Source organism: Diadema antillarum, unplaced genomic scaffold (assembly GCF_040938485.1).
Source record: "Diadema antillarum isolate AM-2024a unplaced genomic scaffold, OU_Dant_1.0 seq00000381_RagTag, whole genome shotgun sequence".
NCBI lineage: Eukaryota > Metazoa > Echinodermata > Echinoidea > Diadematoida > Diadematidae > Diadema > Diadema antillarum.
This window is the reverse complement of record NW_027271379.1, coordinates 555,703-677,702: the sequence shown is the minus strand read 5'-3', so window position 1 is coordinate 677,702 and position 122,000 is coordinate 555,703. Positions and strand designations below refer to the sequence as shown.

Below are 122,000 nucleotides of genomic sequence, written 5' to 3'. Positions count from 1 at the left end.
ATTGGACAATCGATGCAAAAGTTATGAATTTTTCAAATTTTTGTGTTGGAACCGCTGGATGAGGAGACTACTATAGCGTATGAGTCATTAAATGCGTACAACAGTATAAAGAAAATGTAAAGAAAATTTAACATATTTTCACTTTTTCGCATAATAAAAGAGCACTTGACTTGCCTCTTTCTAAGGGCAGGGAGAATAATATTACCCATAACATATGTCGGTAACGAGTCAAGGGAATGTGTACTTTTTTCAAAAGATGAAATTTTGTGAAAATCTCTTTACATTTTCCTTATATTGTTGTATGCATGTGACATCGAAGTTATTCATACACTGCTGTAGTCTTCTCATCCAGCGGTTACTGCACAAAAACTTCAAAAATTCATAATTATACTTTTGTACGGATTGTCCGATTTTCCTCAAACTTTCAATGATATGTTCTACTAGTATTGCTACATTCTCTCAATCCTTATGTTTATGAAGGTGAACTTGTCCTTTAATACCAGTACTATGAGTTAGTACATTGATGACTGTAGTTTCCAGTTTGTTCATGGGGGAATCAGGGGTGCCCCCTTTGGGACAGGGGGGGGGGGGGGGGAGTTGGAAGGGGTCCTAATGGGGCCTAAATTGTACATTTTCATCTTCACTTTGAGATCCCCATGTCTGATTTTCACCAAACTTGGTAGGTACATGTACATTGTAGCATCCATAGGGGGATAGGATCTCAGTTTGTTCAAATGGGCACCATGGCCCACCAGTCCTGTGGGGCCCCCAGGGGTGCCCAAACCCCCCTAAAGGAATCTTTGAAAATCTTCTGTCGAACCAGCAGTGATAGGGCTTAGATAATACTATGAGTTAGTACATTGATGACTGTAGTTTCAAGTTTGTTCATGGGATTGGCAGAATCAGGGGTGCCCCACCCCCCCCCCCCCCCCCCTCGGGACCCAGGAGAGGGGATGGGGATGGGTCCTAATGGGGCTTGAATTGTACATGTTCATCTTCTTTTTGAAAACCTCATGATGAATTTTGACCCCCCCCCCAACCCTGGAGTTGGGGGGGGGGGGGGGGGATCCATACGTATGCAGACCTAAGTTTCCAATGTTCTCAGGTAAGAGTGTGCAAGAATGCATGGAAGGTGAAATTGCGATACTCGGGTGAGCATGTGACCCCCGGGTCTCTTGTTAAAGTTCTTGTGTTTGAACTGCTGGATGAGGAGACTGCTAGAGGTTATGGCATCATGTGTGGACTTGTAAACACATGTGTTTTAGAATTTGTTTAGCTCTGGCAAAGTACAATTTTGTAAACTGATGAAGGCAGACAATTTTCCCACCTTGGTATGTGTCCAACTGAAATGACATTCACTGCAAATCCTAATTTGTTCCTTCCTGATATGCTAGGCTCTATGTGTGCTGAATCCTTTTTACCTTTTTTGTTTTTGTTTTTTTCCAAGAATCTGCTGGCAGTCTGTTCTGGCAGACCTTGAGTGCTCTACAAAGTGGCTGCTCAAGCTACATGTATGCAACACAAAAGGGAAAGATAGGGAAGTGGATAGCGGTCCACCTGAGATGGACTGGGTTAATGAGTTGTGCTTTCACAATCCCCAGTCAGGGCCCTTGCCAAAGCAGTAGCAGATTGCATTGCACAGTTTACCAAGGATGTATTGCATTGGCCAATTGGGCCCTAGCTCATTGTAAAACAATGTTTTTTAGTATCTTCTTTGATTTTCGTGGAGACACTTTGTGACAAGATGTAAAGAGGAAATCCAGTCCAAATATAAGTTAGTCTGAGAAAAAAAAAAGGTAAAATCTTATGAGTTCAATAGTAAAAATTTGACTGAAATCGCATGAAAAATTGGGAAGTTATGACATTTTGAAGTTTTGCTAATTTCTGCAAAACAGTTCTTGTACAGTCAGTGGATATGAATATGCGAATGAGTGAGTTAACATGTCATACCCTCACAGTTTTCCATTGATCGTGTACAAAAAAAAAGGCGAAAATTTAATGTTTCTGTCATTGAAGTCTGAAACATGACGTTATTCCTAGATAACTTGAATAACTTCAGAATAGCGATCAGTTGAATACAACTCTACAAGGATTTGAGCCTCAGATGGCATAATTGCGTTTGAATGAAAACCTGGAAGTTTCAAAATTTTGTGTACAAACTATCATGGTAAGGTGTGAGGGAATGACATGCTCACTTTGCCATTTGCATTTTATTCATTTTGACTGTTCAAGAACTGTTTCCCCTGCAAATAGCGAAACTTCAAAATGTCAAAACTTCCTTATTTTTCTTCCGATTTCGCCCAAATGGTGAACTCGTAATATTTCACTCTTTCTTAGCAGACTTACTAATCTTTGGACTGGATTTCCCCTTTAAGGATGAAAAGGCAAAGAACTTCAGAGGGCCCCAATCATAAGGATTGAGAGAATGCAGCAATATTAGTAGAACACATCTGTGAAAGTTTGAGGAAAATTAGACGATTGATGCAAAAGTTATGAATTTTTAAAATTTTTGTGTTGGAAATGCTGGATGAGGAGACTACTACAGCTTGTGATGTCATATGCGTACAAATAAAGAAAATGTTAAAAAAAATTCAATATATTTTCACTTTTTTTGCATAATAAAAGAGCACTTGACTTGCCTCTTTCTAAAGGCAGGGGGAATAATATCACCCATAACATATGTCAGTAACAAGTCAAGGGAATTTGTACTTTTTCCAAAGATAAAAATTTGGGATATTCTCTTTATATTTTCATTATATTGTTGTACTCATGTGACATCATATGCTGCAGTAGTCTTCTCATCCAGCAGTGACTGCACAAAAACTTCAAAAATTCATATTTTTTGAACAGATTGTCTGATTTTCCTCAAACTTTCAATGATGTATTCTACTAGTATTGCTACATTCTCTCAATCCTTATGCTTATGAAGGTGAACTTGTCCTTTAACAACATTTGATGAATGTTACTGCCGTGGTGCTGTAGACCTAGTCTCGAAAGTACACATTATGTGTGCATCCCTGGTGTCTGAACAGAAGCATTTGAGTCGTAGACCTGCTGCCAACATATCTCCAATCCCCCACAATAATTTTTTCATTATTAGCTGCTCTTTCTAACTCTTGAGCATTCCATCTGCTGGAGGTTTCATGGATGCTAGGTTTGCTGCTACCATGGAGGACTACATGTACAAGGTGTGCCATGCAGAGACTCCAACTCTCCTGCTTTCAATGGGAGATCTCCCGCCGAAAGCCCATTTTTGCAAAATCTCACGTTCTCCCGCTTGAGATTTAATTTCTCCAGATCTCCAGGATCTCCAGATCAGAAGGTGCTTGGGGTTGGAGTCTCTGGCCATGTTGTGAATGTCGCTTTTACTCAAGATTTGGAAGAGTGCTTTTCATTCTGATGTACCTTACTTGAAATGGACCCAAAATGGCAATTTAGCGAAATGGTTGGAGCACTGATTTTTCAGAGTGAATGTAAACCTGAGACTGATTGAGAAAGCAGTAGTAGCCTTCAGAGCCGAGTGAGTATCTAGTTCATTATTGCTCCCAACTATCGATGTGCCATCCAAGGAAAGGACATTGGGTCCTTGTTGTCTGGGGAAAGCAATCTCAGGTTTCTCTCCTTTAGTGAATAGTGTTTGAACAGATGATATTAAAGCCATTTGGCAAGGGTTTGAATTGACACAATTGGTTTTTGCCATTTGAAATTGCGGTATTTTCGAGATGCGTCCTATGCGTCCTAGAGGTCAACTCGAGCTGTATCATCATTTAAAAGGACTAAAGTGCCAGATTGAAGGGTTAATTCTGAATACTTTTGTTCAGCTCAGACAGGTCAAGGATTAGTCAGCTCCTGGTATTCTTCTTTGGGCTTTATAGCCCATTGCTTCCAAGATTACTTGATTTCCTATCGTTTCAAAACATGGGGCACCCGGTTCCGTAGACAATGGGTTTAAATATATTCCCCCCTTTGTGTGGAAGCCTTTTTCCATGACTGCATTTTTCAGTGACCTGCTTCATTCTCCTCCAACCATGAATCTCATCTCATGGTCATGCTTGGCAGTTTCATCACTATTGATATTCCTCTTTTTAAAAAATGCCACAGTTTTTCTCAACTAGGGGAGCAGGATTTATACACGTGTACTTTTGGGTTGAATTCAATTGTGACATTGAACTTCTTAAAACAGTAATGGATCCCTTGTGGGAGTTTGGCACTTAGCCGGAAAAAAATGGCCCCTGGCAACATCTTACTACAGCTGGTGCTGAACCTACCGCTTTATGTCCTTGTTCATCCATCGCAAGAACAAAATTCGGCAGATCGACACATTAGTTACGTTCAGACGGCAGGCCCTAACCTCGAGGTTAGGAAACCTCGAGGTTTAGCTCTTGCCCCCTAACTACGACGTGTGTCCACACAATGAATCTTAACCTCGAGGTTACGAAACCTCGAGGTTAAGCTTCTGCCCCCCCCCCCCCCGTAACTACGAGTGGGTCCCACTCGATGTTAAAACCACAAAACCGGAAGTTTCAGCCCACACTGCTAACAAGGCGTCTATTTATTCTTTAGTCGAACCCTGTTGGACTCGCTTACAGGTACTCTTTTTCTCTGTCATGGTATGCAGAGATAGCACTGCACTGATGACTTTATGCCTTCATGAAGATATTCGTCGAAAACGTTTTTTTAGTGTCGGAGAAGAATATAGAATACAGTAGCGAGTTTGACGTGTTCAGTTTCAGAGATCAAGCGCATGGGAAGAAAAGACGATGTTGTTGTGTCGTGCGTCATAGGTTTTTCACGTGTAGTGTATTTGTGGTGTACGTTTGGGAGGTTGACCCGGAAGCAGAGGGAAATTGTGGGGGCTGGAGTTTACGGCGAGGTCACTCTTAACTTCGAGTTCGTTGTGTTTTGTGTCCACACGGTGCTTAACTACGAGTGGGGACCCCCCGCGGCTCGCGGTTAGAGCGCTAACCATAAGATTTCTCGTGGCTCGAAACATCAAGCAAACCTCGAGGTTTGCTAACTACGAGTGCATCTTCACGGTCCCTAACTACAAGCTCTAACCTCGAAGTTTCCTAACTTCGAGGTTTAGGGCTCCCGTCTGAACGTAACTATTATCTGTGATGTGATCTGCAGAACTGTAGACTTGATTACTTCAAAAAGAAAAATATCATCATTTATGATAATTTATTGCTAATTCATGCATAATGTATAATGTGCATGGCATAGATTTGGACGAGATGGGGCTTCAGGCTTCAAACTTTTTGTGAAATAATCATAATGAGAAACCTCTAATGAAATATACAATCCTATGAAGAATCCAAAGTTCATCTGATTACAGTTCATTTTGAAATGACTGATATATATCCAAAATAAAGAACCTGTCCTAGTAAAAGGTGACACCCACCTTTTATTAGGTCCACTGTGTTTTACTTTATATACAATTGTATCTGCGCCCTTTCAAAACCAATTTCATCAAGTAGACTCTCAGTTCCTCATTACTAGAATTGTGTGCTCTTTAGTATTTCATAAGTAGTTTTGTAATTATCTCACACACAAAAAAGTTAAAATCTGAATCCCTCATCTCAACCTGAACTCTACCATCCCGTCAATGGCAGACAAGTCTGTTTCTGAGGATTAAAGATGATATACAGCCAGATTGCCTGGCTAGGGGGCAAGGGTGAAGAAGGGGATGATGGCACACTAGTCCTCCTGAGTGGATCATATTTCGCAGGCAGTGATATCCAAGGGTGTCACAAAGGATATGCCTCTGAGGGGTTTTATGTTCCTGCTAAACATCTAGGGAAGCTTATAAGTGGTATGACTAACCCCGCGTTCACATTGTCCCCCGCGCCGCGGGGACAGCCTCAAGAGATCTTATCTTTTTACGACTGACCGTTCACATTGGTATCTCATCTGTCCCCGAGCTGTGGGGGCAATTGGGGCTTGGGGCGAGCTCTGCCAGGCATAGCGCATGCGCACATTTGATGACCACAGCTGGACGCTATCAATTTCGCCCCAAGGTCACTCTCCCCTCCACATCTTGTCCCCGTACCCGACTTGATTCGCGGGGACGAGGGGACAAGTCCCAGCGAGCGTTCACATTATGGTTTTGGAGGAGAAAGTCCCACAGCTCGGGACTTTCCCCGCGGCGCGGGGGACAATGTGAACGCAGTGTATAGGTGTGGGTTCTCTGAAAAGATATGTATGGAATTTTGTATCCTATGCTCGCCCATTGACCCCTGCCTTTCCCCTTCCTTGAGAATTTACTCAAGGTAGACCATGGGCTTTGTTGTATTGTTAAACGTGTTCAGTCTTCTTCATTTGGATGGGACATAATGATTATGATTTTGATGTAGGCCTACATACCTTTTCAGGGGATATCAATGTTGGCAAACTGAAGACTTTTGCAAACTTGTAAGAAGCATTAAAGCAGCAAAATCAGATTCGTAGCATATTTTTTAAAAAGATGTTATGTGAGTAAAATCTCCTGTGACACTATAGACTGCAAACATGTGCAAACTCTGTCTTATCTTTTAAGGCATTGATATGGTAAAGATTAATGTTTAGAGTGAGGAAAAATTCTCATAGCCACAAAATTTTATATTCCTACAGTGAGTGTTCTGACCTGTTTGTATGCCCTGTCTATAGCATAAAGCATACATACTTACCAAAAATACTTGAACTATTAAAGTCCGTTGCATTTACCAAAGCTTGTTTGACAAGTAACAGGTTATATGGAATAATGTCAAAACAGTGAAAAATATCTGTGACTTTAATGCATGTACTGTAAAAAACCTGTACCAAGGTTCAAACTCTCCTGCCAAAATTTGACTGCTCACGAAGAATAGGTTTCTACATGTAGCAAGTGGTTGAATTTGGGATGGTGCTATGGTCAAATTATGGGCAGCTTCTTTTAAAGGCATATTTCTGTAGGAATCTAATGATGTATTTTAAATGTTTGTTCTGTAACAGGACTGCTACGAGGCGATCCAAGACGACCGTGCTGATCTGATTACCCTGGACGGGGGCGACATATATGAGGCTGGAAAGGAGTACGACCTAGTACCCATCGTCCAAGAAGTCTACACTAAAGGTGAGAAGAATAGAATCCACAAGGAACCCACACTTTGAATACGAAGCTTTTCCCTTGTAGATCTCCCTCCACCCACATTACTCCTTAAAGGGATGGTATGTGGTATAGTTTTGGTTGAGATGGGGCCCTCCAACTGTTTTTTGTGAGATGATGAGAAACCTCTCATGAAATATCAACAAGCATACATTTCAAAGATTATTTGATGAAAATCTGTTTTCAAATGGCTGAGGTGTCCAAAAACAAAGTTCCAAAAAAGGTCTTAATATTAGGACCTCTTTGTTTTTAGATATCTCAGCCATGTCTAAATCATTTTTTTATCAAATAAACTTTATTAATTGCTCTTAGAATTGTATGCTCTATTATATCTTATGAGACTTCTGAGAGGTTTCTCATTACAATATCTCACAAAAAGTTGGAGGCGAGGGCCCCAGCTCAACCAAAACTATACCATCCCATTAAGGACATATCTCACACATTGACCTATTGCACTTGGTTGCCTTATCAATGCTATGAGACTGCATACATATCGAAAACCCAATTTTATCAGAACTGAACATAATTTGGTATTCCACCCTCTTACTACACGTATAGCTTTTTAGAATTAATGGAAGACAAATAGTTTGTCTGCCCATTGAAGGGCGTGACTCATGAGAGAAGAGGAATCATGTAAACATTCAAGGCCCGGTCACACAGCCCAAAAGTCACGTAAACGCATGAATCACACACGAACTTCGAGCCTTACGCGATACTTGCGCGATTTGCGCGTTTCATCAGTTTGTCTGACATGGAACCTTATTGTAGTTGTCCGCCAATGTTCGCTGGATCGGCGCTTCACGCGATTCCAGGTTTTGAGCAGCTCAAAACTCGGCTTCGCGTAAGAGTTTACGCAGTATTACACTGTTTTACATAATTTTTGCGTAGTTCTTACGCAGACAGTGTTTCGAAATATGCGTGGAATATCGTGAAAAATATTGTGAAAATGTTGCTGCTATCGATTCATACTCAGTTCATCAGTAATAATGTGCAGATTATGCGTGGTTTTCCGTGGACCTTTCGTCATGCACAACCACGTATTCGCCCTGTTTGAGGCCTTTGCATGCCTACAGTGTATGTGCTGAAAGTGCGTGGTTTGTTAGTGATTTTTGCGTGATCTTTCCGTAGTTCTTGCGCAATTCATCGGTGATTTTCATCGCATATATCACCAAAAAATTTTGCTGAACAAGCACGCACAACCAAATTTCATGCGTGATTCATACGTTTAACTTTTGGGCTGTGTGACCAGGCCTTTATGCATCAAAAGCTCAATTAATGTTTGGCAACTGTTCATATGCCTGGCCTGGGGATAGCATTGCATATTATGTACATGTATGTGTAGATGCATATAGACTTCAGATGGAAAGGAGGGGTAAATGTTGGCTCTCTTTCAGAGAGGTGGCTGATTACCAAATATTTCAGTGAATATGCCTGTTACCATAGCAACCTCACCATTATGTTGTTTTGAAGAGTACAGGATTTTTTGGCAACCTTACTCAGTTGTTGCACTGGATCAGGACAGGCCTGTTTCCGTAGATCGTATCGCCACCTGCTCACCAGAAGGGCCCTATTTAAGGGATGGTATAGTATTGGTTGAGACCTGGCTTCAGGTTTCTGAATTTTTTTGTGAGATAATGAGAAATCTCTTATGAAATATAAGAGAGCATGTAATTCCAAGAGGAGTTCAATGTTTATTTGATGAAAATTGCTTTTGAATTGACTTGAGATATCCAAAGCAAAGCAGTTACAAAAGGTTGGACCCAGTTTTTATGAGGATCACCTTGTTTTACCTTGTTTTTTATTTTGTCCGCCATTCCAAAACTGATTTTTCATCAAATAAACTGTAAATAGTATGCTCTGTAACATTTCATAAGTGGATTCTTTTTAGTTATTTTGCAAAAAGTTAAAAGCTCAATCCTGTACAAATTGTACTCCACAAATACTGTACATACAACCATCCCTTTAATGCTTTCATGCTTGAAAAATCACACATACACACATACACACACACACACACACACACACACACACAAACTATAGTTATATCATCTGAAAAACCTTTCAAAACTTTGCTGAACTATGTCACAAGACAAAATTCAAATTTGGGGTTGAAATCTTTTATGTTGAGGCCCTTCTGCCTGTCAGGCGACAATATCCCCCTTAAATCATTACCATTGTTTGAAGACATTGCAAATCATGACAAGATAGAATGCTTCATAAGGAAGGTAGTTTCAACTGTTTCATGTTTTAAAAGACTCTTTAATGACTCTTTAATGTTTTTGCTGTCAAGTATAAGAGGTCGTCATACAGCTCTCACAGGAAGTGGATAGGATGTGAGGTTGAATCCACCCCTGGGAATGTTTGATCACGGGGTTTTTCCCAGTCTTCCTTGGAAGATAATGCCATGAGCTTTCGAAACTGCCCAATGTCATGGCAACCTAGTACATAGCAGAGAAAAACCTTCATGTGAGAAAATGCAATCCTCTTTAAAGAACAAGCCCACAATAACATTTGGGTAGACTGAGTGAATGCAGAACATACACACATCAGTGAAAGTTTGAGGAAAATCAGACAATCTGTTCGAAAGTTATGAACTTTTAAAGTTTCAGTGCTGCCATTGCTGGATGAGAAGCCCACTACAATTTCTGAGGTCACATGTATAGAATAATATAAAGAAAATACAAAAGAAAATTCATCATATTTTCACCTTTCTAGCTTAAAGGGATTGCACAGTTTTGGTTGAGGCCTATTTTCAGGTTTCTAACATTTTTTGGTCAGATAATGAGAAACCTCTTATGAAATATGAAAGAGCATGTAATTCTATGAGGAATTCAACATTTATTTGATGAAAATTGGTTTTGAAATGGCTGAGATATAAAAAAAAAGCGCGATTCTACTAAAGTGTGGGACCCACACTTTATTACTATCGCTTTGTTTTACTTTGTTTTTGGATGTTTCAGTCATTCCAAACCCGATTTTCATCAAATAAACTTTGAATTCCTCTTAAAATGGTATGCTCTGTACTATATCATAAGTGTTTGCTTGGTATCTCGCAAAAAGTTAAAAGCCCAATTCTCATCTCCACCACTACTGTACCATCCCTTTAATAAAAGAGGACTTGTCTTGCCTCTTTCAGAAGGCAGGAGTAATGACATTACCCTTGACATGTGCATAAAATATGTACATCAGTAAGAAATAGTGGAAATTTTTACTTTGAAAGAAAATTGTGGAGTTCTTTTTCTTTAGGATCTATATCCTTTCTCCATGTATAGACACATACCATGGTATCGCCGTGGTTCGTGCGAGTGACACGGACATCAACATCACCAACCTGAAGGGTAGGAAGTCATGCCACACGGGCATCCGCAGGACAGCCGGCTGGAACATCCCTGTGGGGTTCCTGCTCGACAGGGGCTACATGGATCCCGTCGACTGCGGTGACGACATCAACGCTGTGGCCCAGTTCTTCAACGAGAGCTGTGCCCCAGGTACTGCAGATGGGAGGATGTTCACAAATTTTTTGGTCCTTACTGAAGTAGTACACACAAACAAATGAACAGGGGAATACATGTGCTCCTTAGATATAATACAGATAAGCATCTCTGAAGTGTAATGCATTGAAATTTGACTAATAGAAAGAAGAAATAAAATCTGTCAAACTTAAACCTTCATCTGCTTTGAGAGACAGGTGGCACAAAAAAGACAATAGTGTTTTACACAAGTAACTGTCCAAAGTCCATGACAGAGAAAGGGTTAACAAAGATGCAGGCCTGCAGTCACAGGGATAATGAGCCTTACAGTGTACAATGTGTATCTCTGTACTTTGTATGGCAGGTGCCTTTGAGGCTTCAAGGAACCCATACGGAACCAACCCACAGAACCTGTGTGGTATCTGCACCGATCCACAGTGCCCGCCAGATTCCAGCGAACTCTACAGCAGCTACGCCGGGGCCTTCAGGTAATGTCGAGCAGATGTATGCTATGCTTACACCATGTTCCAGGTGGCCGTGGCACCCGCATTAGCCCGAAACATAGTGCACTATGTGCATGTGTGATATACTCCTTTTCCCTGCCCCCCTTCGTATATTAAGGTGCGTTCGAGTGCTCTCCTAAAGTGAACTGTACCGTTCCGTACCCGCGCCAGAGGAGCGCTCGAACGCTCCTAAAGTGTACCGTACCGTACTGTACCGAGCCAAAAGTGGACCACTTCCCGATGTGCTCCAAAAGCATATCAAAGCGTACCAAAAGTTTGCTGTAAAGCATGCGCGTATCATGCGCATACGTCACAATGCAAAGAAATCATTCTCTTTGTTCGGGACAGCTGTAAGTAGTTCAAGCGCCAGGGGAATGACATTCTTGCTGCAAACAATCGTAACCTTTTCTAAAAATAACTTGTGAGGTACGCTTTCTCCACAGAGCGCTGGAACGCTACAAAACTGGCACAGTTTGGTACGGTACGCTTTGGTTTGCTTTAGAGCGCTCGAACGCACCCTTTGTCTTGTTCATTCCCATCCATGCTCCACTGGACATAGGCTGTAGCTATCAGTAGCCGTTGTCACAGTGTCTGGATAGGTTTACACTTCACATATTTTCAGTCACATCCCACTACAGACCTCTCAAGTTTCGTTACGACCTATTGCTGGCATGTTTTTCGTTCAGCCCCTTTTATCACAGGCCTGCTAGGTTTTTCATCAGCATCATCACTGCCTTGGCAAATTTGTTGACACTTAAAAACAATCTGATGTGGCATTCACAGCAGTCATGGCCTGTCTCGTTTGCCCATCCCATCCCCCCCCCCCCCCTTTCCTGGTTGTCTCATGTCCACCCTGTTTTGTCTGCAGTGGCCTGAATTGTGATTGCTATTGCCTGTTATATCCCTCACAAAATGCATCTCGTCCTCTGATTGGTCGAGAGCACTGTAAACAACAAAACATAATTCTACCATACAAGTGCGCGAAAAAGACTATACTCCCTAGGGAAATGGTAAAAACTATACCACGCTGGTGATTTTCACACCTTTTTTGCTTCGCGTCGCGACGGGAAATATTTCACGTGTAAATGAATGGGTATCGCAGCACCTTCGCTTCGCGAGAGATTTCATGTACAAATGAATGGGTATCGCGGTGCCTTCACTTCGCGAGAACCACAAGGCACGCATACACTCAATACGTGTAACGTTAGAGAGACTCAGAGAAACTCTTATAAAGCCCTCATTCTACCTAAAAAGATGATCATGGCATTGTATTACGTTACAACAGAGTAGGCGATATCGTAGATCTATAATTAGACAACAACAATAAGCAAGCTAGGGCTCTTCGACGTACCGTAGGCCTAGATCTTTTAACGTTGGTTAGGCCTCATTTGGCCCTGGTTTTGAAGATGCATGTCGTGACTCGTAGAGATTATACAATAGAAGATCGTTCAAAGGATTTGGTGCAATGTATGAGAAAGTATGATCCCCTAACTACGGTATGCTAGATTTGGGGTAGTGTCTATGCCTATATCCCAGTGTAGGACTGTCTAATTTTGGGGAGTGACCCACCCAAAAGATGTTGACAAACTGCAGTAGGCCTAGATAGTAGGCCTAGGCCTGCTTATGCCATTATTTCTAACGTTAGCGCAAGTTAGATCTAGTTTATAAGCCTAGCGTTATGGTCGTTAGTTCTACCTGTTTAACACTAGACCCTAGTTACCGTAATCTCATCCTAATAATTATTTTATAGAGTGTCTATAAACGAGTTAGAGTCTAATGTTAGCTGTTTGCCGTACTGTACGTTAGAACACGAATCACACGAATTTACAGTGGCACTCTATGCTTTTAACTGCTAGAATTTTTCCAGTGCCTAATCTAACCTTAGACTCGCTGGGGAATGCTATCCAAATTTACAATGTATACTTGCATTTTTAACAGGAAATGATACTAGTCCATATTCATGTACAGACAGCTAGAAAGACGACAGAAAACACAATCAACTGCAGCTCACAGTCACGGTCACATCGTTGATCAGCTCGAGCACGCACATCACCACCGGCACCAACGTACGTACTTGTTGACAGATCGGATACTAGTAGGCGTATTGCATGTATGAAGCGCGTAGTGAGTGTGCAGTTTGCGCATGTTTACCAGTACTAGTACGTTGTACAGCAATGCACCGAGCGGCTGAGCGCGCAGTTGTCTCTTCATAGTACGCGTACGCGCTGCCCTCCTGTTAAACTGCTTTCTTCCCGAGCGTGAATGACTTGTCAATCTTCTTGAAAAGAGTAAAGCAAGATGCCCTAAAAAAGGGGGTAAATTACAAAATACCAGCAGTCTTATACTCTTAAATTCATTGGGAGGGATATAAAACAAATATACCAGGCCAATTTTTCGAGGCACCGGTTGAAACTATGTGCCTTCGGTGACTTCAGCAGCACTATTTTCTTCGGGGCTGCGCCCCTCAGAAAATAGTGCTACTGAAGTCACCTCATGCGCATAGTTTCAACCAGAGCCTCTCAGGCCTGGTATATTTGTATACTGGAAACATGGTGTAAATGTGGCGTGAGAAATTGGAGGTTTAGAGCAAAGGTTTGAAGATATGAAAGGGAGAAAAGATTAAGAAGATGGAGTAAGAAAAGAGAGATAGAGTATGAACTTTACAATGGCTACCTGTACTGGAACTCTCGGGTAATGACAAAAATAAGAATACTGAAGATTTAGGAGTGTTTGAGGAAAGGATTTAAAAATGGATATCAGGAGAAGAGAGGATAGGAGAGGAGGTGGAGGAAGTATGGGGAGAAAACAAATGATGGGAATAAAGATGGGTATGGGGGTAGTAGAGGAAATCTGTAGGACGAATGAAAGAAGGGAAGATGTTTAGTGGGAGGAAAGTTGGAGGAGGAGGATGAGGAGGAGGAAGAATGGGGGAAAACAAATGATGGGAATTAAGATGGGTATGGGGGTAATGGAGGAAATCTGTAGGAGGAATGAAAGAAGGGAAGATGTTTAGTGGGAGGAAAGTTGGAGGAGGAGGATGAGGAGGAGGAAGAATGGGGGAAAACAAATGATGGGAATTAAGATGGGTATGGGGGTAATGGAGGAAATCTGTAGGAGGAATGAAAGAAGGGAAGATGTTTAGTGGGAGGAAAGTTGGAGGAGGATGTCGAAGATAAAGGGAAGGGGAGAGAAGACTTACAGGGGAAAATATTCACAGGTCAAAGAGTTTCTCAGGCCTCGAATATCTCCCTGATCCGGGTCATGGTCAGTTTGAGCCTTCTTGGCTCTCTTATTTTTGAAGGAAGCATCAAGACCAGTTTGAGGCATCAAGCCCAATACATGTTATGGTTTGACATTAAACAACATTGGTTGGATTGGTGTTTCTTTGCAGATTTGCAGATTCTAGAAGAGCCAGTCTTAAGCTTTTTCTATCTTTTTAAAATTCATTTTAATTGAGAGATATGCATTCACTTCCGAAACCCATCTATTCCAAATATAGAAATAAAGTACACATTCAGGAAAAGTGTGTACTGATGAAAAGAGGCTTGAAGTTCATTTAGAGTTTAGTCAAGTACGTATTAAATTTCACCCAGCTATACCTTCTGTTAATAAATGGGACAAAGTACTAGATATGAACTCCGTGGAAACCACTATGAAGGGATTCTTAAAATAAACTGAAAGTTTGTACATCACTGATTAATACGTTCTGTTCATAATCAATAATTTCTCACACAATTGCATCATCCTTTAGAGTAAAAAGTATACGAATAATTTATGAGTTGTGAGTGCATAGGGCACGAATATCGCACGAGGCGCGAGATAAGCCACTGGTCTATTCAACAAGGCGCGTAGCGCCGCGTTGAATAGACCAGTGGCGAATCTCGCGCCGAGTGCGGTATTACGTGCCCCAATGCACGAACAAAATCATAAATTATTCGTTTTATACAACACCTTGTCCACAATCACAGGAAGGCCCAAAATTAAATGTAACAATTAGGCCGAGAATTGTAAACCACCCTGTGTACTGCTTTCAAACACTCGTCATGATTCGACCACACAGTCACAGGAATCACAAACTCCGCAGGGTCTATACCCATTCTACGCTAACGTTAGATCGAGTTAGGCCTGACTGTTAAGCCTACCTGAGACGTCGGTAGATCTAGTAGTAGGTCTAGACTTTCTCTATTTCCGAAAATGATTTTGTATATAAAACACAGAAAAATAATCAAATTACGGTTTCTCAACTTGAAATGAAGTCTTGATTTTGGGATCACTGTGGTCCACGTAGCAGATCAGAGTCAAAACTAAAAACACAGCAGTAGGTAGGCCGCAATACATGCAACTAGCTAGGTAAAGTAGCTGCGCGTACACGTTGGACGTTGCAGTACTCCGCCGCCGTGACTGGTCTGTTTACCGGCAGCGCATCGCAGCGCAGCCGGCCAGCACGTACAATGTAGTTTGCTGGCGCTTTGCTGCTGTGAGCCACAGAACTCTGTGAGCGGCACCGAGCGGCCGGCCATGCATTAGTAGCCCCCCACGAAGCCGTGCTATAGTACCTTCGAGCCGTGCTATAGGCCCATGCCAGGGGCCTATTGTATGGCTGTCACTGTCAATGAGTTTGGTAGGTATTTTCTATTGAATGTCATGTGACATGTTCTTGGCCAATCACAATTCGACATCATTCTGAGGTGTTGTATAATAAGTCATATTTGAAGAGTTATAGTACTAGCACTCCACATCTGTAGATCTGAGAATACCTGTGTCAGACCAAAACAAATTATTCTTGAAAAAAAAAAAAACACCCTTTGATAGAGACAATTTTTCAATCGTTTTATGATCCCAACCTTTCGAAATATATTCGAGAATAGTTGCTCTTCCAAAAATATCAAAAAAATAACTAAAAAATTGACTAGGCTTTCCCTTTATACCTGTTTCGAATTCTCACCGAAAAGCAGGTTGTGTGACTTCTTCTTGGTTTTGTGAAACACGATCAGATGTAAATTCAATATCTGAATCTCATTCAAACTGTACACTGCTCGCATTTCCTGGCTTTAACCCATTGAGGACGGACTGATTTTGCTACATCTTCCCGACATCTTCCCGAGTATACTCAGGACTCATCCTCAATGGGTTAAATGCTGTGAAGTGATGAAATGGCATCATCGTGCATTGCCTTTGAGTACAAACATATATTTCACCTTTGAGCCACTACCAATAGAAGCATCTAATTCAGTGGAGTTATGTTGTCCTTCTAACCTTCAAGGTTGTTACTAGACGAGGGCTCCTGCATCATGAAAATCAATGGTATCATTGATTGCATCACACAGATAGTTCATCAGCAGGAGACTGTGGGAACTGTCCTGTTTGTGTTCAGTATTTAACTCTTTATGTACCATTATGGAAACCCCCTGTGTGCCATGTTATTTAGAGACACCAACATGGTCACACTTTAACCCTAATCAGGCTGGGGGGGGGGGGGGGGCGGAATCTGCCCCCCCTCGACGTTTCGCGCAATATCTTCGCAACGCGATAAGCTCCCGCCGCGATGTGTCATGACTTTTTTCTTTCAAGTATCGCGCAACTTTTGAGACCCAAATTGTTGCGCCCGCCCGTACCGTTTTGATGCGACGCCCGTTCGAAAAAAATTTGTCAACCTCAAAATTGCTCCAAAACGTGATTTTGTGTGCAAATCCAATGCAAATTGCGTTTTTTCAATTAATTCACATAAAAATTCATATCTTCACTTAGAATGGCCAAAATTAATTTATTTTAGCATAATAATGCTTTGAAATATGTCTGTGACAAATTTTGGCCAAAAAACAAACAAAAACAAAAGGTCAAAAAACAAAGAAATACATAAGAAATTCAAAAAACAACAAAATACATAAGAAATTAATTTCAATATAGATTTTTTTTAATCCTATGTCTCAGAAGAATGATACAAGAAACATTTTAAAATAGAAATTAGCTTAATTGGAGCATTAATAAGTCATTTAGAGCCCAAAACTGATTTTATGCATAAATTACAATAATTAATTAATATAAAATAAAAGCGGAATCCGCCCCCCCCCCCCCCCCCCCCCCCCAGATATAGCATAGCCAAAAGAGCCCAGCCTGATTAGGGTTAAAGAAAACATTCTGTTTTTTAAATCTATGTAGCTTTTCATAGATTTTTGAAAGCTGGACATGTAGTGAGCAAAGTTGTAGAGAAAACATCAAGCCTTGCTTTGATGTAAATTGTTGGTCAAATCTATGATTTTTTTTTCTTTCAAATAATCAGTAGCTACATTACTGTAAAGCATAACATTTGCACACAAAACAGTGGTAGAAACTTAGAATTTACACGCAAATCCAGTAGGGAACACCAATTGTCAGTTAATCACCACATACAATGCAAGCTAAATATGAGAGGAACAGAATCGCAAGAAACACTTTCATTACACTGTGGCATTTGGCGATTTATCAATTGGTTTGAGCAGGTTTCTGCATTTGAGCAGAATATGCGAAGGTTGCATGCCGTCAACTGAGTCGGACGTGTGATCGTGGCACATAAAGAGTTAAAACGAGGGCTCCCACATCATTAAAATCAATGATGTCATTGATTACAACACACATATAATTTCTCTGCAGGAGACCGTGGGAACTGTGACCTGTTTATGTTCAGTATAAGCTTACAAGTTGTATGATTCATTGTCCATTGCTTTTCAACAAGTGATTCATGAAGAGGTAATAATAGAGAAACCAAAACAGACTAAAAATGGCCAGATGTTTGTGTATAGATTTCAAGGAAGAAATGCACTGTGTAGACTTTTTGTTGCGCTGCAGTACATAAACAAAACCAAATATTGAGCAGCATCTTAAAATAGGAAAAATGTACAGTAAACCTCGGATAAGTCGACGTCGAGTGAGTCGAATATCACTAAACTCGAAGCAAAATAAAAAGTCCCGATTTTTCCCTATGTATTTTCTCTAAGAAATATTTGGATAAGCCGAAGTACGAGAGTCGAATTTCGGCTGTGTCGAAGTAAAACATTCAGTCCCTTTTGTACTAATTACACGTAGTTTACATCACTTGAGTCGAAGAAGATTTCTCTGGCATTCTCATTATAGTAGAGGCTACTATGTAATCCCGTGAGATTTTTGTGCCAAAATTGATTTTATTAGCTAACTTTGTCAATTTGGGGGTGCTGAATCCAAAAAACTTTGGTTCCATTATTTCTAACCACGTCTTCAGCCGCCATTTTGAATTTCAAAATGGCCGCCATACCAAACTGTATTTTGACCCATATTTCATAAAGTGAGCATTGTAGAAGCTTCAAATCTGGTGCAAAATGCATGAGTGTGATGTCAGACACTCTGATATATCTTTTTCTGATATTGTGGATTGTTTTGATACAATTTGTAGGCTGCCATCTTGAATTTTTAAAATGGCCGCCATGTAGCAAACTGTAATTTGACCCATATCTCATAAAGTGAGTATTGTAGAAGCTTCAAATTTGGTGCAAAATGCATCGTTGTGGGATATCAGACACTGTGATATATCTTTTTGTGATATTGTGGATTGTTTTGTACAGTTTGTAGGCTGCCATCTTGAAATTCAAAATGGCCGCCATAACGTTTTTACCCATATCTCACGTTGCAATTGAAGCATCAAATTTTCAAGAATGCACATGCTTGTGGTGTCCAACATACCAGTACAGCTGTTTCCTAATTGTGGATCATTAGACAGGCCACCATGTTGAAATTCAAGATGGCTGCCATAGAAAACATATTATACCGGGTACTGTTGTAAGCGCCTTAGATGAATTTGCCAAAATTGTTCTAGATAGACCGAATTCATTACCAGGTCAAGCAGAATGACAGCCATCTCTCAATTCAAAATGGTCGCCGTAAATTCAAAATGTAAGAACGAGGTTCCAATGACGTCATCAAGCCATGCTGAGGGGCAAAAACTGCGTATGGGGGGAGGGGGCATACCACTGTCCCATACTTGTGGGCAAGCGTGTAAGCGTTACATCCCATATGATAATAGCCAGGCGGGTATATGCGGTTCGCGAACTGCACGCTAAAGCGGTTTGTTTTTGCCTCTCGGGGAACACATTATTTTGCATCGTGGAACCTCGTTAATGATTATATTTAAACCCAGTCAATAAAATATTTTTACAAAAGTAAGCATTGATACAACTGAAGGTGATCTTCAAAAACTTGATGCTGCCTCAAGATAATAAAGACAAACAAGGAAAAGTCTCGCAATGGCCAATGGCAAGAAATGACATGGTCGCCCTAACAGGCATCCCATTCACAAGCTTGTTTGTTGGCCACAAACTGAAACAAGATTTGCTAGACACTAGATATATTTCTGGAATAATACAGAATGAATAAGGAATGAGTAGGCTTTTTCCTGATTGCCTTTAAGTGGGTCATCTTCAATTATTAAGACTTCCAAAATGCTTACTGCTGTACAGCCAATGATTCTAAAACAACAAAGGAGCAATAATAGCTCGGTTCTGTGGCGCTTTGCATGCATCAGAATTCCTCCACAATTTAGAAGACCATCACATGAGAACCCGTTCTATTTCAGAAATAGACTTTCTACATTAGTCTAAAAAATTAGACTGATTTTGCTAAAAATAGGTGCTCAAAAAATGGGAAAATCAGTCTACAAATGATCGAAATTTTAAATCTTAATCTGAAATTGTGGTGCAAGGTTCGGCATAAACAAAATGGAATTAACAAATCTATCCTTCATTTCTTTCAGAATTGCATCAGTCATAGCTGGATATGTCAATGTTGGTCTTCTGCCAAACCTGCTGAGCTGTCAAGGTTCGGTTTTAGACGAACCTGCCAAGCTGGCAAGGTTCGGCTCTAGACGAACCTGCCAAGCTGCTAAGGTTCGGCTTTTGACGAACCTGCCAAGCTGCTAAGGTTCGGCTTTTGACGAACCTGCCGAGCTGCCAGGGTTCGGCTTTTGACGAACCTGCCGAGCTGCCCAGATTCGGCTTTTGACAAACCTGCCGAGCTGCCAGGGTTCGGCTTTAGACGAACCTGCCGAGCTGCCCAGGTTCGGCTTTTGACGAACCTGCCGAGCTGCCAAGGTTCGGCTTTTGACGAACCTGCCGAGCTGCCAAGGTTCGGCTTTTGAGGAACCTGCCAATCTGTATAGGTTCGGCTTTTGACGAACCTGCCAAACTGGCAAGGTTCGGCTTTTGACGAACCTGCCGAGCTGCCAGGGTTCGGCTTTTGACGAACCTGCCGAGCTGCCAAGGCTCGGCTTTTGACGAACCTGCCGAGCTGCCAAGGTTCGGCTTTTGACGAACCTGCCAATCTGTACAGGTTCGGCTTTTGACGAACCTGCCGAGCTGCCAGGGTTCGGCTTTTGACGAACCTGCCAAGCTGCCCAGGTTCGGCTTTTGACAAACCTGCCGAGCTGCCAGGGTTCGGCTTTTGACGAACCTGCCGAGCTGCCAAGGTTCGGCTTTTGACGAACCTGCCGAGCTGCCAAGGTTCGGCTTTTGACGAACCTGCCAATCTGTACAGGTTCGGCTTTTGACGAACCTGCTGAGCTGGCAAGGTTCGGCTTTTGACAAACCTGCCGAGCTGCCAAGGTTCGGCTTTTAACGAACCTGCCGAGCTGCCAAGGTTCGGCTTTTGACGAACCTGCCGAGCTGGCAAGGTTCAGCTTTTGACGAACCTGCCGAGCTGCCATGGTTCGGCTTTTGACGCACCTGCCGAGCTGCCAAGGTTCGGCTTTTGACAAACCTGCCGAGCTGCACAGGTTCGGCTTTTGACGAACCTGCTGAGCTGGCAAGGTTCGGCTTTTGACGAACCTGCCGAGCTGCCATGGTTCGGCTTTTGACGAACCTGCCAGCGGCTGCACAGGTTCGGCTTTTGACGAACCTGCCGAGTTGCACAGCTTTTGACGAACCTGCCGAGCTGCCAGGGTTCGGCTTTTGACGAACCTGCCGAGCTCCCAAGGTTCGGCTTTTGACGAACCTGCCGAGCTGCCCAGGTTCCGCTTTTGACGAACCTGCCGAGCTGCCCAGGTTCGGCTTTTGACGAACCTGCCGAGCTGCCCAGGTTCGTCTTTTGATGAACCTGCCAAGCTCCCATGGTTCGTCTTTTGATGAACCTGCCCAGCTGCCCCGGGTTTGCTTTTGATGAATGTGCTGAGCTGCTCAGGTTTGGCTTTTGACAAACTTGCCTAGATGCACAGGTTTGGATTTTGCTGAACCTTCCCAGCTTTGTGTGAGAGGTGTCGTCAGCAAAGAAAATGAAACAAAAATTATTGCGAAGAATTGTAATGTATAGTTTGCATAAAATGCGAATAGGTGTTCAGACATATTAACGTGGGATATGCTACACTTTTAATTGTTTGAAAGGAATCCTATACCAATATAGAAAAAAATATGAAATTGCATGTAATTTAATAGTTTTCAAATCAGAGAACAGCCATGCCTGTGATACATATACTATACTCACATCATTTGTATGAATCAATTTGTATGATCAATTGTATAAAAGACTACTCAATTCAGCAAGAAATAGGCCAACTACATGCTCTATATTTCGATGTCTTTCAGAAATGGTCTTAATTAATCGCTGAAAAAAATGTTATTGATGGAGACATAAGGGCTCATAATATTGTCTTTCACACACAGACGCAGTCTACATGGCTGCATTAAGCATGCAGTGTAACTGAAGCTTCTAATATGTGGAGCAACATACACTAAATAAATAGACTTTTCAAATTTACCGTGTCAAGCGATAGGCACACTTCAATTGATTTCCAGTACAAAAAGAGTACTGAGAAAATTGAATCCATGATTGTTAAGAAAAGAAGAGTCTTGAACTGTATTTTTTTTTTTTGAGTTTGTTTAAAGTGGCCTCAGAAAGTGGTGAAGTTATTCTCTGTGCATAACATTACTCAACACTGAAATAGAAAAAGGTACTCAAAAGTTTTTAGCCAAGTTAGGATAATTAACTCTTGCTTGCAGGTCCATATGCAGTATGCAGGGTCAAAAATTAACTGTGGCCCATTAGCCTGGTTTTAGGTTGATTAATTGTGGACCATCAATTTAAAAGAAAAAAGTTATCTACTGTCCCCAAAGCAAGCAACTATCATAGAAAATAGATTGTTTTGTTGGTCTTATTTTGGGCCAGTACTCATTTCCTTTTTGGCCACCAAAATTTCAGGCTAAACCATCTTAGACACCTGTTACACACAAACACACACACACATAGTCACACACACACAAACAAAAACACAAACAACAACAAAGAACACACAAAACAATGAGATATTTATTTTGGGCTGCCCCCCCCCCCCAAAAAAAAAAAAAAACAACAACAACAAATAAACAAACAAACAAAAACAAAACAAATATTATTGAATACATACATCTAGTTCAAATGTATTTAGAGCACCATTTCAACCCCCCCCCCCCCCCAAAAAAAAAGGGGGGGGGCAGAAGAAATATACAAAAGGATACTTCTCTCCCTGGTACAGCTTGGCAGGCCAGTAAAATGTATTTATACACATATGAAAATATGGGACTGAGTGCAGTAATTTAGGCAAGCCTTTAGCTGATGTGATTCTACTTACAGAGTATCTAGCTTCCAAAACATATTATGTGACAAACAGTTTATTTACAAGCCAAGGAAATTTGAATCCCACACTGTTAACTTAAGTCTGTTAGCACTTTTTGTCCATACTTCATGTATAGCTTCCATGATCATTTGACACAAATGATGTCCACATCACATTGAGCCATTTCTACTAATGTTTCTGAGGAGCAGTGGTACTGCTGCTGCTAGCTGTAAGCACATTCATCTATGGCAATAGCAGAAGCATTCTCATCCAGTGCACACAGGAGTACATTACTAATTGTAATTGTATGTATCCATATGCCTGTTTATGTTGAATTTCACGGAGATGAATGCCATTCTGAATCCTGCAGAGTGCTGTTGAAGTCTTAGTGCTGTTGTTACTTCTGTCTGGTGACATGACCCTATAAGGAAGAAACAAAAATTAAAAAAAACTTAACCACAAACTCTTGGGACAGTATAACACACAGATAGTAAGGTGTTTCCTGTTTAGCTGCAGCACAGAGGTGTTTGTTTTCTGAAGCTTTGTTTGACTTTTCAAATCTCCTGTTTGGTGACCACACATGTACTTCTTAAACTGCCTACATTGTCCACACCTCTTTAGAGGGCCAAGTTTATGCAGAATTAGGATTAAATGCCTCTTGACTATTATATGGGGAGTATACGTGCTGTGATTGCATAGGAAGCACACCAGTAGTGTGAACTGTCTGACCTCACACTGGATTGTAAAAGGCTCATTATTACAGTCATGTAGTATAGCACTTATTTCATCCGATTGTATTGTCGATAGGGTACTTGAGCTAGCGATGATAGTATAAAATGCCAAGTATATTTTCAAATAATTGAGGATGAACCATTCCTGTCATCCCTAGCATGTACATTGTATGAACTATTCAGACAAATTTTCATAATAAATCTGTACTCTCATTTTCGCGGATGTAAAGATAGATTTTCACATACTTCAACACCTTTATCTATCTCCTCTCTTGAGTTATCTTCTTTGTTGCTCATATGAGGCCTCTTCAAATTTTACCTTCTTTCTGGAATCTTTATCAATGTACATTGTACTCGGTCATATATCATTTTCTATCTCTAAACTGCAGTGTGATTACTACATGATGATCAGGGCCTAGTCTATCTGTAAACGTTACCCTTCAAAGTACATTTAGAGACCCGTTAAGTCTTCTACTACATTTTTTTTTCTTTAAATGTTGTGTAAGTTTCAATGTACCTACAACTGTATATATCTTTTTACTTTATACTGTATAACAATGAATTGGGATATTTCATTTTCACACGCCAGTCCATTGCTCTTTCTTATTGCCTTATTGAATTTAACATTGTTACATTTTGGAAGAAACAATACACATATTTTTCAGTATCAATATTGTCATTGTCTGCCTAAATTTTGCTCGACAACAATTTTGGTTCCTTTGATCTCAACAGAATAGAATTGCATCACATTTTTTGAATGGGAGGCAGGAAGTGCACATACATAAAGGTTTGCATATGACAAAGGGATGTCAAATGAGCTGACTGATTATTATTCCTTCCAAAATTGAACAGTATTATTATATTTTGAAATTGCTTTGTGTTTATTGCCAGATATTATAACCATCACAGTAATTGGTTATCTGTTGTTAAAAGGAATCTATACATTGTGATGTAGGCAATCAGCCATCGTATGGAGACAGGGATTAAATGCATTTCCTTTCAACATAGACTTATTTTTTAAAATAGTTGAAAGTACTTGCTGAATGTGATTACTACTAAAAACTACAAAGAATGGAACTGTCCGAGTGCAAGACCTCTTTTAAGACCAGTATGCATCATGCGGAATAGCAGTAATTACTTTACTAATGCCTACTTTTTGCTTTGATGCAAATGAAAAACTTACCTTTAACACCTAGGAATACTTTCAGCAGGATATTGATGGTAAGATTTGAATCATCTTGTAGCTGTGATGTCCAATATCTAAAAGTCAAATCCTTTTGTTGTTCATGAAGGATAACACCAGTCACATGTGTCTTGAGGAGTTCTGTATCATTGATACCCTGTAAAAAAAAAGAAGACACATAGAAGGGAAAATATTCATTTCGTTTTTCATGCAAGAAACATTTTCTCAATTTGTGAACTAATTCTTGATATACCATGTATATGTCAGCAAATTTGGTTAACTAATTATTATAATAAAGTTGTTTGACACTTATAACAATCATGCATGTCATGAATATCAAGAAATGAACTTGGTTTCAAAAGTTTGTATGAAGCAAAAGTCTATAGAGTTTGTTGACAAGGCTGGTGACAGACTTTCTCAAAATGCTTCTTGTAGCTGCATGTATTTTACATGGATGTGACTGCTGAGTACTGTTTTTTAGGGCATTTAATCCTTATCATCATATATCTGTTGGGTGATCAGCTTGCAGATTTTATTTACAGAAGTGTTGTCGGCCCACTTTTATCAGCAGGGTGTCTTTCCATCCTAAATGTGTGTCATGCAGTCACAATCCATGTTTAGCTGTATGAACATTCAAAACTTGTTTTAAGTCTGGTTGAAATATATCACACTAGGACCTTTATCAATAACATTGTTATAAAGAACAATGACTTGTCCAGCTCTAGCTAGCTGATAGTCAAGTTCAGTGTCCTGTTATCAACAACTGGCTAAGCAGTCCAATATACACTGAGAAGTATAAAAGCCCCAACCTGTTAAAAAACAAGTTCGGATCACCTTCATAGACATGTGGGTTGAGTGAATGCAGCAATATTAGTAGAAATTGAACAGTTCAATGAGAGTTTGAGGAAAGTCTAACAATCCGTTCAAAAGTTATCAATTTTTGAAGTTACTGCTTAGTCATAGCTGGATGAAAAGACTACATTAGCTTGTGATGTCACATGCGTACGATATAAAGAAAGTATAAAGAAAATTCAACATATTTTTACTTTTCTTGCATAACAAAAGAACACTTCACTTTTCTCTTTCAGAAGGCAGGGGGAATAATATTACCCTTATATCGGTGACAAGTCAAAGAAATGTGCACTTTACATATTCAAAAAGTAAAGTTTTGTGAAATTCTCTATTCATTTTGCTTATACATGTAGTATCATTCTACACATATGACATAATACACTATAGTAGTCTTCTCATCCAGCAGTGATTTTGAACGGAGTGTTGGATTTTCCCCAAACTTTCACTTAATGTGTTCTACTAATATTGTTGCAATCACTCAATTCACATGTAATAAAGGTTGACTTGTCTGTTAGGATCAAAGACACAAGCTGCAAGCTGCCTATCTGGTGTGATACCAACTCTTCTGGCCGCTAGCTTCCCAGAAAATGCAGTGGTTGGAGTTACCTGCTCAATCTTGTTTATGTACACACTGATCAGGGAGGTGGAAAATGCTCTCATGCCCTTCACTGGTGGTCAATGGAATGTGGCACAGGGAGGCAAGCAAACAAACAACAACCACCACAGGGCTGTGAACTCACTGGCTCCCTGGCCACAATCATACTTTCATGATATCCCCACTGCATGGTCTGCCAATACACTGAATATCAACTGCATGCAAAGATGCCAGCGTTTCTTACTGCATGGCTCTGAGTGAATTCTCCTACCAAGGTGGAACTGCAGTAGGAGGGGTGAGGAAGGGCCATAAGGCAGGAGTTTGCTCCCCCACGATACAGGTTAGGGAGCTTTTTACTTTAGGATTACAAATTGACAAATTGTGCCGTTAAAAGTAAAGGAGCTGGCTGATATGGTGTTTGAATTCGCATTTGGTGTTTTATTTTGCAACGCGCGATGCTCTCGCCGCGACATTTTATGACTTTTTTCTTTCAAATATCGCGCAACTTTTGAGACCAAATTTGTCACTCCCGGCCATACCGTTTTGAAGCCATGCCCCTTTTGAAAAAAATTTGTTGACCCAAAAATTGCTCAAAAACATGATTTTATGTACAAATCCAATGTAAATTGTGTTTTTGCAATTAATTCATTATATATAGAAATAGATATTTTTACTTTCAGTGGCTGATAATGATTCATTTTAGCTTGATTATGCTTTAAAAAGTTTCTGCGACAAATTTTGACGACAAAAAACAACTAAAACAAAGTAAAAAACAAAGAAATACATAAGAAATTCTATGAACAATAAAATACATAAGAAAAATTACGAAGCTGAGTTTTTTCTTCAATATTATTGTTGAGGATAATGAAAAAATATGTTTACCAAAAATTAGAAGTTTTGGAGCTTTACTTTTGGATTTATAGGCAAAAAATTATTTTTGCTTAAATAAGCATTAAGTTAATATAAAATACATAAATTAAAATTTGAAAAATCTAACTATACAATCTTTTAGATTATTGGCCTCTACCTAAGTGCAAATTTTCGCGAGGATCGCGCGATCCACGACCGTGATCTGAAGGGGGGGGGGGGGGGAGGCCAAAAAAGTTTGTCCCTCAAATAACCCAGTGGGATTAGGGTTAAACCCTAATCCTAGACACCAAGTGCATACTTTGAATGTACTTGTATATGCAATCACCCACTGACACAAAGCACTGCATCCTTTAATTGCACAAACTGCTTCTTAGAAAGTTAGTAGGTAGATAAACTATTAAAGATGATTGAAAAGGCTTCTTCAACTCAAAGAGATACCTATATTACCTCCTTGTTCTGCTACAAAGACCACATAAAACACAGAAAGGTGATTGGCCTTGACCACTGTCTTATCCCCAGTAGATAACCAGCCAGTAGGTATATTCATCACATCAGCTCAGTATCTTTTCTCTGTAACTGCCATTTCATCTACTTTTTCCCCTTATCATTCTGAGATACTTAGTTATTCTAAAGTCAAAGACAATCATTTGCAGGGAGATGTTAGACCCAAAATTGTGTACTTCTCCCCACTCCTCACTTTCCCTCCTATACTTAATGTCCTTGCACTACCCTATGACCCACTGGTTTATTTGGAAAGCACTCAGTCCCCACTGACCTGTTCTACCCACTTCTATGTGCCCCTTTGTTTCAGGCTACTGACCAGCACATTCCATTGTGTTGACAACCACTACAGCAGAGCAGAGAGTTCATTGATAAAATCTCATGACCATATCAATTTAATTCCATTTCAATTTTTCTTATTGAAAATCAGACATAGTCAAAGTACAATTTGTAATGAATGACATAAAGCAAATGAATATGAGCCCCCATGAAACAGTGCTTATGACCATGGTGCTGTAAGGATATTGTAGGAAGGGAGTGAGGAGTGGGGGAAAAATACACAAGTTTCAATGCATAGATGTAATTTAATTAACTTAATTAGAATTGCTCTGTTATGGATATCTCAGCCATTTCAAAACCAATTTTCATCAAATAAATGTTGAATTCCTCATGGAATTACATGATCTTTCATATTTCATAAGCGGTTTCTTATTATCTCACCAAAACATGTTAGACCCTGAAATTAGGTCTCAACCAAAACTATACGATCCCTTTAATATGCATGTGAATTGAGAGAAAGTAGCAATATTATAAGTACAATACATCAATGCACGTTTGATGAAAGTCTGACTACTGATCTGTTCAAAAGTTATGAGTTTGTGAAGTTTCAATGCTTCCATGGCAGGATAAGAAGACTAAAACATCTTGTGATGTCACGTATGTGTACAACAAAATAAAGAAAATATAAAGAAAAATCAACATACAATTGTATTTTTCACTTTGCAGCATTTTTTTGACAAGAACAATTGACTTGTCTCATTCAGAAGGCCGGGGAATGATATTACTCTAATTATACATCAGTACCAGTTAAGGGAATCCTTTGTACTTTCTTCTCAAAATGAAATTTTGTGGAATTCTCTTAATAGAAATGTTTTCTCATTACATATCATTCTATACATGTGACATCACAGACTGTAGTAATTTTCATCAGGCAGTGACTGTACAGAAATTTTTTAAAATGCTAACAAATTGAACAGATTGTATGATTTTCCTCAAAACTATTATTGATTTTCCTCAAACTGTCAATGTGCTCTTCTGATAGCGCTCTATTTTCTCACATACTCCACTTGTCACATGAAGATGGACTTGTTCTTTTATCTGATTTCAGACGTTTTACTCTAAACAAAACACTGTTCTTCAGATTTTGAAAGCATTGATATTTTTGCGGTACTAACATTATTTGTCTGCATTTTGGATTATTTGAATTTGTCCCACAAATGCTTTCACACCCCTTTTGGTACACATTATGCAGACTGTGCTACAAAAAGGGAAACCCAAACTGCAAGTTAATTCTCTGTGGAAAGGAAAAAATTCATGAAATATGATGTTGCACATCAATATAAATTTCATATTATATTTGGGAAATAACATGGCATGGTATAAAAGATGTAAACATCATGATGATGGAAGATGATGGACATAGACCTTGAGGGATTGTGATTATGTGACAGTTTTACCATCAAGCAGTAGATCAAGTTACCATTTACTGATACACAGATGAAATGTATAATAGTTTCCTGAAATTCACTTACATTTGGCTTTCATTGTGCATCATCATTGCATTCTCAAGCTCTTTCCTTTTTGGTCTGGTTCATTTCCTTGTCTAGTGTCTTCTCCAGGACAATACATTTCTGGTATTTTGAAGAAATCTCCAGTCTGCATGAAATGAAAACTGATGAAGTTAGAATATCAATTACACCAAACTCTAAATCTGAAATTTTTTATGCATGATCAAATCACCACTCCCATCAAAGTACTGCAGTGCACAAAATTACATGCATTAGAATATAGGGATATTAAAAAGCAAGTGTGCATAGGTTAACCAGAACACACATTCAAATCCCACCAGTAATTGAATGACAGCTACATGTACACTGTAGATGTTTCCAAATGTACCCCTTGATTAAGAAATTGAAAATTATATGTTTGAAAGACAAAATAAAATGACTTCACAGGTCTACAAAAACTTTCTGAAGCACTCTCAATTTATTTTATTATATTTTCAAGTGTCACTTAGAATATACAACCGAAATGCCTCACAACAGTCACAATTGTGTGGATGCCTGAATCATCAATTGTGATGTCATTAATTCATATAGCACCATATCTGAAAATAAGAAAGAATCCAATTGAACATTACATTTTCAATGAGTTTATAGAGCTGCGATTAGCTAATACGAGGTAATGAGATATATCTGCATTTTTAATTGTGACACTATAAAGAATATGGATAGGTTTTCTATGTATCATGTATTCCCAAATAATTCATTAGCACTTGTTGAAAAATAAACATGTTGAGCCTTCTCTGTTGGTGCAAAAACTCCCCATGATTGGCAAGTATGTTTGCATAAAACTTACCTTTTTCACTCTCACTTGCCAGAAGAACTTGAACGATGATTTGTAGAATTCAGCTCGGCCAAGAGTAGGATCCAGTATTTCTGCCTTGCCACAAAGATACTGACTGTTATGTCTCTCTTGGTGCATATTCCATGAGGCAAGCGAATTTCATCTTTATGTGGCATGCAAACTCCTCTGTAGGAGTTGATCTTTCAGCATCATGTAGGAGCTCATCAAAGCTCAGGTGAGATAAATCCATAATGTCAGAAGCTCCATTGGTATTTGTTCTTGTTGATAATTTTGAGGACAAAATGTTAGCACCATCTCCATCATCATCAATACTGAGCTGAGATATCAAGTTCATTGATATTTCCATCATTCGTCTCCATTGTAAGAAAATTAGAATCATAGTTGTCCAGAGGAACATGTGCAGCTGACGAATGTGATATCTAACCAGAGTACACAGCTGGTATGGATGGAGCATCAGTTCACTTTCTCAATGAAGGCTGAGAGGAATGCCATGGAGCTTTGAGTTTCAACCACAGACTGCCCAAACATTGTTTGCTGACTGTGGTTAATTGGCAGACCACAAAGCACTTCTCTGAGAAACAAACCATAGGGCTTGACACTTCCCCAAACCAGCAGAGCATTCGGGCTATACATTGTATCTCTTCCCCCTCCCTGGCTATATCAACAATCTGATCTTGGAGGTGCACAAGAGAGTTTTCATTGTCTCTGATGAGGAGATAATTTATTAGGATTGCCTGCTCAGTGTAGCTTATTGGCAAGGGCCTGTTTTATAAAGGTATAAAGGTATAACCTCATTGCATGGACTATCCAACCAAAGCCTTATACGAATTGCCCACCCTGACTCATATTATCTTGCACAAGGAGAAAAGGAGGTTAGTGTAGTGCACATGTTCCTACACCACAAGTGGAGGATACCACACATCAAGAATCATCAGTCATCTTCTCCATCAAACAGGTATAATGCATCTTAACTCTCTGTGATTCAATATGGCATACTACTTTATGATCTTGTATTACTTTTACATGGGCTGTGTTTATGCTCAATTTGCTATGTAGAATCAGTGTTTCGAAATACACTGTACTGATTCAAAATGCCATTCACAGGATTGAGTACCGATGTGCTCAGTCTTTTTGAGCTCCAGAAAGAGACGATACTGCAAATATGCTATGCTTATTGTTGAACTACTTTGAACTGTACTCTACTGAACTATTCAGCTTGCATACCGTATGTGTTTTTCATATGTTTCATATGTTATAGTGCTGGAGCATAACATTCCTGAAGCTGAATATTAACTCTTTATGTGCCATGGTGGAAACCCCCTGTATGCCACGTTATTCTGGGACACGAAGGTAGACCATGCTTTGAGAAAGAATTCTGTTTTTCCAATTTGTGTAACTTCTACAAATTTCAGCTGTTGAGCTTTGACATAATAGTGAGTAAAGTTTAGAGGAATGCCAAACTTTGCTTCGATATAAATTGTATGACAAATCTATTTTCAATTTTCTTTTGAATGACCAGTTTGCTACATTACTGTGAAGGCATGACTTTTGCACATGAAACCGTGACAGAAACTTAGAATGTACACACAAATCTATAGTTGGGAACACCGCTTGACAGTCAATCACCACATAGAATGCAAGCCGTATGTGAGAGGAACAAAAGCGCTAGAAACGCTTTCATTGTACCGCAGGACTAGCGATTTATCGATCGGTTTTGGCGGCTTTGTGTGTTGAGCAGAATGTGCGAAGTTGGCACGCCGTCGACTGAGTCGGACGTGCGAACGTGGCACATAAAGAGTTAATAATGAAAACATTGTTTAGTCAAATGAGCAATTAATGTTCCTCAAATTTTTATCTTACCCTTTGTGGAATATTCTCCTTTTTTCTGCAGCATATTTTGTGACTCTGGCAATTGAAAATGTCACAATTAAGCTAGTGAATAAAATTTTTTTCATTTCCATGTTTGAATATCACGTTTTCACTGCAGTTTGGTCCCCAAATTGGTATGCATGAACCATGTAGCTTCTTGTGGTTTTCAGCGTACTGGATAATCAAAACAACACAAGAATGAACCTTTCAATGTGGCATGATAGAAGTGCATGTTTTTGCATTTCAACAATGAAAAAGCATTTTGCTGAAAACTGATTAAACTGAACTGCATTTAAGATGTATTTCTGCCTATTATTCATTGCAACTAACTGTTTCTAATCCCTATTTTTGTGATCTTCGCAAAGGGACATTGCAACAGATGAAAAATTTGGAGCCTGACAGGATCATTAACCCTAACTAGGCCGGGGGGGGGGGGGGGGGCTCCGAGGCTCCCCCCCCCCTCGACGTTTCGTGCGATGTATCGCTAACGCGAAAAGATTACGCCGCGACGTTTCATGACTTTTTTCTTTCAAGTCTCCCGCATCTTTTGACACCAAATTTGCGATGCCCGGGTGCGCGGTTCCGAAGTTGCGCATAAATATGTACGTGCATGTCAGACCAAAAATTGCTCAAAAATGTGAATTCGTGTACAATTTCAATGCAAACTGTGCTTACATGCAAATTTTGTAAAAGCATGATTATTTTGGGGTTTTACCGATTAAAATTAGTTAATAACATATTTTCTTGTTCGGAACAATGTCGCGAACAAGTTTCATCAAAAAAACAATGACAAACATAAAGTTGAAAAAACAGATATACATAAGAAATTCAGAAAACAATAAAATACTAAAGAAATTTTTTCCGATGGCACAATTTTTTTCTCTTATATTTGCCCATTTTGAGCTTTGTTTAGTGATTTATACCAAATTGTCTGATTTCATGCATCATTATGCATCAATTAGCATAATTAAGTATAAATGATAATTTTTTAAAAATTTAACTTCATGGTACTTTAGATTACATCATAGGCAACGTGTGTGCGAATTTTCGTCGCGATCATGCAGTCAACGGCGAGGTCTGGGGGGGGGGGGCCTGCCCCCCCCCCCGGCAGCTCGGCAGGTTCGTCAAAAGCCGAACCTGTACAGATTGGCAGGTTCGTCAAAAGCCGAACCTTGGCAGCTCGGCAGGTTCGTCAAAAGCCAAACCTTGGCAGCTCGGCAGGTTCGTCAAAAGCCGAACCCTGGCAGCTCGGCAGGTTTGTCAAAAGCCGAACCTGGGCAGCTCGACAGGTTCGTCAAAAGCCGAACCTTGCCAGCTCGGCAGGTTCGTCAAAAGCCGAACCTTGCCAGCTCGGCAGGTTTGTCAAAAGCCGAACCTGGGCAGCTGGGCAGGTTCGTCAAGAGCCGAACCTTGGCAGCTCGGCAGGTTCGTCAAGAGCCGAACCTTGGCAGCTCGGCAGGTTTGTCAAAAGCCGAACCTTTGGAGCTCGGTAGGTTCGTCAAAAGCCGAACCTTGGCAGCCCACCAGGTTCGACAAAAGCCGAACCTGGGCAGCTGGGCAAGTTCGTCAAAAGCCGAACCTTGGCAGCCCGGCAGGTTCGTCAAAAGCCGAACCTTGGCAGACCGGCAGGTTCGTCAAAAGCTGAACCTTGGCAGCCCGGCAGGTTCGTCAAAAGCCGAACCTGGGCAGCTGGGCAGGTTCGTCAAAAGCCGAACCTTGGCAGCCCGGCAGGTTCGTCAAAAGCCGAACCTTGGCAGCCCGGCAGGTTCGTCAAAAGCCGAACCTGGGCAGCTGGGCAGGTTCGTCAAAAGCCGAACCTTGGCAGCTGGGCAGGTTCGTCAAAAGCCGAACCTTGGCAGCCCGGCAGGTTCGTCAAAAGCCGAACCTTGGCTGCCCGGCAGGTTCGTCAAAAGCCGAACCTGGGCAGCTCGGCAGGTTCGTCAAAAGCCGAACCTGGGTAGCCCGGCAGGTTCGTCAAAAGCCGAACCTTGTCAGCTCGGCAGGTTTGTCAAAAGCCGAACCTGGGCAGCTCGACAGGTTCGTCAAAAGCCGAACCTTGCCAGCTCGGCAGGTTCGTCAAAAGCCGAACCTTGTCAGCTCGGCAGGTTTGTCAAAAGCCGAACCTGGGCAGCTCGACAGGTTCGTCAAAAGCCGAACCTTGCCAGCTCGGCAGGTTCGTCAAAAGCCGAACCTTGCCAGCTCGGCAGGTTTGTCAAAAGCCGAACCTGGACAGCTGGGCAGGTTCGTCAAGAGCCGAACCTTGGCAGCTCGGCAGGTTCGTCAAGAGCCGAACCTTGGCAGCTCGGCAGGTTTGTCAAAAGCCGAACCTTTGGAGCTCGGTAGGTTCGTCAAAAGCCGAACCTTGGCAGCCCAGCAGGTTCATCAAAAGCCGAACCTGGGCAGCTGGGCAAGTTCGTCAAAAGCTGAACCTTGGCAGCCCGGCAGGTTCGTCAAAAGCCGAACCTTGGCAGACCGGCAGGTTCGTCAAAAGCCGAACCTTGGCAGCCCGGCAGGTTCGTCAAAAGCCGAACCTTGGCAGCCCGGCAGGTTCGTCAAAAGCCGAACCTTGGCAGCCCGGCAGGTTCGTCAAAAGCCGAACCTTGCCAGCTCGACGGGTTCGTCAAAAGCCGAACCTGGGCAGCTCGGCAGGTTCGTCAAAAGCCGAACCTTGCCAGCTCAGCAGGTTTGGCAGAAGACCAACATTGACATATCCAGCTATGACTGATGCAATTCTGAAAAGATTGAAGGACAGGTTTGTTAATTCCATTTTGTTTATGCCAAACCTTGCACCACAATTTCAGATTAACATTTAAAATTTTGATCATTTGTCGACTGTTTTTCCTATTTTTTGAGCACCTGCTTTTAGCAAAATCAGTCTAATTTTTTAGACTAATGTAGAAAGTCTATTTCTTGAATAGAACGGGTTAGAGGGTAATCTAAAGAATTGTCATTGCCTTGAAGCTGATGAATGTGATGTTTGGAAATCAGCTATCGGAAACATTCAAGGGGGATTTTTCTCGAAAGAGATGAAAAGGGAAGTTTTCATGTTCTGTACTAAGAATTTGTATCTAGGAGAATTAAAATATATTAATCTCTGGGATAGTATGAAAAAGGACAGACATTCAACTCGTGCAATTAAAATACACCATGTAAGATTGGATCCAAAGTCATTAAGCTTAAGAGGATCACCAACTTCTTATAACATTTCTACTGGTTCTGCAGTCTGATAGACCTGTCATTATCCAGTCATTGCTGAACGATACAATTATCGGAAGGTACAAGTTCTATTAATTCCACAATCACTCTTCATCTCATAATTTCATGGCCTTCTCCTCATTCTCACTAACAAAGGTTCATTTTCCATACCCATGCCTTAGAAACCCACAAAACTGAGCCATATAATCAGCTTGAAAGTTGAAGTACTGAGCAGTCATTTCCATCTGACACAGAGACCACATCACGGAAAGAAAAGAAACAAAGGGTTCATGAAAGATGCCATGGGAGCTGTCACCCGTCACTCACAACGAGGAAACGGATAGCCTCATTCCATTGTATGTAGATGCTACTTCAAGAGCAACGGGAAAATCAGAGATATTGATGATTATTACGTAGACACTGACATTTCAATTCTCCTCATGGATCTTGTAAGTTTGCTTTACTTACTGGATTGCATGATATCTGCTCCATCACTGGAAAAGGAAATGATAAAAGTACAACTGACATTATTGAGAGATTATGTTCTGCAGTTCGTTGCGAAAAAAAACAAAGGTCTGCTTTTTCATGCCTTTTACTGGTGCTGGCTGAAGTTGAAAATTTGAGGATATCTCAAAGAGCAGATGGACCAAGATATCTAAACCTGGAATCATGCAGAATGTGCAATGACACAGTCTATGCCTTCCAGAAGTTTGGCGTGGATGACTTCAACCAGGACAATCTCCCGCTCTACCCTCGCAGAGTCTTGATAAAACAAATCCAGAGAGCAAAGCTCGTAAACTCTCACAACCTACAAGTAATTTGTGCCTCTACTACAAGGAAATATGATATTTACATTGTAGTTATTTCCAGAGGGTATGCATAAAATGTTCAATTAAATGCTTTGAGCTTCCTACACCAACGGTGGCCACAGAATTCATTATCATGCTCAGAGCAAGAAATGCAAAAGTCACTGTTTCTGGAAGAATTTTATAGAACCAATTCTCCCTTGTGTACAGCCTTAAAGGGGATGACTAGTAGCTGATCAGTGGGAATCAGTGGGAATGCTGAGGGATGATTGTTCAAATCCTTGTGGGATTCATTTAAGAGTACATTATATATCTACTGTTGTTATGTGAAAATTATTTGCTTTAGAACGGTCTCATATTCAAGTAATGTGCAGATTAATGCCCCGTCACTGACCAGGCACGCTAACCTGGAAACATTAAACTGCACATTACTTGAATATGAGACCATTCTGAAGCAACTAATTTTCACACAACAATAATGTACTCTTAAATGAATCCCACAAGGATTGGAACAATTATCCTCCAGCATTCCCACTGATTCCCACCGATCGGTTACTAGCCATCCCCTTTAAAGTGTGGTGACTTCAAAAACATATGCAGGGAATGAGCCTAGAAGACATTATCTATTAAAGTGACTATCCCATGAATTTTTAGAATGTAGGGCTAATGTTGTAAACTCTAAAACGAAATCGTCTAAATAGGGCATTTAGTCACTCAAACACAGTTATTAAGAGGTTCTTTTAAAATTCATTTGTTTTGACGTCAGAATCACATGATTTCCCATTCACAATTTTTACCCAAACGCAATGCTTTTAAAGGAATGTTTCCCATGGCAGCCATTTTGCATTTCAACATGGCAGTGTATATCTACAGGACAGGAAGCAGTCCCGCCTACGCAATTCACTGAACGTTATGAGTGTTCCAGCATGCTTGGGTTTGCAGTTAAAGATCTTACAGCACCAAATATGGTCAAAATCCATCTTGAATTTCAAGAGTGGCGGCCAATGCGAATAATCCATTATTACAGAATGTACAGGCCCTATGTGTGTTTTTTGAAAGAATGTATACTGTACGCCACCATAAACATTCATATGTCTAAAAGTTGCTTGTAACCAGAGATACTAGCTGAAAAGCAGCCATTTTGAATGTTAAGATGGCCGCCTTGATAGTGATCTGCAATTTAAGGGAGGGAAAAAGTGCATCTGAATGGTCAACATCATGAACCCGGTTTATGCCCGAAATGTGAACTTTCTTTATTGCTTACAACATGAGATATGGGTCAAAATATACGTTCTGGTTTGGCGGCCATTTTGAATTTCAAGATGGCCACCTTCAATATCAAAATGAACCATCGTTTCAGAAAAAGATGTTTCAGAATGTCTAATAGCATACGCATGCTCTTTGCCCCTAATTAGAACCTTACACAATGTATGCGATATGAGGTACAGGCCCAATTACACTTTTTATTGTGGCCATTTTGAATTTCAAGATGGCCGCCAATGAAAATGATCCATCATTTAAAACAAAATGTATAGCTTGTCTGACATCACAGGCATGCTTTTTGCCCCAAATTTATACTTTCCATAATGCTTACAACCTTAGATATGGGTAAAATATATATTTAGCAATGGAGGCCATTTTGAATTTCAAGATGGCTGTTAAAAAACTGTATCAAAACTATCTATGGTATCAGAAAATGGCGCATCAGAATGTCTGACATCATAAACATGCTTTTTGCATCAAATTTGAACCTTCTATGATGCTCACATTATGAGAATTGGGTCAAATTACAGTTTGCTATGGCGGCCATTTTGAAATTCAAAATGGCGGCTGAAGACATGGTCGGAAAAAAATGTAACCAAAGTTTTTTGGATTCAGCACCCCCAAATTGACCAAGTTAGCTTTAAAAATCAATTTTTGCACGAAAATCTCACGGGACCCATTATTTCGACATAGCAGACTGTACTATTACATTTAGAGGAGAACAAAAAATCGGCATGTCGCAGAACCCCGTCCCTGACCTGCTGCAGGTAAGCATGCACACTCACCGTTCCGCTCCGCACGCATGTCGAATACACACATGTATACATGTATACACACAGTACATCGATCCATACTTTATCCATACACACAGCACATCCATACTTTATCCATGTCAAGCCAGAACTCCTTGGTCAACCAATCGCTGCTTTAATATTTTATTGACAGGCCAAGTGAGCAGAGCTTGTTTGTGCGTAATTTTGTTCAATGGAGGTGGGATGGGCCTTGGAGAGTGTTTGTCTCATGGTAGGTTGACAGAGATGGCTACCTATGTTGCACCATAGACATAGCACATGCACATTGCCACATTTTAGCGCAGACATTCTCAGAACTACGTTTAACTAAACTAGTATTGATACAAATTCCATGTTCAATTTAGTTATTATTATTATTATTATCATTTATTCAACCAAGTAAAGAATATAGGATACATATCATTAACATCACACACATGAAACAAAAACCAGAATGAACATTACAAAGGATACACTGTACTGTACACGTTACACAATGTGAAAATGAAATGAATGGAGACTACATGAGGGTCGGGGCACACAAAAGTAAATACACTTACTATTGCCCGTAGGCATGTGAACCCACACATGTTGCACCTTAAGAAACATTTAACAATCATTAAAAAATTATCACTCAACCCCTGATCCCCCCCCCCCCTTAACTCCATAATCCTTATCAAACTTCAAAACATAAAAAAAAAACACTGTACAAATCTAATATAATCATCCAACCCTTGACTTCATTTATAAATATATTCATACATTAATTTCAAAAACTGAAAAAAAAAAAATACGTCAACATAAATGTAGGAGATTCCTGGATTTCCACCCGACCCCCAACCCTAAGCCTCTAACCTCTTAGAACATAATCATCATTGTCGTCAGCGTAAAAATGAAAATGAAGCACATGACTGTGTACAAATCAAAACTAAAACTATCACTCAATGTGATTAATACCTCATCAAACACGGAGAATGTAAACTCATTAATTTGTATACTGTTACCACATGTGTAAAATCAAAACTAAAACTAAAACTCAAACCACATGTGTACAAATCAAAACTAAAACTATCACTCAATGTGATTAATACCCCATCAAACACGGAGAATGTAAACTCATTAATGTGTATACTGTTACCACATGTGTACAATCAAAACTAAAACTACAACTCAAACCACATGTGTACAAATCAAAACTAAAACTATCACTCAATGTGATTAATACCCCATCAAACACGGAGAATGTAAACTCATTAATGTGTATACTGTTACCACATGTGTACAATCAAAACTAAAACTACAACTCAAACCACATGTGTACAAATCAAAACTAAAACTATCACTCAATGTGATTAATACCCCCATCAAACAATTAATAACGATTAATTTGTATACTGTTACCACAGCGACTCAATGTTCAACGTGAACAAAATAATGATGAATTGTGCACACCCACATTATCATAACAGTCATATATTATGTTTTATATATATATATATATATATATATATATATATATATATATATATGTTATGTTATATATGTCATATACTAGAACAAAATAAGAACATTATCTTCAAGAACAGACAAATTTGAATACAAACACACACACGCACGCACACACACACACATGCATGCAAATGTACTATAATACATGTACATACCTGTGAGTCGGGAAAAAAAAAATCGACTCTCGCGAGAGTCGAAGTTCACTTAAGTCGACGCATTTTTGTCAGTCCCGAGAGCTTCGACTCATGCGAGGTTTACTGTACTTCCATGCAGTTTGCAGCATACAAACTGTTCTCTATAATGATGCATAATCAGATAGTGATATACAACTTGTACAGTGTTTGATGTGATGTATACCACTTTTTCATCTATTCTAAAGATCTGTTGCACAGGAAGGAAATCTGCTGTGTTTTGATTGTTGTCTTTAATATGGACATGCTATGATTAAAATTTGCAAGGGGTGGTCAGCCTTCCGCAGCTTGCCTGTGATTTTCATCATGTCCTTGTTCTTCTTTTCTTATTTTTTTTTATTCTGTTGTGTTAACACTTCTCAATTGATTTTCTAGTTCATTGTGCGAAGTGTGCAGCAGGTTGTGTTCTTTTTTCCCCTCTTAGATTACTTTTCCATATAGTCCATGGGCCAAGACCCGAAAAATGGGTTATTTGTACCACCTGAGGTGGCAAAACCTTTTTGTTGTCATTTTGTTTGTTGGGCATAGATATGCTTATGAAGCTATGATAGCATTTCCAAATGAGTAGCTTAGTCATAATAAATGAATTTTTAACCAATTTGGTCTCGTTTTTATTTCCCTATACTTCTGAATCGAAAGTAACCGCTATACAAAGAAGAGCCTGTCTTCTATATGTCCACAGGTGTTCTGTTGTAAACGCGGTGCGCTTAAATAGTCTTTATTCAAGGTAGCGAAGGGAATATCCAAAGGGTTATGATGTCCACTGCTATCACGAGGTGCGCTTAGTCTTTTTCTAGAACAATGTACCGTTATCATATCTAAAGTTCCTAATAAAAAGGATTATCTATACTGTTTTTATACTACCCTCTCAACAAATACATCAGTTTTAAACTAAAATCACTCTGTTCGGTTACAATGTTATTTATTATAATGTATTGTAGTGTACCGGCCGTTGTTTTTGCATTATCTTTCATTGTTGGATGGGAAATAAAGCGACATTGGCGTGGTACTGGCGTTTTCACCGTAGCGTTTTCACCGGAAAATGATAAATAATTGAAAAAGACGGTAAAAGTCACGAGGAATTGCTTTTTTGTTGTTGTTGTTTTTAGATAAAGGGATATACACTGTATCATAAGCTTGGGATATTCCCCTCGCCGTCTTCACTAAGCGCTGTGGACATCATAACCTTTGGATATTCCCTTCACTGCCTTGAATAAAGACTATACCACGCACCGTGTTTACAACAGAACACCTGTGAACATACAGAAGACAGCGCTGTTCATTGTATAGCGGTTGGTCTCGATTCAGAAGTATAGGAATATAACAACGAGACCAAATTGGTTGAAAATCAATTTACTATGACTAAGCTACTCATTTGGAAATGCTATCATAGCTTGATAAGCAGATCTATGCCCGACAAACAAATTGACACCAAAAAGGTTTTGCCACCTCAGGTGGTACCAATATCTGGCCTGGCCCATGGACTAATAGTTTTGATATCGTGTTCGGATGCTATTCTCCATTTTCAAGTGTCAGATTTTAGATTGCAGAGTGAATGAATGGGGCACTCTCTAATATATATCATCTTGCGTGTGCACTTTGTTCTACGCTTTGTCGTACCAAGATTGACGGCATTTCGATTGGGGCACAGTTGTGGCATGAATGCATTTCATTTGTTCAGCTGTGTCGCAAGAATACTGCATTTGAACCATTTTGTCATGAAAGGGTATTGTGCAAGTCATGTTTCTCGTTTCCCACCCTACAGTCGTAGCAACAAGAGCTATTAAAGTTTGTGGCTATTTGTGCCAACTTCTGGTGTATCGATTGTACTGTGAGATACACGCAAGGCCACCCACAGTCCAAGGTGAATGAATTCAAGTGCCAGACATGGACACAAATATTGCATGTCCCACAAACAAACGCACGCAAGGGACAAAGAGGTGTTTGTTTTGTTATGTTTTGTTTTTTGTCACTCTGTATCTAAAAGTGCCCCTGTAATTCCTGTTTATTGATTAATTACTTTAAACTTTAATTCCACTATGATTCGCGTACAGTGATGTTGCAGGTTCATTGATGGAAGCTCACGATCTCAGATGTTTATATATTTTCTGTGACTCAACATTTTCATTATGGAAAAGGACAAAAATGTGGGTAGGAGTCAACACAGCATACTGGCTCATAGACAAGATTGTGGATTTTAAGACCAATATTTGAGTTGAGTTGAGTTGAGTTGAGTTTATCAACAACATACCGTGTACATATGAATATGATAACATGAAATTCCACAGTGTAAGATACAATAACATGAAATTTTTATGAGAATACAATGATTTTGTACAAGGTTCTTACAGCTTTGCAAGTACAGTTGTATATATTTTACATACTTATATCTACCTTACATAAGAATACATGTGTTATAATAGATTTAGTTTCGTTGTGATACATTTATCACTGAAAAGGCAAAGAGAATGAATAAGTATGTAATGTAGACATATATGCATAGACAGAGGTTCTGAAAAAAAAAAATAATCGAAAAAAAAATAATAATAGAAAAACAGAAGATAATGTTGTTAAAGGGGGAACCAAAAGTTAGCACAAGTGCTAGTCGAGAATAGTTCTCCCATTATTTATCTAATCTATTCTTAAAACAGTTTACAGATGTTGCTGAGGTGACATGCATTTTATTCAAAGAGACTTCTCAATTAGACAATGCTGTTGCTGAAGAAATATTTCCTCAAATCAAGCAGAGAACATTTTTTGAAATGTTCAGTTTCATAATGTATCCTCAAGACTTCTTGTATCTGTCTATTGAATTAAAGACTATGTATAGTCCCGAGCATACTCGGGCATGTGTTCATAGGAAATATGTTTAACTCTTTATGGGCCATGGTGGAAACCCCCTGTGTGCCACGTTATTCTGAGACACAAAGGTAGTCATGCTTTGAGAAAGAATTCTCTTTTTCCAATTTGTATAACTTCTACAAATTTCTGTTAAGCTGAACATAATAGTGAACAAAGTTAAAGAGGAATGCCAAACTTTTGCTTCCATATATACAATGTATGACAATTCTATTTTCAGTTTTTCTTTTGAATCACCAATTGCTACATTACTGTAAAGGCATGACTTTTGCACATAAAATAGTGACAGAAACTTAGAATGTACACGCAAATGTAGTTTGGAACACCGCTTGATAGTCAATGACCACATAGAATGCAAGCCGTATGTGAGAGGAACAAAAGCGCGAGAAACACTTTGATTGTACCGCGGGATTAGCGATTTATCGATCGGTTTTGGCGGCTTTGTTTGTTGAGCAGAATATGCGAAGTTGGCACGCCGTCGACTGAATCGGACGTGCGAACGTGGCACATAAAGAGTTAATATACATAGCAGAATCAGCTTGTCCTCAATGGGTTAATTGCATTTCAAAGACGAAACTTGCAAAAGACAAGAAGTAAAACTTGAATTATATGAGACCTTGTTATTGGTACAAGCAAACAGCTGTTAATCATGACCTCCTCATGCAGACATTTATTAACATATTATTTCCATAACAATTTGAGCAGACTTCCTAATGGCCTGTTCTTCCTCTTGTACAATGCGTGCCAAACATGTTGGGATTTTTGCAAGAAGTTCGTACCGTAACTCCCCTTGCCCCGTGCCAGGCAGTACGAGGAGCGAGAGGAAGGAATTCGCGCCCTAAAGAGCAAGATGTTGAGTCCTGATAACATACATTGTATTTGCCATAAAGTACTTTGAAACTAGCATGTGTTTTTTGGGTTGTTTTTTTTTTTCTGGAGAACAGCATTTGTAAGGAACTTAACAAGATGCAAATGATTGATGGGCTAGTTAACACGTTGATGTTATTAATTAATCCAATCTGACGACATAGCTTTTCCTATTGGGTAGATAATTGTTGTATTTTGTGAGATTTTTTTGTTTTGTTTATTTTTTTTCCCTATCTTGCTGACTCCTAATATTTGCTGTTGTTGGTGTGGTTTTTGTCTTCCCTAAAGCCTGCTTCACTGCTGGCTACACAAAGTCGTTTTGAATTTGATAGTTTGGGAACAATTTCAGTATATCATGGGAAAATCATAAGGTGGGCCATGGAAACTGGTGAAAGAGCATTTCAGGGGTTAGTGTCGAAGTCGTGAATATCGGTCACTGTGTGATTGCAATGTTCCAAAATCTTCTCCCAAATAACATGGCATTGAAGTGGCAGAGCTGCAGTGTTTGCTCCATAATAGAAAGACCTGAATAAAGGATGAAGACTCCACCGTTATTACCACATAAAATGCAGACATAAAAGGGACATGTATGCAGATGATATTACTGGTATGCCATTGACTTTGGATGACGAACTTTGGGCTTGCAATGTACATGTATGTTTGCCTTTTTATGGTGGCTGTAAAGGTTTCAGTCATGAAATATTGTGATAGGGATGTTCTCTCATCAATCCTCTATTAAAAACAAAGAGTTTTCAAAAAAAGTTAATGTTAGAGATTGTTCTGGTATTTTTTCTTTTTTTTAAGTTGTATCTGAAACTGCCAGAATGTAATTTTTATGCTGTTATATTTATACCCCCGCCAAACGAAGTTTGAAGGGGGTATATAGGAATCAGCGGACGGTCGGGCGGTCGGGCGGTCGGGCGGTCGGGCAGTCGGGCGGGCGGTCGGTCGGGCGGTCGGGCGGTCGGTCGGGCGGGCGGTCGGTCGGGCGGTCGGTCCGTTGCAAATCTTGCGTCGCGAACTACTTCCTCAGTTTTCAACCGATTCCCATAAAACTTAGCACAGATGTGTGCCTTGGGTTGTAGATGTGCAAGACATATTTTTTGACAGTAGCCAAAAGTACGTTGCCATGGTAACGGCATATTATGGGCAAAAATGGGTACAAATCTTGCGTCGCAAACTCCTCCCACAGTTTTTGATCAATTTTTATGAAATTAGGTACAGATGTTCGTCTAAATATGTTAATGTGCAAGACACATATTTCCGCAGTGGCAAAAAGTGCGTTGCCATGGTAACGGCATGTTATTGGTAAAATATAGGGCAAAATGCTTCATGGCAAAACTGCTTCATCAGTGTTCTTCCAATTCTCATGGAATTCATATTGAATGTTTGTCTTAGGATATAGGTCAGCATGACACATTTCTTGACAGTGACAAAAAGTATGTTGCCATGGTAACAGCTCACATATTATGAGCCAAAATGATGGAAAATTTTGTGTTGCAAACTACTTCCTCAGTTTTTGCCCAATTTCCATGAAACTTGGTACAGATGTGTGCCTTTGGTTGTAGATGTGCAAGATGCATTTTTTGACAGTACCCGAAAGTACGTTGCCATGGTAACGACATATTAATGGCAGAAGATCAAGGAAAGATCTTGCGGATTGAACTACTTCCTCTGTATTCGACTGAAGCTCATGAAATGTGGCACACACATTGGTCTTGGTGGGAAGATGTGCAAGACATATTTTTTGGACGTGTCGGAAGCTGCGTTGCCATGGTAATGGCATATTAATGGTGGAAGATCAAGGAAAGATCTTGTGGATTGAACTACTTCCTCAGTTTTTGACAAAAGCTTATGAAATGTGGCACACACAATAGTCTTGGTGGGAAGATGTGCAAGACATATTTTTTGGACGTGTCGGAAGCTGCGTTGCCATGGTAACGGCATTTAAATGGCAGAAGATCAAGGAAAGATCATTCCTTGGGTAAGACTGTCGTCACGGGGCGGGGGCATTAATCACCTTAAGTGATATTTCTAGTTTAGTTTGTACATGACAATAAAGTTGAATCTAAATCTGAATCTGAGAAAAAAAAAAGAAGAAAGAAAATCCATGTACAAAGTACATTGATTCAGTGTACCAGAAAAGCAGAAAAGTAACATCAAACTGCCACTGGTAATGCTGGCCTTTTTGTTTTTCATATTGGAAGTCCGTCATTGCTGTAAACAGGGGGGGGGGGGGGGGGGGGCGCTAGTCTTTGAATACCAGAACTAGAACCTGTATCGTACACAACTGTACAACTGTACATGTACCTTTAATGAGGTAATGAGGTGCAGGTCTAGCAGAAAAGAGGAGCAGAAATTCCACACTTGTCACGCTACAATAATCATTTTGAATTCAGCCATTTTTTCTGTGCATTGATTCTTTTTCTCATCATAGTGAAGTTTTGCAATTGTATGTTGGTGTGATTTATGTAGGACCTACATTGTCAGGGGCGGATCCAGGAATTCCATAAAGAGGGGGCGCGCTTACAAAATTAAAGAGGGGGGGGCACGATCCCCTCCCCCCATTTTTTCTTTTCATTTCTTTTGTTTCAACAAAAAATAAGTGGGAGGGGGCGTGCGCCGGTTGCGGTCCTCCCTGGATCCGCCCCTGATTGTATCCAGAATGTCTTGTGATCATTTGAATGTGGTGTGTAGTCTAGTTTTCAAGTTTAGTTGTCACACCCATCAAAAGATGGCCAGCCTATAGGCCTACGAGTAATACAGTGTTACAAAACACACAAGCATTATCATAACCCAAGGACATAGAAAAGGGATGAAATATAAATACACATACACAATTGATACACAGTCAACATAATGAAACAATTCACACCCCATAGTGTCCCGTCAGATATACCTCTGTATAAATGTGACCGTGCACCTCAAAACGAACATAAAGTCGCACACACTGATTTTGCGTGAGGACTGAAAATAAGTGAAATGGGTCAACCTAGCTGAACTTGACTTTTTCATATTTTCTGAAAGAGCGGGTCTTCTTTTACACTATGCTAAAATTTGGTATCATAAAACGGGCAGGAAAGTGTGTTTTTTTAGCAGTTTATCTCGAACATTTTTGGTAGAATAGTGTGATTAGGTGTGTCTTTAGAATCCCTTTTTCATTTCTGAAAAACCTTGTCCACACTCTTCACTTTCAACTTTAATAACTTTGGAAAAGATAGTGCTACTGCTTTGAAAGTTGGCATTAATTATGGACAGAATGTGTTTATGAGGCATGCTTAATTTCAGTTTAATTTGATAATGCCTTCATTGTTGTTACTCTGGTGGTTTACTTCCTGTTTTTTGTCCCATTCATCGCACAGCCAGCACTGTTTGGTAAAGATTAAGCGCTTGAATAAACACTGTATTTCAGAGCTTCTTTTCTCAGTTTACACTTTTCCTGAGTCTGTGCTTTCTTTCCAATATTTAGATAGGTTAGGAGAGTCCATTTGATTTGAGTTATACATCATTTTAAAGCTTAAAGTCTGCTCTTTCAGAATATGGTCTTAACTAAAAATTCATGTCTGGCGAATTTTTGTTTGTTTTGAGGTGCAGGGTCACAAATGATAATTTCTGATATGAATTGATTCACAGAGGCTAGGGTTTGACATCTATTTTCTCAAATTAAAAGTCATTCTATTCCCAATTTTATGCTATCTACACAACAGATTATATGAAACACACACATTTCCCTCCCCCAAAATCCAAAATCCCTTTAACTCTGGGCCAGTCTTCCACATGTTAATCACAAGCAAGCAGCTTACACCACATTACTACATAGCTGCTCTGGTCTTTACCACATTCCCAGCGGCGCATCCCCACAACACACTCCAACTAATAGACAACAATCAAGGATATGAAAAGGATATGTGGCATCAATTGTCAGGGTTATAGGGCAGTACTGAACAAAAAGCTTATTCTTATTTTGTCAGAGAAATATTTTTCTGAAATTGTTATGAGAATGATCAATACAGAGTTGACAAGATGGGTGCTATTTGTGGATTTGAATGTACTCCAGTGGGCACTGAATGAATTGGATCACCCTTGTTTCCCCACACCGGGCCCTGTTGCATAGAAAGGTGCAATCAAACATGGATGTGTAAGTCAGAAAATTAGACATACATTGTAAGTCAGGTATCACCCGATCAAAATTGAGTATTCACAGACTTACATTTGATTTTTCAGACTCATGTTCGATCTAAACTTTTATGTAACAGGGCCCAGATCTTTGATCCTGAGTGAGTGAACTTTATCCCTGATTTTGCCGCAGGTGCCTGGTTGAAGAAGCCGGGGATGTAGCCTTCATCAAGCCTGAGACCCTTCAGGAAAACACTGGCCTCCCTGCCGGAAATGACTGGAACAGTGGTCTTAACATTAGTGACTACCGCCTCCTCTGCCCAGATGGAACTCGCGGGACGATCGACCAAGCGGAGACCTGCAGCCTTGCCAAGGTGTCATATAGCTACTGTGTCCTTGAAAATCAAGTCATTAGTGTGACAAGCTAACATGAACATAATTGAATAAAACTGATTATAGAGTGGTCAAAATGAATGGATATTAAATACACGTGTATAGGTTTTTTTCAAATATATTGCTAATAGATAAATATAAGATATCCTGAGATTTTTTTCAAGAAAGTTATCAACTTTAGTATTTATTTGATCTTTTTTTTTTGTTTGTTTCATTTTTGCCAGGCTCCTGCCCATGCCGTGGTTACCTCCAGCACCAAGTCCAACGAAGATATCATGGCCTTCCAAGATGTGCTCCAGGATGCTGTGGTGAGTGTGCAGGGCAATCCCTGGTCTCAGGCAGTCCTGGGCGAGGAAAATTCTGCGAGGCTGCAGACAGGGTGCATCTTTGTCATCTACTGTAAGAGTGGAAATTTTCGCGGTGTTGAAATTTTTTCATATTTCGTGCAACCAGAGACTAGCGCGAAAATAAAAGCACACAAATATTTTTGCTTGCCATATGTGACCCACGACAACGGTTTCAGGCAAAAGTCGCAAGAGCAAATTCCTTCCTTGGCGAGGTACAAAAGCAATGCGAAACTCTTCTTACCCGGCCGAGCGCGAAAAATTTGTCGCTCAAAAATATCCTCTTTTACAGTATCACGAGAAAAGGTGATGGTGTCACATAGAATAAAAAGACACGAGGTTACAGGTCTATTTAAAAAGATATTTACATCGTCTTTACTCTTGACACTGCGAAGTAGGTAACTCGTAGCATGCCCACTTTTCTCCTTGTGCAAAAAAGACGGGAGAAAGAAAACCTAAACAAAGTAATATTTTGTTTTCAATCTTTTCTTTTTTGTGAAAGGCATTATTTACCATTTGCAGATGAAACAAAAACCGGTGGTTAGTGCTTCAAAATATTTTCTAAAATGTGAGTTAGGGATAGAAACAACTGATGTAAAAATGTTAATTAGTATTGGCAATGTTAAGTATTGTTAAAAATACAAAATGTGAACAACAGATATAATGGAATTGCTTCTAGAGTAAATCTTGTACAGTTATGGTTTTGAGAAAAATGCTGATATTTCCGTACAGTGTATTTATTTCAAGCTTTATTGTGAAATATTACTATTGATGGTAGAATGTTTTGTGGTTGAACTGACCTAGACATATGCGTCAAATGTGGTAACTCAAACATTTTTTTTAATCACTTCTCTCAATGGTAAACACTCCCTTTAAGGTATCATATGTCAGTTGTAGTTCCAAAGCTCCTGAGAGGTGAAGGAGGTTGAATCAAAGTTGAATTTGCAATAGACACAACAGGAGATGTTGTGATATGCCTATCATATTGCTGTTTCTGTACTTTCTCTGTTTAATGTGACTGTATCACAGTGTGGATTGCAAAGGTTGGTCCAACCAGGGAGTTGTTACAGAGATGGAGTGGCAACTCTTCGTAATTCATGCAAACACATGTTTGGGATGAAGGCGTTACAATGGGATGTCTAGCATTCCACTACGCTTTGAAGTCATGCTTGGCACCGCTCTAGTTGCAAGACGAAGTTCGGAGACGAAGAACGCATTTCACCTTACGTTGAATTACAAGCTTTATTTCACCGTAAAATTTTAAATGAAATACTCAAATTGATTTAGAAAGTTTAGGAAAGAATTCAATATTATAAACTTGTATTTCTAGTTTCTTAGTAATGCGCAAATCGAAATGAAATGAAAATTGGGTCCTCTTAAAAACCTGATATTTTTCTATAATGCACACATTTCCACATGTAAGTTTTCTATCTTTCAATCTGGGATATTTTGATCTTTCAAATAAAGTACTTGGTACTCCACTAAAGCGTGTTCCAGTGTGCTTTTGAACTTTTTGCTGTTAAAATTGTCAGTTTTGCACTGCATTTTGATTCGCTGCTCCAATTCAAGCTACACAAATCCATTGTTGCCATTGCATTAAAAGAGAGAGCGAATTGCAGTAGGGGCAGCCAGGTATTTATAGATGTGAGAGCGCTAGTCCCGATTAGTGATGCTCTCTTTTGTCAAAGCACCTGGTTTCCACCTGGAGTTAAGTGCATGACTTCATAGGAGAGTAGGAGTTGTCTCTCCTTCTGTACCACCTTCCTGGTCCAACTCTGAATGTATGACAAGTTTGGATGGATTACTGAGTGCTGATGAAACAGCTTTGCACACTGAAGTATCAAAAGTGCCCAGGAACATATTAAAGGTTCACTCTTTATGTGCCATGGTGTAAATCCCCTGTGTGCCATTTTATTCTGAGACTGCAACATCATCATGATTTCAGAAAACATTCTGTTATTCAAATCGATATAACTTTTATACATTTTGGTTACCCTGGACATGCAATGAGCAAATGCGAAGTTTTACTGTGATATAAAGTGTATGACAAATCTGTAATTGTGATTATTTCAAATGACCAGTAGCTGCATTATTGAAGAGGCATGACTTTTGCACACAAAACAGTGACAGAAACTTATAAATTACTCACAAATTCAGAAGGTAACACTGCTTGATAGTAAATCAACACATAAATGCAAGTTACATGTGATAGGAATTGAATCGGGAGACATGCTTACACTGTACCTTGTACTGTGGCATTTGGCAATTTATGGATTGGTTAGGCCGCGTTTGAGCAGAATATGCAAAGTTGGCGCGCTGTCGACCAAGTCGGACGTGCGAACGTGACACATAAAAGTTTAATGAACCAGAAGACTCAGCTGTTGGGAAATGCCGTCCTTGCATGTCAATCTTTAAACGCCCTCTTGTAAATCTCTTTATATCCCAGGCTCTATTTGGCGCTGATGACAACACAAATGGCTTCAAAATGTTTGACTCTGGAGATCACAACGACCTGCTTTTTAAGGATTCCACCCAGTCGCTCCAGAGCCTCAGTATTCCCCAGACATACCGCACCTTCCTTGGTGACTATGCCAACACTATTGATGGTAAGTTGTTGTGGACCCCAGTCTGATTGGGGTGATCTATCTTTTGGTCTACTCCCACTTCACCTTATTTAGCCATTTAGTCTCAACCCAGCAAACCTTTTTGGCCAATATTTTACATTTTCTTTGTTGGAATACACAACTGAAATTTTGTTCTTACAGTGGTATTTCACCTGGTTCTTATGCATACGTGTACATTTCAGAGCAATAATCGACAGTTCTACAGGCATAGAGCATAGAGCATTTTTGGCTTTTGAATTTTCATCCCTTCTCCATTGTCTCGTTATCATTTTAATGCATTTTTTCCACCATCTTTCTTCCGACTGCCTACATTGGATTGCAGGACTGAAAAGGTGTCCGCCAAACACACTGAGATGGTGCACCACGTCCATCGACGAAACCCGAAAATGTCGTAGCATGAAGGCGGCCTTCAGCGCGGCTGGCCTCACCCCGGAGCTGTCCTGCTACGAAGAAGGCGGCGCGGAGCTCTGCATTGACAGGCTTGCTTGTACGTCAAATCCATCTCAATAAATGATGCACATCAGCCGCCATACCTCAAGAAAATTAAATCATCATGATTTTGTTGAGGAATGATGACTTTCTGATTGTTCAATTTTCAGACTGCGAAGTTTTTTTCAGTGATATGAAACTTGTGGAATATACCGGTACACGTTTACACTGTAGTTTATAAAATATAGAGAAACAGCAAGACATGTTCCAGTCAAGAGACAAACACACGTTTGCGTAAATTGGCTTCAAAATTCAGATGCTGTCAAGCGTGCCAGAAGACAGAAGATCTAGGATGACAAATCCAACTGTCGACAACAGATCATAGTAATGTGTCTCTTGAAAACCCATTGACAGGATAGTTTGATTATTGAGTCTGTTTGCATTTAATATATACCTCACTTTTTTGTGTTTTTCAGCCAAACTGACTTTGCTTCGTATTGTTGTTGTTGTTTTTTTTTCATGCTGTTCATCTGGTATAAATGGAAAGATATCTGGCACAGTTGTATGCAAAGAAACTTCCTTACTTGACATTCAGTGTATTTGAAAGATGTGTTTTACGTACTAAATTAACAAGTCATACATTAAGCCCTTTCCTGTGGTGAAGGTGGGAAAATTCAAAAAGAGATTACCTCTTCTCAACTTTAAAATGTCAGGCAGTAACATGAACATTCGTCAGACAGATTTTTTATTTTTTATGCCTCCGCAACAAAGTGGCCGGAGGCATTATGTTTTCGGGTCGTCCGTCCGTCCGTCCGTCCGTCCGTCCGTCCGTACGTCCGTATGTCCGTCCGTACGTCCGTCCGTCCCGTTTTGTTTTTGTCGATATCTCAAGAACCGTGTGGTGGTTTTACATCAAACTTGGTATGAGGGTATATCCTTGGGGGATAATACTTTGTGTGGATTTTAGGGTCACAGGGTCAAAGGTCAAAGGTCATAGGTTATTTTGTGAAGAAAAAAAAATTGAAATTTCATGTTTTTCTCCATATCTCACAAATGGTTCAAGGTATCTTCATGGAACTTAGTATATATGCTTGTACCGATGGGCAGTGATTATCTAGGGAAGTTGGGGATCATGGGTCAAAGGTCAGGGGGTCAAAGGTCAAGGTCAACTCCTCAAAATATCACTACTTTCCTTAAAATGCAATATGCCTGAAGGTTTTTTTTTTTTAAACTTGATGTATGGCATGTATTACCCAATATATATTTTTGGGGAAGTTTCTTGCCAAAAGGTCAAAGGTCAAAAGGTAAAAGGTCAAGTGAAAGTGCTAAATTGCACTTTTTCCTCCATATCTCGAAAGTAACTCAAGGTATCGTCATGAAACTTACATATTTATGCATGTTCAACCTAACAGTGATTCTCTTTGGAACTGTGAGGTCAAAGGTCAAAGGCCAGGTTTAGATAATGCTATTTTCCCATTTGATACTGAAATTATACTTTTTCTCAGTACCTTGAAAATTACTCAATGCATAAACTTATAAAAGGGTCAAAAGTCAAGTAAAAATCATCAGTTCCCCAAATACCTGCACTCTGACATTTTAATCATTCATCCAATTGAACCTAGTTCTAGGAAAGTGAACATTCAGCACATTTGTGTCAAACCTGTCATTTTAATATTTTGCCAATTGTGTGAAACTGTCATCACACATTGTCAAGACATTGTACTATAGACCTATTAGGAGAACCATGCATTATGGCGGAGGCATATCAGTAGCCGTAGCGATATATCTAGTCATTTTTTATTTTTTTGCTGTTTTTATTTTTCTGCGCTTTTAGATGAGGCTGTTTAAACCCCACTTTTCAATTTTCTCATCTCCAGCTGATGATGCTGATGTCCTAACTGTCGATGGTGGAGATCTCTATACTGGTGGGCGTGAGAAGAAAATTGTGCCGGTTGCTGGTGAGGATTACGGAGAAGGCGCTGCCAGCTACTGGGCCGTGGCAGTTGCTCGTGTTGGCACGGAGTTCGGCATCAACGATCTCGAGCAGCGACTCTCCTGCCACACGGGCATCGGCAAGACGTCGGGGTGGAACGTGCCAGTCGGTCAGCTAATCAAACAAGGCGACATTGTGGTTGACACCGGCTGCAATGTCCCTAAAGCTGTAGGTATGTGTAGGTGCCATGTCATAAATTCCAAAATGCAGCACATGTCAAGAGTCAAAACCAAAAGCCCTGATTTGCTTGTCTGAAGAGAGGGGAATTCTACCCTTTAAAGACCATTTACAGTGTACAGAATGTCCCCCCTCCTCCCCCCCCCCCCCCCAAAAAAAAAAAATACAATTGGATTTCCGCATTGATAACTTTCAATTTGATAAATCTGTCTGAATGCTATTTCAGGGTCTAAAACATAACATCTTACCAATTATTTAGATAAACAACAACAACACTTTTTGGTTGAGTCAGTTTTTTTTTTTTTCAGTCCAGTTCTTTTATTCAACACTTGGCATAAAACATACAAAGATACATCGCAAAATAAGACAATACAAAGATCATGACACTTGTACAGAAAAAAAAAGTGAGTGGTCACAGATAAATGTAGATTTCTGTAAAGTGTGCCGTGGGTCTGTTTCTTCTAAGTTTAGCACAAGGATGCTCTTGGAACTGCATGTTAATGCCTGATTACAGTGGACAGAACTTTGAGAGAAGGGATTCTTGACATGTTCACAAAGATCCTCTTGTGAATCGGATGGGGTTTTCTGTAAGATACATGTACAGTGTGTGTAATGATAGTTTCATATCCTGAAATAGTACTAGAATTGATTCACTGGGTTTTTTTTAAGTTATTTTTGTGGAAGGTCCCATTGTCATTTAATTTGTGAGGATACACTGTGTACATTGAGTGGGAAGGTTAACAAGACTTGGATATTGACCGATTCTGTGACGCGCTATGTGTATTTTTGGCATGGGCAGCGCCATTACTGCGGTGTCTCAGCTGACCCCCCCCCCCCCCATTCTCCCACCCCTCTCCCTACATTAGCACGCGCACGGAATGAAAAACTGATGCATGGTTGCTTTAGCCAATAGGCGTCTCGTACTGAGTGAGCGAACACTTGCTTAGTGCGCGAATCTTTGTTACAAGTGTGCGATAAACATGTTGCCCGGGGGATGGGGGAGAGGAGGGGGGGTCGGCTAGGACACCGCAAAATGAGCTAATGGCTGCGCCCAGTGCCACAAATTGTCTGCTGCTCTCAACAAACCGGAATCGGTCAATATTCAAGAATCCCTGCAACGCATTGTGTACGGCTTTATCACTATCCTCTGTTCGTACACACCCAGCCAAGGAATCTCATCTGGAGTCGACAGTAGATTTTTGATTATTTTCTTTTCAAATAACCAGTAGCTATATGTTTTTGACCAGTAGCTATGTTATTGTACATTCATGAATTTTGAACACAGAACAGTCAATGAAGCCTTGAATATACAGTTTGACCTCGATTATCCGGCCATGTCGGGACCGGCGCTCATCCGGATAAGCGAATTGGCCGGATATGGGAGACACAATGTTAATGTATATAGCTGCTGTCCAAGCTGCCGTCCCAGTGCACTGGCAGCTAGGCAGGTACAGTGTAGCGTACCCCGCAACGGTGGTGTAATTTATGCTAGCCTGCGCAAATTTTTTTTGAGGTCCCTTACTTTTACGATGATAATGTGGTGTGAATTTATGTTAGTTCTGTCGGGAATATTGTAGGTAAATCGTGTGAGTTTTGTAGAAATTTTAATTGAGTTTAAAGTCACTGTTTTTTCTCAATTTTTTGATGAAAAAAAAAGGCCTTCACTGCGTGAACGCGTCCGGAAAATAGAGATTTCCGGACAAAAGGAGGCCGAATAATCAAGGTCAAACTGTACACGAAAATCCAAGAAGAAACCATGCTTGATATTCAATCACCAAACAATGCAAATTACATTGTACATGTATGTGAAAGGAACAGAATTGTGAGTGAAAATTTCATCGGCATTTGGTGATTTACAGTATCAATTGGTTTTTGCGAGTTTTTGCATCATGAGCAAAACATACCAATAACCCATCACTGCCTTGAAAGCTGAGTTTGTGTCTGGAAATATTGTCTTTCTGCCATCGCATCTACACATACACCATCTTTTTGTTCTGTCCAGGGAATTTCTTTTCACAGAGTTGCGCGCCTGGTTCCAAATCCTCCAAGTATGACCCGAACGGTGACAATCCATCTAGCCTCTGCGATCTATGCATAGGAGAGGGTGCGGACCACTGTGCGAGGAGTGCTGCGGAGCCCTACTATGATTACTCCGGTGCTTTCAAGTGGGTGTGGCGCAAGGCCCTGTGTGCCTCTCCCTTATTCCCAAGTCATATCCAATGCAAAGTGGCCTATAAATCTGAAATAACTCTCTTTCTCCCCATTCGTATTTCACTCCTTTTTTTTAGCTCACCTGAGCTGAAGGCTCAAGTGAGCTATTGCGATCGCTCTTCGTCCGGCGTCCGGCGTGCGTTGTGCGTCATCCGTCGTGCTTAAACTTTTTACATTTTCATCTTCTTCTTGAGAACCCCTTGACCGATTTTCACCAAACTTGGCAAGTAGCATCCCTAGGGGGATTGGATCTCAATTGTTCAAGTGGGCACCATACCCCACCTGGGGGGCCCCCAGAGGGGCCAAAACCCCCCAAAATTAAGGAATCTTAAAAAATCTTCTTCTCTAGAACCAGAAGGGATAGAGCTAAGCTAATACTATGAATTACATGTAGTACATTGATGATTGTAGTTTCAAGTTTGTTCATGGCGGAATCAGGGGTGCCCCCCTTGGGACCCAGGGGAAAGGGGTGGGAAGGGGTCCTAATGGGGCCCAAATTGTACATTTTCATCTTTTTCTTGAAAATGCCATTATGAATTTTCACCAAAGTTGGCAGGTAGCATCCCTAGGGGGAAAGAATCTCATTCCCATCAAATGGGCACCATGCCCCACCTGGGGGGCCCCAGGGGACCTAAATTTGGACCGAAATTGTAAATTTTCATCTCTTTCTTGAAAACCCTATCACAAGTTTTTACCAAACTTGGCAGTTAGCATTCCTAGGGGGATAGAATCTCAATTCCATCAAATGGGCACCAACCCCCACCTGGGGGACCCAGGGGGCCTAAATTTGGACCGAAATTTTAAATTTTCATCTTTTTCTTGAAAACCCTATCACAAATTTTTACCAAACTTAGCAGGTAGCATCCCTAGGGGAATAGAATCTCAATTCCATCAAATGGGCACCATGCTCCACCTGGGGGCCCCAGGGGGCCTAAATTTGGACCAAAATTGTAAATTTTCATCTTTTTCTTGAAAACCCTTTCACTAATTTTCACCAAACTTGGCAGGTAGTCCCATGGGGATAAGATTTCAAAGTATTTGAATGGGCATCATGCTTTCCTTGGGGGCCCCAATGGGTCCAAACCTCCTAAATCATTGAATATTCAATATTATTATCCATACAGAGGATTTTTAGAGCCCAAATACAAGTGTTATTTTGTCGACGCACCTCATAACCTCCAACCCACTTAAAAAGTTTGATGAACTCGACCAATATTTTTTGCCGAGGCGACCAATATTTAAAATATTGGACGGCAAGAGGGGGATTCCCCAAAGTTTTTATAAACTGCACCGTGATTGGTTGAGATATATACGAGATGACCTGAAATAAGAAGTAAAAACGTCTGTGATTGGTCAATCACGAATTAACTAGAATATCGTTTCTTCTAAAATTCTGTGTTTATACAAATAAATTTCATATATCAATTAGTTGAAATTGTTTTTCACACAATTTTTCAAAATATCACTTTCATAACAGGAAGTTAAATTTAGGTTTGATGAAAACAAGTTGCATTTTTTTTTTGTGCATGCAGGCGCAAGGCGACGATTGATCTGCAGCTCTGCATGCTCAGCGCTACTGCTAGATAGCCCGTGCGCGATATAATGTAGCCGGCCGCCGCCGCTGCGCTTGCATTTGCATGCGCGATATGCATATTACAGTTACTGTACATGTACGTACGTGTGTACAAGTACGTTACATACAGCACAGTAGGACTAGAGCCTAGTTGTGGTAGTAGTAGCCTAATTCGATCTTTCACGATCTACGGTAGATGTGACGTGAATTGTTTCTCAGATCTCGGATACTAATACATCTAATTCTGGTCTAAATTAGCTAGATCTCGGTCTAACAGTAACATGACGGCTACCTTGGATACATAGATCATTATAGAATGGGTAGCGAGAATCCTGCGATCTGATTGGTCGAGAGCTATGTGTTCATTTTTACTGGCCGCACTGGTAAACATGTTATTGCGCACTTAGCAAGAGTACGCGTACTTGTAACAAAGGTTCGCGCACTAAAGCAAACGTTCGCGCACTCAGCTTGGCCATGCATCCAGTAAAAACTTATGCATGGCTGGCCATGCATCCAGTAAAAACGGTAAGTACGGGTATGCATGCCCTTTACGGAATGCCAAAAGGAAATGCATCCAGTAATTTTGTCATCGGGTAACACGATAGAAAACTGGGTTTTTGACAAGAAAATTACCCATTCTATAAATCAAATGACGCACATGTCTTTTCGTGCGTCAGTCGGAATATAGTGTGCATGCGGTAACTATGGAATTTAGCCTAAACCCACTCGGCTTCGCCTCGTGGGTTAAGCATTCCATAGTTACCTTATGCACACAATTCCGACTGACGCACTCAGACCTGTGCGTCATTTGTATACTGTTTTATCAGAGACTGAAGTGGATTAACTTGCACTGAAGAGTGTACATGTACCATACCCCATGTCAGGATCACTACACAGTAGGAACAGCACTCGGAGTCGGAGACAGAAAGGGTAGGCCAAAGTGAAAACATTCTTTGCTAAAATCCTCTGTAGGATAATAATGATGATATTGAATGTCCTATTTTCGATTAATACAAGGAAATATTGGACTCGCTAAGCAAAATATTGGACTCGTCTTCGACTCGTCCAATATTTGTTTATAGCTCGTCCAATATTTCCTTGTATCAATCTCAAGGCCATCCAATATTATATAAATATTTTTCTCTAGTTCTAATCAAAAGTGATAGGGCTTTAAGTCTTTTTTTTACCCAAGCTGCATAATCCAACATTCTACAAAGTACAGTGTACTTGGTAGGTATTTTTTACCAGTGTGATGGAATATGTAAATGGATACCATGCTCCCACTCTCAAAGCTACCTCCACCATAAGTTTCCAATGTTCTCAGGTAAGAGTGTTCAAGAATGCATGGAAGGTGAAGTTGCGATACTCAGGTGAGCGCGTGACCCCCGGGTCTCTTGTTTCTTTTCTTTACCTGTGTTATCAAAAGGGCCGTATTTTTCACTACTTCATCATGTCGAAATAAAAAATCAAAATCAACATATTATTTTGGTTGTTGTTTGTTGCAAGGAATGAAGAATGCTAACAGGGATTGCAGTACCGGTATATATACCTGTAACCCATGAAATATAATTCTGTCAAAAGTCTTGCCACATCTCAGTCAAAGGTATGATGTTGCAAGAGAAACTTTATGATGGCCATCTTTCTTGGCTTGTGTTAGGCAAACATACTGGTACACATTTGTATCTACAGGGTTATCTGGCATTGCATTAGATTGCACAGCATGACCGATCTGTTGCAACCGACTGAAAAATGGCCCTTCATCGACAAAAGCAACAATTATTCAGCATTTCTTAACCCTAACTAGGCTGGGCTATTTAGGTACACTGTAGTTGATGCATGAGACCTACATCATAATCTACAAGATTGTGTCATCAGATTTTTTGAAACAATCAATTTCTAATTTTAATTAATTTATTATGCAAATTAAGCTCAAGATCATATTTTAGTCTAATTAAGAGCATTGAGAGTCTAATTTTTGATCTGTAAATCTGTTTTAGCATATTCAACAATTGCACATCACAAAAACTTCCAAAACTCATTTCAATTCTTATATATTTTATTGTTTTCAGAATTTCGTATGTATTTCTTTGTTTTTCAACTTTTGTTTTTTCTTTGTTTTTTATTGAAAATTGTCACTGACCACTTTTCTACCGTAACTAGCATAAAATTAATCAATGTACGTGATTAATATTAAAAAAAAATGATCAGGTTTATATGACTTTCATGACAGAGCACTGTTTTCCATAGGAAATGTACACAAAATCACAAAATTGTGCCCATTTTGGGGCGACATTCCGTTACAAAAATGGGCGTGGCTTTGCAAAAGTATGCACGAACGTTGCAAATTTGGTCTCAAAAGTTTCGCGAGACTTGAACAAACATAGTCAAGAAGCCCGGATCGCTACGAGGCCTTCTGCCGTTACAGAATTGTAGCACGAAACGTCAAGGGGGGCGGACTCCACCCCCTGACCCCTTTAGGGTTAAAATGACATGCTGCCATTTGATACACAGTGCAGTCATAGTACTCAATAGAAGTGAAGTAGTCATCCCAAAATTACGAAATCAATTTGTTTGCTTGCTTTCATTCATGGATTAAAAATAACAAATGTTGTAATTTTACACATGCAGTACCCGAAATGAAATGATCGGAGTGTCAGGTTTCTAGACATATAAATATCATGACCATTGATACAATAATTACAGATTTATGTTTATGTTTATGACGATGAAGCCATTGCGAGTGCACGGGAAATTGATAGTATAATGTGTGCATCCTATAGTGTTTGTTGAAGCGAAACTCGTCATGATTATAGATACACTTCTACAGTTTTTCAGTTTCGACTGAATCATACAATTGTTGTACATACATGTGGATGTACATGTGGGACTATTATCACAGTTGAATCATCGCCAAACCTCCCCAAAAACTGCGGCAGAAAATCCAAAATCGAGCATTCCGTATACCTGTAGATAGCACCCACTGATGCTTCATCGTTATTCACGTTATTCCATTTAAACACACATTTTTTCAATGATTGTTACGAATTTGTTGGGGTTCGACTGACAAATCCTTCTTGAATTATTGCAGACGCAGAGACTCCAACTCTCCCGTTTTCGACGGGAGATCTCCCGCCGAAAGTCCATTTTTGCAAAATCTCCCGTTCTCCCGTTGCTATCGTATGTCGACAAAATAAGCCTTAGATAGCACCAGAGAACATCTAGAACCCTAGGAACTTCGCGCTTCGCACGCATCAACTTGCAGTCTCCCGTTTGATAGGGGTTTCGGGCGGGAGAATCTCCAGATCAGAAGGTGCTTGGGGTTGGAGTCTCTGCAGACGGTGTAGCAAAGCATTCTGGGATATGTTGTCAAAGGTTAGAAGGTGAAAGAACTTTGGAATGACGTCGTTTATATGTCATTTCTTTCACTACGGGATATCCCGTATATGGCCCCTGCGGCGTTTGGACGAACTACGGAATATCTTGTAGATGGCCCGATATGGGTTAAAACACTGAATAATTTATGCGTACTTGCATCCATGAATTACAAATTGTCAATCAGTTGAAATGAAAACTACAAGAGTTGCCAAGTCTCCCTGATTCTGCAGGAGTCTCCCTGAAAATGTCGAAATCTGCATGTCTGAATAAGAGAATATTAAAATTTCCCTGATTTGGGAATTAATTTTGCCCATTGAAATGCATGTAACACACAGATATCCCCATGATTGCTGTATGGAATCTCCCTGATTTGAATGTGGGAATAATGGCAGACCTGAACTAATCAACCTAAGTATCCATATTAAAAGTTTGAATGATCAATCTTTACCTCACATTGATGAGAAGTATAGTTGTACAATGGATTGGGTGCTCCTGTACAGAGTTCTTCTCGACCTAGAAACCTTAACAAAAATTTACCTTACAAAGATTAAACTCCACAATAAAAATTGATTCAATACTCACTCTGAATTTGGATGATGTACTGCAACATTGCACTGTACATTTTGCCTTACTACTTTTCTTTTTCTCAATAAGTGTTTTAGGATAGCATTTCTCATGAACAAACTTGCCCGAAACACTCAAAACCCGATTCTCAACCAAATAAACTTGTGGTTGGCATAATTCTGCCCGTAATTATAATGGCCAAGAAGCAGCGCCATCTATAGTTGTGTGTTAATATGAGTATGTGTGGTGTCTGGTACATACTGTTTGTGTCAATAAATGTTTGAAATGTTGCTGATTTTGAGTGATTTCATGGTTTCGTGACAAAATAATTGTTATTCTTAAATTTTCTTTCCGTAATTTGACAGATGCCTGGCTGCGAGTGCAGGAGACGTTGCCTTTGTGAAGCACACCACCGTCCCTGATAATACCGATCTCCAGACCCCAGGCCTCGGCTGGAACGATAATCTCCGCAGCGCCGACTACGAGCTGCTTTGCCTGGACGGAACGAGGGCGCCAGTCGACCAGTGGATGTCCTGCAACTTGGCCAAAGTTCCGTCCCACACTGTGGTGACCGCCATCGGCAAGACGGACAGTGAGAAAATGGAGATTTGGAACCTGCTCAACCAGGCTCAGGTAAAGATTTTTTTTTTTTTCATTTGATCTGCACCTGTTTCCAGAAAAGTGCAATGATATTCATATCGTATTTCTTTCTTCTCTTTCTTATTTAGGGATTTAGGGCTTAAAATCTGATGCACACAAATATTATGCATAAATTAGCATAATTAGTAAGTACTTACAAAGTACTTTCAAGTATTGAGCCAGAATGCTTGTAACCAGTAGACATGGTTGTAGTGTTTTGTTTCTTGCCCTTGATTTTTCTATTCCTTTATTTACTTTTCATATGTACTTGCCAGTTTAGTCATTAATTTAAACTCACATATCCTTTTTTTTTTTTTTACAAAACAAAACATCTGTACAATTATCTGTTATCAGGACCTTGAATTTTCTTATGGTGTTGGCATCTACGCTCTAATGGTATGGAAGCTTTACATTTCACATTTTTGGCATTGGACTTGATAGACAAATGGATAATTTGTTTCTATTGTAAATATGTACATGTACATTATGCTGCTAAAATCTTTGGTATTTGTGATCATTAATGGTTTTTATCGTACTTTTGTGATCCCCCTCTTTGCCTCTGAAATGGCCATTAAGGAGCAATTTGGCAGTGACACTGGAAACCAGTTCAAGATGTTCGATTCGGCAGACTTCGGCGGTAGCAACCTGCTCTTCAAGGACTCGACCGAACGGCTTGTGGAGGTGGGCAACCGCGACACATACGACACGTGGCTGAGTGAGGAGTACCTCACTGACCTCGAGGCCCTCTACTGCGCAACAGGTGGAGCTGAGATGACGGCACAGTTTTCTATCACCGTGATGATTGCGGCCATGCTCCTCCAGGCCCTGTGGCTGGGCGTTTTCCGTCAAGAGTAGAAGAGTGTCTCTCGCAATTTCTCTGGCTGGGAATACGCTGGAATGTTGAGGGGTTGCTTGTGGGCAACTGGAATTCGATTCTATTCTTGTCCATTCAATAATTCATAGGTCAACATTTGATGGAAATAAAATTGAGCAAACAGAGGATGTGTTTTTGTATCCAAAATAAGAATTTATGGGTCAGGGGAAAGGTCCTGTGCACACCATTGACAAAGCCCCAGATCAATTTGCCACATCCTCCTGTCTCTCCTCTTATGACAATTAAGAAAACACACAAACAAACAAACACTCCCCGAAAAAAAAGAAAGATTTTTAATCAGGGTCCTGTTTTGTAGAAACGTTATCAATAGCAAGTTATGATAGTTGTTATATGCTACTGAAATCGTTGTATCTGATTGGCTGAGAGCAAATTTGTCATAGAAATGTGGCAGTTGCCATGGATAACAAGTTTTATAAAACAGGACCCAGGAATGTATTTTATGAGCAAATGAAGGGTTTGATTGCAAAAACCGGTAAGTCCATTTTTGAAGATTTTGAAGTACGATTTCTGTCATAAAGTACAAAATAATACCTTTTAAGTGATATATCAGTCACTTCATATAAAGGTATATTTTTTAAGTTATGGTCAAAAGAAGCAAAAATCTTTTTATTATTCTCTTTATTTTTCTTGACCTTTAATCGCATATATCTCCATTTGGCAAATATGGACTTATCGGTTTTTGCAAACAAACTCTTGAAATGTTTTAATAGATTTCAGACTTACTGTGTTAGGCTCAAACTTTATCATGATGTAAGCATTCTCTACGCAGCCCCTCTATCTCACCCACATATGAAAGCTCATTCCCAGCCAGTCCTGTATGATGGATATATAACTTTTTGGTGGTTGTCGGCGTCAGATGCGTCACACTATATACGACCTATAGAACGATAGTCGGCATGAGTCTATGTCACTTTCAACAGACCTTAAACAATGTTATGATAAATAGGCTTGGGGATTTGTTTTTGAGTTTGTCTATTAAAAATCTTCATACCAAGATGTACACCTGCGGCCGAGCCATCATCACTGTCACTGTTTCATGTTGGGATCTCACCATCTCTCCCTTTAATGCCATGCGAAGGAAGATGAAAAGATCGAAGAAACAAAAGAATTGAAAACGACAGCTTTGGGCTGTAAGCATGATACACAGAAAAAGCAGGGACAGTGATCTCCCGGCCACAGAGATGTACAAGTATAGTACTTTTCATTTTGCAGTTCATGCTGTATATTTTCTCGGTGATGGATTTCCTTTCGTGTATTGTAGCTTTAACAGCAAAATGTCATCTTTTTGTTTGTTGTTCATTGAATCCATAGATGATGCACTATGACTTGTTTTTTTTTTTTTTGTTCCCTTAATTTTTTTTACATCTTTCTTGAGGAATTTTTAAATGAATTATAATGTTTTAACCACAGAAGATTTCAAGAATTTTCAGTTATTATTTCATCATATTGAAAACCACGATAAATTGTCACATGCAAGTGAAGTATGGTGTAATACTAAGTAGCAAAGGTACACTGTAAATGTGGAAGTTTTTGCGGTGTGTAAATTTTTACTCATTTCCCCCGACCGGAAACTACAGCAAAAATAAAAGCAGATGAATATTTTTGCTCGTCATATATACCGCCTGATTCCGCAGATTTGAAAATATGCAAAAATTGATCCTACTTTAGAGTGCAAAAAACCACTAGTGAGAATATATCCAACTTTTACAGTGTGTAATTTGTTCTTCAACAAATAATGGAAAACATTAGAATACAAGAAAATACATGTATTAGAATTGCAATGTGGATTCCACAATGGAAAGAATGAAGATCAGACATCAGAAGTAGGTCCATATTTGCATTGTAAGTGATTTCTTACCCTATAGAGGACAAGCTGATTTTGCGACAACACGCTTCTCCATTGACACTTGTTCAAGTTACTGTAAAAGTGGAATCAACATTTTCACGTGACTAATTTTTCGTACTTGGCCGGGTCACAAGAGTTTCGCGTGTTTTTAATTCTGCGGAATCTAGACGTCACGCACAGGAACATATAGCAAGCAAAAATATTTGCGGGCTTTTATTTTCGCGCTAGTTTCTGGTTGCGAGAAATGCGAGAAAATTTCAACACCTAGAAATTTTCCACTTTTACAGTATTGTTACTTGTATTATGCCTGGGATAAGACTTCTCAGCAGGTAAAAGATGCTCTGTTGCTAAACTGACAGGGTACAAACACTCTTGAGCAAAGTCCCTCATTACCCAATCTGCAGTTTTTTGATGATTACCTTTTTGTCTTCAACATTTTTCAGGAAAGTTTTATTTTGTTCCTCTTCTTATTTGTAGAAGCTGTCTATTAAAAGCATGCTATGTTTATTTTGTCTTCTATTTCTCCAAAGTGGTATTCATGTAAAAACTAACCAAGTATTCATTGGTTTGCTACAATTTTTTTTCCCCCTACTAAAAATGTATATAATGAAGCATGCTGCTGTCTGTTCATGTAAATGGTATAATGTTTTCTTTCCATAGGGATGAATTTCTTCCTTCCTTCCTTCCTTCTTTTCATATGAATTTACTGATGTCTATCAAAAAATGGTCTGATGAAAGTGTCATAAATACAACATAAGTCTGCCTCCAACTTACGTACATGTAGGTAAGAAGCATAGTGTACGTACATGTAGGTAAGAAGCATAGTGTGCGTATCTGTAGAGGACAAAGCACCTGCCAATGTTCTTAAATGTGGCACCCTATTTGGTAATACCAACAAAATGATTGTGTAGCCTTTCATGTTCTGCATTCACTTGTGGTGAACATTTAACATTGCTCTTTTTTCTTTTTCTTTTTTTTTGTCGTCGGGAACACAAATTTTACTGAAGCGCGTGATCTGAATGCTTTCATGTGATGTAAATATAAATTACCTACTATTTTTGAAGGAGATTTCTGCCAACAAGTACCATTCGAGAGGGTCTGCAAGTTTCCTCCTGAGAAAATGGAATAACCTCAGCCTAAAATGTGAACTTGTAAAGCCAAACTCATATTGAAATAATTAAGCAAACAATGTGAAATGATAATCGCTGGACCTGACTTTTTACCCTCATGTGCATCATGTTGGACTATTTTTTCATCATGTACATGTAGAGAGAAGGTGTGAATTGAATTGATCTGATCTCACCATCGTTGACCTGTGTTAGAGCACAATGTCTGTGCCTTTACTATTACAACAGAGATTTCTTGTGGTGTGAACAGATCAGGTATTAATCATGTTCATTTACTGTTAAGGTAGCAAAATAATGCTACTGTAAATCATTGTCAGATTTTGTAAATCATTGTCAGATTTTGCCCGAACCTCATGATAAGTTGCCATTTCACTTTGTTTTGTTGTTGTTTTTAGTTTTTTTGTTTTGTTTTGCTTTTTTCCTGTTTTGCCTATGTGATTGCTGTTTTAGTTCCAATGCATTACACTGTTTTGACGCCTCTTCCAACTTTGCATTAGGCAAGAGAACTTGCCCATTACAGTGTATACATTTATCCTACTTTACAGTATGCGCACATAGCACAATTCAATGTGTGCTACTTTTTGTGCACACAGCTACACATTATTTGCATTATTCTGCCATCTTGCTCGTCAGAAATTGCTCTCCAAAGTAGTGACACAGAAAGAGGGATCTGCCCAGAGACAACGGGGAGATGAGATCTTGACACCGAGATTGTTGTTAAACCTCCGTGTCTACCCTTAATGCTCCTCGTACGTAAATTGGTAGGAACTCTTTGAACCAATATACTACCAACAGTTGTGTACTTCACCATTAGTTTGTTTGGTCTTTGTTTGAGGTGAGGCAGATTGTACACACTGTGAGCAAAAAAAAAGAAAAGAATTTAAAGCAACCCTCTTCAACCAATGCCCCCCACCCCTCCTTTCATAGAAACACATAAATAGCATCACTTCACGACTGTTGCAACATATTGTATACCTCTTGCTTGAGCATGCAGAGTCCTCAAAACTTGCCAGATTATATTTTGTTTCTCTAATCAGCTGATCTTATTGTGCCAATTTTTCTACGTGTATGTTATGCAGTACTAGAAGTGCTCGAATCACCGGAGAATACCTCATAACCACTGTCCAGTTGCAATCGTTCTCTGAACTTGTGAAATTATTACTTTCAGTTTTGTGTGTATTTGTGTATATTTTGTTTTGTTTAGTTCAAATCTCTCGAGAATTATGAATGATGGATTTTGTCTAGAAATGCATAAACTATCAGAATGAAAAGAAATAATGTCTACTTGACAAACACTACGCACGTACTCGTATGCAAAGTTCACTTGTAACCTCAAGGGACAGTCGCCAATTTGATGTTAACAGGATTTGCATTTAACGTGCAACCATTTCGTGTTTTTTCTATATTGTTATTGCTGTTGGATCAATCAGGTCTTCAGCCTTTATTACACTGCAGCCAGAATTTTTGTGTACACACATGCTACAGCTTTTCCTGTTCCCTTTAAAAATGTTATTTGAATTTGCTCTTGTCACATGTAGGTTCCTATTTCTCTATTTTGTCAGTATGTATTAGTAGCTAAAACGTAGATGCAGTATAAGAAGTACTCGCTACTGTTGTACTCCAATATTGCCTCTCAGAGATAAATATTAACATTATGTGCATTTTTAATATTCCCATTGGTTGTGGAGATTTAATCTTCAAAACATTCAGAAATGAGGTTTTATTGAATAATAATGGCAAACAGTATGAGAAAATGCTCCATGTACAGTGTCGCTAAGTATAAGTGCAGCGTAAGAAATGCTCACTACTAGGGCACTCTAAAATATCCTATTGGACGTGAATATTATATTTTTATACACTGCAAAGATATGTGCTACATGTACATCTGTATTTTCATAATGACTTGTGGTCTCTTTTTTCCCCCAGAAGGAGTTTTGTATTTTTGTATAGTTCATGATGCAGTGGCAGGTCCATTCACATGAACAACAAAAAGTGCCTACAATGTATGTTGATAAAGTTTGTGTTAAATGTTGTTAAATTCCATCCATCGATGTCATCAAATTTCCCAACCATAGAGTTCCAAGTTCTATAAAGGGTGTAATGAAATTTATTTTGCTCAATTTCTGACAAAGCTCTGCCAAGAGTGGATGCTTTAGACCGACAGCCCATTTTCCCTGTGGTTTCCCGAAATTGGGTTTTCCCGTGGTACTCAAATGTGAATGGCTTGTTTGTGTCTGTAAGAACATTTTTGGATTGTGACAGAGAGCTATCTCTTATCAAGTTCATGGATTATTGTCAGGTGACAACCAGGAGGGCACTATTGCGTTATACACCATTAAGGTGGAAGTGTAAATGAAAACAAAACATTTTTTGTTTTTGTTCATGAAGTAAAAAGTTGATCTAATCAAAAGTGGGTGGATTTAAGCATTGTTCAAAATATAGGGTAGAATAGGCCCTTGTAAAAATTTTCAACACTTTACTGAAAATAAAAGAAATAAAATTGAAACCATAATTTAGAGGAGATCAAGATCTACAATATGATAATAACTTAATACCACCCCCCCCCCAAGAAAAAGAAAAAGAAAAAAAAATGCCATAAACCCCTTATGCTTCTCAGCCGATGGTATGTTTTCATGCATGAGTTGTGATAGATAATTTTTGGAAACTGTTGTTTAGACAGGGATTATTTTGCATGCAAGTTGCCAGTTTTTTTACCATATTTAGGAGCAACGACAGGGGCCATCAAAGGCGGCAGACCCACGCGTTAGCGGCACTACAGAGTAGTTACAATACTATACTTTGAGGTCAAAACTACAAGGTCACATAGACTTTACAGGGGTCAATTGATCATCACCAAAATCTAATCAATTCTTCCCTGTCACTTTCCGAACATTGCCTGAAAATTCTATGAGTTTCTTACGAACATATGAGCAGCGAAGTGTCGTCTGGGAGTTCTGTTTTTGTATGGTAGCGGAAAATTGCAAAGTAAGAAACGGGAAAATGTTTATAGAAGGTCACACGGAATTTGCAGAGGTCAATAGATTATCACCAAAATCTAATTGATTCTTTCCTGTCACTATCCAAAAATTCCCTGAACATTTAAGTGCAAATCCGTTCACCCGTTTTCTTGTACACAAACAACAAAAAAACAGTAATAATTAGAAACAAGCATACGGAACCCTTTACATAACCCCCTGTCGATTTTCATCGGTGTGGGTAATAAAGGGCATTGAAGCGAATTTACCACCAGCTTGCTGTGGCGGGACTATTCACCGGTTGGTGAAGATGCTTTAATGCAGCAAAGCGGTGGTGTCTTTAATACACAAAGAACTAAAGTTGATGGCTCGAACATAGGCCTATAGAGCAGAATTCATGATACATGTACAGAAGGCTGACACCCTGACATTGAGGCTTTTATTTAAACAAGTACACATGTAGTACCAGAGGTTAAAGGCCATCAAGGTCATTTTATCATGTCTTGTTTTTATCATATTTGACTGTTTTGGAAATGCTGATATGTTTATTATTTTCTAAATCTCGCTCTCCCTCTCTCGTGGATGCAGTGGCAGGCCACTCACCAAGGAGATTTGGGAAAAGTGAAGAATTTTTAATGTTTGTGATCTTCACAATACAATCCATAGATTTTGGCAGAATTAAGAATAAAACATTCATTGAAGTATTTTCAATCTGGTCAATGAACTATGCAAGTTTCCATCATGTTAATCAGTCACTACAGTACAAGTGTACGAACATCTCTTCAGACAAAATATCCACTCATGGAACATGGAAATTAGCCAAACCTCAGTGACCCAACCCTCATGTGGATATACAATGTAAATTCTGTGGAATTTTTCCTGATTATGCCTGCGGCAGAAATATACCAGCGGCAGAAATATACCAGTGCAGACGCAAGTGAGGTTGTTATACCGATGGTATACAAGTGACTTCATTTCTTCTTTTCTTTATTTCATATTTCTTTACTCCTCTTTTTAGTCTCATTCTCCCTATGTGATTGCTATATTGACACTATTAGCTTCTGTCATGCAAAGTCCATTTTCATTATTTTGCTAAAGATATTTTTTTTCTTCTTCAGTGAATACTAGTAGTCTTTCTCTTGCTTTCTTCTCTGCAAAATCATGTGAACTGTAATACTGGATTGTAATCATCTGCTGGGATGAACATCAATAAACGTTTTAGTCATTCATCTTAGATTTTGAGGAGACGTTGTAATGTGTATGTTGTACATTAATTGTGTGTGTGTGTGTGTGTGTGTTGTAAAAAGAATGGTATGTGTAGTACTTGAACAACTACAATGTACATGTATGTGTCATTTGTGACCGTGCATCACAAAACCAACAAAAAATCGCACCCCATGATTTTACACGATTAAAAAAAAGGTGAAACAGGTCAACCTAGTCGATCTTGAGTTTTTCATATTTTCTAAAAGAGCTATTCTTTTTCTGCCTTATTCTTAAGTTTATGTCTAAAAATGAATGGAAAAGTGTGTTTTCAGCAGTTTTTTCTTCTATAACCTTTTGTAGAGTACTGTGATCAGGTATGTCTGAGAGGTTATTTTTAATTTCTTGAAAATCCTTTGCACGCCCTTCACTTTCAACTCTCATGACTTTTGAAAGGCTAGTGCTAGAGCCTTGGAAGTTTGCATTAATCATGGAGATAATGAGTTGATAGAGCATGCTGTCAATTTCGGCTTAATGCTTCGGCTTAATCCTTATATTGATGTTGCTACCGTGGCTTACATCCCTTTTTCCCCCATTCATAGCATAGCCAGCATGGTTTAGTAAAGATTAAGCGTTTGAATAGACCCTGTACTTCAGAGCCCCTTTTCTTAGTTCACACTTTTCCAGAGCGAGTGCTTTCTTTCCAATATTCAGATAGGTATAAAGGGGAGTCCATTTAAATTGTTATACATCATTTTAAAGCTTAGAGTCTGCTCCTTGAGAATCTTAAACAATTGGCAACTTATTGTTGGTTTTGTGATGCAGGGTCACATTATGAGTAGTGATGGCCCGTCCATCAGGCACGGTTGTCCTTTTCCTACAAGAGTATGCTCTGAAAAGAATTCCAAGTCATTTGGTAAATAGAATCATTTCCCAAGAGCCTGCAGGATACACTGTACTACACTAATACATCTACAAGGCAACAAGTAGAAATCACAGAGTTTCTGATTTGCATAGCTTCTTGAAACTTTTTAACTGTTCATAATTTGGGGAGGTGTGTAATTTTCCTCTAAAAATTCCTATGTTTATTGCCTTGATTTTACTTCTCATGCAAAGCTCTATTGATTTAAGGGTGCACTTTCATTTCAATGAAAGTAAATTAAAAAAAAATTATTCTGTTATCCACAAAAGTTACAGAATAATTGAAATTGCAGTTATTGAAGTATGCCTACTGACTTTGTTAAAATGGATTATTCTGAAATATGACTGAATCATTAGTAACATGATCAAAATTTTCAGAATTCCTGCTAATTAAAATAACAGAAATATATTTGTAGGGATGATGTACAATTTGAAAAATGTGATGAGTTTAAAGGAAAATAAAACTTGTTTATACATGGATCATGCTTGTACAGAGAAAAGCAAACAAGAATTAAAGGGAGAGTACAGTATTGGTGGAGATGAGAATTGGGCTTTTAACTTTTTGCGAGATACCAAGAAAACACTTATGAAATAGTACAGAGCATACCATTTTAAGAGGAATTCAAAGTTTATTTGATGAAAATCAGGTTTGGAATGACTGAAACATAAAAAAACAAAGTAAAACAAAGCGATCGTAAAGTAGGGTCCCACACTTTTTAAGAATCACTCTGTTTTGGATATCTCAGCCATTTCAAAACCGATTTTCATCAAATGAATGTTGAATTCCTCATGGAATTACATGCTCTTTCATAATTCATAAGAGGTTTCTCATTATCTCACCAAAAAATGTTAGAAACCTGACATTAGGTCTCAACCAAAACTATACGATCCCTTTAACATTTGGGGACAGCACACAATCCAACAGACTCAAGGATCAAGGAGTACAATCTAGGTATGACAGGAGACGTACACCATATCTTGGCTCACGCAAGCTTATTTTATTTCAAATGTATACTTATACCCTTTAACCCATCATGTCATTGGCATACAAACATTTTACAACACATCACCAAATGCTTTATTTACATAATATTGTGATTGATCAAACATATTAGGGTAGTGTACACATTAAGCAGTACAAGTCAGGCTGCTATTAAAGTCCAACTCTACACCATGCTCACACCAGCTTTAATAAAGTAATATCTGTCAACAACAGAATAACTGAATACACAAGTTTCATTAAAACTGGACCTGAGATAAAGTTTCACATGTGAAAGAAAAAAAGAAAGTAATTCATCCCCACTGTATTTCACTGCATTCATGAACTGTGTTTATTCAATCTTTAAACCTATACAGACCACCATTCTTAAATTCGATTGATATTGTACATGTGTAGTACATGTAGCTCATTACCACAGGACAGAAAGATCTTTAAATTTTTGGTTGCACTACACCAGTGTGTTTTTCAATGAATTTCCAATGACTCGGAGTTCTTTGAATGACACTCAGTGCTTGGACAAGAAAGATGCTGAATGCAGAGTGTTTCTAGCTTTTTATGTTGTTATTTGTTCATTTCCTTTCTTTCTTGTTACCTTGACAAGACAAACATATTCGTGCAATATTCCCTGTTTTTTCAAATTGCTTGACTGCCTGTTTTGCTATTTCAGCTGCAGTGGCTAAAAATATATATTTTTGTTCCTACTATATAAAGATCACTTTACCCTTCCTTCTCTTTCAGAAAGATCAACTACAGTACATCATGGATCTGAAGAGATAAAAACTATGTAATATACATACATATTTATATAAATAAATGGATACATATGTACATCAAATATACATTCTGATACAATAACAAATTTCACACAAGTAATGCCAAGCTGTTATAGCAGCTTTCCTTTCATTGCCAGCTGAGTGATATTTGATATGATTTTGAACATATTGTACGCAATTTTCATCCTTTTTTCATTTACATCAGAAATTTTCTTCCTAAAATCTTTGGTCATATTTAATTGCAAAAGTTAGTAATAAAGTTCTAGCCAATTCATGAGAAACAAAAACTACTACAGTGAACTCTTGTTATTATGCAGTCCTTGGAACCAGCAGTTTTCTTTCAAAATATAGAAATTTTGTTATAACCGAACAAATGAACAGTAAAAATACGGAGAGTGGATAAGGTTGCGGCCTGAATTTTAACTTCGTTGTAACCAGAATTGCATTATAACCCTGTTTGTTATTACAGGAGTGCACTGTACAATGTACATGTATGTACAGTGTACTAGTAAGTCAGTCAACAGATAAAATTATAGTTTTAGCATGTATCAACCCATTGGAATATGATATTCTGTGAAAGGGCTTCTACATTGCTGATTTTACCACCAGTCCATCTTTGTCATCAATTTGTCTTCCTCTACCATTACTCCTCCATCATATCTTTATTTTCCTGCAAATCTAAAGGACATTTTTGTTTTTTAAATTCTGTAACAAATTTCATACATGGTATTAAGGGGAAACTCTAAAAAATGACAGTGACACATTACTTCAACAAAGACAATCAGTTTCATTACAATTATACACTAATGAAAAAATATATATAGTTACCAGGTGCAAGTTTTGCAGGTTTTCATGAAAACAATGATATGGGTTTAAATCGCATGATTATGAAAAACAAAAGTTACATGAGGTAGTGTTGCAGCCTCCTTTAATCTATTTCATATTGAATTCTGAAATGCCCATAGACTTAATGTGCAGGCCACCAGGTTCCCGTACGGAATGGGTTAATTAATCCAGTGAGTCTAATGGCCCCAATATGATGAGGAACAAAAATAGTAACAACATACCTGCCAACATTTCAAGATGAAATATCTTACTCGTGGATTGCAAAAATCTTCTATGCAAACTGAAGTTAAAAATCTTACCGGTACTTTCAGTCAAATCTTCAGAAAATGCACATGAAAGGTATATCTAAATATTTTTTTAAAAATATGATTTCTCTGACAGAAAATCTGATTTTGCTATTTTTAACGGAAAAAATCTTACTGAATCTGATAAAATCTTACTAGTTGGCAAGTATGTAAAAAAAAAAACAACAACCACAACACATATGTATAATCTATGTGTACAACACATGTATAGGAATTGTTCAAATTTGCCTGAGATGATCAGCAGGAGGTCAACACAAGAGATAAAAAGATGAGAGAAAGAAAAGGAGCACCACAAGACTCTAATGGAGCTTGAATTAAAGATGACATGGCTGGACAGATCAAGCTCAACAAAAGGGGAAAAGGTAGCTTTTTTATTGTTTCATGAGCAACAGGACATTATGGACTCATCATTGCGTCAGCTTGAGCATTCTGCCAAGATCTTGGAGTTTGTGGACAAAGAGGAGTGGTCACTCTTTAAGATAGTACCCTCCAGCCTGGAAAGACCCTTGCAGTATACCCTACAACGAGGACTCTGACAACGTATGATTGACAAAGTTCTAAAATGTGAGTTAGGGATAGAAACAACCAATGTAAAAATTTGAACCAGTATAATCAATGTAAAGTATCATTAAATATACAAAATGTGAACACTAGTTTACAATAAAAATGTTTCCAGACTAAACCGTCTACAGTTATGGTTTAATGAGAAAAACAGTGATATCTCCTTATATTTTAGGCTTTATTGCAAAAAAAAAAAATATGGTAGGATGTTTTGTGATACAACTGACCTACAATATACACATATGCATCAAAAGTGATATCTTTAATATTTTTTGAAATCACTGCTCCCAAAGGTACACAGGATCTTAAGCATGCCCATTGAAGCTCGAAAACTCTGACAGCAAGCAACCATACGTCTGCGCACTGTCTTTGCGATGTGCCTAGGAGACCTACATTGTAGTCGGGTCTCAATGGAGTTGCAGGAAATTCATAAGTGTTTTTTTTTTTTTTTTCAATTTTTAAAGACATTTGTAGACCATGTTTGTAAGCATTTGTATGTAAGTCTCGGAAACATGTTTGTGATCTCTCCATCATTTAATCAGTTAGCATTCAAGTATTCAAGGAGTATTGTGGTTGTGACTATAACTGATATAATAACGAGCCCACCCCCTCATGTGGCTGAATTAACCCACGAACATAACACGAGATTAACACAGCGTGACCAGAATAAACACTCTCCGCTAAACACTTGTAGAACTCCGAAGACTTCACACGTCCTATACACAGTGGCAAACAAACTTGCACAGAAGCACAAGGTGTGCATTGAGGTCAGAAAAGAGAAGGTACACATAGTTGAACGAGATGGAGAGGGTGATTCTTGGAAGGTTGCCATCATAAATCAGGACGGGACATGGAGGGTTAAAGTGTACAGGAAAGACGTGTCGAGTTGTCAACTGTTGCGTCACCATCCACCAGTTTTGACTTGTGATACACTGCCCAGTTTCTTGGGAAAGTTTGCAACATTCTATGTGTGTACTGGAAATGAGGACTTTTCAGACCTCACTGAAGAGGAAATGTCACCTCAGCCAGTGTATTATCACCCTTCTCTGCAAGATTTCACCCTAACAATCCGCCACAATGATTGTCCTGTGTTAGTGTTAGAAGGGGGAAGGTGCCCTGTATGTAGAATTTACAGAAGTGATTTGGCTGCGGTGCAAGAAAAGTCAAGAAACAGGACATCGCACAACCTTCTCTTAACAAGCCTAAGAAGTACATGACTAAGCCAGAGCTGAAAAAAGAAGTTACAGTCTTTGACACAAGAGAAAAGAAAAGTGGAAAAACAGCTTTCAACAGCCAAAAAGCACTTGAAACACCTGATTCAGCAGGATGGACAGGAGCTTTCCAAGAGCCAACATAATGCTTTCAAAAAAATTGTCAGCGAGAATTCAGATATTGGATCATGTTTTCCCGAAGAATCACCTGCCAGACTTTTTTGGGAGGAGCAAAAAAGGGCTGCAGTCTCAAAAAGTGTGAGACTGATCAGTGGCATCCAGCAATGATAAGACTGTGTATTGTGTTTGAAGATCCTTGGACAAATGCAAGTGGCATTTTTTATGAGTTTTATCAGTAATTCTGTTAGGTTATGGACCTCTAGTTTGGTATAGACGGGATATCTGCTTCAGCGGTTCGATTAATTGACTAGGTTATTTGTAATTAGATTGCGATCAGACGAGAGTCTTTAGAATTGAGGCAGGTTTTATTAGTAATTCTCTTTGGTTATGGATTTCTAGTTTGGTATAGACTGATTTGCTTTGAACGGCTTGATTAATTGGAGTTTATTGAAATTAGATTGTGTGATTAAGGTTTTATAATAATAATTAAGATGGCAGAGATGACAGAGATGTTAGAGTCATTAACTAGAGTCCTGAAAGGTTTGACTGTACAGCAGACCACACAATTACCTTCGGTCAAATTTCAAAAATTCCGTGGTTCACCAAAGTTGCCTGGAGATCTTTCATTGAAGGAGTGGTTTAGAGGAGTTTGAATCGTATAGTCATTGTTATAATTTGAGTGGCCAGTCGAAGGCCCAAGCGTTGGTGGATCATCTAAGCAGAATAACAAAGGAAGAGATTCTTTGCAGAGAGGAGTCGGTAAAGACGGATAATGATAAATTGGTTGAGGAACTGAGATCTCAGTTTTGTCCTGTTGAGTCTCTTCAGTCTTTGAGTGCTGGCCTGTTTTGACACACGGTCAAATACTACTTTACTCAAAGTTAGGTATGTTCATATGATTTTTTTTGTCTTTGCTTTTGCAAAGAAAGAGTTTTGCTGATCAATTAAATTTGTGTATACAAGTTTACAAAGTAAACAGATCAAATGCAAATCATGGCTGACTTGACGGTGTTATATTTTGTGTTCACACTAAAGTATGTACTTCTATACAGACTTTCACAAACTTAGGTGCCTGCCAGCCATATACTTTGGCTGATATCCCAATTGAGATGATGAAATACTCCGTAATAACAAGGAGGGAAACTTGTTACAATATCTGTGCAAACAACAAAATGTGCTTGGTACTGTCTAGCCCTACTTTAAGAGGCCTCAAAAGAAATCTTATCAATGAGTTTTCATTCTAGACATTGCGTTGTACAAGTCTGTTTATACATACTGTAAAAGTGGAAATTTTTGCGAATTTCACGCAATCAGAAACTACCACGAAAATAAAAGCACGCAAATATTTTTGCTTGCCATATGTTCCTGTGCGTGATGTCTTGATTCCGCGGAATTAAAATCACGCGAAACTCTTCTTACCCGGCCAAGCGCAAAAAATTAGTCGCGCGAAAATATCCACTTTTACAGTATGTAAACTCAATTATTTGTGACTATGTGTATTTCTAAAGTAGGTGTATCTTCTTTCTCTTTTTTCTATGCAACAGACCTTTGTTTTGGACAGACAAAATGGTTCTTCTGCTATGCAGAGAAGTCAAACTTGAAAATTCATTCAAACATAGAGAACGATCCAAAGAAAGGGTCAATTCATGGGAGACAGTCTCCAAAAAATCAGCAAAAGCACAGCTTAAATGTGACAAAAAGAGGTGTGAGAGATAAGTTCAAGCTTGTGAAAGAACTTAAGGCATTACCAGAAAAAAAAAAAATCCCAAGAGATACAAAACAGGACAAATGAAATCAGGATGGTGTTGAGATGAGGAAGCGAGCACTGGAGACATTTGCAGAGACAAATAAAATGGTATTTTTTCTTTCCTTCTTTTTTTTCTTTCTTTTATACATGTACACATCTGATTTAGAATTTGGTTGAAAATTATGCTCTGTGTTTGATTGCACTATGAGGCCTTCCAAATCTCCCTCCCTATCACGAATTTTTTCTATCCTTTTTGGGATAATGCTTGATATCATGTATACTAGTACCATCATACTTGTAGCTTTATGTACTAAGTGCCCTGATCACGTAAATTGGAGCTTTTATTGAATTGCAATTAAACATATCTAAGAGAGAAGATGACTTTCTAGTGTAAGTCTAAATGAAGATGTGTGAAAATGAAATTCCCTCCACTCAATTTGCTATTAAATGAAAGTACTCAACATCAACATTCAAAGAATCAATATGGCGGACTGCTATTACAATGTATTCACGCTAAACAGCACGAAATTATTTTGCTTTATCATGATTACTAAGAGAGTGTTTCTACTGAGTGAGAAAAATTCGAGGTGATGCCAGCCGATGCGTGGTGATGCCAGCCGATGCATGGTGATACCAGCCGATGCCAGCCGATGCGTGGTGACACCTCGAATTTTTCCTCAGTAGAAACAGATTGGGTAGTGGTCGATGCGCGCTGATGCGAGGTGCTCCGTCATCCACCTTCTGAGGTGGTCGATGCATGGTGACGAGAGGGACGATTCTCAGTAGAAACACACCGGGTAGCGGAATTCGTGGTGTACCGGACATCTAGAATTTCTCCCCGCACTTTTCAATCGGTTCATCGCAAACACTCCTCCGAAGATGTGTACAAAATACGTGTGTACACACAGTGACCGTTTTCGCATCATGCTTTGTGTACGTGTGTAGGTGCAGGCCCCATACGTTACGTTACATGTGAATTGTGGCATTCATCGTCTATTGTTCGCGGGATTAACAGCCTATTATTGCACTACTGAGCCCTCATCACATACTTAGTTTGATTTTACACCGCGTTATTTCATTTTATATCGTCTCGAATCGCAAGAGTACTACATTAGTATGTCGCAGCCTGGAGAAAATCTCAACTGAACCCTCAATCTCCAAAGATTTCTCATCAGTCAGTGGCAGGATATGTTAGTTCGGGGTATATTGGATGAGAGAAGAGAAATACCGTGGCTTATCAAAAAATAGCCGAGGCAGTAGCAAAGCAGGCAGGGCTCGTATTAACAAAGAGAAACAAGAAGACTGTCCAGGCGGCGATCAGGAACAAGCTAAAAAGTACTTGAGGGAACGCTTTCATAAAGCTGATAGGCTGAACACTTCAGGAAAAGGAAGGGATGACATCCTGAAAGGATCACTTACAGAATGCAAAACAGGTCCTGAACCGGTTCGCAAGTTATGAGTTAAAGTTGAAACCCAAGAAATGCATCCTCTTCCACGAGAAAGTGGAATTCCTGGGCAGGGATGTAAGAGCAAACCAAATTGAGCTTTGTGAAGAACACATCGAGGCAGTTAGGGCATGGCCAGTACCTCATAACACTAAACAGGTGGAACAGTTCTTGGGACTGGTGAACTATCACTGCTTCTTCATTAAGGACTTGGCAGCAATTGCAGTGCCATTGTACCGCATCACTGGACAGAGGGAATTTCAGTGGGAGGCTGAACACCAGGAAGCTTTTGAGCTCCTGAAGCAGCGGTTGAAAGAACCACCTGTTTTATCCATGCCCAATTCACATGACCGGTTCATTTTGGACATGGACGCATCAAATGATGTAGTGGGAGCAGAGCTCATACAGTTGCAGGATGGGGAGGAAAAGGTGATCGCGTATGGAAGTAGCGCACTCTCCCTGGAACAGCGGCAGTACTGTGTCACAAGGTGGGAATTGCTAGCTGTTGTGAAATTCACGTGACAGTATCGCCATTACCTACTTGGTAGGGAATTTGCAGTCCAAACAGACCACAGTAGCCTGAGATGGCTGCTCAACTTTTGCTACCCACAAGGCCAATTGGCTCGTTGGCTTAAAGAACTGAGCCAGTACGACATGGACATTGAGCACTGTCAAGGTAGGCGTCATGGTAACGCAGATGCGTTATCACGGAGAGTTACTGACTCTCCATATTGTGAGGGGTATAGGCATGGGGTTAATCTGGAAGACCTACCATGCAGGGGATGTGGTCATTGTGCTAAAGCACATGACGACTGGTCACACTTCGAAGAAGAGGTTGACTATGTGGTCCCCCTCTCTGCGAGGCCACGTATACAGGTGGCATGGAGAGTGCTCGATGACAAGGTATGTGTAGTACATGCCTCCATAAATGTAGCTGGTGGGAAATGAATTACCCCCCAGGGTGGTACAGGAGGGGAATCCACCACTAGGGTGGGCGATAGTGAAGCAAGGGAACTCCCACATGAGCGTATCCCCCTCCCCTCCCAGACAGTGGAGCAAACGGCTTGCGCGGCAGTAGAATTTGGAGCAGTTAGGAAGACACGGAGACCCGAGAGGACGAAACATGTCTATCGATCGATTCTACACATCAATCCCACTGGCTGAATGGCTGTTTGAGAAAGGAGTGACAGTCGTTGGAACTCTTCAAGCAAATCGGAGGGGAATCCCTGCAGACATTAAGAAGACAGACGGACGTCCAGAACTCTCGTACCAGGTGTACTGGAGTGATAGGAACAAACATGTGAGTCTCCACTCGTATACTGTGAAGACGAAGAGTTCAGGAGCGAGGAACGTTCTCCTCCTCACCACAATGAAACCAATCCTCGCCATCACCAAGGATGATGGGAAGCGAAAGCCTACTATCTACAAGTTGTACAATGTCACCAAGGGCGGGACCGACATCGTTGATCAACGAGCAGAGTCCTTCGTGTGCAAAGTGAAATCCAATCGATGGACAATGTTAGCTTTCTACTACTGCCTCGACATATGCAGGATCAACGCTGCTACCATCATGGCCATGAATGAAGGCACTGATCCAAGGAAAACAGACTCGTTCGAGTTTGGCCGGAGCCTGGCAGAAGCCCTCACACTCCCCTACATCACTCAACGTCCAAGAAGAGGTCTAGCCATCCCTATCACCAAGAAAATCCGCACCATGCTGGGGGAGCCAGAACAGCGACCAGAGGTTGAAGTTCCACATCCAGCAGTAGGAGAGCACCATCGCTGCAGAATGTGTCTGAACGAATCCCATGGTGAAGGGCACAAAGGAAGAAAAACATGGCGAAGATGCGTACCCAGTGCCAACAGTGTGGTAGCACGACCTGCAGAGAACACTCGATCACAATCTGTCTGGAATGTTATCAGAAGGAAGATAATGATTGATTCACCCATTCTAGAACTGCATGAGACATGCCATTTATAACAATTAGTGGACACTAAAGCTTCACCTCCCTTCTCAGACTAGAATTGAGTTGTAACATATTTCTGCAAGAAACATTGTTTTATAATTAATTTTGTTTCACCCATTCAACTACTGTATACGTGGTAATTTGTGCAGGTTTGATGTTTGACAGAAAACATTTGGGATAAAGAGTAAAAAGCACAAGGTTATACTTTTTCTATTGCTGTAGTATTCATGAGATGTGCAACCAATTTCTCTTCAACATATGTCTATTTATAGTAAAGAAAACATCATAAAATTTTCATGTCAAAATTAGGCTCTCACAAATTTGCCCACTTAGTCCAAAATCATGAAAATATCTGTGCACAAAATATATGGCGTATACAGTATCAGATCTTTTCTTTTTCTGCATCATACCTATGTATACGTGAACTGTTACTGTGAGACTCGTCACCTGTTTTCTAACCTAGATTTTTATTTACTTATTTTTAGAAGCGTCAAAAGATTTTTTGAGGGATAAGGATCCTATATTTGACAGAAAACATTTGTGATGAAGAGTGAAAAGGAAAAGTTCAAAATGTCTTATTACTGTGTAACGTTTTCTTGCACATGCTTTTACAATGTACCTGAGCACACCATTTGTCAGAATTGCAAAAGCAAAACATGGAGAGCTTCAAATAAACAGGCAAAAAAGTAAATTGTTATCTTTGGGGGCTACTTCTTACATCCCACTGAATAAATCTCCAAAATTGAACAGGGTTTTATGTTGCAGTCTATGGCAATCTTCAAGGGCTCATGTACCTACTTTTTCCTTTCTTACAGTATTGGGTTTATTTTTACACATTTACTAAAATACATGAATGCAAACGAGTTGAGTGTAACACATAACTGTTGATTGGAGTATTCACAAGAGTTACATTTGTGATGAAAAAAGAGACCGCTGGATTTTTTGTTTTGTTTTGTTATTGTACATGTGAATTTGCTGCCTGAACATGCATTTGTACATCTCTGCTTTTTGATATGCATGAATGGGTTTTACCATAACTACAAATTTGTGTGAACAGCTCAGTTACATTTCTTTTATCAAGAAAACAAGCCTTGGATGACTTCAAAAAGTGTGTAATGCCTTCATTATTTACGTCATAGGTTTTGCAGATTTGATGATATTAGAGGTGATGTGAAAGTATACTTGAATGTTATGAATGATTGGTGGTGCATGTAGTTATGAAGATTTGTTAGGTCCAAGGTGACTGTTGGTGCATATGATTCTGTAAAGTTAATTCGAAAAATGATTTATGAATATGGCAAATAACTTGTTTGATTTTTCTCACATTTCTATACTTTTTGTATTCATTGATTTTTCTTATATTTTGCACGCAAAATCACATATAAGCTAATTTTTATTTTACAAATCATAAATTTACATAAATCTGCACAAATTATACTTCAAGTTTACAATATCAGGGATATTAGAATACAGTTGAAATGTATGGTAGTGCCCATGGGTCCTGTAAAAGGATAATTTTACTTCCAGTTTAATTTTAGTATGTTATACATTTCAAAAGTATGCAAAAAGTAGTAAATTTGCATACTAATAGTTTAAGCAAATCTGCTGTACTTATAAAAATAGATAAGAATTGATTTATTTCACATTTGGGAAACATTATTCTTCATTATTACACAGTTTTCATGTAATTTTGTACTTGTTTAGGCTGAAATTATGAAAATATCCCCCAAATGCATAAAATATGCATTATGAATAATTAATTAGCTAATTATGCCAAAAATTTGCATAATTGATTAAAATAAATTACACCATCAGATTCAGCACGCAAAGATCTATCAGCATTGCGTTTCCAAGATCAATGCCAGGCCCCCCCCCCCCCCCCCCCCAGTATTTTCATGGAGCCAAATAGCCCAGTACAGTAAGGGTTAAGTAATTCAATCTCCATCCAACACCAGGACCGTTTGAAGCCCATCAAGACAGGGACATAAACAGCATGGTGTTGAGGGAAATGCTCTCTTGAGAAGGACATGCTTTGTGTGTGTTGGAAGCCTGATGAAGGTACATTCATGATCCAGTGCGACTGGTGCGACGAATGGTACCATGGTGTATATGTGGGAGTAACACCACATGAAGGGGAGGCCATGAAGAAGTACAAATGCCCCCTTACCAGACAAATCAAGGTGAGTAGATTTACGTAGATTTCCAAGTAGGTATGTAGCATTGAGCATTAGTCATGCCTTCCCTTTTTCTTTTTGTGTCCCCTCTGCAAAGTTATGGAGGGAGATCCACCCTCACCGGGAGAGGAACTCATCCTTGACGAGGCGCCACCAGATGCTTTGTTGAGGGCAGCACAGGAGAAGGACCTTCTCCTGTTTCCGGGGATATTGGTGCGGTTCGCACCATCTGTCGTCCTAGAGAAGAGGATACTACACCTCCTCGACCAAGAGTATCTGAGAGCTATGTGGCATATATATAGCCACATGCCGGCTTGCTTTCAATTCCATGGGAAGAAAGCTACCTTGTCACAAGGGGTAATGCTCCAGCAGGTAGGATGCTTACACTACCTAGCCCAGACCCTTAGCGGATCTGCGGACTTGGAGGGTCTCCTCGAACTGCTGGATGCAGAGGCCCCTGCCAATTTCATGTGGGAGATTCCTGATCACCTGCGAAGAGAGATGGACGCACTTACCTCTGGGATGGGGTGGAATCGACCGGTCACCCTAATGTTCAGGCCCAGCAATACTCCCACAGCCCTGCTGCACTAGCGGGAATGAGCTTGGCTAACAGACAAGATGTTACAGCGGGAGTGGGAGAGGTTTCTCCTCCTGGGCAGGGTCAATAATCACCCTGGCCCCGTGCAAACTCAGGTTGCGCCCCTTTCCACGGTGCCGGCTAGTGGGAGTACAGACCCCACAAGCACAACGGCCCAGGGTAAGGGTGCTCCAATAAAGCAGGAGGGTGCGGTGAATGCCCAGGCAAGGGATGATATATCTTTGCCTGCTACCCAAAGAGGTACGATTAATACGTCCCCTCGCCCTGCTGAGGCTCATGTGTCCACTGCCCCATCCTCGGCCGTCACACTGCTACACTTTGCAGGTGTAACCCGCCGACCAGTCAGTTCGACAGTCATTTTCACCATGACAGGTTTGAGGGCAGTTTGCGGAAAAAGCGGCACGCTGCCATCACAGCGGAAAGTGAAAGACCTCTGCGGGTTCCCATGCGGCTCCACGGGGGGGGGGGGGGGGGGGGGGGGGGGGGGCAGTACCGGTGGGACTCCACCCAAAACAGGCTAGCTCAGTGGAAGAAAAGGAGGTAGATGAGCTGAGTAGGCTCATCTGCAACCCTAACATCCGGGCTTTCAGGGAAATAGGGTTGGATTACACCTCCTCTTCCCCAGAATTGGAGCAAGCAACTTTCCCTGCTGAAAGCCTGCTTCAAGATTGGGGCAACAGAGAAGGTATTGGTACGAGTACTTCACATCCGGGGTCGCAAGACGCCCCAGATGCGGATGAACCCTTCGGGATTTTTCAAGAGGCACTGCACTCATCCGTTAATCGCTACCAGAGGATCCATATCCACTGTTGCGCGCTTGGGACATCCTAGCTAGTGGCCTGGCGGAAGATGTTTCACAACGTGTATTTTGGTTTCACAGCCTGGGTGCGATTTTTTAGCCCCAGCCAGCTGGAAGCTCTGAAGAAGGTGCCAGTTAACCGTATTCTGGTGGAGACAGACATCTTCCCCCCTCCAAGGATCTCAAGATTACCATTCCGGTTTAAACTGGAGAGGTGGCCTCGCTTGTTGCTCAAGCACATGGGGAAGCTGTCGCTCCCCTGTCCATAGGGGAGGTATAAAAAAGGGATTGCCTTTATGCGCATCCCCCAGTTGTGAACTGGATCCTGAGCGAAGAATACTGACTGAGCAAGCTTTACAAGTACAAGTTTTACAACTCACCAAGTAATAATGGTAAGTATTACCAGTGAAACCACCGTTACTACAACAACATGTTAGAGTCTCCCAGTGCTACTGCAAGATGGTGAAGTTCAATTAATATTTCACTCAACTGAGGGAGAGGTGAGTCGGTAATCTTTCTGTTAATCCTTGAAATCAATCTTACTGTATGAAAAACACTAAACCTTATTGTTTTAATTGTGGGAAAGCTTTTCAAGAATGAAATTAAATTGAGAGCGCACTCCAGACAAACTAATGTTAGACCTAGGGTTCTAACTGTGTTAACTAAGCGGTTAATAACTTGCTCAAAAAAATATCCACTTTTACAGTAGGCCTATGAGGAGAACGATCCGTTATGACGGAGGCACATTCCTACCAGTTGCCATAACGACGTTTCTATTTTTATTTTACCATTAATTTTTAAACACTCCATGGATCACAAAGCTGTAGTGTACTTTAACAGTTTCATTTTTTACTTATGGATGTGTGTCTTTTATGTATCATATTCATTTAACAGGTTTGGAAGGAACAGGCTGAAAAGACTAAAGGAAAGCAATGACAAAATCGAAATCAGAACTATGACGACAGACGAACCAACAATCATGATGGACTATGGAATGGAAAATACAAATTAAAATGACGAGACTAAAGTGGACGACTCCGACGAAAGAGAAAGTGGGACCAATGGCATGACAACGGACTTAAACGACATTTTGTCTGATCTCTTTGAGCAGACGAAAAGCCCTTCTATCGATGACCATCACCCCTCTATATGTGTTCAGTCAAAGCACAGAATGCACCACCAGCTTAGAACAAAAACTTGACATGGTTATGGAACAAAATGCCACCATCCTACGTAACCAGGAGTCTATCATGAAAGATTTGAACATCCTCAAAGCCCAAATCACGCCTCCTAAACACCAACCAAAATACGAAGAATTGGATGACAACACTGTCAACACTGGAACAACAGATGTGAACCTTGTCATGCAAAAGTCAAGATACTTGCAAGCTTTCGAACAAAGCAGCAACGGCAAGGAGTTAGTCCTGAAACTTCTTAGTGACTTCTTTGAAAGAGAAGAGCTTGCCCACTAAACAAGTGTCTATATGGACAAATACAATACAATTGGTGATAATCCTATCATTGAATTTTCAGTTGTTAGGAGATCAAAGTTATTCTATGTCCTTTTTAATCCCATGACTTTTGAACTTTAACCTCATGAACTCGAATTCAAGTGTTATTTTATTATGAAAACATTCTGCAAGTTTGCTGAAGCGATCATCAGTTCGTAAGTTACTGAGAAATTGTGCATATTTATGTCCTGTATGACCCCTATTTGATTGATTAATTACACCCTCCAAGCATTGTGACAATACAAATGTATCATCATCCTTTTGCAGTGGCACGGGGGCATCAGGCACACGCCCCATTTAATTTCCTTTTTTAAATCAAAGATATTAAAGAAATTAAAAGGGGACACAGTGGATGCAACCCCTCCCAGCCCCCCCCCCCCCCCCCCCTCCCCCCAATTAATTACTCCGGTAAGTCGTCACTGAAGCACATTATGGATGTAATTTTCCATTCAATGACACGAAATCAGTTATGTTCTGAAGTTTGTTGGTTCTCATTACTGGCGATTATTCAAAGGTGTTTCAGCATAAAAAGGCCCATTAGCCAAATATTGGCATAAAGAGTTAGAGAGTGATGACGACAGTTGGACAAGCGGAAGCAGAGGTGGAGACGAAAGCGCCAGCGAGACAGAAGAGAGCAACATACAGCCTTCTACTACCAGGAGGATTGAGATAACACGATCTACAGAGCTCCAGGAGAATACTGGAAGTTTAATGTTGTTTTTTGTGTTTTGAATGGAAATAAACAAATCGGATTCAATTGAACTGAAAATGTCATGTTGCTCTTACTACCAATGCGAGAACGTTACATACCTTCCCCAAATGTTCTCATTTGATGTTCCTTGTCTGTATACATCCATCATGTTAGTAATGTATATCCTCCCTTTGTTTAACTCTTTTTGATCACCAGATGGACAAATTATCGAGGCCAACCATCTCATGTCAACACTGCTGATGTCAGAATGCCTTGCCTTAAACGGCAAGCCAAGTACAACATGGTCTTGTGGCCAGGGTTGGCACCGGCACTCCTACAAGCTGGAGACTTCATCCAAGCTAAGACGGTTGATGGAGAGCGGGGCGAGGTTCTGTGTGTTGCAACAAATGACCCCTTTAAGTGTGAGGTATGTGAGCGCCATTCCATAAACGTAATATACACCCTCCCTCTATCGGTCTGTCACCTTTAATGGCTCGTATTTCGCCCATTCGAGCGTACTACATGAAATCGCGGGAGAAAGCCCTCTTAGAGCTAGCTTCTATAATACTCTTTGGTCATGACTACCAGTGTAATATGGAGAAATTGGGACTTCATACTTTACTGAATCATTTATTTAATCATAAAACAGAACAAACCTCATGCAGATTATAAGTGTTTCTTGATTGACCAGGTTAAGAATTTATCCCCATTTCCTGCCCAATTATTCTGTTGAAATATAAGATCAGCCCAATCCAAAACCCTGTGTACACTTCCCAGTTGTATAGTCTCCTATCCTTTTATTAACAAGACCATCAAACCTCCAATTAAACATCCATTCAGAACCCAACTATCTCTGTTATTACTCTGGCTAATCCCTACTCAATAGTTAATCCTTCCCTTTGTCCCTAATCAAGTTTAAGTAAATTCAGACTAACTGTGTTTACAATTCCCACAGCCAGTCCCTTACTTTAATAGTACTGTTCAATGAAACTATAATCCTCACATCAGAGACCCTCTCCTACTAATCTCCTAATGCCTATCCATGCTCCTATATATCTTATGCTCCTGGAGTTGAAGAGGCAATCTTACTCCGGCCCCGACTCTGTTCGGTCATGTGTCCAAGAAGGAGTGAACAGCATTCTTTCTATTTAGTACCGACAATCTTCCCTCATCAATATTATTCATCATTCCTGAATTCTGAATCATGTTAACTGTAATGTTCATCTTAATAATAACTGTTCCTGATCATTATATTTAATAAACGATTGTATATCTTGAACTGCCATCTTGTCTTCTGACTGGATTAATGTTCGACTGTGGCTTGGCATCGTATTATTAAGAGTGCACACCACGCTACCGACACTTAAAACTAGCACTCTTACATAGACAATAAGATCAGCTGAATTGCACTTCTGACCATTTGACCATGGGCAAGGTTTTTGCTTGCTGTACGATAAGGATGCCCAGGCCCACAACCACTGTGGTGACGCCCTTGTTTGCACAGTCCATCAATAGAACAGAAAAAAAAATGACCAATGTATTTTTGGGACGAGTGCCCGAACAGTGCTAACCGGTTAATATCCTTATTCTGCTGACTTAAAAACAAGCTAATTCAATCTTACCCCACTGAGCGTGTCAAACGAGTTGCACAAAAAATATCCACTTTTACAGTAAGCCTATAATAAGGAGAATGATCAGTTATGATGGAGGCACATACCTACCAGTTGCCATAACGACATTTCTACTTTATTTTACCATTAATTTTAAAACACTCCATGGATCACAAAGCTGTAGTGTACTTTAACAATTTTATTTTCTACTCATAGGTGTGTCTTTCATGTATCATATTTCATTTAACAGGTTAAGAAGGAACAGGCTGAAGAGACTAAAGGAAAGAAATGACAAAATCGAAATCGGAACCAAGACGACAGACGAACCGACAACCACGATGGACCATGGAATGGAAATTACAAATGAAAGTGAAGAGACTAACGTGGACTCCAACGAAAGAGAAAGCGGGACCAATGACATGACAACAGACTTAAACAGCATCTTGTCTGATCTCTTTGAGCAGACTAAAAGCCCTTCTATCGATGACCATCAACCCCTCTATATGTGTTCAGTCAAAGCACAGAATGCACCACCAGCTTTAAACAAAACTTGACATGGTTATGGAACAAAATGCAACCATCCTACGTAACCAGGAATCTATCATGAAAGATTTGAACATCCTCAAAGCCCAAATCACGCCTCCTAGGCCCCAACCAAGATACGAAGACTTAGATGACAACACTGTCAACATCGGAACAACAGAAGTGAACCCCGTCATGCAAAAGTCAAGATACTTGCACGCTTTTGAACAAAGCAGTAACAGCAAGGATTTAGTCCTGAAACTTCTTAGTGAGTTCTTTGAAAGAGAAGAGCTTGCCCACTACAGCTTCAATGGTGGAGAGGCAAAAAAAGCCTTGAGAAATGATTACCACTTCAAGGTAATTGTCGTCGCTCAGGCCAACATTCAGTTCCCCGGATTTGCCTCCACGGTGAGGCAGAAGAAAACGCTGCACGATGCAGGAAATTCCAAATGCAGAAAAGCGAGCTTTTGTGCCAAGTGAGCCGAGTTACTATTCAGCGTTTTTGTTATCCCTCCGCCAGGAAGTGGAGACAGATGCATTATAATGTTTTCGGGTTTTCCGTCCGTCTGTCCGTCCGTAACTAGAGTAACTAGAACAATGAAAAAAAAACAACCAAACTTTGAGGTATCGTAATGAAACTCAACATAAGTGGGTGAAGCTGTGCCTATCAACTTTTAGATGCACATTTCACAATCAAATGCTCAGAATTTCACTATTTCCCCATATCTATGCACAGTGTCTGAAGGTATTTTCTTGACTCATAGTGTATTCATGTATTACAAGATGACGATTCTCTAGACAAAGTTTTGGCCCATGAAGTTAAAGGTCAAGTGAGAAAGGTAACATTTCAATTTTTCTTCCATATCTCGGAAATGGTTCAAGGCATAGGAGCCTGCATTCATGGAACTCAGTATATGCATATACTGACTAGCAGTGATTACCTAGGGACTTTGGGGTCATGGGGTCAAAGGCCAAGGGTCAAATGCTCAAAAATTCTCTTTCCCTCATATCTTGAATGCTTGAAGGATTTTCTTGAACCTTTATAGTGGATACATGTATTACCTAAAAGAGACTGTCACTCAGAATATGTTTTTCCAAACTGTCAAAGGTTACAACGTAAAAGATCAAGTTAATTTCACTTCTTCTGCCATACCTCCAAAGTGGTTCAAGTTTTCATCATGACACTGGGGTCAAAGGTCAGATTAAAAATTCACAAAGGAGAAGAGAGCTGCATTACTCTTCAGCGTCTTTGTATACCATTTGCCTCAATAAGTAGTGTTGTATTACACCTCATTACCTCACCTCATTATCCTCGGGCCGTTTTTTTTTTTTTGCCGTGAAAAGTAAGCAAACCACCCTCTTACTACCGTGATGTAAACACTTGTACACGAAAATGTGGTTTATGCAAAAAATAAAAATAAAAATCTGCACAATACACTATGCGCTCCTTATCCGCGCCTTGACCATCATTTACGTTTTCATTTCGTATAGTTTGCAAACCTTGTCATAAATTGCAACCAAACATCAATTTAATCAATATCACATTGCTTTACAGGTAAAATATATGCTGGTAGCAATTTGTGGGTAACTTTTAATAAATGCACCAACCACGTATTATTCCTCATCCCTTATTTTTTCCTCTTGTTATGCATCCATGCGGTTCCGATTATAAAGTGTGAGATTAAATGAGAAGCTGTTGCGAATGAAAACGACAAAAAAAAAAAAAATCATTTCATGTTTCTTTCAGCATTCTGCTATGATCAATTGATGAATTGAAGAGCTGTTGATCTATTGAAATTAATGTGTACGCTTGCGCGTGTGTGTATGCTGTGTGTGAGAGAGATTACTAGCATACATGCACGTGGCCACAAACAATTTCAAGCCGTGGAATTCTAATCTCATGCTATAAACCACCATACGCCAACAGCTTCGGGATGGCTCTCGCTGATTTCTCACCTGCCAGTCGCTGTGAATTTCTCATAACGCTCCCTAGGGCAGTGCCTTATACCCTATCAACACAACAAACTGAGCTCCCACACACAGCAATGTCCATTGGACACAATCATACTGAGTAGACTTCTTCTGCTTCTTCTGCATTAAGCTGAAGATTCTTCCAGACTGACTTGATTCTAATTGTTCTCGATCATTCAACTACTAGACCAAGTATGTATGTTTCTCTTTGATGTTCACTGGATACTGGATACGGAGGATCAATGTAGATACCATGACTGCATTCAAACACTAGAGGGCGCTATCACAAAACGGTCAAACAATCCGTTTGAAAATCTACGATTTTTCGCCGCTTTTCAAAAAAAAAAAAAAAATACCCATCTCGGACGTAGCAATCATGCATCTCACACAAAAACGATTGATAATATACTTACAATTATTGTGACCATTACCTCGACATGAATTGAAATAAAACAAAACAGTTGTATTTCACTTTCCCCGATTTGCGAAGTGCCTTGATTTTTGGGAGTGTTTGGGCCGGAGATTTTATACTTCGAAAAGAACCATGTATTCATTAAAATATTGTATGTCAACGGAAGTTTTCTGTGAATTCCAACTTAGACATATAAGAATGTAGAATTTACCTACACGAAATGAATGAACTGTACTCTTCTTTGATTTTTTCTAAAGAGACAGTTGCTTCATAATTTTGGGCTTCGCCCGGGATACGATGCATTTAGTTTCATACCACACTGCACACTTCCACGCTCCCACGTATTGCATTCCGTGTAGGGCTGAGGAGGAAGATGCGCCTCCATCCAGCAGCTACGCCGTGCGCCGGGCTGGCCGGCCGCCGACCTATCGCGCTAGCTTGGCAATGCGACGCATAACATGAAAATAGCGTGAAGTGACATATGGCCTGGGTACCGATACCTTGCCTACCTGTTGGGCCGTCGATCGTCACGGGTCTTGAGTCGGTTCGTAAATTCACTCCCAAAAACTCCACATTCACATTTCATTCCTCAGTCTCCAGAGATTGTAGATCAGGTCAAGGCCAGAGCAGCTAGAAACAAATAGTAGCATAGGCCATAGCTCGGCGCGAAATTTTGCGGCGCGTCAGTTGCAGACACGTCGCGTAGCTGTAGCTGTAGCAGCAGACGCGCTGTATGCGCCGCGCCACATCGTCATCACACGTGAGCGCTAAATTTGCCAGAAGAAAGATAAAAAGAATTAAAAAAAACTGGAGGGGGGGGGGGGGTCGAGGGGCTCGAGGGGATGTCCCTCTCGATCTCTCCTGTAAAAAAAAGAAGGGGGGGATGGGAGCGTGTCCTCTCCTCCCTGCCCCACCCCTCCCCTCCCTGCACGTAAGGAGCTCGGCATTTTTCAAGCCACAAGTCTTGCGATCTGCTGCATGTAAATACTGATGACGATGTGATGTTCATGTAGCTTCTTCTGACCAAAAAAAAAAAAAAAAAAGAAAAACACCTTTCTTCAACGAAATTGTCTAAAAATGTGATTATAAATGGTTGCAAAACTTTGTTTGTTTGGTTTTTTTTTGTGGGAGGATGTGTCCCTCCTCTCCCCTAACCAAGTAAGCCAAAGGTTATATAGGCCCTATTTTTAATCTGGTTCACACTGAATGTTCAATATTTTGCTTTATATATATATATATATATATATATATTACATAAATATAATACACATGGAAACAATTGTCTCAAGATGAAACTCTTTTGGTGTTTTCAAACCCGTGTTTGTTTTGTTAGTGTGTGAAAAAAGGCTTGACGGGCATGTGCACTCTGATTAATATCCAGCAGTTTTTGAAGTACTTAAATGTTTTTTTCTTTTCTCATTTCAGTGGTTTAACATCTACTTCTGATCTCCCCCTTTTTTTGGTAGCTCAACCAGAACATGGACAAACACAGAGAATCTCTAGCACATTTGTGCAGACTATGCCGGGGGAGGGTAGCAAAAGCAAAGGGAGGAGGTCATACATATGATGTACAACACTACAAAGATCTGATCCTTGAAACATGTGCTATTGATGTAACGAATGATTATGTGGATACACATCCAAGTTCAATTATGCTACTGCAATATCAAAGTAAACAAAAAAAACTCACTGGAATCCGTCAGTGTCATGGAAACCCCATAAACGGACAATGGAAAAAGACGACTGCGAAGTGTGTAGGATGCATGAAAATGCAAAAGTTGGAGGGAGACCGAAAAAGAAGACATCTCCTGGAAGACCAAAGACAGCAAAGTTGACAAAACAATCTCATTTCAGAGATATGAGAGATTTTTATGGAGTAAGGGAGGGAGATAATGAGGATGTACTAGTGTCTTTTGATCACGCTCAGTACAAGGTCAAGGATTCAGAAACATTCTTGCTGTGTGCATTGTGCCACAATTTACTCCGGCACCCAATTGAGACAACTGCACGCCACCATCTCTTTTGTTTGAGATGTCTTCAACAACAATTTTGTAGTAGTGCATCCATACAGTGTCCGGTGGAAAAGTGTGAAAGAGATATCCACTACTCACAATCTGCTGTGCCACCACACTACATCACAACACTTCTGACCAATCTATCTGTAACATGCAAACACTGCAACATGGACATTCTACACACACAAAGTCACACACACACATGCACATCACATATACTCGACCATCCATACGCAAAACAAAACATAGCAACTCATCTCACCCCGCAACAAGCAGAAGACCTGGGAAAGCAAGTCATCAGTGAGAAATTTGCTCAATCCTCAGACAAAATGACTGCTAAATTTGGAGTCCCAGGTAGAGGAAGGGTATGTTATCAATTTCTTTTTCCTTTTAACTATTTATGAAATTTGATCTGCTTCACATTGACTTTGCAGAAATTTGAAGTTGTGTTACTGTAATATATAACTCTATGCTAGTACAAAAAGCTGCCTAAAGCAGAACTGTACATGATGGGTGACCACTGGTGATTAAAAGCTCTGAGAGATCAAGACATTGTTTGTAAACAATTTTTACCCCTTGCACGTGCATTGATCTATTGGTTCCTCTGACGCCAGTGAGGGTGACTAACAAGTTTCGAACATTTGAGAAATAGAAACAGAAGTAAAAATAGTCTACCTTGAATTTCAATTTATATATTTTTCTTCAACCTCTGTTGGCATTCGTGTAACTTGAATGAGTAGAATTCCTTGAATGAAACATACAGCAAAGAGTTTATTGTTTAGCATAATATTGCATAGTGTTATTATGAACACACATCCATGCGCATGGCATAATGTCATCAGCCAGTGGGAATGTGCAGGGGTTAAACAATATTCTGCCCTGCCTAGGGAAGCATGTTAACAATATTATGATGCCATGCACACAATAATAAAGGAGGGGGGAATCACATACCTAGTTAATATACTGGTATGTTCTTAAAAGCATAGGATTTGGGAGATTTCTTGTGTCATTACATGTTTGATTTCTGGAAAAAAAAGATATCTAGCATCATGTACTCAAAACAAATTAAAGTTGATAAGTACAATATGTTATTAGCATTCAAGAGTATGACTAGAACTGTATCCTCCATAATTTTGTTCATAAAGAACACCATAGCTGCGAGTGTTTTTGCATGCTAGAGAATTTGCTGGGCAAATGGGGAAGATTCTCCAATGCAGGGAGAATTTTCTCTCGAGATTGAGAGACTTGAGTTGAGGGTTGTGCTTGATTAAGACCCCCTTGTCTGATGACTAAGAACATGCTGAGAATGATTGAAGTATCCTCATAAAAGGTACAAGGTTGATCCCTGTGATATACATGTATGCAACATGTTCAAAACAAGAGGAGTTTCACAAATCTGAAAAAGAAAGAAAATGAAGTCTTATGGGATGACTTCTGGTACTTTGCATATCAACAGCATAGCCTAATAGATGCTTTACGAGCTCTGCTTAGAACAACACTGATTTATGACTCAATACGATGTCAGTTATTGAGTTTATCACAAGACTTCAGATAATACACTCATTTATCATGTTGGGTCATAAAAAAAAGTAAGGATGAAAAAAAGAAAGGAGATTTGATGTTTTATGGTGTAGGCAAGCAAATAATTTATCAGAATGCTGACAATAACAAATCATCCCCCTGTCTTTCTGCGGGATAGTTATTGCGAGTGATGTCAGATGCATTTTATCATTTACTGTTTGTTGAAAGTCACTAAAACACCTTGTGATTGAAACCAAGACGTGAAAGAATTCTCGTCTTCATTCCCAGTGCCATAAAATAATTATGCATGCATGCATTGTTCTAATACATGTGAATGTGCCTGGTGCACTGAGCGAAAAAAAAACAACCAACACAACCATCTCTGTTCTTGTGTGCATGTATGTCCACATATGTATGGACAATGGAAGTTGTCCTGAGTAGCACAAGTTAATGGTAGGCTGACAAATTATCTTTAAAATTTATAAGATTAGATGCTTTTAGATATAAGTGGATGCATTAAGAGTCCAACATAAGGTTCTGTTACCAGTAGCATTATCATGCAGACATGCTATCAATGCAAAAGATACTGGTAATTTGTTTGCGCTGGTTGTTGTTGTCTTGTAACATCTTTATTTCAATTTTTTGTCGCTACAAAAGTTGTGGTCGCTAGGTAATGTCAACATTTAGAAGAAACTGCTGTGCAAAGCATGTAAATTAACACAATGAAATTGTACTGAAATATAGCAAATAGAACCAGTGTCATAACCATTTGTAAGGAAAATTTACCCCGAAATATCTACATTTATTATGTCTTTTTATACGGACTTGTCAAGACCTGTTTTTCCAAAAAATGTGAAAATTCAAAATGTCCTAATTAACTTTCATCTTTCTCTTTTTATTGTCTTTTTTTTTTACTTACTTTTGAAATATATAATCCTCTGGAGTGGATTTCTTCTTCAATTCATTCATCAATTTCCACTTCTGTTAATCAATTACACATACAGTTTCATAAAATGTGACTTACAAATTCTTCTTCCAGAATCAAGGTCTTCTTTTACAGCTGGACTGCAAACCATGGATGATGATCTTAGGCCGTACATATCTTTTTGTATTTAATACATGATTGACATCTACAGCAAAGACCTGTTGAAAAGTGGACGTCAAAGAAACATTGCATTTGGGTTAAAGTATTTGTACTTTCAACAATGTTCAAGGCATGTGAAAAAGGATTCATATCATATGCAAAGGTAAACGCCGAGCTGTGAATAACGAAATAGGTATGTGTGCCAATGTTCAACTGGCACCTAATACACTGCACACCAAAGATGGATGTGAATAAGACAAAGAAAAGAAAATTGCGTTTGTGCTTATCATTACATTGGAAGTTATGTTGTGCTTCAAGTGCACGTTGAGTGCTTAAAACGGAAAGTAAATCGTGGGTAATCATGTGTGCAATGTAATTTGTGTGTGGATGTGGTTGCCAGTTCAGGGTGATGTGATGGAGGAAGTTGTGGTGGATTGTTGGGGATGTGGTTGTTGTGAAAGATTAGTGGGCACTAGTATTACATGTCATAAGTTCTAAAAAATGGGAAGAAGAGGAGATACAAATGTATGTTCAATCAAGGAGCATGACACTCACAATTTGAATTACAAGTAAATTTAGCATCATTGCACTAACACTAGTTTTTTTCCATCGTCCTCTCTGAGTCTGAGACTGAGTGCAGGTAGGTATTCTATTAAACAATCAGACCGTCTATGTCACGTTATTTCTCCCACTTATAGTGAATACGCAATTCCTGCTTATTGACTAAAAACATAAAGCAACAATCAGTTGATGCATCTTCCCATACGCGATGGCTTTGGATTCTAGAAGCTTATGTTATGTACCGATACATACACAAGCCGCAGAAAAGAACGCACAACACGCGCTGCACGATGTGGGACACACTTTGGTGGCCCGGAGCACAAGGCTGAAAAGCGAACAGCGTCTGCTCAAAGAAAAACTTTCTGCGGCTTTGTTCTGCATATTGAATCAAAACTGCCTCTTCCGAAGAAAAACAGTGCCGCACAATATCCAACATAATAAGCAATTTATATTCTTATAATCACATATGTGCACTAATTTTTATGATTTCGATGTTGCACTGTTACAAATCTTACTCTATACACAAAGAGTACACGTCTTTGCGCAAAACACGAAAAAAATCTCACATTTAGGGGGAAATTCAGAGATTGCTTACCACCACAGGAAAAATCAAAGATGATATGTAAACATTCTTCACCCTCGTTCACAAGATGTATTTTTTATTTCTCAAAATTATTTTATCTAAAAAACTTCTATTGCCCTAAAAAACAAATTTGTAAATATACAACTCATTTCCGTAAAAAAAGACTGTTGCTTTCAGTACAATTTTTAGGTATTTATTGATGCTAATATTTGTAACGAACGAATCAACTTTGTAAGTTGGGTTGGAGATGATATTATATGTTTATTCATTAAGTAACAATGAATATTCATTTTTTCTGTTTAATGTACGAAATTCAACTGGACGTTGAATTGAAAGGAGGTGTGTTTTCCAGCATCAGTACACAAATCGTACATCCGATGAATTATTCAGTAGTGCGTCCTTGAATCCAGGCATCATGGACGCGCCCGTAAGAGCGCATTAATATAAATACGTGTGTTACAGTTGCCTACAGGGCAATTCCACGGTAACGGAAGGACATTCAGACAGAATTTTCACAGTTTAAAAAAGTACTCTAAGAAAAGTTTGATGGATACAGCATTTTAAACTTTAGAGATGTATTACCAGAGCCAAAGACTATAATTTCCACCAAAATTTTTGTCATGCCTGCTAAAGAGTAATGAAATATGCATATTAATGAGGTTTGTAACGGAAGGACATCAAAATGGACATGGGTTTTCAGGCAAATTAGTTTTTATCAAAACTCTGTGAAGTTTATGGAACTATCTTAATTTATTGGTATACAGTTTAATTGCCATAGTTTTAGCTATAATGGAATATATTTGACTTTCAAATATGTTTACTTATTTTTTAATTAGACAACATAATGTCCATGTGTGTTTGGTAACGGAAGGACGGTAACAGAAGGACATGCAGATTGTCTGTGCAAAGTGTATGGGGAAGATGGGTTATGGTTAGTTTTTATTAAACCTCTCTAAGGTTAATAATTTTTTCATATGTGGCAGGTATACAGTTTGATCCAAATAGTTTTAGCTTTACTTTTATGTATTCAACTTTGAAACATGTCAACTGGTTTTTTAATTACAACACATGGTTTTCATTAATGTATGGTAACGGAAGGACAAAGAGCTTTGTGTGCATACAGTGAAGGATGTTATTTCCAACTTTAACGTTAATCCTTGTAGTCCAATGTGATATTTTTTCTTTCTTTTGCTTAATTCCCCAAATAGCCAAATCTTATGGACCCATGGACCCACAGGGGGGTGGGTCTTGGGGGCTTATCCCAGGCCCCCCCCCCCCCCCCGATCTCTTACACTGTTTGCATAATCATGACGGACCAGCTGAAGAACAGCCATTGACTGGAGCCGGTTCCGTGCGAAAATAAAATAAACTGAACTGAACTGAACTGATTAAAATCTGCACACATCACCCTGGAGAGTAATCTACATGAGACCATAGTTAGAGTGTTCAAAATACTGCTAATTCCTAATTATATGAATTGATTATGCAAATTTATCTAATAAATTATATTTTAGCCCATAGAATACTTATGTGAAGCAATTTACAGACATTTTTTGGTGTGGATCTTCATTTTGAGGTATTTAACAAATGTAGTGATAAAAATTGCAAAATCAATCTCAATTCTTTTACTTTTTATTGTTTCTTGAATTTCTATTGTATTTCTTTTTTTCCTTTTGTTGTTTTTTTTTTCTCAAAGAAAATTGTCACAGACCACTTTTTAACCATAGTTAGGCAAAAGTCAAATAATGAAAGTGATCAAAAGAAACAAATTATCAGATGTTTATGAGTTTTATGAAAGAGCACCATTTCCCATAGGGTTTGTACACAAAATTACAAAATTGAGCCAATTTTGGGTCGACCTGCATTCAGGAAAGAGGTGTGGCTTCATTTGTTATTTGAATTTAGTCAAGGGTACTTAGAGTAGGTTCTGACACATTTGTGTTCTCATCTTAGGGACATTAAATAGCTAAAAATAGACTCTAAATCCTTCCGTTACCACAACTTTGTCCTTCGGTTACCAGCTTCGGTAACGGAAGGACTTTTTTAATTTATTCATAATAATTCAAAGAGGAGGGGTTTCATGGATGTATGGGTGCCAAGTTATAGGCCTACCTAAACTTGCTTTGCACTGAAAATTTTATAGTTTTTATATTACTTTTTTTAATAAAATATTAAAAAGACCTCTTTTTGTGGTAACGGAAGGACAAAATACAAGGTCACCTTTAGGAAGTCACTGAAGCGTGACAAATCATGGAAACAGTAAAAATATTAAATAAACTGTTTCTTTCATATTTACTAAGTTCTAAATATAACAATTCATAACATTTATTTCTCAAATATTGAATACAGGCCATGCTACATTTGTATTATAATTTATGCATTTTTGAAAATTAATAAGGTTAGTTAAACAATTGAAAAATTGACCCCGAATATGTTATAAAACTAAATATTTTTACTCAAATCCATAAAATTCAAACTTTAAGCTTTCATTTGATACCAAAATTGCGTGGGAAATGTGAATTTGAAATTTTAGATGTCATGTCCACTTTGGCGTGGAATTGCCCTACAGGGAAAACAGCTCATTTGATATGGAATTGTTGGGAATATCACAGGACAGGTTACTACTGATTTGAGAGGAATTTCCTTTTCAGTCTTCCAAATGGGAATGTATACTGGTAATCTCCCCTACAAGCCTAACCAATAACGTAAAATTCAGTGGTTTTATTGGGATTGATAGTGTATTTTAGAAGCAGCCGATACTCCTGTCGATTGATTACTAGTATAGGGTGAAACTACACACAGAACGAGTTGCCCGTCGCAGCGTGGTAATTCAATTGGGTGTAACAATATAACAGATTAAGAACTAGTTTCCTTTTATAACACAGTATCCCGACAGTAAAAAGAACTGCCGTGTCGGTAAAATAATGTCAATGTGACGATCAAGCAATACCGTGTAAATAATCATGACAGTTGTCAAAATGTCACGTCACAATGTCTTTTTTGTCTTCCGTTTTGTTTTTGTTTGTTTTTAAACGAAGGAGCTTCGATTTTTGAAGCTCACTTTCCACATTAGCATTTACACGTCAAACTTTGCATTCCCGCAATTCAATTGCCTGACAAAGAATACGATGAGTCACATGTATTAAACGTTAGATATTTTTTTAATTGATTTCGTTCAGAACCGCGTTCCTTCAGATCACCACAAAATGAGAGAATTGTCATGCCACACTACATAGCTCATTTCATTGTCGTAATCAGGTACTACTACCATATACCTAATGTTAGTAACATAATGCCTCTAGCGACACTGTTGGCGGAGGCAAAATGACACCTTTGTGCCAATACTCCGTGCTCACAAGAGATGACGTGAGCTCTTGCTCAGTTATTTGGCGGGGGTGTTATATTGTAGGGGAAGAATTTAATCGTGTGGTGGAAGTGCTAGTAATTTTTGGAATTTCTACTGGATATTTATGGATAAGATTTTAATAATTGATATCAAAAACTTTTCCACGTAGATGGGACGGCTATGGGAAAGAACAGAATTCAATGGTTCATAATGGTAGGAGTTTTATTCCTGTTATGTTGACAGTTGGCAGCCAAAATGGAAAGACTGCAGGGGCAGCCAATCCCCACTACAGGAGCAGCTAAGAGTAGGACTTGAAAGTACGAGAGAGTCCTGCTCCAAAAGGGACAAACATAAAAGCTAACCCCAGACATTCTACCCAAGTAGTGAAGGAAATTTGGGATCTGGAAGGAGAGCTTGACAAAGAAGGTTAATTTATCTGCAGAAAAGCAAAGGACATGTGGACTGTCAACCAGTAATCAACAAGTCCTATAGATCTTTAGCTCACTGACTGACACCAAGGCTCAAGAGAGCCATCGGCCTCCCTGTCCCTTCACACACAACCTAAATGGGGTAATTCCTGGCCTGACTAGCATTAAACTAGTCGAGCACGGTTAGTAAAAATTGCTATACGAACATGATGATAGTAAAATGCTGCAATGCAGCTAGTAATGTTCTGCTGGATTAAATCACGACATGGTTTACTAACCCAAAGCTAGTCAATCAAGTCTGACTAACATAAAATTGCATGCTCAACTGTACTAGCTTGCAGTTATACATCAAAAATTAGTCAAAGTGGAGACACTAGTGCAAAGCTAGTCGAAGTGGAGAAACTATCATAAACTTGTTGATCTTACGAAAACAGCGCATGTTAGTAAAACTGAAGGAACTACCGTGAACTAGTTAGTCAAGCTGGCAGAACTAGCGTGCATGCCCGCAGAAAAACTGGCGCGTACAACTAGTCAAGCTATATAGAGGAAAAGCAAAGAGCGTTGCTCCATACTCTCTATTTCAGTCGAATTAAGTCCCAGTACGGCACTTCTTAAAGCCGTGTCACACCTTTCGGGGGGGGGGGGGGGGGGGGGGGCAAGCCTTGCATGTGACTTGCAAAGAACCTTTTTTGCTACCCGGAGGTAGTAAAAAGGACTTTTATTTGCCACCACATTCGCACATCCACACAGCTGGGAGGGAGAATACCATAGTGCTATTGCACTCCCACGTCATGTGTGGCGATCATCTAAGTAAGAAGTACGATGCATGTACTGTTAAGTGTTAGTCCACTGTCACATCACACTTCTAGCTGAAGATCAGTGCGCTCACACATCATGGGGATCGATCCCCCTTGTAGCAGATGACAACGGGTACTATATTTCAACATTATTTTTTATGAGGGTTACGGGTGACCTCAGGTATTGAAATTTGGCAGAGATCATCTTTGAGTCTTTCTAAATAAGCTGAATGATGAAGCTAAAAAGTAATTACTAGCTTTTGTATTGGTGCACATTTTAGTATTTGTGTGGACAAAACAAAACTGCATATTGTCTTGTAGAGATGAGCTCTACATCCATTTCTGAACATTGTGTTTTCATGCTTTCCTTCAGATAAAAAGACGTAAACATGACAGTTCTTTGGGAGTGATGGTGATTTAAAGGAACTCGTGTAGGGGTCATCATTTGGAGAACGAAGACGGATATTAATGGCCATTCAGTCTCTGTCACACCAAGAGGGTGCAGACAACCAGATTGATGAAGTACCAGATGTGGCCAGCGACTAGACATTGAATGCAGGGTTGACGAATGCTGAAAACACTGGGCCAAAACATCAGCAAAGGAGCCTCTGAGATATGGACTTCCATTGCACTAACCATGCTGTAAGCTATTCTGTTGTTTTCCATGATGATTAATGAAGGGAGACTAGTTTGAAATTGATTGACATTTATTTTACATTCTAGAGATTCAGTAATTACATAAAGAGGCTACATTAAGAGACTGAAAGCTTGGTTGGTTTTGTTTTGTTCGAAGAAATGATTTTCAAGTATTTTGATACTTCATGGAGCAGTTTTGGAGCTGTCCTTCCCTATGAAAATGAATGCCTTCAGAGGATAGTACTTGTATTTAAGAAAAATGTGTACTTGCCGTATCAACAAAACTGCCCCCCCCCCCCCCCCCCCCCCGGGAAAAAAGCAGTAACTGACATTTTAATGAATTTTTTACTTTTTTGCAACAATGAAGTTTACCCAATGCTCTTTAATGTGAATAGGCCAGTTTTGCAAAAAAAAAAAAACACAAATGAAAGTGACCAAAAATGTAATTTTTCACTTTTGCAAAAAGCAGTACTTCGTGGTAGCTATACATTCAGTTGATTGAACTTTGCAAATTTCCCCACAGAAGAAAGCAGTAACTACAAAACCTAAGGAAGAAAGCAGTAACTACCAATTTAGTTTAATCATTCAGACTCTGTAGTCCTTCCTGTATATTTTTTCCTAATACCTTAAAAAAAATTCTATCAATTTTTTAAAACAATAAAAACAGCAGTTTCTTCTATAATTTAGGGGAGAAGATATAAAAAGATTGTTTCACCAGTAACTTGACTCTGCCTGCAGGGAATCATATGATAAGTTGTAGAAAAAGTTTCTTTCTGGAGACTAGCAAAGCTGGCAGACTGAGCGCGCTCAGAGTCAATGCTGCATGCGCATAATATTTTACAGCATGCTTACAACTGCACGCACTGCGTGCACATCACAGTATACATTCTGAGTGACAGTGCTAACCATGCAGTCACACAGTGATTGAAAAATTTCTGCGGTCCAGGCATGCCTGCAAATCTATCATGAATTGCAGAGGAAAAGTCATGGCGGCCATGGCTTTGGCCAGAGCCAGAAAATCAAGGTGAGCTGAAAATATGAGTAGAAATTTAGTAGGAAAGGTCTGACAACTAACCCTAAATTATAGAGTTAGACTTGACATGTTAAGGTCAATCTAACGTCAGGTCTTATAATCTACTGTAGATCTGGACATGTAACTAGGATCTACTACCATTAACATAGTATTTTACTTTCTGAGACGAAGTCCAGATCTACAGTAGATTTAACTTAATGACCAGAAATGTCATTGAACAGCCATTTAAATAAATCTACAATCAACACTTGTTTTTTTTTTAACTTTGTCAAACTTGTATTAGATCTAGATCTAGACCCTAGTGTTAGACAACAAAATAATGTTGATGTTGTTGATGATGATTATGGACTTTTCGATTTGCATGTTCACTAGTGGACTGCGACGTATGCGGTCATTTTTTAAGCAGTGCGCATGCGCATCGACGAGCTCATCGTTCGTGGCAGATTTCTAGAACGTGTTCACCCTTGTTTTGCCGTCGTTTGAAAACTGTGACGACGTTGTCCGGATTTTTGGGAAGCACACACAAAATACCAATGTAGAAGTCACAAAATCATTGAAAATGGACCCAATTGACTTGATTCTGCGAGCAGAGAGTAGTGGAAGCGTAAGTTCTTTAAAACTAACACAACACATTCTCTTGTGTGTGATTTCCCTCATTTCAAAATTGTTGCCGAATAATCTATAAAATGAACACATTTTATTTATGCATCGGCAATCTGTTGCAGCACACAGTCCCATGCACCGAATTTGGTGTCAGCCGTGCTTAAGTTTAGCCATGCAAGTAAAATTTGCAGGCGTAACTAGTTAGACTACTAATGAATTAGTGTCTGACTACTGTTTCTATCAATGTCATAATTTCCCTCTTTAACACGTTTCTGTATTAATTCCGGTTGACACTGCAATTAGATTTTGATGCTGCTTAGATCGAAAGAAGAAATTTCTTGTTATGTCCTGTGTTTTTCTGACTAACGTTAGATCTGACAGTTTTGGGGTGTTGCAATGTAAGAAAGTCAGTTGCAAGTCAAGTTTAGGTCCCCAAATCAATCACAAGTCTTGCATTTGAAAATTTGCAGTGGATGCTGGTCTCCCTCTTATCTTACCACAGAAAGTATTTTTGCTGTGCTATACATTGATCTGTTCATTGCATGTTTGAAATTGAAATGTGCAATTGATTGCACATTCAGAGTTATATCCAATGTTGAAATAGCTGTTATTATGATATAAATACACTGTCAATTATTCCCTTCTTTGTGTGCCATGGTCATGAATTGTGATAAAAAATTCAAAGACCTTTGTCTTTGCCTTTGGTTTACACAGTCCTCATGCCAATCATGCTCCAGTTCGGTGCCCTCAGGCGCAGGCTCAAGTTCTGCAACAAAACCTAAGAACGGCGCTTTCAAAAAGTGAGTATAATATATTCATACAATTACTAAAAATGCAGTGCACACACATTTCTAAGTGCTTTCATGATTATGGTTGTATCATTCTTGGTCAGTATACGTAAAACGTACCAGTCAACATTCCATATCATTGCAACAACTGAACTTTTACCAGACCAGGTACCTATTTGAATACATGTATTGGGAGCACCTGTTCCATTCTCTTTTGTGACATGGCTCATCAACTGCCAACATGTGCCAGAAAATTGTTTTTCATAGCATGTAAATTGTCATAAGCTAGTTTGGTCATTTTCATGTAGATGTGGTCAAGAGCAGCAAAGTGAATGAAATGCCTTAATGGGACAGAAGTGCAGGGGTAATGTATCAATATCATATTCATAATTGGATGTGGAATGCCCATCCCATCTTTCAACAACACCTCCACAAACTTCCCCAAAAAATACAATTTTATTGCTGTCTATCAATTTATGAAACAATTTTTGTCAACTTGGTTGATGCTTCCTACTGCTCTGCAAACGAGACTTCATGCGCCTTCACAATTTCACCATTGTACAGTGTAAGTACTTCCAGGCTGTTTCTCTTTTAGATGATCATATATTTGCCTGTTGGGGTTTGAAAAGCAGAAAAAACAATGTACACATTCCAGGCTATCTTGCTAGTCTATGAACATATTTTAAGCCATTGCTTTTTTCCAACTTTACAAAGCCTTTGATATAGGGGTAAGCTCTAAAACTCAAATTACGGTACTCTACAAAGATATTGTATTATCATATAACATTTTATTTTTTTACCCCATCACATATTAATTTAATTCCATCCTTTTCTCTCTGTTCTTATAGGTCTACCACTTGGACAGAGGAAATGAACATGATGCTGTGCCGGGAGGTGGAATTTCTAAACCCATTCCAATTTAAAGATCGAACCCGCGAGAGGGGGAAGGTGTGGGACGATGTGGCGTCTAAACTACAAGAACATGGGTTGGATGTGTCTAGGCGATCAGTCTGCGACAGATATAATTTAAAGGGATGGTACAGTATTGGTGGAGATGAGAATTGGGCTTTTAACTTTTTGTGAGATACCAAGAAAACATTTATGATATAGTACAGAGCATACCATTTGAAGAGGAATTCAAAGTTTATTTGATGAAAATCGGGTTTGGAATGACTGAAACATCCAAAAACAAAGTAAAACAAAGCGATCGTAATAAAGTGTGGGTCCCACACTTTATTATAATCGCTCTTTATGGATATCTCAGCCATTTCAAAATCAATTTTCATCAAATAAACGTTGAATTCCTCATAGAACTACATGCTCTGTCATATTTCATAAGAGGTTTCTCATTATTTCACCAAAGAAATGTTAGAAACCTGAAATTAGGTCTCAACCAAAACTGTACGATCCCTTTAATTAAAGATAACATAAAAAGAAGAAATAATCTAGAGAAACGGCAAAGTGGCTTTGCACCAGAGATGTCGGAGGCAGAAACGGAGATGACACAAATTGTAGATGGCATGGTGGAGATAGAGGCAGCAACGAAGGAGCAGGAGAGTGAGGAGGAAAAACAGAAATTGGATGGCGTGGAGATTAGGAAGATGGCCCTCGAATCCTTCACGGAAACCAGGAAAAGGTAATTTGGGAATCTTCTCAAGGTTCTCCGCTATAAAATTTTCTTTCAGGTGGCTAAAGTGACCCATCATAGGCTTGATAAATGTACAATGTAGGTCCTTCAAAGGTGGTGGCCAAACAAGAGTTTCCATTGGCCACATTCAGTTTCTTGTGGCCACTGGCACCTGGGCCACTGCTAAGGGCAAACCCTGACTTTTCAGATTAAGCTGTTATGCTCTGTGATTGGGAGATTGAACTCGATTTCATGTGACATTTTGATAAATTACCATTATATTGTTTCACATGAAGTAAAACTGTCCATTTTTCCTACTTTGTATTTAAGCATTTCAAAAAAGATATCAAATAAAATGAATCATGCAGACCTACATGTATGTAGACATGTGACTTTTCTGTGCTCATTAATGTGCATGTTTATTCTTTACTGAATTGGTTTGAATATTGTGATGTAGAGAGTTAGGGAGAGGGAGCAAAGAGAAGAAGAAAGAATGAGAAGAGATGAAGAAAGAAGAAGAAGAGACGAGGAAATAAGACAACAGAAGGAAGAACAAGATGAGGAGAGAAGAAGAAGAGATGACATGGAAAGAGATAAGAAGTTTGAGTTAATACAGGAGCAGATTCTGAAGCAGAATCAGATGATGCTTCTGCTTTTTTGGAAGCAAAAGGAGTTATCATTTGGCCTTTAGAACTTTTTCATGGTTTCTGGGAAGGATTTATAGGCCCATTTCCTTATCTCCAAGCCATGCAGCTGTTCCTCCTCTGTCTTTTGCTCCATTATGTTTGCTACCGTCTCCACCATGTCCTCTGTTCTTTGAGTGGTATCTGTTATTGCCTAGATGCAATGCCGCTTTGGCTTTGTTGTTTTCTTAGATTGTTCACATTATTGCCTTTTTATAATAACCAGATGACAGTTACCATTAGACGTCATACATGTACCTACAGTATGTTGGAGAGTTTATGACATGATATGACTTTCGGGTTATAATCCTAAAGGTCACAGGGCTCATCTATTTGCAAACAAAAATAATGCACACTTAAATTCATAAGCTCAATCATAATGGATAATAGTTTGCCGCAAAATTATAGTCTTTCTATAATGTAAACAAGTGTTGTTGTTTTGTTCCTTTGCTCTATGTACAATTTATGATAAAAAGGTAGTGTATAATAAAATACAAGTAGTTCATTGTACATGCTTCCTGAACCTACATGTGCCTCGTCAACCCTGCTTCAAAACATGACCGCATATGTCGCAGTCCACTAGTGAACGTGCAAATCGAAAAGGCCCTAATAATAATCGTCTTCGGTTCGCGCGCAAAGACGAGCTATTGGATTACGATTGGTTTCTACCTATACCACGTGAGCGTAGCTTGTACTTTTGGCAAATTACAGTACATGTATGGCTATGACATGTGCTTTACATACACTGACTGTGTATTTAGTACGTACGTACGTACGTACGGCTGCACAGCAGGCCGCCAGGCGCTAGCCAGGAGGATCTTTCCTTCATCTGACTTTCATTCCTTCATCATGGTAATGTAGTAAGACAGGGTGAACTCTGTGCTCGTCACTCGCTTTGGTTGCATAGATGGCGATTATATATGCCACCAGTTGTACGGTTGGCGATAGTATATCCGCCACCAGGTAAAGTAGTATATATGCCACCGGGTACGGTTGGCGATATACATCTGCCACCTAGAATATACAAGCCAATACCGGCGTGGCAGTACATTACTGTATACGCCAAATATTTCGCAAGGTTTTTATTTTTGCGAATTTTGCAAATCGGGTGCTATTCATGAAATCAAAGACACCCAGAAATATTGACTCTCATCCCGATGTGAATGTGACGTATGCATGTACATTTTTCCGTTAGTACAGGATTCCACAATCGCAAATTTAACCACTCGCATAATCGTCGGGAATTCCCGATTCCCAAAAAATTTAGACTCGCGAAATATATGGCGTATACAGTATGTTTACTGGTGCGTAGCCCTATCCGTCACCGCGCATACACTGTAGTATACATCGTGTATGCATGGCCATACTGCCGCGTACTATGGTAATCGGCGTATGTGCCAACACAGGCTGACGGACAGCACAACCTCCAACAAATGTGCATGCACGTACCAGCCGCACGCACGGAAAGTTCACCTGGAGGGAAAAATAGAGACCGACAGATGGACCCAGGACAGGACAGGACCTCCCTTGACCTCGACTGTCTCGCGTCCCGGTCCACTGACTGCAACCACCGACTACTACCCTACCAGTACACTTTGGCAATTGGAGCAGCTGCTCAGAAACGGTAAGTAAGCCCTGAGCATATTCATTTTTTATGTTTTGTTGTAGCATTAGCTCGGGCCTAATAATATATAATAATATCTGATAGCATTTACTCCCTTACCTCGGCACCTCTAGATAGAGAAGAAACGCTACAGTAAGTTTATAACGCTTGAAATTCATATTCAAAATCATTATCAATATAATTTCAATCTTTTATCTGAGAGTGAGACTGAGAATTATATGAATTTAACTTTGTTATGTGTATTTCAATTCTCTATTGAGACCAGAAAGTGTGTCCTTCCTGTCAAGTATTAATTTTATGAGAGTACTGTACCAAGAGAATTTTCAATCTGTCGCGTCGGGTTGATCCGGCGCGGTTGAATGCTGCAGTAATGTGTGTGTTTGTGAGTGATGATCTATAGTATGGTAGATATCAAAACACCAATTTTGAAAATTTATTAGTCAGTGGCTTATCTGTGGAGGGCCCTATTTTGTAGATAAGCATCATGACATAAACTCTAGGAAGCTAAAACTGGAATTAGTATTTATTGTTTCACCACAACTGCTTAGTTATTGATTCAGACGGCAACTAGGTCCATATGATTGATATTACCACCTCCAAAGACCTGCATACAGTCCCACATACAGATAATTTAGTGGTACTTTATACAATTTAGCTTATTTTGGCATAATTTTGGGCTATGAAATTTCAATTATTACCCAAAATATTACCCAATTATTTTTTCAAAACTTTCATGAAACTAAACGGTCACTGCTATGTCTCATTGGTTTTCATAGTCAAGTTCCCTCACTGAAGAAAAATTTGTTTATATGTGTCCTTATTTTTCCTTATCATGGGTTAAAAAATTACAAGGGCATTTATCCCTTCGTAGCTGATACCACCCCCTCCCCCCCCCCAAAAAAAAAAAAAAAATTGCAATCTAGTACACTTTAATGTGCCCACCCTCTTATGATAGGACCAACGATATGCAAATTTAGTTTGTGTAGCACTAGAGCAGGGTCTAGAAAAAAAAGCCATGCTACATTGACAAAGGCTGGGGAGAGGGTCCGCCAATACAAGAATTTTTGTATACGACCTTATATTAAAAAGTCAAAGCTTTTTTTTTTTATTTCAAATTATATTACAGAATTCCATGCCTACCCTGAAAAACAAGTTCATTGTGAAAAGAACAACAATTCGGGGGAGGATAGGGGCAAGTAGAATTGACAATATCAATAAAACCAAAGGACTAAACGATAATTTCTATCATTTTAGATGTTGCAAGAAGATGAGACAGAGAGGATGGATACAGGCAGTGACACTGATAGTGACAACACTCAGATTTTTGCTAAACAGGTCAAGGTTAGTGGCGCCAAACCAAAGGTCAAACCAAAGGTCAAACCAAAGGTCAAACCAAGGAGGAAACGAGGTGCAGCAACCTACATGTATAAGTCTTCTTTTAAGAAATCTGAATGGTCTAAAATTTGGCCTTTCATAAGAATGGGGACCACAGCTGCCCACTTCTGATGCAAAATTTGCAGCCAGGAGTTATCATGTGCTCACCAAGGTCTATTTGACATCAAGCGCCACATCTCTAGCAACGGCAACGAGGAGGACAGGCTACAAAAATCAACGCGGGGAATAACCCACTTCACTGTTCAAACTGGGGCAGAGAAGTGCAAACCATGTATGGTCAGTCTTGAGCCATAGATTAAGTGAATAGTGCAATCGGGGTCACAACACCTTAAATACAGACCTGTGTTTTCCCTTTAACATTTCATTCTTTCACTTCTGCTAGCCGGGCGAGAACTCGGTACATTGTCATATGATATGGAATATGTATTGTACACTTGTACTTTACACTGAAGCAGACCCGTGAAGTTCAGTCAAGGAATGGTTTGCCTACTAGAAACAACGCCTCACAAACAGAAACGTGGCACCAATCATACGGATGCTCTACAGGACCTTCAAATTTCCTCAGCTACGACAAGCTATGCACTAGTATTTTGTGTAACAAGGAAACGACTTTACAGTGGCTGAAAGAAAACAATCTCATTGCAAGTCAGAGATCATGTCCAACGTCATGGAGATATGAAACTGTGCACTACCGGTGATCGACGTGATGGACTGAAATGGGTTTGTCGTAAAAATAGCAGAACAGACCGACACCACAACGAATGCTCTATTCGAAAAGACTCTAGGTTTGAAGAGAGCAATCTCACCATCCCCGAAACTCTGAAATACACGTATTGGTGGAGCACGGGAATATCACAAGCGAACATAATTCAGCAACTTCAGCAATCGAACCATACATCCGTTGACTGGCTATGTTCTGCCGTGAAGTATGTTTGGAAACTTTGAGCAACCAGAAAGAGAAAATAGGTGGCCCAGGAAAGATTGTGGAAACACACAAATCCAAAGTAGGCAAAAGAAAATATCACAGAGGACATGTTGTTGAAGGCCAATGGGTATTCGGAGGTATCAAAAGAGTCAGGAGAAAGAGTTCATGTTCGCTGTTGAAGACCAGTCAGAAGCCACTTTGCTTCCGTTGATTCTAGATCACATTGAGCCACAGACGACCATCGTGTCAGACTGCTGGAAAGCTTTATACAGCAACCTCAGTAGACATGGCTATCATCATGAGACAGTCAACCACTCTGTGGAGTTCAAGAACTCGGATGGATTCCACAGGAATACCATCGAATGACACTGGAGGCATTTTAAGGCCAGTCTACCACAGTACAGCAAAAAAAAAAAAGAAGGCACACTATGAATCGTATCTTGCCAAATTTCTCTACAGGTACCAGCATCCAGACGGGGACATGTTCATGTCATTCATGCATGATGTAGCTCGTGTGTACGATACGTCTACTTAATTTCATTCAGTTGGAACACCAAACATGCTAATCAGTGCGTGGAGAAGAAGACATTCCTCAAACTTTCTTTTTGCTCATTACGAGATGCGGTAGCTGTTATCATCTCTACTGTCAATGCATTATAGCATCATTGTTTGCAGTATAGTAACAAATCTACCTCATTGTTTAGTTTAGAAAGTGCACAAAGCGTGAGGTTTAACTATCAGGTCTTGCTCTAGGGTTTGTTGCATTGCAAAGTGTTCTATTCTTGAAGATGATTATTCCCGTGTTTACTGTATTATAGCATCATTGTTTGCAGTATAGTGACAAATGCACTTATTTGTTTAGTTTAGAAAGTGCGCAAAGAGCGAGGTTTAATTATCAGGTCTTGTTCTAGGGTTTGTTACATTGCAAAGTGTTCTATTCTTAAATGAAGATGATTATTCCCGTGTGACAGTGATACATCAGCCAAATATTTGTATCAAGAGTTAGAGAGTGATGACAACAGTCGGACAAGCGGAAGCGAAGGTGGAGACGAGAGCACCAGCGAGACAGAGGAAGAGAGCAAAGTACAGCCTTCTACTACCAGGAGGATTGAGATTTACAGAGCCCCAGGAGAACACTGGATGTTTAACGTTGTTTTTTGTGTTTTGAAATGGAAATAAACAAATCGGATTTAATTGTACTAAAAATGTCATGTTGCTCTTCTAGCAATGCGAGAATGTAACATACTTTCCTCAAACGTTTCTTGTGATTTCATTGCAGTACATACAGTTCCCCTGTACTCCAGAGGATGTAAGACATACACAGGTAAAATTTCATGAAATTGCAAGATTTCCTCACATCATTGGCACTGTTGATGGGACACACGTGTGTTTGAGTGGAGCACCATTGGGAGCAGAGGAGTACGTATGTGTATGTTAATCGCAAAGGGCGCCATTCCATAAATGTTCAAATCTATGCAATGCAGAGTACAAGATCACCAACATTGTGGCCCACATCCAGCATAACAACCACACTAAGTACCTGCACATGCTGGATAATCTCATTATTTTGAACATTATTGCTGTGGTGGACATTGTACGGACCAGCCAGGATGTGGATGCCATTATATTTTATTTATTGAGGAATCAATGCTGTTTTGAGCATGTTCAAATTGAAGTATTTTCAAGGGACAAGAATCGTCAAACCAGCCGAAAGTATGGGACTTCCTGAAAGGTACAGAGAGAGTATCATGATACAGGAGGAGTCAATGCCTACATTCTAACCAATTATTTTGTGACGTAATTTAATGGAAGAGTGTGACAGTTTCTTGCAGAGCGGCCCTGCGGAAACCAAGGGGTTGGTATCGACAATGTATGTGTAGGCCATTGTATCATGACAGATGATGTTGGACTACTCATAGATGACACCAGGCACCATGAAATCATGAGAAGATGAAGGAACTACAGGCTCACGAACATCATCTGCACAATGTGATGATTGAAAGAGAGCCGGGAAGAGACAGCTGCTACCAGACAGAGCATCCAGGATTCACCTGCTGATTTCAGCCCTGGTGTTCCATGCTCCAGACCAGGTGCTATATGTATGCACTACAGCTTCGACTATGCACAACAAGTGCACTATCCCACCAACCCACAGCAACCAGGCCCCATCTACTTCTTGATGCCACGTAAATATGAGATACATGTATTTGGGATCAACTGTGAGGGACTATTGAGACAGGTAGGTTACATCTCATTTAGCTTTTACCTTTACATTGATTATCATCAGTGTTGATCTTTTCCAATTCTTTTTCCTCCTTGTTCTTTAATTCTTTTTTTTTTTAAGTTATTGATTATGTAAATGATTTGTTTGCATGTATTCTTTTACTATTGCATGTGCTAGAGACCTGTGGATTAGGCATTTTTAAAATATAAATATTTGAGTGACTGTGAATTGAATTAGGAACTAATCAACTGGGTAGATAGTGTATGATATCACAGAAGGTTGTAAAAAACTGTTTTATCATTTTTGTCATCACATTCCTTTTGTAAGATTTGTGTGTAAATTGTGCTCTAGGTTGGTAATTCCTGCTGCACTAGCCCTGCAGATGAAGAAGGCATGTGCTACTCCACAGGCTCCATTGCAGTTATTTCGTACGTACACTATTTCTTCAGATGCTACATGCTTGGTGAGGAAGATCGTCGTCTGCACTGTGACAACTGCTTGTCACAGAGCAGTACCTAACAGTAGTATCTGGCCTGAAGATGCATGCATGGATTGCTAAGGCCTGTGACTCTAAACTTCATGGTCGCTGGGCATACCAAGTTCACTCCTGACTTCTGCTTTGGACCACTGAAGAAGAAAGGTTCCAAGATTCTGAGGGGCGTTTCATGAAGGAGCTTGTCGGATAAAATATCTGACAAGTCAATTATATCCGACAAGTTTTGAGAAATTCTTTAGTCTGATTGGCTGATTTCTCTGAACTTGTCGGACATAATTGACTTGTCGGACATTTTATCCGACAAGTTCCTTCATGAAACGCCCCCACAAGTGTCAACACTGACAGACATCTCAGAGGTGGTGAGCGACACTTCTCCACAAGGTATCAATGTACCACAGCTCGTCGGAGACAAATCTAGACGATTCAAGGGTTCGATTTAATTTGGTAAATAATTGTTTTCATCTAAAACGGTCTTGGGAATAGAGATTTCTGATGTCTGCCGACAATGGCGTAGCGTAACCTGCCATGATGCCAATTCTTGTCGGTGTGTTACTGTCTTCAGGACACCCGTAAAGGAGCATCATCAATTGTCATTCACGACATTAGGTGATATCCTGGAAAGATCAATCACTTCCATTTAATTAGATTGTACATGTATATGATTTCCCCAGAAGATGTCTCTGGGTATGAAGAAGTCACACCAGTACTTTTCACATGTACAATTTCAGATGAGTGTTCTGCAATTATTCATAACAGGAAATGAAAGTAGCAGAGAAGCACACAAATACTAGTAGTAGTAGGGACTAGGTACTGTAGTTTTTTTTGGTGTTTTCAGGGAAAACGCCCTGACCCAGAAACGCTTGTCGAGATTGTCGCACATGTGCAAAGTATTATTTTTTTTAAAAAAAGCTTAAAGGGGAAATAAACCCAAAACATGAATTCTGCCCACTTGATTGGGTGTTAATGACTTCCCACATTTGCCTAGGGTACATCCATGTATGATTTTTCTAAAGAGAGAAAAATCTGACAATTTGAGAGCCTTGAGTGGGCAAATATGCGTCTCTGCACGGAGCCATTGTTTAGAAAGTGCCGCCCATCGTCACGGGGGGTGTGACGTCTGTGCGGAGAAGACAGTATCCGTCTCTAATTGGTCAATCGTCATCATCAATATACTCCATGTATTGTTGATTTATTAAATCAATAATGATGGTATTTGTGAGTTTAATACCAATCAAATAAATATTGCAAGGTAATATATATTTTGTATGATTAATTGACATTTAAATATAAAATTTGATGTAAAACTAACGCAACATATTTTTACTTCTCAAATTGATCACAAGCAGGAACGCAGTTTCGCCGAAGAGTTAGTCTATAGTTGCAAACCCTAGTTTACGTTATCGCTATCAATATTTTCACTGCATATGCATATGCGTGCATTTTCCTATCCTGCATCTCATATTCCTACACGTGTGTATATCGCGTACTCGTCGATTCTTCTATCTAGCTTACGTCGTGTTACTTTAGTTTTAATTTAGTTTTGGTACCCGCAGCTATTTTTGAGATCGTGAAACTTTGTTGAACGTTCATACCTCATGATGGATGTGGCGAAAGGATCGACGGCCTATGCTTACGAACCTGTGTTTTCTCAACAGGAAGTCGAACGTCGCATGCGTGAGCGTGCAGCTGAAGAAAGCGACGGGACTAGTGACAGTGACAGCGGTGATGATCGGCCAGCTCCCCCGAATCCTCCGGATCGAATGAACACCAGAGACTGGTGCACCTGTGGAAATTGTGAACCACTGGACTTGCCAATGCAATGTGTTTGCTGTCACGAAGTTAGAAACTGTGGGCAGTTTCTTGACGACACTACTGGTGTGAATTGTGTGACACAAAACGAGGATTTGCACACATCAAAAAGTAACACACACGTATACATCAAAAAGTAACACACACACACAAAAGGGAACTTCTCCCTTGGGCAGAGACTAACCCTGATCTTGTGCTCTGCACGAAAAAGGAAAAATATGTATATAAAGCAACAAGCAAAAAGGGAGGAGTAACAGGAGGACAAACAAAAAGATGACAAGGATGATGGCTTCCATTACCCTTTAAATGAACATGGCTTATATACTGAGTGCCCCCAAAGTGATTCAATTTTCACATCACATTCAAGATGACTTTACAGTTAGTGTAAAAACAATATGGTAATGATACTTGTAACCGATCTTGAGTGAATACTCTACATATCTAGTGGTGGAGGCACAATGGCTGTGGCTGGTCACACATCGCTCTATGGCTGCAAGTAGGGAGACCCGCCTGACCCGATCTCTCCTGGGGTGTTTCCTGCCGGAACACTCCTGGGGTGTTTCCTACCGGAACACTCCTGGGGTGTTTCCTGCCGGAACACTCCTGGGGTGTTTCCTGCCGGAACACTCCTGGGGTGTTTCCTGGCGGAACACTCCTCGGGTGTTTCCTGTTTACCTTCCTGAATTCCTGGTGTAGCAACAGTGTCATTGGGATCTGTGGAGGACCTTGGACAGAGCAAAGTGGTACTGGTTGCCCTGGAAAGGAGATTTGTGTTGGTCTTTGTTGAAAGTATGTTTGTGTTTGTGTTTGTTATTTGTTGAATCATCTTCATCCTACATTTCATCTCATACCATTTCACCTTCATCCTTGAATATTCACTGAATATTCACTGAGAATACATCTGGAACTTCATCCTGGAATTCACAGACTCATCCCATCAGGCTGTGCGAACTGACATGAGTGACACGAGGCTGCAAAAAATCCTGAGTTTTTTCATATTTGTGAGACTGTACACCTTAGGGAATTGCACAAGCAGGTGAGGTGTCATGCTAAGACTGTTATGGTCATTTGATTGAAGCTGAATTTGACTATCTACAGGAGGAAATTTGTGAATCTTGTGACAAACTGATTGACCAATTGAGCACTGTAAAGAAAGACGATGAGAACGGAGGCCCAGCAACTCGGTCGCAGGGTGCATGGGGCAGCAGGAGCCAAACGTCCACGTCAAGTGAGAGAGCTGTGCCTGCAGGCCAGCCGACCGAAAGATTGTCAATGGGCAAGGACTCTGAGCTCGCGTTGACCATTGAGTCAAAGATAAAGGAGGCCCTTTGTTCGGAAGAAGTGCTGAAGGCCTTAGTGAAAGCGGTGACAGACTCCATACTTGAATGTGTGACGCAACAAGTGTACGAGGCCATCAAAATGGACGCTCAGCAAAATGACAGCAAAGTGAGAGAGCTAGAAAAGCAAGTGAGTCAACTCAGGAAAGACTTGTCAGACATCAACAGAAACATAGACGCACAGGAGCAATACAGTCGCCGAAATTGTTTGAGGTTCCATAGCATAAAGGAGCATCAAGGAGAAAACACAGACACATTGGTGAGCGACATCGTCCGTGATCGTCTGGGCGTCAAACTCTCCCCCACTGACATCGACCACAGTCACAGAATCATGCCGAGATACAAATCACCCAGCGGAGCAGTGAAGGAGAAAAGCATCATAGTCAAGTTTTCCACGTACAACGCACGTCAAAAAATGTACCAGGCGAGATCAAAGCTGAAGGGAACCTCAATCTTCATCAACGAAGACCTCACGTACAAGCGTCAGGAGCTCATGTTTGCGGCCAGAAAGAGCAAAGGCATAGCGTGGACTAAGCAAACTTTTCAGTGGTACAGACGCCGACAGGTATATAAACATCTTCCTCCAACAAGAACCAAAAAAATCTCGACTCCGACTAAAACTATGGCAAAGTTATCTATTCAACAACGACGAACTCTAGTTCAATTTCATAAGCGAGGTCTCACAACAATGCAAATTCTTAGGGAAATTGAGAAGCTTGGCTTTAAAACTTCATGAACCACCATCTTGGCAACAATACAAAAATTCAAACAGACTAATACGCTGGCAGACAAAGCCCGATCAGGCCACCCACCCGCTTTTTAAGTAAGAGCATAAACGTTTCCTCAACAACAAATTGCTTGAAAATAGGAGTTAACTGCTCCCAAACTAACACAATTCGTAAACGAACAATTCGGAACAAGCTTTTCCATTGGAAAAATAAAACACGCATGGCTCCATCTTGGTTGGGTTGCCACCGGAACTCATTATGGACAATTAATTCGTCAAGTGAACAAGGCAGCTCGTTTGGCTTTTGCAATAAATGTGCTGGAAAATAGAGACAATTTTAGGGACGCGATTTTTACTGATAAGTCATCGTTTCAGCTTGAAAACGTCGGGACTTTTCAGTTCAGACTAAAACCAGAACAATCGAAGAAGAAGGGGAAGCCCAAACATCCCACCAGAATTTACGCATGGGGAGGAATAAGCAGGCACAGTGCCACGAAACTGTTGATATTTGATGGCATTATGAAGACGGATTTTTTTATCAACGATATCCTAGCAGACACTCTCCTCCCCTTCACAAGGGAGAAATACCTTGGCGCACCGTGTCGGCTTGTGCAAGACAACAACCCGAAGCATGTGAGCTGAGCTGCAAGGTCATTTTTGGTGGACAATAACATCACATGGCACACAATGCCTGCCGATTCTCCAGACCTGAACCCAATAGAACACCTATGGCATCAAATGAAGCACTACATTACAAATGTAAGTACTTGCATCTGTCAATCATCACTTCTTTTTTTTTCAAAAATCCTGCAAAACTTGATTTCTGTAAATTGTTTCTTTTTCATATGCATTAAAAGGTTTTTCTTTCTTAATATTGGGACCAGTGATCTAAGAAATGTTTGAGTTATCACATCACATGCATATACACGTGTAGGTCAGTTGTATCACAAAACATCCCAACATATAAAGATTTTGCGATAAAGCCTACATGTATAAGGAGATCAAGTGTATTACTATCTGTCTCAATAAACCATACGTGTAGATGGTCTATTCTAGAAACAATCTTATTATAACTATTGTTCACATTTTGAATATTTAACAATACCTAACATTGATTATACTAATTAACATTTAATATTATTCTTTCTTTTCTATCTCTTACTCACATTTTAGACCTATTTTGAAGCACTAAAGCTTGGTTTTTGTTTCATCTGCAAATGGTTAATAATGCCTTTAAATTCAAATAATCATGTCACTTTTCAAGTTATTATTATTATTATCTATTTATTCGGCATTTGCAAAACAATACAGGTGATAACAGAGAAACACTATAAACAAACAAAACACAAGAAAACAAAGTGTCAGGCTTTCCCTGTTGAGCTTCCGTAAGGAGCTGGGTTGGAAAAAAGCAATCAAAATCACTATGACCCTTGGGCCTCTCCAACCAACAGATAATATATAGATTGTATATAATCTTCCCTGCTTTGTGATTCATTGAAATCCACTTTAACAAAGAGTACAGTTCTTCTTCAGTGCTGCTGCCTTCAAGGCATACGCATTTTACAAATGGCAGAAAATTGTGTTTTATACTTCATTCATATCTCCCTCGGGCACATGTACCTCAATAAAATATCTTACTCATGGCCATAACAACCTTCTCACTTCAGACATATAAACAACTTAGTGACTGTGTGACCATGTACCTCTCATATAAACTTCCCAAGCATTTTTATTTGTTTTGTTTTTATCTTTTGTAACAGTGCAGGTTTTGCAGTGCCCCCAAAATGTGGTAGAATATATCCTGTTACTTCAAGAAAGGAGATATCAGGAAAATTCGGAGGTAGAGAAACAAGAGCTCAGCACAGTCATAAATATCATGAAGACAGCAATGCTTATCAAAAAGGCACTCCAAGGTTGACTGCAAGACAAAATTACTTTCTTTTTTTTAGCGCTTACACACCAATATGTTTACCTGTATAACAGATATGAGCACAAGACATCATCCTGTCGCTCATGAAAACCACAAGTGCTAGGTATCAACTCTTGTGGTATCTCTACTCTAGGTATCACACCTCAGTGGTGATGGTTTTTAAACTGTGTTAGTCACAATGTGACATGTAGAAGCTATTATTCCCAGTCTGTCAGTTCCCTGCCATTTTATGCAGGTACCAGTAATCACTGGATCACTGCAACAAGACACTCAAGGTTTAAACCATTGTTTTGCTCTCAAAGATAGTACACTGAATATGGTCACCATAAGCAAAGAGTAACTTCTTTTGGTGTTGAGTATTTTCATACAGGGTCCTGTCATTACACAAAATCATACCATCAACTGGCTTGAAGATGGTTCACAGTTGGTCATACAAAACATGCCAGCATGATGCAGGATTTGAACACATGATCTTCATTCCGAGTGACAATGGCTTATACCACACAACCACAGGGCTTCACATAGAGGGTTATGTCAATGCCTGCTGTTGGTAGGAAGGCCCAGAAGATATTGCCAGCTATATGTAGGTGTATGAGTTTTACCCGTTTCGGGGTCACCTGGGATCAAAGTCGGCAGGGCCCTCCCCGAACCCCCTGAACAGCATCGACGGACCAAGACATTGCAGGTCTGGTAACTCCAGGGGGCGGAGACCGTGAATGTCCCTGACGACGGTCGCCAGGCCGTGCCAGTACAGTGGGAGGGGCATCCTCCCCACCGTGGTCCATGTGTCGTTTGCTGGGTCGTAGCACTCTATGCTGTCCCAGTTTCGGCGATCTTTCAGGTTGTCGCCTCCAGCCACATAGATCTTGCCTGATGAAGGTAGTAAAAGAACAAGACATGGATAATCTCAAATGACGGCAGTCTAAATAATTCTCTCATTGAGAAAAACAATAGCACATTTTCTCTACAACCCCCAAAAAATAAAATTATTTCTTGACACAGAAAGCAAACGAGAGAGCAGGTGTCATTAAAAGCTAATATTGACTCTAGTTTTATAAAGAATTCTGACTATGATAACAAGGTCTTATTATATATCAAGAATAAAATTGATCACCAAAGACTTCAAAGTTTCTAAAAAAAAGAAAGAATATATATGACTGTGACATTTAACACCTTCAAGGAGTTTTTTGTGAATATGTGGATGGAGAGGACAAACAGGAGAGAGCCAGGCACAATGTCTTGCTCCGTTCAGGTTTGAGAGGCAAATCTGTTTATTGCAGCCAGTATGGCTGATTAAATAACATGTGGAGAACAGTGCAGTATTGTATTTACAGTCATGGGATGAAGAGGGTGGGTGGCAGAGGAAGTGAGATGAACAGGGGGCTATGTTTGAAGCTCCTTGTTGTATGTGAGGTAATGAGGCATGGTGGTGGCTAGAGAAAGGAGTGTCAGGTTGACCATAAGAAAGACAGGATAGAGTGACCAAAGCAGTGATGGTCAAATGAGAACATGTGATGGTACAGTTACGTAGAGTACATAATATACACATTTACATACAAACAGAGTTTGATTTAATAAATGTCCACTACATTAGGTTGAAATTATCCTATTTGGCAGCTTTACAGTTACATGCCATCTGAGGAGAATGTTTACAAATTATGCAGCGGCTACATAAAATAAATCAAGCTAAAACAAATTACACGAAGAGAAGCACAAATACAGCCTAGTACAATGTACCTCCATTGACAGTTACTCCAGCGCAGACATGAAACTCGTGTGTCGGAGACACATCAAAGGCTGCATCACTCTCCGGATCGTAAACGTGCACGTCTCGCGAGGGTCCGCCCACAATGTATATGGCATCGTTGAGAAGAACACTCTTGCCACCTGAGGAGAGGAGATTCAGAGTGCAACACATATTGGAAATGTGGATATATTCATGGTACATGAATTTCTGTGTATTTCACGCTACTTCTGGCTAGTGCAAATTCAAAAACCCATTAGATATCTCCACAATTTTCTCTGCACATTTTGAAAGGGTTGGTGATTCTGCAGCACAAATTCAAGAACTATGAGAACCCACAGCTCAGCTTGAAAAATTAATCTGCCGAAAATATTGATGTTTATCAGTCCTCAGAAAATGATGTGCATGCATTCATTATATGCAAAAATATTCTTTGAAACTGAGAGTTCACTGAAAATGTGGACAAAACGTGATAATACTTTTCAAGAGACATGAATTCTTTAGGGACAGTATAATTTTGGTTGAGACCTAATTTTAGGTTTCTTTTTTTGTGTGTGAGATAATGAGAAACCTCTTTAATATAAAATATGAAAGAGCATGAAATTCTATGAGTGTTTCAACGTTTATTTGATGAATATTGGTTTTGAAATGGCTGAGATATGCCAAAAAGAGCGGTTCTAATAAAGTGTGGGACCCACACTTTATTACAATTGCTTTGTTTTACTTTGTTTTTGGATGTTTCTGTCATTCCAAACCCGATTTTCATCAAATAAACTTTGAATTCCTCTTAAAATGGTATGTTCTATACTATATCATAAGTGTTTTCTTGGTATCTCCCAAAAAGTTAAAAGCCCAGTTCTCATCTCCACCAATACTGTACCATCCCTTTAAAGTGACTGTACAGTACTGGTTGAGGTGGGGATTCATGTTTTTAACATTCCTAAGTGAGATAATGAGAAACCTCTTACATCATCACTCGGGACAATCAAAACACGATCATCGATG

At 39.6% G+C, this 122,000-nt stretch overlaps 2 protein-coding genes across 2 annotated transcripts in view; one reads left to right on the top strand and one right to left on the bottom strand.

Annotated features, from left to right (window-relative positions):
- The first annotated feature begins 3,167 nt into the window (after positions 1–3,167).
- On the top strand, positions 3,168–63,188 carry LOC139731590 (melanotransferrin-like). Its single transcript, XM_071642479.1, has 12 exons — positions 3,168–3,188; positions 6,970–7,090; positions 10,396–10,611; positions 10,958–11,081; positions 47,721–47,901; positions 48,145–48,228; positions 50,711–50,870; positions 51,211–51,375; positions 53,195–53,482; positions 55,490–55,652; positions 61,576–61,843; positions 62,426–63,188. Exons 1-12 carry the CDS (start codon positions 3,168–3,170, stop codon positions 62,702–62,704), a joined length of 2,070 nt encoding a protein of 689 aa, XP_071498580.1. The 3' UTR covers positions 62,705–63,188.
- Positions 63,189–119,105: 55,917 nt separating this feature from the next.
- The window catches only part of LOC139731591 (kelch-like protein 24), a 21,064-nt gene continuing 18,169 nt past the window's right edge, over positions 119,106–122,000 (bottom strand). The window contains exons 5-6 of the mRNA XM_071642480.1: positions 120,989–121,138; positions 119,106–120,121 (exon numbers count right to left, since the gene is read on the bottom strand). Coding sequence (XP_071498581.1) covers positions 119,865–120,121; positions 120,989–121,138 — 407 coding nt within the window. The 3' untranslated portion in view covers positions 119,106–119,864. The remainder of the gene's footprint in view (positions 120,122–120,988; positions 121,139–122,000) is intronic.

What these genes read in the sequence shown, in the direction of transcription:
- LOC139731590 (XM_071642479.1), top strand. Translation starts at nt 3,168, where the DNA reads ATGGAGGACTACATGTACAAG. An exon ending in AGCTACGCCGGGGCCTTCAG is followed by an intron (nt 11,082 to 47,720) that starts GTAATGTCGAGC and finishes ATTTTGCCGCAG; the next exon opens with GTGCCTGGTTGAAGAAGCCG. An exon ending in CTATGCCAACACTATTGATG is followed by an intron (nt 50,871 to 51,210) that starts GTAAGTTGTTGT and finishes ATTGGATTGCAG; the next exon opens with GACTGAAAAGGTGTCCGCCA.